General features: G+C 45.7%; 1 long non-coding RNA gene across 1 annotated transcript; it reads right to left on the reverse strand.

Moving 5' to 3' along the window:
- Positions 1-10830: 10830 nt before the first annotated feature.
- Positions 10831-88494, reverse strand: LOC146870643 (uncharacterized). The gene is made up of 3 exons (XR_014959425.1): positions 88106-88494; positions 11357-11604; positions 10831-10968 (listed from the first exon to the last, which is right to left on the reverse strand). It is a non-coding gene; the product is annotated as an uncharacterized LOC146870643 (long non-coding RNA).
- Positions 88495-144179: the final 55685 nt, after the last annotated feature.

The following is a 144179-nucleotide window of genomic DNA, read 5'->3' on the forward strand; positions in this document are numbered from 1 at the left end:
AGTTGCAAGACTGGATGCATACTAACCAGATTTGATTCCCGCAAAGATTAGTACAGTTGACCAGGACCTTCAGTTTGCCCTAATCTACTGTACGTATGTGTCTACTCAGAAGGAAAGCTTATATGTGGCCTTTGTGGACATTAGATCCTCTTCCGCTATGGTCCCACACAATTTCCTACTCCTATGGAAGGTACTAAAGAATTTGCGGGTTCCAGGAAAGTTGGGTAGATTGCATGAACAGACTTATGCTCAGGAATGCTGGGGAGCCAATGGGGAACTGACTGCGGAAATTCCTATGAATATAGGAATAAGACAAAACAATGTATTAGCTCCAACACTGTCCTCTCTGTATATTAATGATGTGATTGCTTTTTGCTCGAGTCTAATAATGATTCACCGACATTATATGATATTAACATCCCAGGCCTCCTATTTGCAGGCAATTCCTGCTTATATCTAAAACCTCCATGGGTCTGCAAAAACTCCCAAACAGATTTTTAGCATTCTGTACCTAAAGAGGTCTTGAGCTTTCAGCACATAGAGACCGCAAAAGTAGACTGACAGTGGATGGTGATTTTATTGAGCGTGTCATCAGTTTCTGGTCATCTGGTTATTAGGATATTAGGATAGTTGATTATTTTTCTTGGTGTCTTCAAGCCAAGAAGAGTAGTTTAGTAATCCAGCGCAGAGCTATGGCAATTCTATGTATGCTGAGAGCTACACGGTCGAGATCAGTAGCACCAGTCTTAGCAGTCAATAGGGTGAAAGCACAAAGTGCAACATTATAGGGGGTTGAGTTATGTGGTTCACATAATACAAACACTCTAGTATTAGCAGAAAACAGATGAATAAGGTCCTTGATAAATGTCCCAGATAGCACCCCATTGTTACTCTTAATTATTATTATTATTTTTTTTTTTTTTTTTTTTTTAGTAGGAACTTATGAAGCGCACGGTCACCAGAGAGGTTTCATGGCGCTGATCATTGATGTGTTGCAGCGGGGAAAGCTAAGCGTAGGTTTGCGTGTACAGCCAGGTCTTGAGAGCCTTTCTAAACCCCATCAAGTTATCCTGCATCCTGATATCCAATGGTAAAGAGTTCCAAAGACTCGGTGCTAGGTAGGAGAACCTGCAACCTCCTTGGTGTTTGAGCTTAAAGACTGGGATAGTTAGAAGTCTGAGATGGGCAGATCGTAGATTACGGCATGGGACATGTTTGACAATCAAGTGGCTGATGAATTTGGGGCTCCTACAATGCAGGGCCTTGAAAATCAGACAGCCGTTCTTGAAAGCTGTGCGTTGGGCGATGGGTAGCCAGTGCAGTTTGGCTAACAGGGGGCTGGCAGGTAGCCATTTAGGTTGTTTGAATATCAGTCTTGCTGCCTGGTTTTGTACTATTTGTAAACGCTTGAGTAGATGCACAGGCAGACCGAGATAGATGGAGTTGGAAAAATCGAGACGCAACAGTACAAGGGAAATCACTGCCTGAATGAGGGCCGAATGAGTCAACAAGTGGGTGATTTTTCTTATTTTCCTCAGTTGGTAGACGCATGAGGAGACTACCGACCCCACCTGTCCCCTAAGAGAGAGGTCGGAGTTTAAGGTGACTCCCAGGCTTTTCACTGAGGAAGATGGAGTGGGAGGTGGTCCGAGATCATTAGGCCAGAAGTGTGGGCCCCACACGATCTCGCTCTTTCCCGGTAATACTAATTCTGTCTTGCCGGGATTGAGTTTAAGATGGTTAAGGGTCATCCATTGCTGGATGTGGAGCATGGTAGCCTGGAATTCTAGAGCAGTGTCCGGGGAGTCCAATGTGAAGACAAGTTGAAGATCGTCGCATAATTGAAGGTGGTTATCTTCCTGCTTTTTAAGGAGTTTATCAAGGGCTTTAGGTAAAGATTAAATAGGTGGGGGGAGAGGGACGAGCCCTGGGGGACACCGCAAGAGGTGGCGGTCATAGGAGCAGTAAAAGGGCCAAGACGGACTGCTTGAGTTCTGTCGTCGAGAAAGGACTTGATCCAGCTGTATGCAGAGCCCTGTATGCCAGCCTGCTCGACACAGGCCAACAAGATGTTATGGTCGACTGTGTCGAACGCGGCCGACAGGCCCAGAAGTACAAGGGCTTGAGGGACTCCATTATCTGCGTTTGCTCTTAGTGTGTCCAGTACTGCGAGGATAACCGACTCAGTAGAATGGGAGGGTCAAAAATCAGCTTGATTAGGTTCAAGGTGTTCCGACTGTTCTGAAAACTTAGAGAAGGACTTAACGACGTGGGCCTCGAGATTCTTGGCTAAATAGGGAAGAAGGGAAATGGGGCGGTAGTTTGAAGGATTCAGTGGGTCAGCCCCTGGTTTTTTTAATAAAGGGACCACTATCGCATTCTTGAAGGCGATGGGGACCTTACCTTGCACAAGCGATGCGTTAAGAAAGGGAAGCACACTGTGAGGAAGGGTGGACAAGGCATCATTAAGAATATGTGGAGGGCAGCAATCATTAGGGGAGCCAGATTTGACCCGAGCCAGCAATTTTGAGAGAGTCTGGGGGCAGATGGTGGGGAAATGGTCCATGGTAATAGGGTTGATTGGCAAGGTGATCAGGTCATCCATACCTGGGGAAGTAGGGATGCTGGCTTTGATTTTATCCAAAAAGTAAGTGTTCAGGGAGTTACACAGATCTTGAGTGGGTGTCTGATTGAGGATGGTTCTTTCGGTATTGCAAAGGTCATTGACTATGGTGAAGATTTCTTTAGATTTGTTCTGGGCGTTTAGTATTCTGGCCGAGAAGTAGGTCGCTTTGGCTTCCCGTATAGCTCTTCTATATTCCTTACGAGCTGAAGAGAACTGTAATTTGTCCTCCGTGGAGTATTTTAGCCTCCATTTCCTTTCTTTCTGACGAAGCTCGAGCTTTTATTTTTTCAGCTTGGTAGAGAACCATTTAAGAGCATCTGTGTGTCGAGTGCGTGTGAATTTAGTGAGTGGGGCATGGGTATTGCAAGCCTTTAATAGCCATTCCGACATGTTATCGTCCATGGTGTTAACGTCTGGGTTAAAGGTGGGTATAGACCTGGCTAAGGTGTCAATGAATCCCAGTTTGTCAATGGACCCCCATTACCTAGTTATGCCTCTGCCAGTTAAAGGGATCTTAGTCTTAGAATTGGTGGTGATTGTAAAGTTGATTAAGTAATGATCAGACCATATGCAAGGTGAGATAGTCGGCGTTGATATTATAAGATTTGAGGACCAAATTTGGTCCAAGGTATGTCCTTTTGTATGGGTGGGGGAAGATATGTGTTGAGCGGGGTTTCGGTTGGAAAGTAGTCCCGATAATTCTGCAGCATGCGGTCCACCCATGGCATAGTTGAACCAGTAGTTCAGGTCACCTATGAGCATGACCCTTGTGTAGTTAGTGACAAGGTTGGCCATTTGTTCGCTTAAAGAAAGCGGGAAGGCGGGCATCGCCGGAGGGGGGCGGTAAATTAGCACGAAGATGACAGAGCCAGTCGTGGCGTCTAACTTGATGACTAAGTTCTCTACCTCAGGGAGGCTAAGAGGAGTAAGGGCGGTAAACTCATAGTCTTTGTGAATAATAGCGGCTACTCTGCCACCGTTTTTTCACGAGGGTCGATTAGCCGCTAGAATGTAATATTCCGCGGGTAGTGCTGCTAGAATGTCAGCGGCGGAGTCTTGAATAAGCCATGTTTCTGTGATCAAAAGGACATCTGGTTTCTCAAAGCTGAGTAACAAGAAGATGTCCAGTTGGTGTTTAACCAAGGAGCGAGTGTTGAGGTAGATGATGCACAGAGTGGTCTGGCTAGGGGTTTTTGCGATAGCGGTAAAAGGGTGATAGGGGTTTGGAGTGAGGGCAGGTACATGGTAGCACTCTTCTGAGTATATGTTGTTTTCCCTAATGCGGTTGTAAGTGATCTGGTTGAGGGAGGAGCGATGGTTGGCTAGTGAACGAAGTGTCTCTGAGGAGTATTTAATAATTTGGCCATGGTTTGTGGCCCCTGGTCCCTTTGGCGCGTCTTCGGTGGATATGGACCTTAAAAGAATGTCTGATCTTGTAACCCTACAGCCATTACTATATTGGCTTACGATACAGTTTTAGTGATCGTATTAACCAACAGAGGTTTCACAACATAAAAAGTGCATCCCTCGCTTTTTAGTTTAAATTGCATTTTACGTTTTAATTTTCTATGTAGTTTCCTGAAGGTGAAAGACCAAAAAATAGTTACAGAATATTTAGTTTTTTAGCCACACCTTTGAATACGCCCCCACGCTCACTGACCCCTCTCCCATTGGACTCAGAATCACAGTTCTCATGCTTTTAAAATGAAGTTTGTCCACTGGTGCAGACACACCATGTGGTCGTGATTTATTATACAATAGGGACATGATTTCGTCGAGGTAAACAACCCATATATATTTTTAGGTCGAGCCTAGCGCAGCGCGCTTGCGCTGCCCTATGGGAGGCTTCATGTAATCATGTTTTCTGTGTGGGTCTAACTCCCCCATGCATTTGGTTGGCTGTTGGCTGTGTCAATTTGAAATGGGAGGCTGCAAATGGGTAAAGGGGGGCCCATGTCCCACCTCTTTTGCAAATGTTCACTCCCACGGCATTTTGCTTGCGGGAGCGAGCATCGGCGCGCAGAGTGGCAGCTGCATTCCTTACATTTCTTGCAGCGCGAGCACCACACACGGGCTTGTTTTGTTTTTATCATGGCGCCCGGCACTTCCTGGAGCTGCCACAGGTATAGCCCACTGAGCCTCCGGGGACCTGCGTTTACAGGGGCTCTTGTGTGAGTTTCACACAGCGTGCGCGCGCACCACTCGCGGGCTTATTTAAGTTATGTAGCACGGCTGATGCACTATCTCTGCCTCTTGATGAGAGTTGACTGGCCCTTCCTCTGTTGTTTGTCAATTTTTTAATTTGGAGTCAGGACGTTCCCGATTGCTGCGAAGTGAAATGATTGTCCCTTCCAACATGGTGACCGATTCAGCCAGCCGTCCCATTGTTGCCAAGCCCCTGCACTGAACAGTATACTCATTCCCAAGTTGCCCTCCAAGCACTCCTCATTTGTGCATGTGGAGGCTGCACAATCTGAGCTCGTTGATTGTTACAATTGGACATTCCGACAAAGGAGTGGGATCAATGCTTGACCCTGGGGAGGCAGCCATATTGTTTTTATAGTCTATTTGTTTTTTTTCTCTTTGTGAGGAGGACAGTGAGAAACTCCGGTTCATCAAATGTACTGATGCGGCTCACCCAGTTCAAACTGGTTTTAGGTATAATGCCCCTCAAGCGTACTTTTTTTAGACAGGGGTTCTGTGGAAATGCAGTGAACTGTAGCTGTGGTACGTAGCAGAAAGGAAGGAGTAAATAAGCCAGCTGTGGCAGAAGGCTCTGAAGATCTTATTCCGCCTCGAATCCCCACCAACCCCACTTACTCTCTTTCCCCTCCCCTTTCCTCCTTGGAAAGCTCCCTCAGGCTTGCACCAGTCAATGCTGCTGTGACAAATGCTACAGACTGCAGTCACCCCATGAAAGGAGCTGTCTAATTTCATCAGACGGGAGAAGCAACCCAGTTAGGTTCCTACTGCTTCTGTGACACTGCCGGAGAAGCATTGGGTGATGTTGGTCATAAAAGAGCTGTGTGTTGTGCATCGGGAGGGCATCAGCTGACAGTGACTCCCCTGCGTGGGACGGAAGGCTCTGCAATCGGTCATGCTTTTAAGAAGCACATGGGATTAACTGCTGCTTTCAAAAATAGCTCCAGATGACTTTTTTCCACAATTTCCCAATTGTGTCTAATCAGTATGGCGTTGAAAGTTGTTGCGCTTGATCAGTCAGCGTCAGAGTGCACAGATACCTGGTAATAGTAATAGACTGGCGAGTGCCTCTGACAGCTCGGCAGGGCAAAAGAAAGGGGCAGGAACATTTTAGTACTGGGAGAGACAAGGGTGACTCATGACGCATGCGCCATGTTTTCAACTCAAACGTAAGTAGCGGTTAGACTCGGTCCGGTGTGCCAGCATGTGACTGTGTGACTGACCAATGGGCATGACAATCTTACTATCCTGCAGGGACAGTAAACTGCCAGCAAAACATAGCAGCAAAATCATCTCACTTCATAAAACTGACCTTCTTCCAGTCCTCTGTGTTCTGCTACCAGCACTAAGCATTCTGGGACTTGTAGTTTCACTTTACTTCTCATAAGTAAGGCTACAGGTGCCAACATGTGAAGTATTGCTGGTTGGAAACAATAACAACTAGCTGCGCGCTCATGTCATCGGGTTAGATGGCAGCTATAACAAAACCCTGATTCCCCCAGTGGCCTGTGAGAGATCACAGGCTCCCAACCCCTAACGGGTGAGAGAATGAGCAGCTTTTATACTGCACTCAGGCAAAGAAAGGCGAGTCCCAGACAATCACAATAGAGGAAAGTAGGAGCAGTTTAAAAGAATAAATTGTTTTGCGTTTTGAAACCGTGTGACAAAAAATAAGAAGTATGGCTCAAAGGCAGATCTGCTAATGTTGTTCACAGAGCTCGTGAGTTGATCTGCCAAAGTCCAGGTCTCAAGATTCCAAGACAGGCAACATTTTTAATTCACTCAGAAGAAACTGTTGACTTAAGTCTAGCAAACTCTGATCATTATGGTAATTTTAATAATTTAACATTGTTTTTATGAAGCTTTTGTTTCCACACACCTCTTGCTTCAAAGTCCTGCAAAGAATAAATGTTACTGTTACCAAATTTAATGGTACCCAGTTTACTTACCTTGGAAGGATGAAAGGCTGAGTTGGCCTTCCCGGAAATCAAATATCACAGCAGACGTTAACAGGATTAATGACTGACTTGGCAATAAAGGCACTTCTTTGCTGTGAACCTATGTAGGTTTTCAGAGGCTCTGTCCAGTTGTTACAGTCCTGCTATACCACGTTTTTACTGGAAATGCTATTTTCTGTTCAGCCTGGGCAGCTGGTGTTTTGAAACATTTTTAGAAGACAATCAACATTGTCCACTTTCGTTGGGTCATGTAGGTTCTATCTTGTATTCAAATAGCAAGCAAGAAGGATTTATATTTATTTTGATTTATGATTTTAATCATGTATGCTTAGATGACTGCAGTTTTCTCGGCACCTCCTGGTACCCGTAGTCACTGGCAAAGCAAAGCGGGAATGAATGGAGACACAATAAGCTCAAAACCACCTTTCTTCGAGCACAGCAGCAGTCCTTCCCTCTTTCCCAATATTCACCAGCGCTCCGTACACTCTCCTGGTCGTGCCAGTTCCTCTCCAGCCACCACTCTCACCAGCCGCGCAACGCCCATTCGGCTCAAAGTGCTTCAGCCCCCCCGTCGTGTGTGGCAGCCGGTCTAAGACAGCTTTCCGGGTACACACACAGCCGCACCCGAGTACTTGTTTGCCATTTTCTTTCCACCAGGGTTTCAAGAAGGGTTTTTTTTTGTTACATCCTAGTTTTGGAAATGTGAGCTGAAAAAATGCACTATTTCACCACATTTCTCCGACTTTTTAAATACTTTGCAACATAACATTTGTATAGCCCTTCAATCCCTAGTGGGTCAGCACCCAGGATAATGTGCTGCATGGCTAACACATAAGGTCTTACAGGCGAATCCTATTGGCTATGCCAATGCTTGTTGGCCTTTGGTTAAGACCGCCAATGTGTGCTTTCTACAAATAACCGCACTTGTAAGAGATGCATGTGCCATTATCCTGATTTGTTTGCAGTATTGGCTGTCGCAACAGTGTAGAAATAATAGAAAACACTTCCACAGCTCTCTGGAAAGTTGGGTCAATAAAAAGGAATAATATACTCAATCAAACAAGTCTTATCCTCATTCTCTCGTTCTCGATACTCATTGCACCAGTGAACTGATTACTCGCAGTGGCATAGCAAGGGGGGTGCGGTGGGAGCGGACCGCCCTGGGTGTCATCATTGAGGGCGGTGACAAAATGGCCAAAATATGTGTTTTAAACACATATTTTTGCCATTTTGTCATGCAGGGGGTGACAAGAAATTTTCTGCACCGGGTACCACCTGACCTTGCTATGCCTCTGATTACTCGCCTCCACTTCAGCCTCTAGCAGGGGCACCTCAGCGCTCACAGAGTGGTAGCCTGTCCCAGAAGTGAGTGAGTTATAAGGTGCATGGATATTGGAATGTGTCATGGCTCTATGATTGCAAACCAGTAGGGAAACAGGAGGCCAGAGAGAAAACACATGAGTCTTGAGGCAGCGTGGTTAGCTGCTTGCTGTAAGGAAAGTTCAGAAGAATCCAAGCAAAGGAGCTAGACTAGAAAAATTCCAACGGCTGGTGTGGGTCTGCAGAACAGAAGGAGCCACCAGAAGGAGGCGCACTTCTGACCACAAGCATCTACCTGGAGTACAGCGAAGAATATTGGCCTCAAGGCACAAGAGTCACTCACCGTAGGAGGCTGGAGGGAAGCCTGTTGAGTTCACTTGCTACCTGAAATAGTCACACACATGCTCACACTTCTGTAGACCTGCCACAAGCCGGACTCCCATGGTTTGCACCCACTGTAGATTCTTTAGCATGCCATCTGCCCATCCCAGACTGCAGGCATTAATTAGCTTTACTGAGTCTGGAGAGAACACAGGTTGGTGCTACTAGAGCCCGAAGAAGCTCGGGCAGAAAGGGCAAGATCCAAAAACAATAGACTGATTTGAGAAAAGCAAGAGGAAACAACCAGGAGACCAAGATTCAGGACTTTTTTGAGCATTTAAAAACACTAATTTGTGGAAAAACCTTCAAGTAGCTGGGTCCTTTCAAAGTCTAAATGAGGCCCCAATGTTCCTAACTTAGTCTAACGTAGATGTTGTAAGAAGCTTGTGGGTAGACAAAAAACTGTGCTTCCACAGCATGACTCTTCCAGAATTTAAGATCTCATTCTTATTGGTAGTGAGTTTTCACTCACTCTTTAGTGGCCGTTCACTTTCTGTGAGTGGTGAATTGGTAATCAGTAACACACAACTAACCATGAGAGCATGTGTGGTATTAGTTCTTCCTCATGGCTCTCTCAGGACCTTTTATAATTTTAGGCTGGCACCAAAATCGCCATCTTAGAATGGTAGCCATTGTTGTGTGGCAAGGTCTGTGCGGTAAGGAACCTCCCGTTTGGGAGTTTGTGCCCAACCCTGCTCTCTGTAACTCAGGATGGAGTTCATAATGGTCTGTTATTGCCCATTTCCCACATATTGCCCTCCAAGAAACTGTAGATTTGGGTCTAGAAAAGTCTCACTGTCTCCTATGCCCCTGTACCTGGTGAAGATAAAATGATCAGCAACACAAATAGCTCAGGGAGTCTACCTTTCAGTGGATCAATTAGGTATAGAGCCTCTCAATGTAGCTTTTGGATCGTGTGTCAGGTTTGGGGCCCTGGACTAACATAATTATCCCCTCTGTCAGCTGAGTTGCAAGGCCAGGGGGATCCTACAACTACCTCTCTGTCTTATTTTGGATCGATGATGCATCAAGCTTTTGAGTTCCAGAGAGGGTTCTGTCCTGTGTGTTATGTCTGGGGCACTGCACTAATATGACTGTCTCTAATAGGACAAGATACCTTGTCGTCTGCGTCCCAGGAATTTAAACACCTGGCTTGCCCTGGTACTCAGCCAACAAGGCACTTTCTGAAGTCTTTAAACACTGACATCGATTGATGGATGTAGCCAGGAGTTGGCACCAGGGGTGGGAGACTAAGGACAGTCCCCCTTCTCACTTAGGTAAACATTGGGATTTCGCTGCATTAATTTGGGAATCCATGCTACTTGCTTGGATATTTGCTTGTGAGGGTGCAGGATCAATGAGTTTGCTCTGAAGATGCCTGTTGTTCACCCCTTCATCCCTGCTTTCCATCCTTTCCCTTCTTACTGAATTGTAGCTAAACTGGAAAATTGTCCTTGGAAATTCTACACACAGCTCCAGTTTGGACCTGTGGCCACCAGCATGTGTACTCGTGTTTGCTCAATGTGTGTTGGTATTTGCCAGTGGTTAACATTGCAAAATACATAAAAATATATAATACCGGCACCTTCAGTCCCTTCTTACAGCTGTGGGAGGCCAGGAATAGTCATTTACAGAAGTGCAATTGTAAGTAGGTAGTATTGGTACTGTCGTTTTGCATCCCTTGCAGAGAGAGTGGGTGGTGAAAGCTGCAGTGGCATCTTTAAGAGAGATATTGGGCTCTGGGACTTATTTTTCCACAAATTAAGCACTAGATAAATACCACTGCCTGGCACTTTCCATGTCCTACACTCGAGAGTCTAATATTTTATCATAATCTGGAGAAAGGTACTCCAAAATCCAATTCTCTTTCCCATTGCAACTTTAAGGAGAAGACAGTCGTAGTTATCCATGCAAAAGAAACTCTTCTTCCAGTCACGACACATTCTGGTATGAGTGGTAAGAACAGAATAGGGCTTGTGTTCTTTATTGTTAATACTTCTTTAGCTTTCTACTCTTGTGTAACTTAAATTTTAAAGCTAGCCGCACTTCCTTCATGGAAGTATCACTGTGCAGTTATAAAAGAGTGTATGGTAGTGGATGAGTTGGGTATATGGGGTATAAGTTTGTGCACAACCAAATGTTATTCTCTGTTGAATCAAGTGACCTGTGACTCCTGGATATCACTCACTGAACTCGAGTGAATTAAACGAAGTGTGGCCGCATCCCCACTGATGTGGGGTATGTCTCCAGGGCACTGGTATTCTGTCCTCTTAATGAGGTTAATTTGTTAGATCCCAAATTATAAATCAAATGCAAATTGTCACTGAAGGTAATTTATTTCCATCCTTAGTCTTGTTGCATCACAAGCATGAATTCATTTAAAATTGGTAGTATGAAAACTACATATCCCAACATGCATTTACAAAACACTTCGCTGGTCCCAATGCATTTCGGCCATCGTGGACTTCATCTGGGGATGATCTAAAAATAATAATAGAACCATCGCTCAATATACTGGGAAGGAAACCACTTCTCAAATTCACATATTACGTAATAAACATATTACGAAAGAAAACATTCTCTTACAAAACAACTGTCAGTGTTAGCTTGTAAGACGTGCGGATATTCAAATATGCCCCACTTATTGAAAACCAACATCGGTACGTGCGTAATCAGAAAGTGTTTGAAGATGTTATGGAAACACATGTTCATTACACTAGGCGCAAAGATTAAAAGAGGGAAACAAAACCGGAAATCTTTTACACTAACTGCAATGACTAAAAAGAAACATTCTTTTGGTGATTTGAGCGTGTTGTTATCCTAGTTGTAATTATTCAAACAGACTGATGGTGCAGTTCGCTACTCTTACCGGTGTGTTCGTGTGGCGGTTTCTCGCAGGTTAAGACGCGTCAAGCGCTCTTCCGGTAGTTAGCTTTTAACTTACGTGTGTATTCACCCAAGCGTTAAGGGTGACTGAAATCAATGAGAGACAAAACTCATACTCCGTCCCATTTACTATTGGTATCAAAAGCGAAGTATGAAACTCTTGCTCCGTCCCATTCACTGTCGATATCGAAAGCGGACTTGTGAATAAATCACAAGTGCTATGAATGGAACCTGTTAAGATAAAATGGGTGTGAGTTAGTAATAAGAAAAGTGTAAATCTATTTAAATAAAATACAGTAAATAGCACAATATACAATGGGCCCTAGGGGCGGACCAAACCATATATTAAGAAAGTGGTATAAGAACCACGACATGTCTAGACACAGTGCCTAGAGCACGTAGAATCGCTGGGACCCCAAGGAACCACCCAAGGTAGTGATACAGGAGACCCACGGGGGACGTGTGCAGTGTGAGAACACAGCCGTGAGCCCCGTACTATTCTATGCGAAAGTCGTGGTTGGAATTTTAGAAGTTAAGGACACTTAGGAGAGGACTTTGAGCAAGCCCCTTTAGAGTTAGGGGGATCTAGGGCCAGCACCCATGGGAGCACCAGAGTACTCGCGTTACCTCACCAAGGTATGCCGGGTGCATAGGTGTCAAATGATGTCGGGAATCGTCGTTGATTTTAATGGCGATGTGCTGCAAAGTGCTGCTGCTGGGAAGGAGAAAAGCCTGGATCGAAGATCAGAAGAACCTGAAAGCAGAGGGGACAGAGTCTGGGTCCCTTGCCAGTGACCAGGGGCACGATAGACGAATGTCCACCGATGTTGGGTGTTTCAGGTGCGAAGTGGTGAAGCTTGACTCTGCAGCCATGAGGACCAGGTGGCATCGATGATGACCAGGAGCTGGATTCTAGCTGCCCCACAAAGGATGTCGAGTGCTGTGGTGTCAGTGCCCAGATTGGACCCAACAAGCCTTGGCAACAGCAACCCACGCAGGGAGAGAAAAGATGCTGCGGTGCGGACCAGCAAGGTCCTGGGGACTCCCTAAGCAATGGAGAGTCAGGGCACATCTGGAGCAACCAGGTAAGCCCAATTACAGTTAAAGCTGCCTTCACAGGGACCCACCAGTCGACGGACCAGGGATCGCGAAGGGACCTCGAGAGAAAATACAAAGGGCCAGCTCACAGAACACTCGGGGAGTGTAGGCAAGCAATCTTTGGTGCAAATGCTGCTCGCGGTCAGGGCTACGATTAACCCAAAGCTCAGCTGCAGGAGTCATTGGAAAGCTGATGCTTCTTCAAAGTGACACAGTGTCCAGGGGTTCAGGTTGCACGGTCGCCACAAGGGATACGGGCCGGAGACTTGCTGTCGGCGCAGATCGACCTCTAAGACCATGGAAACCTACCTCCTGTCTTGCAAAATTCTTCAGAGTCCGGCGGGAGCTTCAGAGATGCAAACCGGTCAGATGCGTCTTTGGTGCCTGCCTTCTAGGGGAGTAACTCCTTTACTCCAACGGAGATTCTTCAGTCATCTAGTTCAATGTAGATCATCAAAGTTCCAGGATTCAGTATCAGAGTTTCATCCAGGTGTAATCTAAAGTCCTGTATCCAGGGGTTCCTTTCTTATACCCAAGGAAGGGGTTGAACAAATTCTAGAGACCCACCTATGGGAGGGTCAGGAAATAGGGGTGGCTACACCCATTTCCTTTTTCTAGTTTCACGCCAGAACAGGGGCTGGTAGCCCCTGCAACCGGTTTGAGCTGGACTATGCACAGGGACACCAAATGTGCCCCAGTGCAGACTTCAAAGCACTCTTGGAGTGCACCCACCCAGCCCCAATACACTAAAGCCTGTCTGGGAGGTGGTGACAACTCCCTGTGACAGGAAACCTATAGTCCAGGCCTCCCCAGCCAGAGTTTTATCCAGCAACAGGAGGGCAGACCCGTGTCTGTGGCTGGCAGCATCCATTTTGTGATGCCAGGGCTCTGTTAGCTGGTACCGGTTATATTGGTGCTATCATGACTCTCCCTCAAGAAGGGTGGGATCATACTCCCACACCAGTTACTGGTGTGGTGGTATGATTCTAAGGTGTGCGACACCAAACACGACATGTTTCCGTGCAGCCATTGCAAAGTTAGCATTTACCGTTTGGTTATAATGCACTTAAGAGTATATGGTTTGGCTGCATCACAAACAACCCCGGAATAAAGGTTCAGAAGGCTGCAGAGGGGCTCTGCTCAGGCATGGGCACCCTCTCACATAAAACCCAGCACCCTGCCTTCAGGATTGATAAGGCCTGCCATGGGGGTGACTGAAAGGTTTATATGTGCAGTGATAGGGAGAGATATAGTGAACCTATATCTCAGTAAGGGGTGCATGCACCCCCTTACACAGGCTGCTGTAGTAGTCCTTTGGTGTCATTATGGATGGCTTCCCAGGGGGGGCATAATACATGCTGCAGCCCCTGGTAGGCCTTTGGGGTACCTATGCCCTGGATACATAGTATACCATATACTAGGGACTTATACGGGTACCCCAGAATCCAATATGGAGTGTACCTAAAGTACTGTAATCAATTTCAGGCAGAAAGGAGATAGTCTGTGATACTGAATAGCAGGATCCCAGCCAAACTAAGTCAAAAACCAGCAAAACACCAGGAAAAAGTGGGGGCAACCATGTAGTCAGATTCCACCTTTCTACACAAGCTGCCTCCTAACAAGACCCCCGTACTTTTCTTTGTCTGTTCCTGTCTCTTTTCACTGATTTCATTGTAATTAATTTTGTGGCATTCTTCTACCTGAGTACCTTCTCTTGTGCCTTCAGTATCTTCTTTCACGAAGAAACCCTTTTATGTTTTCTGCTGATCTCTTTCTCGTAATGTTTCCCTTTTCACTCTAGCAGGCATCTGTTCCTGCTCTTTATTCTAATACTCTTTCATGGTATATGTACTCTAGCTCTCCCTCACCTCACAAGCTGGGAGTACAAGATCCTAGGCAGGTCATGTGGCATCCTTCATCACACCAGGGACTGTCTTTTTACCTGTTCATCCTATTTAGCACTTTACCCTAGGGCATCTAGTTTAGGGTCTAGATAAAGGGCTACAGGATAAGAATGTCTTACAGCTGTGTGCTCTAGAAAGGCCTATTGCCACAAGTGCTACATCTCAAGCCCCACATCAGTTTAAAATGCTTGCATCACTTCCGAGGGGGTACCTCACTGTAGCGTCCTCCCCAGCCTTAGTACCCGCAAAGGAATACACCACACACGAAGCATAGTAATACAGGTCTTTATTCTTCTGTGTGTAATCGCAAACTCAACATTCTAAACCAGCCTTCATTGTATTCTGCTGTAACACATACGTCACAGTTCTACGAAGTCCATCATGAGCCAAAAGGGGTCCATCATTTCTAAATCGCAAGACACTACATCCCCCACCTCTGTTAAATAAGAACTTAAAATGCTTACAAAATATTTACATAGATAGACATTTACATTCAAACCTCTTCAATCAATCTTCTTGGCACCTTAATTGTTCAACCTGATCTCGTTCTGGGAACTGGGAGGTGTCATCACCGATGTCCAGGATCTGCGTCATCGGTATAGAAGCAACAGCAGTTGTTGGTGTTTCAGACCATCTTTCTTTCAACTATTAGATCTGATGAATTATTGGTCAAGTGCCTGAAATGAGAAGAGTCTCGGGTAATAGACTTCCCAGGGCGCTGGGCATTCACTATGTGTCCCTTAGTAGACACGACTTGGAAAGGTTCTGCATCAAAAGGAGTATCAGATTTTCTTATTTGCATTTGTCGTATGAGCACTGGATCTCCTCTCTTAAAGATGATGTTCTTTGCATGTCATCTTTTGCCAGCATACATTTTCCTCTTTTGCTTGTTAACCAAGTCCTTCTCGTGAGCTCTCATCTTATCTTTCTTTCTCTGATTGTTCCATTGAGGTAACTTAGTATTCATTGCTCTCAATACAGTTTTAGACTTGCATTTCTTTAGCGTACTCATAAAACGCTCAACAAGTCCACTGGCTTGTGGTCACAGAAGTGTGCACTTTTGATGCTTTATTCTAAAATGCTTCAAGAAATCTCTGAACTCTCGACTTTTGTAAGGCACGCCATTGTCGGACTTCACTATGGCTGAAACACCCCATATAACAAAGAACCCATCTAGTCTTTCAATGGCTCGTTCTTGAGTTTTAGATGAAAGAACTTTAATTAGTGGAAATCGTGAGTATTCATCCATAATCACCAATAGATGATGACCATTGTCAAGTGGACCCAAAAAAGTCAATGGCTATTCTCTCCCATGCATGCTTCAGGGGTTCTGACATGTTAAAGGTGTGGTGAACAGTTTTTGTACAAAGGCAGCTGCATAAATGACAGGCCTTTAATTCCTTTTCAACCCTGTCATTAAGGTAATGAAACCAAACTCGATCTCATAGAGCTCATTTTGTGGCAACAATTCCACAATGTCCTACATGGGCTATTTCAATTATTTTCTTTCTCAGACTCTACGGAATCAGGATTCTCAATCCTCATAATATAACTCCTTCCTGAGTAATGGACAATTCATCCTTAACATTTTTGCACTTTTGATATTCACAAACACTGGTGAGCAGTTGAGTGTGTTGGTTTCATGACTGATGTGCAATTATATACTTCAGTTTTAACATGTCACTATTGTGGCTCTTGGCAGTAATTATCTGGGCTACTTAAATGGTGGCTGTGTTATTGGATTTTACAATGAAGTTGATATAGGCTTCGGCAGTCTTGGATGGAATACTTTGACCTTGTACAGGCACTCTGGAAAAGTAGTCAGCAGGGTTCTGATCCTTCCCAGGACAATACACAATGGTATAATCATACTCTTGTAACAGTAGTCCCCATCTTTCAATGCCAGGAAGCATTTTAACCTTTGGATCTCCCAACATCGTCAGTAAAGCTTGATGATCAGTGACGATTGTAAAAGGTTTTCCATACAGGAAAACATGGAAATGTTTACAAGCCCATACTACTGCTAAGCTTTCTTTCTCAGGTTGTGATTAAGCACATTCTGTCTGGGACAAACTTCTACTTGCGTATGTCACAATATGTCTTTAAGCATTTGGGGGTCCACTGTGCTGTGCAAGGATAGCGCTTAACCCGACTGGGCTAGCATCAACAACAACCTCTGTATGAAGCTTTGGATTGAAATATGCCATTTCAGTAGTGTTCGCAATGGCTTGCTTAGTTTTCTTTAAACTTTTCTCACATATGTGTGACCAATGACATTAAACATTTTTTAGTCATGTCTCTCAACTGAGCACTTTAGTCTTGTATTTATCTGGAACAGTAACTGGCCGTACCAAGAAATGGACACACCATGAAAGCATCTTGTGTACTAACTTCCCCAACTCAGGTGTAATATTATTGCCAAGATAGGTAGCAGAGTCTGCCACCTGCGGATCATCCAGAGTGGTCCCCCTATTTTTAACTATCTGGGTCTTTGATCTATTTAACGCATAACCAGAAACCAGGCCGAAGGCTTGGGATTCTGCCTCAATAGCAGCTAGGGCTTCTGTAGGATTAGGGGTGACCACTGCAATGTAATCTGCGTAAGCCAGTGTTTTTGTTTCCAGCTCTTGATATCTTATTGGAATAATTCTATTGCTAGCCTCCAGCATCCTGATCAAGGGATCAATGTATATGGCAAAGAGGAGAGGCGAGCACGGGCAGCCCTGCCGTGTGCCTCGCCTAATTGCCAAAGGTGCGGTATACACCCCATTCAATCTCAGCCGGGCCGTAGGAGCCTGATATAGAGACTGAATTGCCCTAACAAAGCCTCCCCCAATGCCAAACCATTTCATAGCCGCCCACAGATAGTCCCAAGAGACCCTATCAAATGCTTTTTCAGCATCCATGAGAACCAAAGCCATAGGGTTCCCTGAGGCTTTAACTACATCAAACAAGGTTATAACCCTGTGGATATGCTCTGTTGTCCCCATCCCGGGAATGAACCTGTGCTGACTGGGGTGGACTAATTTCCCAATTATGTTGTTTAAACGGGTCTCCAGAGCCTTAGAGTAAATTTTTGCATCACTATTCATAAGCGTAATTGGCCTATAAGAGCCAGGTTCTCTAGAGGGCTTGCCCTTTTTCAGAAATATTTTCATATCCGCCCCTGCCCAAGACTCGGGAACCGAACTCCCTTGCTGGGCTTGACAAACTGTATCAGCCAGATCAGGTCCAATTACCTCAAGGAAGGTTTTGTAGAACTCTAGAGGAATCTCATCTGGTCCTGCTGCCTTTCCGGAGGGGAGACTCCCTAGTGTGACATGAATCTCTTCCTGGGTCAGCGAAGTCTCGAGGGCCTCCCTATCTTTAGTATCAACACCCTGCGCTGAACTCTGCTCTCTTCGCTGTTCCTCGCAGTAAAGTTTTTCATAAAAATGGCGAAATACCTCCCGAATCCTTGGTGAGCCCTCAATTAAATTCCCATTAGTGTCCGAAATTTCTCGAATCTCCCCTGCCAGACTCTTTTGTCTCAATCGGATTGCCAGGGAATGCCCGACCCACTCGCTGAACTCATAGCAATGCTCCCTCCTAGCGAGGAATCTTTCTGCTGCCTTAGTAGCTGTTAAATCTCCTAATTCAGCCTTAGCTAAAGCCAGCTTGAGCAGTATGCCATCCAGTGGGTTGCACATTCGAATAGCCACAGCGAGCTCCTCCTCAACCTCCCTAAGTATCCTACAGAGCACTTTCTCTAGCTGAACCTCCTTCTTCTGTCGATACAGGCTATAACTCATAGTCTCCCCCCTGACTCTAGCTTTGAACGTATCCCAGACCACCCCGGGGCTGGCGCTCTTCCTGTTAATCTCCCAAAACCCCTTGATCCATTCATTCATGTGGGAAACATACTCAGGATCCTGTAGCAATCCTCTCTCAAAAGTCTAGAGCCGCTTTTGCTTTGTCCCCACCGCTAGATTGATTGTTAAGACTAAAGGATTATGGTCTGAAATTATCCGAGGATGTTTCTCTATTCTGCACCTCGAAATCAATGAATATGAAACAAAAAAGTAATCAAGTCTAACTACTGATTTATGGGGTGCAGAGAAGAACGTACTACCTGGATCATCATGTTGTAAACGCAGCCATACATCCGTGAGTGCATTATTCTGAAACAGATTGGAGAGTGTCCTAATAACCCTTCTCTTCCCACACCCGTAGCTGCGTCCTGCTTCTCCCCAGAGCCCACCCAAACCATTGATATTATAAGCCCCATACATTATTACTGGGGTAGGCCATGATGCTAGTTCAGCATCCAAAAACTCTAATAATTCAGGATCATCCCCGGTCGAGCCGTAGTCCGAACATAAAGTAAATGTATCCTCGTATATCGTACACTCAACCAGCGCCCAGCGGCCCCATTTATCAGACATTTTCATCTTAAAAATTATATCGCGGTGGCAAGACAAAATAACCACTCTTCTTGTCTTGGTGCCTTGTTTGGTGTTAATGATAAGTTTGAACCCAAGCTGCTCCAAGACACTGCCTCTATTGCCCTCTATTTCGGTTTCCTGAAGACAAAGTATTTCAATACGCAGTGTTTTCAAATTTATTGCAGCTCTATATCTCTTGGCCTGGTCGTTTAACCCACATATATTGATTGAAGCAACTCCAAGACTCATTACCTGATGTTTAGCATTTTCCTGATCTGCATACCATATTTACTAAATCTTTGCCTTCCTGAGACCATTCTTTGACATCTCACATTCCTTCCTTTTCTATTCTTGTTTAACAAATTAGACCTCAAGTACTGTACTGTGCTGTGCCCACTCCCTCCCCTCCTACCCTGGATCCCACCCCCTCCCAGTCAAACCCTCCCCCTCCCCCACTCCCCCAACACCCCTCACAGGCAAATAGGTCAAATATGACCTATGCATGGCAGCCGTAGCTCACATCTCCAGTTACTACAGATCCCCCTGCCCCGATTCCCGGATACACCACTGTGTTCCACTCTTGATTGTAATATATAACATGTATACCAGAGAAAAAATAGAGGAGAAGAAAAATCACAAAAAGATCAAATGAACCTTAAGTACACACAGGGGAGAGTCTTTTGTGCTTACATTACTCCCGAGATTTCCCTAAGCCTTAACCTTTTAAGATAAACACTAATTCTCAGTTTGCACTAGGGCCCCCCTGAGTCAGTCATACCCCTCCGGTTTTCCCCCTTGCTTCCTTCAGCTCAGACATATATTCCTGTGCTTTAATTTCTAAAAAGAACATTTGCACCCTCCCATTTAAAATAACTTTAAGTCGTGCCGGGAACAACAGGTATGCTTCACAGCCAATCCCCCGAAAAGGAGTTATCAGCTGCCGGACCCTCCATCTTCTTTCAACGGTGGCATGACAAAAGTCCGGCCGAGCAAAGAATGTATGGCCCTCGTATGTCCTTTTGGCATCCGGCCTTGCCCTATCCAGAAGGGCCTGCCAGAGAGGAAAGTTGCCAATGTATATTAGGATGGCTCTGGGCCGTTCCCCTTGCCCTGCTACATTACCTCTCTTTTGTGTCAGAGGGAAACAATGCACCCTCTGAACCTCCAAATCCCAGTTCCATTGGGCTAAATCAGGAAATGCTCCCTTTAGAAGGGTCACTACGAAAGACATGATGTTCTCTCCTTCGCTGTTTTCCTCAATGCCCAATAGTCTCACATTGTTTCTTCGCTGACGATTCTCAAAATCTTCGACCTTCCACATCATATCCTCTGATTGCTTCTCGTGCGACTTCTTATAGACCTGTAAATGTCCTACTTCCTCCTCAAGGGTTCCTGTTCTTTCTTCAACGTGAGCTACCCTTTCTGCCATGTCAGTACAAAATTTGTTTATTTTTCGTAAGGACCCCTGCATTTTTTTGCAGCTTGGTGTGCCCGGCGGCTCTCAAGTCTGGTTTCTCCCTGCATTTGCTTCAGGGTGGAGTACACTAAATCTAGCGACAGTGCAACAAAAGAGTCGGCTATACTAGCAGGCCCCCCTGTTCTAATACTGCCTCATCTTCATAAGTCTGAATGGTGGCGGAGTAATCCCACTTAAGCTTACGAGCTGTTGCTGTATCCATCTTAGAGGGGCTAGCTCTAGACTTGGACCTATGTTTCTGAGTGAGGGTCTTGAGGTGTTGCACCTTCTGGGTTATGGAGGAGCCAGAATCGGACCCCTCAGATGCCATCACTTGTGATTGACAAATCTGTGTCATCGTTCAATGAGAAGAACTTGTACCCCTCTGGGGATCCCACTGTTAGTTTAGACCATAATGAGCTTTGATTTGGCCCCACTGTATTTCCCATAGGTGCAGTCACATCTGTTCTAGGGTTACTCATTATAGCAGATGAGAGGCCATTACCTTGTCCAGCAACTTCTTCTGAGTCATCTATACCACCTTGCCAATCAGAGGAGAAACCATCCGGACCTAGAGCGCTTCTCTCACTGCCTTGCACACTGCCGGGGAGCTCCTGCCATTCTTGTGCATCCTGCAATCTAGGCCGGTTGTCAGGCTCAGCAGTTTCCCCCTAAGACTCCAGTCCAGACCTTTGCTGTTCCACTACAATCCCCGCAGGAGGAGCCAGACCTGGCTCAGCTGTTCCGCTTGTGCCGAGCTCAGTTGAGCCGAGAACACTTGCTCCAGCGCTGAATACCGAAATCCCCTTTCTATATCACAGACCACAGATCTTCTTCAACAACCACATTCATTCATTCATTCACTGGTGGGGCCCATAACACCAATCATTCATTCTACTTTTAGATCAATGGTCCTCGAGAGAGGGGAATTCCTTTCTCTATTCCATGCGCTGAAAATGGGAGGAAAATTGCACCAATCACCTGATGAGTAACAACAAATTCACCTATTCATCCCTACCTCACCAGGGTCTCAATACTTTCTAACCTAGCAGTTCCTCCCATACTATGGGCCATGGATCAGCTTAGTTGCTGGGTAGAGCGACACTTAATTCTTCTAAACAATATACATCAAAACACTTCAAATAATAATCCAACACAGTTCTTAAATGAATTGAAATGTTTATCTAATTAAAGCATAAGAAAATCGTAAAGCATTCAATATTTTGATTCGCATATTTACCTAATCTGGCTAAATGGCGTCCTCTATGTCAATTTCAGATCTTACGTCTCTATGCCCATAAATCGATCAATCAGTTCGTAAATTAATTGGGCATCTGATCAGTCAGAGTCTCTGGCAAGCAGCTGTCCAGCAGTGTCACCGTCCTCTCCGTCAGCATAACGTCAGGAAATCTGGTAAAGCACGACAAGAGGAATTCTATCGACCCTCTCTAGTCTATTTCTTTTATAGTAAAATCAACAACAAAATGTTACAATACATGTTTTAGAACAAATCCGATTGGTGAAACCAGGATCATTCTTCCTGATTCTCATGCGTTCAATGTTTCATTAGATGTAGTTCTCAATTTATTAATAAATTGCAACAGTTTCTAGTCCATTCAGGGCATGTTGATTCCCATACGGGTTTGTGTCCATGGTGTCATCAATTATAACAGTTCTTAGTTTAAGGAAGTCCATTGTCTGAGGATTGGCACTCCTCCCGGTGCGACCTTCATGAGGACAGTCTGCCTGGGGTCAGGACGAGGTTATTGTTGCTCATCTTTTAGCGCAGGCGCACTTCACTCAGTGACTTCTGTATCTCGTCTGTCCGTCAAAATAGGGATGGCAGCCATTTTGTGGCCGCTCCAGAAAGGTCAACTTAAGCAAAGAGACACAAAACATAATTAATACATGGAAATGACTATTAAAATGTTATTCCCTTACTAAACCCTTTATGTGTGTGTATTTATCTAGCAAAAGCAACACGCATTGCGGTTTATACTCACAATTTAAAGCCCGATTCACAAATCACATCACAAAAGCAACATATAACATGCAAATTCTAAATATCTGACATTAGTATGCGTACGAAAATTAGTTTACGTATCAATCAGGCCATGCAAATGCGATTCCCACATGTATTTTCTAATTAGTAATGTTGATTATTCAAACACAGCAAACCATTAATACTATTAATATTAATCAGGTATTCGTTTTAATTCAAAATGATAAAATGGAGGAGGTATACGATTCTTAGGGAAACCTCACTCCAGCAATCCCCCCTTTGGTGATTTTATCACCACAAAACACCCAAATTTAGTACCCTTTTATGGAAATTTGAAATGACTTCTTACTCATAGCTCAAAATTCAGTTTCTTCATATTCATCTCTTTTTACTTTCTTATACATACTGTCTTTCCACTCATCTAAGGTTATTCCATCTAAATCCTTTTCTGGATCTTTTCCTTTTCTCTTAAGTTTATCTCTTTTTATTTTATTATTTGTTTTCTTTTTCCTGCAACACATACACCTTAATCTTATCACTAATAATGCAACTATCACGCATGTTAATGGAAACAGAATTTTACCTATAACAGTACTACCAATTTTAGCTAAGAAATCGGTAATAGCAGCTATTTTCTTTCCCATTCTTGTCCATACATCTTCAACCTCCAGTGGTACAAGTTCATCGTGCAATTCAGTAATATTTTTAATGTAAACCTTTAGATCTTTACTTTCGTCTGGAATGTAAGTGCAACAATGTTGAACTTTCAGCATTCCACAGACTCCACCCCCTTTTGCCAATAGAATGTCAAGGGCAAGTCGATTTTGCATTACCATAGCACGCATGGCAACCATTTCAGTATTAACCAATAAGAATCCATGAGCAGTGTTTGTTGACAAGCGATCCACTACTGTAGACAATCTTCTAATTTTATTTGCATTCAGAGTTATTCCCACTGCCGGTATCAATGCACAAAAGATGTCACCCACAATTTCTGCCCAAGATTCTCTCTTTCTACGCACTAAATGACTATTTCAACTATTTACACCCTCTTCTCTGTCCATGTGAAAGATTTTTGGAAATACCAGGCCTACATAACATGTGCCATACCAATGGTCTGGCAAACAATAATATGCCCTGTTCCCACAGATAAAATATATTCCAGGAAATACTGGATCTCTTCCACCTTTGAATCCCCATCCACCTATGATTCGGTATGTATCATAGCACTCACTATTACCTACAAAAAGATTATCATATGCAGTTTGATTCCTTCTTATACAAAATTTTCCTTTCTGAGGCCTATCTAAAGCTATTGTTGGTGTTGACTCTCCTTTTGTCAGATGTTTCTCCATTTCTATGTCCCAAGCCGTTTTCTCAACCTTTCCTTCTGATGCCTTTTTGTGCATCTTATGCCTTCTTTCCTCAACCATATTCAAAATTGTCATATATATTTAAACACAACTTCTAATGTTAGTTCACTAGTCTCTAGGAAAAATTCACCTAAAACTTTAGCAGGTCTCACCTTATTTAGCTGATTATTAGCAGGCACTAATGCAAAAATGTTATCTACATCTGAAAAATAATACTCTAATTTCCCTATCTCATAAAATAAGCTAGCTATTACACTACATGTTATTCCGTAAGTAGCTGGAAGGTGATGATAAGTCCCTCCCTCTGCCACAGAAGCAGGTAACGGCACACAGACGTAGCAGTCCCTTACATCCATAGTCTTTACATATTCATACAATAATTTAGCAAAATACATTATTAGAAAAATCGTTAATAGACCTATCTTTATGCAAATGACTGTTTGTTTCTACAGTCGGTACTACCTTTGAAATTTTACCTATGTTAGTTTTGTTTTGACCATGTCCTTCTATTGTATCTATTGTGACTTTAAATGATATTACAAGAGCTAGGATGCTCCATAAAAGCATTAATAATCCTGTACAACAGCAACATGTTTTACACCATCTTTTCATGAATGTACATCTACTTTTACTACCATCTGTGTTAGCCATTTTTACTAAATAGACCGTGTCTTTTGACTTAGCCCCTTCTACTTTGTGACCAGTTTCCACCCCAAAGCTTCTAAGCTTCTACTTGGTTCCACTAGTTTTCTACTTCTTCTCTTTTATTATCGTTTTCCACATCAACCGCTTCTTTGTTTATTCAGTTTGGCATCTCATCGTCCTTTGCCTCCTTCTCCCAATCAGGATACAGAATTTCCTGAATCTCCGCTTCTTCTTCTCCAATGTCGGACAAGAGAACTCTCAGGATTTCTGATTCTTCTTCTTCTTTAACCAATTTCAGTAAAGCCTCCTCTGGATTTCCTTGACTGTCTGCCTCCTGGGATTCTTCAGGCAGGGCCACATACGTCCATTCCGGCGACTTATACTTCTGGTTAGGTTTTCTTGTTCTTCCGGACCCTTTTGTTACAACTGTTTCTTCCTCCTTTGATTTTTCCTGACTCGTGACTTCATTCACTTGTTCAGCTCTTGGTGATTTCACTCGAGACAATCGATATCTTAGTCTCTTTATTTTGTTCGGCCAAACTTCTGGTTTTACAGTTCTTTTCAATTTACTTTCTTTAACATTCTTTTCATTCTTTTCTTCTCTCCAAGCTCTCTTTCTCAGAACTCGACCTTCAGGTATTTCGTTCTCACTCTCTTCTGATTCTGTCCCAACTTGCTTTTCCTTTTCACCAGTCTCTTTATCCACCACTTGTTCTGGTTTCCCTACTTCTTTCCCTCCTCGGGTCTCCGACACGCAATCTTCCTTCTGACTACTTGTCCCTTCACCTAGCTGGATGTTGCAGTTCCCTACACCTCCTCGGGGGTCTTCCGCAATCTGTCCCTCTCTCTCTGTATCTGTCCCTTCTTCATTCAAATCTATCAATTCAGGTGGAATTTCTCTCAATTTTTCATCTGGGATTTGTTTTCTTTGACTTTCTTTTACTGCTTCTTCTTTGTCTTTTCCTTCCTTCTTTTTAAGTTCTTTTCTAGGACCTTTCTTTCTCTGCTCGTCTTCAGAATCTGAGCTGTCAGAAATCTGCAGTCTTCTTCTCAGAGAAACACTTCTGGGGACTAGAATCTGTTTTGGTTCGTTTTCCCCCCTTTCAGGATTTTCACGTGTTTTTGGTTCTTCGTGGTCTGATTCAGTACTTGACTCTGATTCGTCATAGTACTCTTTCTCCTTGCAATCCACTGGATTTGGTATTCTCAAGGTATGGCTGGCATGGATCCAGTTTTTCAGTCCAGCACACTTCACAGCTGTTGTCGTGGTCAGAATGACTTGTCTTGGTTTTCCCCACCTGGGAACCAAACAGTTTCTTCTTCTGTGGACCTTTATCCTCACCCAATCTCCTGGGCTTAGATCATGGGCTGGCTTCTTTTCAAGGGTGGTGGCATCCGCTCCAACCTGATGAAACACAGAATGAACTGCGTCAGCCAGGCCTTTACAGTACTCCAACACCATGTCATCAGAAATCGTGATCAGTTTGTTGACTGGTATGTAAGCATGCCTCATTGCACGTCCCATGATTATTTCATGAGGACTTAACACTGTAGTTCTATCTGGGGTTGCACGTATGGTCATCAAAACTAGAGGCAAGACATCAGGCCATTTCATTCCTGTGGCTAAACACATTTTCCCAATTCTGTTTTTGATTGTACCATTCATTTGCTCAACCACACTAGAAGCCTCTGGTCGGTAGGCACAGAGCAGTTTCTGTTGTACATTTAATGCTTCACTGACCAATTTTAAAATCTCATTATAGAAATGCCCTCCTCTGTCTAATTCAAGGGTCACTGGGAACCCGAACCTGGGGATGAATTCTCCCAAAAGCAGCTTTGCTACTATCAATCCATCATTTCTCCTTGTTGGGTATGCTTCTACTCACCTGGAGAATAGGCAGACTATGGCCAGAACGTACCTCAATCTGTTAAATTTTGGCATCTCAATGAAATCTATCAGCATTCTGGTAAAAGGCCCTCCTTCTCGGCCTATAGTTCTGAGGCTCACCACTGTCTTTCTTCCAGGATTGTATTGCTGACAAATTAGACATCTCTGACATAGACTCTCTGATATAATTCAGAATTTTGAGTTGTACCAGGTCTGTTTAAACGACCCGATCATAGCATCTCTCCCTATGTGTCCCTGGCCATGATACATCCGTGCCATGGTAGACAACATGCTATCAGGCATGACTGGTCTTCCATCTCGATAGACCCACACATGATCCTTTTCCCTTGGTGCACATCCTGCTTTTACCCACTGCCTCGTTTCCTCATCTCCTGCTTCCTCCTGCAATTGTCTCACTTCTTCCTATGTCCCTACAACGTTAGTAAACATTAAGGAATAGGAAGTCATTTCTTTCTCCTTTGCCCGATTGACTGAATACTGATTTCTGGCACAGTACTGTGCCATGTCATTGGCATATCTGTTGCCGACAGTTACATAATCTTCACCTTGGTTATGGGCAGCACATTTCACCACAGCCAGTTGTTTAGGCAGCTGTATCGCCTCAATCAACTTTCCAACCACTTCAGCATTCTTTATAGGAGTTCCACTTGAGGTTAGGAAACCTCTTTGTAGCCACAACTGGCCAAAATCGTGGACAACTCCGAAGCCATACTGGCTGTCAGTTATCACAGTCACTCTCACACCTTTCCCAATTTTGCATGCTTGAGTCAGAGCCACTAATTCTGCTACTTGAGCAGATCATACTCCCTTTAGATAGGATGCTTCCATCACTGCTGAAACCGTGCACACTGCATATGCTGCACTCAACACCCCTTCTTCTGTTCTCAAACATGACCCATCAACAAACATTACATAATAATTTTCTGCCAAAGGTACATCTTTTATGTCTGGTCGCGGTTTCGTACAATACTCAAGCACATCCAAACAATCATGACCTGCTTCATCTCTCACTTCCACATTCTCACCATCTGGTAACAACGTTGCTGGATTCACATTCACACATCTTGCAAGGCTCACATTCGGTGCACCTAATATGACTTTCTCATACTTAGTCAGCCGACTATGTGTCATATACGGAGTATGACTCCTTGTTAAAAGAATCGCCACATCATGAGGTACAAACACTTTCAATCAATCAATCAATCAAAGCATTTATATAGCGCACTACTCACCCAGAGGGTCTCAAGGCGCTAGGGGAGGGGGGTCCGCTACTGCTCGAACAGCCAGGTCTTGAGTTGCTTCCTGAAGGCAAGGTGGTCCTGGGTCAGGCGGAGGTGGGTCAGGAGGGAGTTCCACGTCCTGGCGGCGAGGAAGGAGAAGGACCGTCCCCCTGTGGTGGCTCTTCGGATGCGGGGGACGGTGGCGAGGGCGTGGCCGGTCGATCGAAGCTGGCGTTTGGGAGCGTAGAAGTTGAGGCGGCTGTTGAGGTATCCTGGGCCTTGGTTGTATAGGGCTTTGTGTGCGTGGGTGAGGAGACGGAAGGTGATTCTCTTGGTGACCGGGAGCCAGTGCAGGTCTCTCAGGTGTCCGGAGATGTGGCTGCGACGGGGGATGTCCAGGATGAGTCGTGCTGAGGCGTTCTGGATCCGCTGAAGTCTTTTCTGGAGTTTGGCGGTGGTTCCGGTGTAGAGGGAGTTGCCGTAGTCCAGACGGCTGGTGACGAGGGCCTGGGTGACCGTCTTCCTGGTCTCGATGGGGATCCACCGGAAGATCTTTCGTAGCATGCGCAGGATGTTGAAGCACGATGAGGAGACTGCGTTGACTTGTCTGGTCATGGAGAGGGTGGAGTCCAGGATGAAGCCCAGGTTGCGTGCGTGGTCTGTTGGTTTGGGTGCGCTGCCTAGGGCGGGGGGCCACCAGGAGTCGTCCCAGGCGGAGGGTGAGGATCCCAGGATGAGGACTTCCATCTTGCCCGAGTTCAGTTTCAGGCGGCTGTTCTTCATCCATTTGGCTACCTCTTTCATCCCTTCGTGGAGGTTGGCTCTGGCGGTGGCGGGGTCGTTGGTGAGGGAGAGAATCAGCTGGGTGTCGTCGGCGTAGGAGATGATGTTGAGGTTGTGCTGGCGTGCGATGTCTGCGAGGGGGCTCATGTACATGTTGAAGAGGGTTGGACTGAGCGAGGAGCCTTGAGGAACGCCGCAGATGACTTCGGTGACTTCCGATCTGAACGGGGGGAGGCGGACTCTCTGTGTCCTTCTGGCGAGGAAGGAGATGATCCACTCCAGTGCCTTCTCCTGGATTCCGATGTTGCTGAGTCGCTGCACTAGTGTACGGTGGCAGACAGTGTCGAAGGCCGCGGAGAGGTCTAGGAGGATGAGGGCCGCTGTTTCTCCGTTGTCAAGCAGAGCTCGGATGTCATCGGTGGCTGCGATCATGGCGGTCTCGGTGCTGTGGTTGGCCGGAAGCCAGACTGCGAGAGGTCGAGGGATCCGTTCGTCTCGAGGAAGGCGGCCAGCTGCTTGTCGACTGTCTTCTCGATGACTTTTGCAGGAAACGGGAGCAGCGAGATGGGGCGGTAGTTCTTGAGGTCGGTGGGGTCGGCTGATGGCTTCTTTAGTAGAGCGCTGAGTTCGGCGTGCTTCCAGCTCTCCGGGAAGGTAGCGGTGTCGAAGGAGGTGTTGATGATGTCCCGCAGGTGGGGTGCGATGACAGCGTCGGCCTTGTTGAAGACGTGGTGAGGGCAGGGGTCGGTAGGAGAGCCGGAGTGGATGGAGTTCATTGTGCGGACGGTGTCTTCGGTGCTGATCGGGGTCCAGGCGCAGAGGGTGGTGGTGGGGGGCGGTGGTTCGGTCGTGGCGTGCGTCGGTTGAGTGCTGAAGCTGTTGTGTATGTCCGCGATCTTGTTGTGGAAGTAGGAGGCGAGGGAGTTGCAGCGGTCTTGTGAAGGGGTGATGTCGTTGTTACCGGCGTTGGGGTTGGAGAGCTCTTTGACGATGTTGAAGAGTTCCTTGCTGTTGTGTGCGTTGTTGTCAAGTCGTTCCTTGAATGCGGTTTTCTTGGTGGCGTGGATGAGTTGGTGGTGTTTTCGGGTGGCAAGCTTGAGGGCAGTCATGTTGTCCGGTGTTGGGTCTCTGCGCCAGGTTCTCTCGAGGGCTCGGCAGTTCTTCTTGGAGCTCTTGAATTCGTCGGTGAACCATGGGGCTTTCTTGCTACCGGGTCTGCTAGTCGGGGTCTTCAGAGGGGCGAGGTCGTCTGCGCAGTCGCTGATCCACTTCGTGAGGTTGGTGGCCGCTTGGCTGGGGTTCGTTGCGCTGGTGGGTGGGTTCTTGCTCAGGGCGGTCGCGAGCTGGACGGCTGTGATCTTGTTCCAGCTTCTGCGTGCAACCTGTTGCTGGTGGTGGTGGATCGTGGTCCTTCTGTAGCTGAAGTGGACGCAGCTGTGGTCCGTCCAGTGGAGTCCGGTGGCGTGGCTGAAGGCGATGTCCTTGCTGGATGAGAAGACGGGGTCGAGTGTGTGTCCGGCGTAGTGGGTGGGGGTGGTGACCAGCTGCTTGAGTCCGAGGTTGGCGAGATTGTCCAGCAGGGTGGTGGTGTTGCGGTCATTGTAGTTCTCCAGGTGGAAGTTGAGGTCCCCGAGGAGGATGTAGTCAGCGGAGGGGAGGGCGTGCGGGCTGATGAAGTCGGCGATGTCTTCGCTGAATTGTGTGCGTGGTCCCGGGGGTCTGTAGATGAGGGTGCCTCTGAGGGTGGTCTTGGGGTTGATGTGGACCTGGAAGTGCAGGTGCTCGGCGGGTGCGAAGGTGTCGTCGGTGTTGGTCGTGATGCGGATGGTGTTCCTGTGGATGATGGCGAGGCCTCCTCCGGTGTGGTTGATGCGGTCCCTTCGGATGATCTTGTAGCCGTCTGGGATGGCGATGGCAATGTCGGGCATTGAGGAGGCATTCATCCAGGTTTCCGTGAGGAAGGCGACGTCTGGGGCTGTGGTGTCGAGCAGGTTCCAGAGCCCGACGGCGTGTCTGTGGACGGAGCGGGTGTTGAGCAGGATGCATTTCAGGTGGCTGCTGCTGTTGCTCGTCTTGGTCTTGGTTGGTGTTGGAGTAGTGCAGGTCCGGATGCAGGTGAACTTGCAGGAGTTGCAGCAGAAGGGTCCGTGGGTGCGTCTCGGGGTGGCTCGGTAGCATCCTGGGCTTCGGCCGGCGTTGAGTGCGTTGAGGGTGGCGGCGTCGTACGTCCGGCGGGTGGGCTGGGGTCTGCGGGGGCCAGGGGTCCTGGCGCTGGGCGCGGGCCAGGCACGGACGGGCGCAGACGGGCTTACCTTTGGCGCACCTTCAGCGCTCAGTCGGTGCTCCCGCTGCGCGCGTCCGCTGCGCGGTTGCTCTGGGGACGTCATAAGAAGGGAGCCGGTCGGGAGGGTCTGCGGGGAGGCGGGAGCGCGAGCCAAACGGCTGGCGGGGGGGCGGGGCCACGGGCTGGGGCGGCGGGAAAGCTGGAGCGGGCTTGGCGGCCCTCGGGTGGCTGGGGCTGCGGGAGGCTGGTGTGGGCTCGGCGGCCCTCGGGAGGCTGGGGCTGCGGGAGCAGGCACAGGCACAGGAGCGTGGGGGTGACCAGGCCAGAAGGCGCAGTGGTCATCCTTTCAAAGGATAGACCATCACGATTCCTTCACTCTGCTCCAAACTTCGACATGTTGCAGCTACTGCTTTCAGACAACCAGGTAAGCCTACGGCTACTGGATCAAGCATCGATGAATAATATGCAATCGGTCTCCTCAATCTTCCATGCTTCTGGATTAACACAGAAAGTGCACATCCATTTTTTCACTGCAATATAACTCAAATTCTTTTTCATAATCAGGCATACCTAATGCTGGGGCTTCACACAATCCATCTTTGAATCGTTTGAATGCTGCTAATTCTTCCTTATTCAATTCAAGGGGATCTTTTACATCACTCCTTGTTAGCCACACCAGAGGTTTTGCAATCAGCGAAAAGTTGCTGATCCACTGGCGGCAGTACCCTCCCATTCCCAGAAACATTCTCACTTCTCTTTGAGTCATGGGGGCTCTGATTCCTTTTATGATTCTGATTCTGTCTATTGTTATTTTCCTCAATCCTTTTTCAATGTTATGTCCCAAATACTGTACTTCCTTCTTACAATACTGCAGTTTGGCTGGGGACACTTTTAATCCTCCATCTGCCAGGTGATTTAGTAAGGCTATAGTGTCTACTTCACAAGCTTCACGAGTTTTAGACGCCACAAGGAGGTCGTCGATATACTGTACTAATACTGAACTCTCGGGCATTTGCAGACTTTCCAATGACTTTTTCAACAATTGATTAAATATTGAGGGGTTTTCGGTATACCCCTGTGGGATTCGGCACCATGCCAAAATACGGTCTCCGAACCGAAATGCAAAAATTTGCTGACTGTCGTGATGCAATGGAATGGAAAAGAACGCATGGCACAAATCAATTACTGTATTCCATTCTGCATCATGGGGAATCGGATACAAAATCACTGATGGATTTGGTACAATGGGACAACATGGTACAACGATTTTGTTTACCTTTCTCAGGTCTTGAACTATTCTGAATTTCCCATTTGGCTTTTTCAGGCCCATTATCGGTGAGTTACATGGACTGCTCATTATCTCTCTCAGAATTCCTTGCTTGATCATTTTCTCAATTATTGGAGTTACTCCTTCAATTATTTCAGGTGTCAATCTATACTGAGGAATGTTCGGATAACTTACTCCATCTTTCACAGTAATTTTTACTGGGTCTACGTTTCTCATTAGCCCTACATCTTCTCCGGTGAAATCCCAAACCTCTGCTTTTACAGACAGTTTCAATTCTTTAGGCAGTTCATCTGGATTAAATACTGCATATGTTCCAATATTCTCACATTCTCTGTTAGCTATGGTCATTTTATACAATACATCCTCATCTGGTGTTTCAAAAGCTATTCCATCTGGAGTACAAAATATAGTGCAATTCATCTTGCACAACAGGTCCCTACCTAGCAAGTTCACAGGACTGGTGTCACACACCACAAGTCGGTGCATTTCAGAAAATTTCCCTATACTAACCTTTACGGGTTCTGTAAGGTATGTTTTTAACTGTTGCTTAGATACAACAAATCCTTGGATTGTTTCATCCGAAAGAGGAAGATTCTTAACATCAGCTGATCTAACAGTAGATCGAGTAGCGCTAGTGTCCACTAGGAAAATAATGTTATCATCATTAATCTTCCCATCTCCAAATGGTCCTGTCTGGTCTACTTCTAGAGTTGCGCCAAGTATGCACTCTTCTTCTCCCTTCGGCACCGTCAATAATCCATTTCTGAATCACTCTCATCATGTTGCAGCCAATACTGCGAAACAGTGCGAGCGCATGATGGTTTATTTACCTGTTCTTCATTGTAGAATCCCGATTCCTTACTATACTTCTGTGAGTTTCTGTTCTGTGGAAAAGGTGGTTTTGGCACCAGATTCTGGGAAGTAACCACCTGCTGCTGTTGCTGCAGTTGACCACCCACCTCTTTCTGCACCTGTGGATTCAACGATCGATTTTCATTATTAGTATTTGGAAGGTTCTTACACTCGGATTTCCAATGCCCTAACTCACCGCAATTGTGACATGGGAATTTCTTTTTGGCTTCTTCTATATTACCTTTCCCTTTCCCTGTACCAAATCTTGGTCTTACTCCTGGATTGTTCGCTTGTTCTACCAACTGAGCTTCCTGTCGTTCGGCTACCTTTACCTGTGCCCACATTGCCTTTTCTTTCAGTTTTCGCTGTTTTGCCTCAATCTCATCGCTGAAATATTTTGCATGTCTCAAAACTTCATCTATTTTCTTATTTTGCCAATCAACTGTATGCTGCTTTATCATATTCACCAATTTCTGGGCGTAAACCATATACAAACCTGTATACGAAATGACTCAAATCTTTATCACTCAGGTTCTCATCTCCACTGAACTGTTTAAAAGCCTGAATTAGACTCTCATAATATGCATGTACTGACTCCTTGCTTTCCTGTTGGGTTCTGTCAATTTTTACCCAATCAGTCTCTTTAGGGAATACCTTATTTTTCAGAAATGCCATAACCTGCTCATATTTCTTCATTACTTCTGGGTCGGGAGCTCCCGTCTTAGGGTCCCTAGGATACTCCTGAGTGGGCCAATTTATCATCAGCTTGCACTCTGTCCACAAATCTGCTGGTACTATTATATCGAATAGACTATTCAAATCTATCAATAATACCTTTGCCAATTTTACAAATCTGTCTACCTGCCGGTACCACTCGACGGGCTTTTCGCGTAGTCGAGGGAAATCATTTGTGAAAGACAAAATGTCCTGTCTTGTCCATGGAACATGTACATACCCTCCTCCTGGAATCTCTCTCATGGGGTATTCTGTTGTTACCTTTACTTTCTCTCTAACGGGAAATGCTGAAACTGTCTTTTCTGTAATATTATTGCGTCTTCTACACCACTTACTTCTCCATCTGTCCACATCTCCCCATTTTCTCAACAAACCGATTATGTCCTTAATTTGACCTATCCTTCCTGTAGTATTCATGTTCTCTATATCCTTCTCAGTGAAATCAACTCGATAAGATTTTTGCAGTGCTTTTACTTTGTCAAAATCTATTCCCATTTCGTTTGCAATTTCCTCTAATCTTTCATGCAAGTTTTTCGCTCTCCAGGTTGCACTTTTGCAAGGAAACAACAATTCCTCATCCTGATAGTTTTTCAATTTTTCAGTAGGGATAGTTCCTACTATTAATTCTTCTAATACTATTCGTAATTTGGCTACCTCTATTGACTGGGATTCTTGATCCTTTTTCTGTAACTCTCTGAGCCATTCGCTTAATTCTTCTACAGAAAGGCCCTACTGGGTTGTCTACATTATTTTGTTCTGGGGCCTTTTGTGGTTCTAATAATGTTTCCATTGTCATTCTGCTCTTTTCAGCATAAATTTGATTTACAAATGGATTACTTGAAATGCTCGGTTCAAACATATTTATTGTCGGTCTGCACGGATTGTCAATTTGACTCCGTTCAGCATTTTTTATTATATTTTGGCTTCTGTACGGCACTGTCAAACAATGTTCAGTATCTTTTTGTTTCTCAAATATTGGCATTACTGGACCTATCGTTACTGGAACTGTTACAGCTTCTACATTTTTGGTCAATTCTCTTATTTTCTCGGTTAATTCTAGGGTAGTTTTGGCCAGTTCTACTGAATTCTTATCATTTACCCTACTTTCTGTCTGTTTTTCTATCTCTCTTGCGGAGTTACTTTTCCCTAATTCCGGTGACATAGTCTCTGTTTTAATTATTCGTAATGTTTGTCTCATTGGGGCACTTGATGACAATGCCTCTGGTTCTGGTCGATAAGGTGGTGGGTTTTTGTAAAACACCTCATCAAGAACATCATCTTCGGATTCATTTACTTCATACCCACTCAAATCCACATTACGCCTTTTTTCTGTGCATTTTCTCCCTTCATTCTCTCCTACCATTCTCACAGGATACATACCCTCAGTCATACTTGCATTCCGCCACCTTTTCATCCGGTCATCATGTGTCTCATGTCCATATGATCTGCCGAACATGTATCGGTAACCCCTACCACTTCTCTGCTTTTCTCGTTCATGCATTTCGTCTTCCCATTCCGTCAATGCCTCAAACTGCGTCGGTCTAGGTCTTGGTTCTAAGTCCCTCATTTTGTCTTGGAGATTTCTCAAAACAGCCAGATTAAAGGAACCATGTTCTGGAAACGCCAGGTCTCCATCGTCCTTGGTGTATTTTACCCAATTATCTAACCAAATACAAGTATGATACCCATATTTCGCAATCATTGTAGATGCGGGTGTTTTCGGTGGAGGAAGTAACTGTCCTTCCCTAGTCTCAACTACTTTATCTTTCTTGAACCATCTTTTAATTTTCCCAAACCACGATTTCTTCTTTTCTGGTGGTTGGTAATACATTCTCTCGATTTCCGTGTACCGTTTAGTCTTCTTACAATGGTACCGCTATTCTGTCCACTCACAGCGCGACTCTTACTAATGCACCAATCAGGAGCGTCTACGTCACTAACACAATCCTCCAATCTCAGCGCGACTCACACTAACACTCCAATCAGGGAGCGTTTACGTCACTCTGTATTCCTCCACTGTTAGCGCGGCTTTACACTAACGCACCAATCCGGAGCGTTTTACGCCTCCATTCTACTGTCCAATCCCAGCGCGGTTGTTCTGACGTCAGCAGCCGCTGCGGCAGCTCTGCTCTGCTCTCGCCCACCCCTCCTTTACAAGACCGCTCCGTGAACTCTTACTGTAACTTTTACAATTCTGTTAGTAACAACACTAAAACATCTCCATTGTCTGATTCGCTAACCAAAGAACAGCAAAAGACCTTTCTCACGAGAATTCCGTCTTTCTCGAGAACAGCGCTTACCTCTGTCCTACTACGGAATTAGTACTTTCGTTGATAAAGTAGCACGTCCCTCTACTTCACCCTTCTAGCAAGCATTAGCTAATTGTTTCTCTGGTATTTTAGAAATAAACCTAGAGTTTCGCAATCAACCCGAATGCCTTTACATTCACACTCGTTCATACAAGAAAATGCAGTACATACACACAGAATCCTGTCTTTCCCGAGAACAGCGAACAGTCCGTCCTACTACAGAATTATGACACTCGTTAACAAAGCAGCGCTTCCCTCTACTTTGTCCTTCTAACAAGCTCAGAGAACACCTGCTACCTTTTCATTGATAAGCGTTATCGGCATGCCAATTGGTTTCCTGGTGCTTAACCCCTTCCCCGCTCATGACGGAACCACTCCGTCATGAGCCACGGTTGCGCTGTGCTCATGACGGAGTGGTTCCGTCATGCTGTGGCCGTTGGCGGCCGCTCCTCCCACGCGGCGCTAATTCCCCGCCTGTGCGGGCGATTAGCGCAGTGGGCGGAGACGTGACGGAACCACTCAGTCATGAGCACAGCTAAACCGTGGCTCGTGACGGAGTGGTTCCGTCACGAGCACAGTGCCACCGCGCCACCGCGCTGCCCCCAAACCCCCCCCAGCGCCGTGGCGGAATTCCTGCCGCGGCGAAGGGGTTAAAGACCAAAATTTCACAGGTAACCTTCGCTATCATACATACTTCTCTCACACCGAGAATATTTTTAATGGCAACACACGACGATGCTGCCGAATTGAACCCAGACAATGCGCCGTGCAACTTCACTTGTCACACGTTTCCCCTGTGTACCTACAGGGCTACAACAATTCCGTCTTTCTCAAGAGCAGCGCTTACCTCTGCTCTACTACGGAACCGTTACAAACTTCCGACTTTCTACATCCCAGAAGCCGTGCAAACAACATATAACTCGACGCGACTCAACAGAGTGTTAGCACATAAATCAATACCAATCAATAATCAATAAGCTATTTACAAGCAATCGTCACTAAACCCAAAACAATAGCTAACCATCATTCTGCTACCAGAAAAACTGCTCCAGCGCTGAATACCAAAATCCCCTTTCTATATCACAGACCACAGATCTTCTTCAACAACCACATTCATTCATTCATTCACTGGTGGGGCCCATAATACCAATCATTCATTCTACTTTTAGATCAATGGTCCTCGAGAGAGGGGAATTCCTTTCTCTATTCCATGCGCTGAAAATGGGAGGAAAATTGCACCAATCACCTGATGAGTAACAACAAATTCACCTATTCATCCCTACCTCACCAGGGTCTCAATACTTTCTAACCTAGCAGTTCCTCCCATACTATGGGCCATGGATCAGCTTAGTTGCTGGGTAGAGCGACACTTAATTCTTCTAAACAATATACATCAAAACACTTCAAATAATAACCCGACAGTTCTTAAATGAATTGAAATGTTTATCTAATTAAAGCATAAGAAAATCATAAAGCATTCAATATTTTGATTCGCATATTTACCTAATCTGGCTAAATGGCGTCCTCTATGTCAATTTCAGATCTTACGTCTCTATGCCCATAAATCGATCAATCAGTTCGTAAATTAATTGGGCATCTGATCAGTCCGTCAGAGTCTCTGACAAGCAGCTGTCCAGCAGTGTCACCGTCCTCTCCGTCAGCATAACGTCAGGAAATCTGGTAAAGCACGACAAGAGGAATTCTATCGACCCTCTCTAGTCTACTTCTTTTATAGTAAAATCAACAACAAAATGTTACAATACATGTTTTAGAACAAATCCGATTGGTGGAACCAGGATCATTCTTCCTGATTCTCATGCGTTCAATGTTTCATTAGATGTAGTTCTCAATTTATTAATAAATTGCAACAGTTTCTAGTCCATTCAGGGCATGTTCATTCCCATACGGGTTAGTGTCCATGGTGTCATCAATTATAACAGTTCTTAGTTTAAGGAAGTCCATTGTCTGAGGATTGGCACTCCTCCCTGTGCGACCTTCACGAGTACAGTCTGCCTGGGGTCAGGATGAGGTTATTGTTGCTCATCGTTTAGCGCAGGCGCACTTCACTCAGTGACTTCTGTATCTCGTCTGTCCGTCAAAATAGGGATGGCAGCCATTTTGTGGCCACTCCAGAAAGGTCAACTTAAGCAAAGAGACACAAACGTAATTAATACATGGAAATGACTATTAAAATGTTATTCCCTTACTAAACCCTTTATGTGTGTGTATTTATCTAGCAAAAGCAACACGCATTGCGGTTTATACTCACAATTTAAAGCACTATTCACAAATCACATCACAAAAGCAACATATAACTTGCAAATTCTAAATATCTGACATTAGTATGCGTACGAAAATTAGTTTACGTATCAATCAGGCCATGCAAATGTGATTCCCACGTGTATTTTCTAATTAGTAATGTTGATTATTCAAACACAGCAAACCATTAATACTAATCAGTTATTCGTTTTAATTCAAAATGATAAAATGGAGGAGGTATACGATTCTTTGGGAAAACCTCACTCCAGCACACTCACCTCGCAGCTCATTGCCACTGCGGCCGCGGTGAAAGTCTCCGTCAGCGTTGCCTGCCACATGGAGCTCTCTGCTCCAGTCACCCTCAGCTTGCTACATCCCTCCATGGCACCGTCCCGCAGCTTGCCACCAGTCTCCTCATTCTTTTTTGGAATCGCCCCACGCCGCGGTTGGCCCGAGCCACGCACAGGCGTGGGAGGAACAACTGCCCCCTTCTGGGGGTCTTTCAGTGCGCTCTCCTTCATGGGCTTGTTTGTTTTCAACTCCATCTTTTCACCACGAAGTGAGCACCCTTGCAGCGCCTTGACACCGATCTCCTGCAGCAGCACTTTGGCGACCACCACTACAACTGCAACCAGACCCCTGGATCTATTTCAGGAATCTTGACTCAGCATCCACTGCCTCAGCCAATGAATCAGGTAAGAGTGAAGTGGCATATCAGCACTTTATATCCATTTCACATTATCACTCGGGGAGAGAGACTCTGTAGCAACTCTCACAGAGGTCAGTCGGCGGACATGGAGCCAGTCATTCGGAAGGCCAAAAAAGATTTTGATAGATTACATCATCTTCATATGTCATTGGTGGGACGCTGCAAAGTGGTTAAGATGGTTTTTCTGCCTAAAATACTGTATCTCTTTAGGGCTATACCGTTAGAATTTGAGAAACAATGGTTTACGGTGCTTGAACATACTATGAATGGGTTTATATGGGCACATGGGAAAAGAAGGAGGGCCTTGAGATTTATGTCATTACCAAGAGCTAGAGGAGGTTGGGCAGTGCCAGATTTTCGAATGTATTATTGGGCTGCAGCCTTTCAATATATGAGTGGCTTAATCTGTGGGAGGGTTGTAGATCTTTGGACTAAAACAGGGTCTCAGATTTATAAAAACTTTTGTTAGGTGATGATGCTGTGAATTGCTTCATGAAATTCAATGAGCCCAGCTACTTTAAAAAACAAAGTTTAAAACGCTGATGGCTGCATTTAAGATCTGGGCGGCTTTAAAAAAAAAATCTGGCCTAGAGAGAATTAATTTTTATACACAGTAATATAGAAATCCCACACTACCGGGAGTTTTCTTGGATGCAATAATGCGGGAGTGGGAGAGGTGTGGGCTTCGGAAAATAGGGGATCTTATGGGGTCGGAGGGAATTCGCCCATTCAGTGAAATCCAACATGATTATGGTATTAATAAGTAAAGTTTTTTTTTAAATTTGCAGATATGTAGTTTTCTAAGAGGGAAAAAGGGTGGGCCGCATTGTTTTTAGAAAACTGTGATTATTGATGTTATTAGAGCAGGGGAGAAGTGTACTATTAAGTGGATTTATGCAGAACTTTCACTGCTTAAGCAGGATGATCTGGGCAACCATGGGAAGGAATGGGCTGATAAGCTTGGTATAGACCAGGATGATGTTTTAGATTCTCTGGAGCTGGACCAGTATCTTGTGCTCAGCGGGGCTCCAAGCTCAGCATTTAAAAAAACTGCTTTTTCATTGTATTATACGCCAGCAAGGATTACACAAAGGGGGGGGACAGGAAGGAATTAGATGCCCCCGCTGCGATAGTTTGGATGTTGATCCAATTCATATTTTTCGACTTGCCCACGGCTGCAAATTTTGTCGAGAGAAATTGAAAATTTTACGATCCAAATATTGAAGCTAAAAGTTTCTCTTTCCCCAGCATTAGTGCTTCTTGGGATTAATAATAAGGGACTGCAAGATCCACCATATCACTTTCTGTTTCTTGCTATGGCTGTTTTACCTATGTGTATCGCTTCTGCTTGGCTGGATCAAGCAGCCCCTACATTTTAGCAATGGCTTGTGAAATTGCTTGCTACATATAATCTTGACAAAGGGATTTATGAGAGGAAGGGCAAGAGGGGAGAAAGCTTGGTAGGTGTATCTGGGCTTCTATTTATAGGTGGAAAGAAGATAACATGGATAGCAGATCCTGATTATGCTTAAACTGACTGATTTTGAATATCCATGTCTTAGAAGGGGGGGTTTGCGACATGATTAGTGATTGTATGTCAAAAATGATGATGAATTTGCTTTTCGTTTTTAAGGATATACAGGCACATGCATCAAGCCAAAATGTGCTCGCAAAATTAGCGAGCGCATTTTACCGTATCCCAATGCATCAAACAAATAACCAAAAATCGCAATAATACCGACTCGCTAATACCGGGAAACAACAAATAGCGAATCCTTATCAGCGACAATTTGAAAAGCGTGAGCAAATAACGAATCGCAAAAATTAATCGCTATTCGATGCATCAAAACTCGCAAATAGCGATTTCTCTGAAAATCGCATTCTTAGCAAGTGCAGATTAAGGGGAATCAGAAGCAGGTGGTAAAATTTTTTTATTTTTTTTATATCATTTTATATCACTACAGCTGATAAGCTGGTGATGGGTATTGAAACTGACCAATGAGTCCTTAGAGGACGCACACAATGGCGGCACTCTACGTGTTTGCGAGGATGAGGATCCATGCAGCAGGCCAGGGCAGAAAGAGAATCCAGGAAAGGTTATTCCGCCTGCACATCACTCTGTTGTGGCACACTGATGAGGACATATATGATTAGTACAGGACTAACGCTGCCATGATACTTTAGCTCATAGCTGCATTCGAAACACTAATGCAGCGCCAGACACGTAGGACCCATGCCATCCCTACCCATGTCCAGGTGTTATGTTGCCTGCACCTACTTGCATCAGGAGGTTTCCAGGGGGTAGTGGCAGTAGCGGGAGGGGTATCACAAGGCTCCCTCTCACATGTCTTTTGATCCTTCCTGGCTGCCATGATGACTCTGATCCACAACCACATCACCTTCCCCACAACCCAAAGTGAATTGAACCCACCAAAACTCCATACATATCGATTAGGCACAGTTCCCTAATGTGATATGATGCATAGATTGCACCCACGTAGCCATATGTCCACCAGCAGTCAATGAGTAGATCCTCCGTAACCGGAAATCGTATCACTCCATCAATGTCCAAGCAGTGTGCAATGTGAAAAACATCATAACCGACATTGTTGCGCAATATCCTGGGAGCACCCATGAATCATACATCTTCTGATACATTGGCATACACACACGCCTGCTCAGGGGGGAATATGGCGAAGGACACCTGCTAGGTAAGACAATATACTTATGCACACAAAATCATTCTGAAATGGCAATACATACCCGACCCGAACACATTGCACACCACCCTGTAGATGACAGTGCATACGCCGTGAGGAACTATATCATGACTCCATAGTTGAACCCAGGCTCCCAACAAGAGCAGCGGTACAACGCAGCACACACCAGGACAGGTAATGTGATTGAACGGAAATTTGGATAGCTCATGAGTCGCTTCCACATCCTGCACAAAACTGGTGGTGCGATGCTGTAGCAGCCGGTAACCTGCTGTAGGATACTGGCAGCATGTGAAATGTTGCTCAACAAAGCTACCAGGAGACACATACCCATAGATGCGTACGGCACTGCGAACAACCAGCCCCCTGTACACCCACGACACCCGCATCCTGCAAGCTCAGCGGAGGAGCAGAGGAAACCTGTAGAATTCACCCAACATTACTTCAGAGGTACGTAATCATGAGACAGAAAGAAACTATCATTCTTTACCTGACCAGTGTTTATTTGCATGTGAACATGGACTGTTGTGTGGCTAAACATAGACGTAGCGTAAGGGTACATTCACAGCATGTACCAAGGCACAAATCAAATAAGGATTCGGACTTCATTCCCAGTCCCTCTGTATGTCCTGACCATGGTTACGCCACCATGGCTAATTGTCCGGAGGTATGTGTGTGCTCAGCGCTTCCTCCCACGCACACCGAGTCGTCTTTCGCCTGCATCGGCATCCCCGCCCATGGGTGCAAGTGTAGGTGTCGAGCGACGTGTACTACACCTCCTGCCAGTGCTGACTGGTGCTGACATGCTGCTCAGGCTGGATGCCCCCTCACTCCCCTCATCTCCAGTGACATTGCTGAGGCCACCAGCATCAGCCTGGAGCTGTTCAACGGCAGTGGTAACTTGGCCAAGGGCCCTGGCCACATCCCCACAACAATGCCCCATGTCAATCTGCATTGCCAACCGACCTCCGTGACAGCAGTGCAGTAGCGTTGCACAACTTATTGTTGGATCTGGTATAGCCAGCCAAGCGTGCCATGAATTGCCGATGTCTCCTCCTCTCGGTGTTGTGTCCCTCCTGCATCACACGCACGAGCTCCTGCAATGTGGCGTTGGTGTGCCTGTTGCCTTCCACAACTGCTTGAGTCAGTTCACTCATGCGACCTGCCATGGTTGAAATGTTATTGTTCAATTTCGACATTTGCAGGTTGATGGCTCCCATGTGTCATGCTTGCTGGCGCTACACCCTCAGCATCTGCGACTCCACACCTCCCCAGACATTTGGAGTCGATGCCTCCTGTGCTGCTATGTGGCCCCTTGACCTGCGTCTTCGCGTCATCTGGACCTGTGTCTGAGGTGTGGTGGTGGTGGTGGTCCTGACACTAGGCAGGCTTTGTGCAGGTGCCCTTTCAGGTCCCGGAATGGCTGAAGAGGAGGGACTGTAGCCCTGCGTCTTGGGGGTGCCTGGGATGTGCTGGGAGGTGTGACTGGTATGGCAACGGCAGTCTCTGCAGTGGTCTGTGTGCTCTCCCTGCATTCACTCTCATCAGTGTCTACTTCCTCTGCACCTGTGGTGTGAAACAGTGCAAGATTAAATTTTGTTTGTGCTAATGTTTAGCAACATGATGATTTTGTTAGCTCTTAAGTTCTCACTGTCTGTAATCACTGTCTGTAAAACATTTTTGGCACAATGGGCACACAGTGTGGTATTTGATTCACTATTTGGTTCAGGGGACTACAAATCCCATGATGCATTAGTATCTGTATGTGAACTGTGGCCTGGGGTTGATTACAGCTGCTTGCCTTATTATTACTGTATGGGCGCAATTAGTATTTACATAGATGGGTATATCATAGTGCCTCTTACCTTGTGTACTGCAGGCCGCGCCGGATGTATCCATCTGCGTCACTCCCACTGCATCTTCTGGCAGGATTGTGCCCTCCACAAGGTCCTCCAGGGCTGTGTTGTCCGGTACTGTTGAGGGTCCTCCTCCAGTGCTCTTCGCCTCCTTCAGCCTCTGTGCAATTCTCTCCTTGGCACGGCTCCGCAGGTCATACCACCTCTTTTTCAACTCTTCTATGCTGCGGTGTGTGACACCCACAGCATTGACTTTGGTTTTGATCCGGTTCCAGATCCTTCTTTTTTCAGCCTCTGGGACTTTAAGTGAGAGCTTCCCAAAGAGCTTGTCATGGCTCTTTACAACCTCTTCAATGAGGTACTCGAGTTCCCTCTCACTAAATGTTATCTTTCTTTTACTGGCCCCTGCCCCTCTTCTGCTGATGTGTGGGCCATTTCTGGTGTTAGCAGTTGTCTGGATACAATGTATTCCTTTGCACAGCTCTCCACAGGCACTCAGCTTCCTGCTCTGGCTTCCTCTGGCACAGACTGCTACATGGGAAGAGTTACTTCCTGGTTGTGAGGTCATCAGGCTGCTCCCAATGCAACTCGGTAAAATTGCGATCTCGCAAATAGCGATCTCGCTATTAGCGAGATCGCAATTTGTATGTTTCCTGGGATTAGCGATTGTTTATGGTATAATCGCTATTGTGTTTAGCAATTATTTGCGATTCGGTAATTTGTTGCTATCTGCGTCATGCATTGGAGATACCGAATCCTTATTTGCGATTCCTTATAAATCGCAAATAAGGACTCGCTATTTCTGAGCTTCATGCATGTGCCTGGTAATGCCTTTCTTTTTTGGTTAAAATATTTAGTTAATTTTCGTGAATACTTTATAAATTAAGTCTGATGGATTAACCTTCAAGTAGAAATCTTATGTTTGATAATGATGCGGTTCAAAATAAAATAAAAATATATTAAAAAAAACAAAATGAAAGCATCTTGTGGGGGACCAGCATTAGACAGCCTTGTACTTTAGCAGGATCTGGTGTCATACTTCCATCAGAAAAGATATGGCCACAATGTTTTAGCTTTGTCTTATGGATCTCAAAGTTGCTTGCATTAATAGACAAACCTGCTTCAGTAAGTAAACTATATACTTATGCAAAAGCTTTATAGTGTTCTTTTTGTGTAGCTCTGAAAACCAATATGTCATCACTGTAAATGAACGCATTCATGATAGGCTGTATGATACGTCGAATGACGTTTTGAAACAGTTCTGCAGCAGATGACACACCAAAACCTAGTCTTTTGTATCGAAACAAACCAACATGTGTAGAAAAGGTTGTAATATACCTATAAACGTCTTCAAGTTCTATGATGATAACCTTAATTTACATCAAGACCAGAGAAGACCTTTGCATCATTTAATTGCGTTATCATGACAGCAATGTGGCGACCTGAATGTCATTTTTCATTTATTTGCCTTGTTAGCTTGGCGCATGCCAATGCATATGTGAACAGCTCCTTCACTGTCCTATTTGGGCACTACTACTATGTGAGAAACTCATTGTGTTGGACCAGTGGAACATTCAATAATATCATGCTTAAGCTCATTAATATGCAACTTCACTTTCATAGTCTTAAGTTTTCCCAAATCAAGAAATAAAGAAGGTAACTGACTTACTATGTCGTGGTGAGCATTCATGTTGTAATTCACAGAAATCAGTCCCATATCAGCAGCTGTGTTGAAACTGTGTAGACAGGAACTGGACACTGTGCCTTGAAGCACGTGGATGGGTGCTTGTACCTTCTTTTTCTTGTGTTTCATTGTTGCTACAAATGAACCTTGACTTTTTTAGAGGGTAGATGCAGCCCATGTATACACTTTGGTTTTAGATGGCGTAAGTTGCGCTAATGGAGATCAATCAATGTATTTCTCCTCAGGCACAATGTTCATCAATGCACTACCATCAATAATGAAAGGTATCGAACAACAATTTATTTTCAATGTAATCTTCGGAAAGTGTTTGAATGACTTTGGTGCTTGGCATGTTGATCTTTTTTTGACTGACATTTTTGCACACAAGAGGCCAAACCAACATACACATGCTTTTCTAAGGTAAACATCAACATGACACAATCATTTTCTTCACTTTAAATTGAGACTGATATAGAAGAACTGTTTGACGATGATTTAGATGGTGATTGGTTTCGTTCAGTGTCAATTTGTCTTAACTGATGTCACTGCTTGGCCTTGTGCGTGTGCGTCAAACATTGCTTCTGAAACTTTGTGGTAGCAATTTTGTCTTTGCGCCGTGATGCACTTACTTTGTCCTTTGCTTTGTAAACTGCCACCAAATGGTTCTCCTTCCCACAGCCTTTTTCATATGTGTCCAAGAGGAGGACATTCACCTTGGTGTGAAGACGAAAATCCACATCTGAAAACACAACTTCTTTTTATACGTAGACATCACTTTGTGTCCAGTGTTTTATTTTAGCTTACTTTTTTACACTCATGACTGATTCATTCTGGGCATCACTGGCCTTCATGTCGGCAGCTTGTCTATCGGTATGCTCTTCAGCTCTGACAGCCATTAGTACTCGCTCGAGACTAAGTTTCTCTCTGCATTCGTCACTTGAATGAATCTGACAAACATCCATCAATAACTCTCAGACGCATAGCTTCTTCATCATAAAATTAATTAAACTTACAATGTTTGATGAGTGTGCCGAGTCTCTCCACAAATTCATCCAATTCATCCACTCCCACCACCTCAGACGATGACCCCACACCACCGTACACACCCTACACAAATGGATCACCCACTGCGCCAACACCGTCACCCCCCCTCAAGCAATCCTCCAACCCTCACGCCAAGAAGGCCAGCTGGTTCTCCACCGAACTCCGGGTAGCCAGGCGAACCTGCAGACGCCTCAAAAAACTATGGAGGATCTCCAAAACCCCAGCGGACCTCAACAATTACAAAATAGCCACCACTGCCCACCACAAACTCATCAAACATTCAAGGGAGAAAGCTCTCCACAACAGAATCTCCACCCACGCACACAATGGCAAAGAACTCTTCGGCATCATCAGAGAGTTTTCCCAACCCAACAGTGAGTCCACCGACATCCCACCCTCCCAGGACCTCTGCGACAAACTCAGCGCCTTCTTCCAACCCAAAATCAAGACCATCTACGACAACTTCGACTGCAACAACCTCCATGGGGAACCCACACCCACCTCTTCCAACAACACACAGCTGACACTGGACAGCTGGACCACCCTCAGCATCAAATATACCCTAAAGACTATGAAGAACACCCACTCCTGGGCCCCCAGGTACCCCTGCCCCCACCACATCTACCACAGAGCCGCAGACATAATTGCCCCTGAGCTACAAAGAATCATCAACCGCTCCTTCGAGACTGCCTCCTTCCCCGATGACTGGAAACACGCCGAGATCAACCCTCTCCTGCAAAAACCCTTGACGGACCTATCGATCTCAAGAACTTCAGACCGATCTCCTTACTTCCGTACCCGGTGAAAATCATTGGAAAAGCTGTCAACAGCCAACTCGCCTCCTTCATCGAAGAGCACAACATCCTCGACTTCGCCCAATCAGGCTTCAGAAAAAACTACAGCACCGAAACTGCCCTCATCGCCGCGACAGACGGCATCCGCTCCCTCCTCGACAAAGGAGACTGCGGCCCTCATCCTCCTGGACCTCTCCGTGGCCTTCGACACATTCTCATACAGCACCCTAGCCCACAGACTCCATGATGCAGGAATTCAGGACAAAGCCCTCGACTGGATCCACTCATTCCTCTCCAGCAGAACGCAGCGGGTCATGCTCCTTCCTTTACTCCCGGAACCCACAACAACCACCTGAGGAGTCCCCCAAGGATCCTCCATCAGCCCCACTCTGTTCAACGTCTACATGGCCCCACTCGCAACCATCGTCAGATCACACAGACTCAACATTATATCGTACGCAGACTACACTCAACTAATCCTCTCCCTGACCAACAAACCGAACACCCCGAAACACAACTTTCAAGAAGGAATGGAAGCTGTCTCCGGGTAGATGAAGAACAGCTGCCTACAACTGAACAAAGACAAAACCGAAGAACTCATCATAGGTCCACATCCCGAAGCCTAGAATGACACCTGGTGGCCCCCTCACTTGGCAACCCACCACCCACCCATGGACCGCGCACGCAACCTCGGAATCATCCTGGACTCCAAACTCAAAATGGATTGCCAGAATAACGCTGTCAGCTCTTCCTGTTTCCACACCCTTCGTCTCCTATGGAAAACTTTCAACAGGATTCCCCTCGAACATAGGAAAACCGTCACCCACCCCCTAATCAGCAGCAGACTGGACTATGGCAACGCACTCTACGCCGGGATCAACAAAAACCTCATCCGCAAACTCCAGAACATCCAGAATGCTGGTGCCAGACTAGTCCTTAACCTTCCGGGCCACTGCAACATCACCCAACACCTGCGAGCACTTCATTGGCTCCCCGTCGAGAAGAGAAACACTTTCAAGCTTCTCGCCCACGCCCACAAAGCCCTCCACAAGACCGGCCCCACCTACATGAACCACCGTCTCTCGTTCCACGCACCCCAAAGACCCTTCCGCTCAGCCCAGTGTGGAAATATGGATTTTTCTGATCAGTTATGTCCCCTATCTTGGACCCCAACGGTTCCATGTATAAATCACAAGTACATGTATGTTCCCTCCAGTTCCAGTTATGAAGACGCAAATACATGTGCGTCCACCGTTAACATGTCCTCTTTCAGATCCGCCATGAATGGGCCGGATATTCCATTCCTAAGTACGAAAGGCCACCGGCTTTATATGGTTCACTTATGCCATTTTACAGTTCAGGCGAGTAGGCCCTGATTCTGCCATCAAGCTTTCCCTGCCTTCTGCCTCTGAGAGCTCCAGTCTGAGCCTGCATCTGTATCCATGAACTTTGTCCTCATTCTCTGCGCGGCTCACGGTGCCTGACATCAGCTCGCTGCCTGCCAAAAACTGTATTTCACCTTCGAAATTATCTGCTCCGCTCCCTGCCCAATGCATTCCTGTCTAGTAGTTTAAGTAAACATTCTTCCAGCTACCGAGCAAAGGCCCGGCTTCTCTGTCTTTATGCAAGTAATTCATAGCCTTATTATTATGGAAGACTTCTGCCCTCGCATCTAGTGTAGACACTTAGACGCTTGTACACGCACTAACAGTCAGTATAGTCAGTATAGAATAAGATTCTACTCTAAGAGACCTCTCTTTTGGATAACATAGTTCTTTAAACAAAGGATGTTAGATATGATTTGGGATAAGGTTGACTTGACCCACCAGACATCTGTCGCCACATGTAGAGTTAAATGTCAAATCCCCTTCACCCCCTAGCCGCACGTCAATCATACGTCATGCTGCTGCGCGCGCATTTCTGCCAAGTATTTCTGCTGACATTGCGAAATTCCTTCATGGAACCACCCTATTATGACATCACACCTGATGACGTTCTTTAGTCACACCCAGTTACGCCCACTTTTGCTACGCATGTATGTTTTATCTACACTATCAATTGTTACGCCTCTTGCATTTGCTTCAATGTAATGCCTATTGTATAAAAGTGATTACTTATCAATAAAGTATGTACTTCACTTCCTGAACCTCCGTGGTGATGGAACCTGGAGTCAACGATTCGAATCGTCCATTGGAATAAAGCCCATTCCGAACCTCTAATACCACGGATTCTGCCTCTTATTTACTGAGCTATTTCTATTATGTTTCTGTATCAAATTAAGTCCCGGTAATTAAATTATTTACCACATGAATGGCGCCCGAATAGGGACACTTTCTCATCTCACGCGCCGGCGGTGCGTTGCAGGCCCGGTCTCCTGCCACAGCTGGACGGACAAAAACGCGTACCAGCAGGATTTCCTGTATCTCCCTCCGGTCAAACGGGGGCGACTGAGGCTGCGATCAACACCCAGACGAGGCGGTGAGAAGTGCGAAGTATCCCGACCAGAGCCTAGCTGAGAGAGCAAGATCCGAGGTATACAGAGGCCCACCAAGTTCCGAGGTTTCCGATGTTCCGAAGTTTCCGAAGTTTTCGAGTCGAGTCCAGTTCAGTTCAGTTCCGTTCCGTTCCCTTCCGTTCCGAGCTACCCGGTGAGTACCATTACTGGGGAGGCGTTCTGGCGTGCACATAAGTTGTGCCGGTCAAGACGGGTTTGGGTACACAAATCCGGTCTGCACTGTTTTAGCAGTGTATCTGTACTGTTTAGCAGTATATCTAGTATTAAGTATATAAATTCAGAATAATTCAGTTAATGCCGAGTATTATGTTCAGTGATTAAGTTTCCTTAGAATCGTCATCATCATTGTTGCTCATTTAAATGTTAAATGTTAAAAGTGTTAATACGTCCTGCATATTGTGGTGTGAATGACTGTTCATCATTGTGTTTATTGTATTAAGTTTGTTCAAGATCAAGTATCAGACCAGTTCTCAAATATGCCGCTCTTTTCGAAATTGAGGCAGATCACAACTAGAAAAGGGGTACTCGAAGAAGCTGTTCCTATTCCTCCTAGGGACACGCCAGGGTATTTCATGTACCATAAGCACGGCTTAGATGCTATATTATTTCTTGATTTGTGGGTAGACTACACCAAGGAATTACCAGAAAGTCAGAGGTGGCCCGCAGCTGGGACCTGGGATGCAGATTGCATCGTGAAAGTAGAGGAAGAATTATGGAAAAGGAAAGCTAGACAATCACAGAAAGACGCCATTAAATTATGGCGTAAAGAATCGTATAGACGTACAGAAAAAGCACGTAGACAGGAAGAGAAGAGTAAGGAAAATTCAAATAAAGTCCGAGAAAATCTATTAATTGAAGAAGGTACACGAGTGAAATCAGAACAAGTAGACAGACAAAGAAATGCCCTTATGAATGGTATGTATCCCCTTCTGGCCGAGGGATTACCTAAGGCTACTCCGGAGATACCAAAAGACTTGCCACCCCCATTGTTCCCAATAAAAATGCATCCTAAGGGGCATCCTAAAACAGCAGAAGATGTTTTTCTTTCCTCATATTTAGATGAAGCAGCTCCCGAGTATGCTAACCCCGCCCCACATAGATCGTCTGCCGGGGAGGTTCAACGCCAAGACCCTGTATCTGTATCCCTACAGCATCAAACCCTGACACCAGTTCCGGCAAGCACATCTGTTTCCACGTCTGTTCCTACAGCTACTTCTATAGCTGTGTCCACACCTATAGTTGCTGTATCGCGTTCTACGAATCCTTTCACGCCCGATACCCCAGATGGGGCTACCGGAGGTGCTACCAACATTTTTTCTACGCCACCCAGAATAAATAAACTTACTTTTCAAGAAACAGCACATCCACGTACCCCCAAACTCATAAATGCCCGCACGCTTAAGGAACTTCTTGTAGATTGTAGATATGACCCTGTGCCCGGCAAAGAGGACGAAATGATCATGGCATCATTACGTATCAGACGAGCCGCGGTGTATTTGGGGAAGTTACCAGGAATGACTGTGCATCTAGATAATATATATCATTTTGTCCAAACAGGGCGAGATTCTGAAAGTATTAACAGAGCTATGGAATACCAGAAAGTGGAGATACAGGGGGAACTGTTACGTTTCCTCATAAATTGTGTGATCAGAAATCAAGACCGACCGGGGGTAGACCCGGAAGCAATGCAAATTCTTACCAGATGGAGCCAGAATATATCAGAGGGGAGACATGATAGGCAAAAATGTATAATAGCCATGTGCCGAAAGATCCGTAAAGAAATAGAACGCCTACACGAAGAGAGATTAGCGGTAGACCAGTTTGAACAAGATGAGGAGGAGGAAGGATCAGGACTGCCCACAGGACAGTCAGAAACCATAGCCTATGTAGGTAGAGGAAGATCTTGTAATAGTACTAGATGTTTCACTGACCCGATACGTCCGATATGTCCAGATAATAACAGGAATTTCCAAACACCTATAATAAATCTAAGGTCCCCCGAGCATTCGTTCCAAGCCGCTGACAAATTACTCCGAGAACGAAGGGGTTATCATTTACTCGATTCTATGGATGAACAAGAATTAGCCAGGTCAGCCGTTCATTGGGCTGACAGTCCCGGAAAATATGGTGATGATACAGTAGCACACACATTTTTGAACCTCACCCCAGATGAACAGCGTTTAGCTGGGATTTATATGATTCAACAACTTCTTATACTTTATCAAAGTCAACATTCCGATCCTGGTCCGTTACCTGATATATTGACTGAATTACTCACGAATAGATGGAGAGGTTCAGGTACTAAGTTAATTAGAGAAATACTAGAATCAAGAAAGCAGTACATTCTTTTTGTATGCCCAGAACGTGTCTCTCTGCCCATCAAGGAAAGAACGACGTATTACATGGACAGACAGAATCCCTTACGAGAAGTACACCCAATAAAGGGCGAGGACAATCAGTTTAAACGTGTATATGTATATACGCCCATATCGAAAATAGAATTGTTAGAAATGAAGAAAGTGGTACCCAGTCATGACAAAGACCCAGCGGGTTTTCACCGAGAAATTAAAGACATGTTACTCATGGGAGAGTATACCTATCCCGACATTATGACAATATTAAAGGTATTAATGCCTGCTGGCATTTATGAGAAACTCAAGGAAAAAGAGTGGGAGGTAGGAGACCAAAAGATAGACTGGACAGCATTAGAAAATGAAGAAAGGGCCCGAGGTCCAGGTTCGGGGCTTGGGGATAAAACTAAAGCACTACCAGGTTTACTAGTACAGGTACTGCCACGTTTATTAACCACGAAAAAGGAAGACTGGGGTGCAATCTCAGCCTGTAAACAAAAGCAAGATGAAGACACTAGTGATTTCTATGCCCGATTCGAAAAATGTTTTGGTATAAATAGTGGTATAAAAGCAAGTAGCGAGTCATACCCACATCTGTTTGTGACAAAATTAGTTGAAAATTCCTTGCCCCAGGTGAAGAATCGAGTATTAAAATTCGAGAGTACCTGGCAAGGTAATACCCCATCACAAATGTTACAGTACCATTACAATAGAATTAGAGAGGAACAAGAACATGAACAGAAATGCATGAAAGACACAAAAATGAAAATGCTAGTCTCCCAGACAGTTCCAGCTGAAGGTCATAAAAAGGGTACGACACAGTCCGGTGATTCAGCAGGACCTGTAAAAGGGACATGCAACTATTGTAAACAACCAGGTCATTACATACACGATTGCCCAGTCCTGAAGCGTAATATTGCCACAGGTAAAACACAGGAAAGACCACGGCCACCTAGACAGGATCAGAATGAACAAGGAGCCCCGCAGCATGCCCAGTCCATGCCAGCTCCACAACAGTCTATACAGTTTGTGCCAGCTGCACCAGCGCTGCCTGTTGCTGCCACACAAACCACGACACGACAGCTGTACCAGACCGCACAGTATGATTATCCTGATTATCAACGATACGCATGAACCAGCCTGGAGAGGGAAGTTGACTTACCCCTTATCGAGGTCCCTGTAGACCAAGAAGGACCTTATGTACATAGTGAATTATTAGGCCAAGATAGAAAATTTTTACTTGATACAGGGGCAAGTCGAACAACTATAAAACGTAGTGAAGTTCCAGGGGCACCCCTCTCAGGCTCACAGAATATTTCCCTTGGTTTTTCAGGAAAACCTATTGTTAATGAAGTATCACAGCCTCTTCCACTTACGATAGGACCCTTAACCCGAACTACAGATTTATTGCTTACTAAATCATGTCCAGAAAACCTGTTAGGTATAAAAACACTGAAAGCTCTAGGAGCTATAATATGTTGTTCTCCGGAAGGAGTAAGATTGTTTTTACGTGATTTCAAAGGTCACTATGTGTCTCGAGACATGGATCCCCGACTACAGACTTTACCTACACATTTATGGGCACAAGGCCCTACTGATGTGGGTTGCATGAATATTACACCATATCGGGTTACATTAAAGGCAGGAGTGGTACTACCACGAATGCGACAATACAAGTTACCACCAGATGCTGTAGTGGCTTTACTGCAAATTATTGACGAGCTCATTGTCCAAGGAGTAGTTGTGGAAACAGACTCCAATGTATGTAATTCCCCGATAATTCCGATTCTTAAACGAACAGATCCAAAGGCCCCGCCAGTATATCGATTGGTTATTGATCTGCGCGAATTGAACAAGTGCATTGTGCCACAATTCCCTGTGGTCCCAGATATCTCGTCATTACTGACAGCTATTGATTCCGAAGCAACATTCTTTACTGTAATTGATCTCAAGAATGCCTTTTTCAGCGTCCCAATAGATCCGGAAAGCCAATACTTGTTCGGATTTAGTTTAAATGGACGTAGCTTTAAATTCACACGCGCACCTCAAGGATTTACAGAAAGCCCCAGCATCTATAGCCAAGCACTGAAACGAGAACTTGACAGTATTCACATGCCAGTCAACACTGCCCTGCTTCAATATGTCGATGATCTGCTGATCACCGCTAGAAACGAACCTGAATGTGAGAAAGCATCACTGACGGTATTACAATTTTTGGCCGAAAAGGGGCACAAGGTGTCCCCTTCTAAGCTGCAATTCTGTGTCCAGCGAGTTGTTTACCTTGGTCACTCGCTGTCCAAGGAGGGAAGGCAGCTTACACCAGATCGCATCCAGCTAATTGCAAATATGCCAATACCCACGACACAAAAGGAGGTGCGGGCTTTCATAGGCCTCACTTCATATTGTAGGCAGTGGATCCCTCAGTATGCATTTCTAGCAAAACCACTCATTCAATTGTCAACACAGGAGGCAGCCACATCGACTGTCCTCCCTTGGACTCAGGAACATACACACGTTTTTGAAAGTTTAAAGAAAGCTTTATGTCAAGCACCTGTCCTAGCAACACCATGTTACAATAAACAGTTTACACTCTTTGTTACAGAACGCGAAGGTACTACCTTGTCAGTACTCACACAGGAACAAGCAGGATCACACAAACCATGTGCCTATTTTTCTAGTACATTAGATCCCGTAGCTCAGGCTTTGCCTGCATGCCTAAAATCAGTGGCAGCAACAGCCTTAGCAATCAGACAAAGCGATGCCATAGTATTAGGACATCCATTGACAGTACAAGTACCACATGCAGTAGAGGTTCTTTTGAACCGCACACAAACACAACACTTGACTATAGCACGACTCACCGGTTACGAATTAACATTGTTTCAGCCACATATAGAAATCAGACGTTGTAGTACATTGAATCCTGCCACACTGTTACCTGTAAATGGAACAGATCCACTTGCACATGATTGTATTGAAGTTATCACTATCACGACGAAACCCAGACAAGATTTAACAGACGTTCCATTATCAGATCCAGACCTGACGTTGTATGTAGATGGTTCATGTATGAGAACAGGTACAGGAGAGTTAGTGGCCGCTTATGCAGTCACAACAGACGCTGAAATCATTGAAACAAATTGTATAAATACCTTGTCCGCTCAAGCAGCAGAGCTCATCGCTCTGACACAAGCCTGTATTCAAGCCACAAATAAAAAAGTCAACATATACACTGATTCACGTTATGCATTCGGAGTTGTACATGACTTCGGCGTGCTGTGGCGAGAGAGAGGTTATTTAACTTCTCACGGTGCCCACATTCAGCACGGACCCCTCATTCATGCCTTATTAGATGCAATACATCTACCCACTGCAATATCAATTATGAAATGTAAAGCTCATACGAAAGTTACTGATATCATTTCTCAAGGCAATGATCTAGCTGACAGAACAGCTAAACAGACTGCTCAAACTCAAACATCCGACATGACAAAGACAATAGTCCCGACGCCAACACATTGCATGATGGTTAAGGATCCCACTCTTGACGTAATTGACATACAGACACATGCTACACCAGACGAAATAAAGAGATGGACTGAATTAGGAGGGATCCAAACGGATCAAGGATGGATGACGAAGGAAAAATCTGTGTGGTTCCTTCCTGATTCAATGGTCCAAGTCGTTATTAACACTGTACATAGTCCAGCGCATCTAGGGGAAAAAGCTATGCTAGACAGCATTCAACACATTTGGTTCAACAAGCATTTACGAGCAGCAGCTAAACAAAAAGTTCGTACCTGTATGATCTGTTGCCAGTTTAACCCAGGAAAAAGCATTCCCGTAGAACAGGGTGGATTTCAGCCTCCTGATCACCCTTTTGAAATCCTCCAGATGGATTATATCCAGATGGAACGATGTCGAGGATTCAAATATGTTCTCGTAGTTGTCTGTGCTCTTTCCCGTTGGACAGAGGCATACCCGGTTTCAGATTACACTGCCCCGACTACTGCCAAACAGTTAGTTCGAGAATTCTTCCCACGGTACGGTTTACCACGTGTTGTCTACTCAGATAACGGCCAGCCGTTCTCATCCGAACTAATGAAACACGTTTCACTTTTGTTAGGCTATCAGTGGAAATTCCACTGTGTCCGACACCCCGAGGCAGCAGGTCTCGTGGAAAGACATAATCAAACTCTGAAAATTAGATTGTCCAAAATATGCAGGGAGAAAGGTGTCGACTGGGTAGTAGCGTTACCAGTTGCACTCTTTTACATGAGAATGGTAGCACACTCTCGAACAGGGCTATCCCCTTATGAAGTGATCTTCGGTAGACCACCAAATATGTGGGGGACGCCTATACCACGCAAAATAACTGATATTGACTGTAATATGCTGACAGATTACTTGGCTTCCTTGATGTCTGCACTACAATCTTGTCGTTCACAGGTAGCTGCAGCTTTTCCCGACAACACTGAGGTGAAACCCCATGACGTAATTCCAGGAGACCTGGTCTTAGTGAGGAACTTTGATCGGAAGTCTCAGCTGGACCCTAGGTGGAGGTCGCCTCAGCTCGTGTTATTAACGACGAGGACAGCCGTGAAGATCGAGGGTCGAAAAGGCTGGATACATTCAAGTCATATCAAGAAATTTCATGGACTATCATCAGATGTAAACGACACACCTTGTGTGTCTTCACCCATTGACTCAAAACTTCCTTTGGTTGAATCAAGTAATCACAAACAATATAAACTGAAACTCAGGTCTAACCAGTCAGGCAATTTGATTGTTTAAGTCCTCTCCAAGGTGAAGCGGTTGAATTTGTCTCTGACATGTATCCCTTAGACCTGAATAGAGAAAAAACCCGAAAAATGTTGAAACGACATGCATACTGTAAATCACTGCGTAGTCATTGCACAGTGACGTTATTAATTTTGTTTTTCTTAAGTCTTTTAATAATTACTGCAAGTATATTGTTGCACATATGTTATCCTATTTCTAGACATGTTTATAATGTTACTGCTGAACATTCTTTTAGTGAATTACCTCCGCACGAGTTGTCTTATAGATTTGAGCTGCGCAATAACACGTTTATTAGTATGTTACATCATTCCCATCAGGTTAGCAATGCTACAAATTGTTGGATATGTGGCCGACTCCCTCCCTATCAGAATTATAAAGGAATTCTACCTCTCTTTCCATACCCATTCACACACAACGGCTCCTGTGGAGCATGGTTTAGTTTAATTAATTCCCTAGATTCAAATTGTGCAGTTTATCAAGACAACTGGGTATGGGGAAATTTGAACTTAGTTTTACTTAAAGTCTGCTACCCTAACAAGGAGGGACTTCCCAAAAGAACAGGAACTGATCTAGAAAATGAAGTGTATGGATTAGGTAATTTTACACTCAATCTTATGATCCTAAATGTCGAATCCGAAGCTACTCCAATTTTGCCCGCTATGTCAATATTCCCAGTAAAAGGTGAATTATGTGTAAGAAAGAATGGTTCCATACATATGGGCCATAGTAGATGCACCACTGTAATAGAATTTAGTGATCAAGGCAAGTCGACATTTAGAGCTTACCGCCATTCCTATTTTATATGTGGTCAGACCGCATATATTCGCCTACCTCTAGATTGGGATGGTACCTGTTATATAGCATTCCTTTTGCCACCTGTTTTCCTAGCTCCTCCTGATTATCACAGAAATACTCAGTTAGTACACAATAGAGAAAGGAGAGATCTCCCAATAGTCGATTACACTGAAACAGCATGGGAAAAATACACAGATTTCAATAAAGGTCTCTTTCCCTATATAGGTACCGTTACTAATAGTAAGCTGATACGTAGATTAACTAGAACCCTTGAAGCAGTAGTGAATGAAACTATTTCCGCCTTAGGCAATTTAACAGAAGAGCAGTCTGCTATGCGGATTGTTGTGCTTCAAAATCGTCTTGTCCTTGACGTCATCCTGGCCGATAGGGGCGGAGCTTGTAGGGTCATCGGATCAAGTTGTTGCATTTTCATACCAGAAAATTCGCCATCTGTATATAAAGCCATAACTCGCCTTCATAAGATTGTAAGCCAGATACACCAGAATCCAGGCACCTGGACTTGGTCCGGTTGGTTTCGGAGTGTATTATCTACCTTTGGATGGAAGGTCCTATCCTTCCTAGGTATTGGCCTTCTCATACTATTCAGTTGCTGTCTATGTCTACAATGTGGACCAGCGATCTGTGGTCTGTGTGCCACATCGTGTATTCCACCACCAAGATTTCATTCATCCCGGAAGAAGAAGAAAGAAGAACAAATGATGCTATATGAACAGATCAATGGATTGATGAAGATTGATATCTCTTGACGGGCAAGTAGGGGACAAGGAGGGAATGTGGAAATATGGATTTTTCTGATCAGTTATGTCCCCTATCTTGGACCCCAACGGTTCCATGTATAAATCACAAGTACATGTATGTTCCCTCCAGTTCCAGTTATGAAGACGCAAATACATGTGCGTCCACCGTTAACATGTCCTCTTTCAGATCCGCCATGAATGGGCCGGATATTCCATTCCTAAGTACGAAAGGCCACCGGCTTTATATGGTTCACTTATGCCATTTTACAGTTCAGGCGAGTAGGCCCTGATTCTGCCATCAAGCTTTCCCTGCCTTCTGCCTCTGAGAGCTCCAGTCTGAGCCTGCATCTGTATCCATGAACTTTGTCCTCATTCTCTGCGCGGCTCACGGTGCCTGACATCAGCTCGCTGCCTGCCAAAAACTGTATTTCACCTTCGAAATTATCTGCTCCGCTCCCTGCCCAATGCATTCCTGTCTAGTAGTTTAAGTAAACATTCTTCCAGCTACCGAGCAAAGGCCCGGCTTCTCTGTCTTTATGCAAGTAATTCATAGCCTTATTATTATGGAAGACTTCTGCCCTCGCATCTAGTGTAGACACTTAGACGCTTGTACACGCACTAACAGTCAGTATAGTCAGTATAGAATAAGATTCTACTCTAAGAGACCTCTCTTTTGGATAACATAGTTCTTTAAACAAAGGATGTTAGATATGATTTGGGATAAGGTTGACTTGACCCACCAGACATCTGTCGCCACATGTAGAGTTAAATGTCAAATCCCCTTCACCCCCTAGCCGCACGTCAATCATACGTCATGCTGCTGCGCGCGCATTTCTGCCAAGTATTTCTGCTGACATTGCGAAATTCCTTCATGGAACCACCCTATTATGACATCACACCTGATGACGTTCTTTAATCACACCCAGTTACGCCCACTTTTGCTACGCATGTATGTTTTATCTACACTATCAATTGTTACGCCTCTTGCATTTGCTTCAATGTAATGCCTATTGTATAAAAGTGATTACTTATCAATAAAGTATGTACTTCACTTCCTGAACCTCCGTGGTGATGGAACCTGGAGTCAACGATTCGAATCGTCCATTGGAATAAAGCCCATTCCGAACCTCTAATACCACGGATTCTGCCTCTTATTTACTGAGCTATTTCTATTATGTTTCTGTATCAAATTAAGTCCCGGTAATTAAATTATTTACCACACCAGCTTTCCCTCGCGACGGTGCCGCGCATCAAGAAAGCCAGAGCGAAAGGCCGCTCCTTCTCCCTCCTCGCGGCCAAGGCATGGAACACCCTCCCTCTCCACCTCTGCAAGATACCAACTCTCTCCAAGTTCCCGAAGGAGCTCAAGACCTGGCTCTTCACCGAATCACCATGAGCGTCTGGCAACTTCACAAACCCTGGTGGGCCCTGGAAGACCTAGTGGGCCCTGGAAGACCTCAGGACCTATTTGGCCTGTAAACGGTACTCCATAAGCGCCAAGGAGCTGCGTGCACTCCCCTCCCCCAGCACCTTGAGACCCTCCCGGGTGAGTAGTTGCACTTAACAAACCTTTGATTTATTGACTGCTTGATTGATCAATGGTTTCATCAGCTTTCCATGTACCTGACTGAAGATAAATCTTTGGCAAGATCTTGGCAGTGGATTAAACATGAGATTCAACACTGATGATATGTGACTTCTTCATCGGTTCACAGCATTCTTTTTATGACTTCTTTTACACCAGCACCATCAAGATTTTTGAGATACTTGAGAATCTTTTTGGTATCATTCTCTTCAAGTGCATCAATGAAACCATCAAATGTCTCTGCCCAAGCAGTCCATCTATCGCCAATATTTTGCTTTTTGGTGGTATATAAAAGTGGTTTTCAGAAAGTGGTAGCAATGTAGCCAGTACTTAATTTGTAAAAAATATAAGTGCCGGGGCTCAAAGTTTTATCTCAGAACCTCGTTACCAGTGCTGTTGAATGCAGGTTTACATTTGTTTCATTCTCTCCCCTTTATTTCAGTTTTGAAGGTACTCTTCACTCCTACTTTTTCCCTTTGTCTGTATTTTCCAGTTGTTCCCTTCTTGCATCGTTACCCATTTTTACCTTTCTCTCTCGTTCTGTCCCAGTCCCTAAAAGAAAATTGTGCTGCTGGCCACCACCTGCAAGCACGAGCTTTAATTAAGCACTGGAAATAGGTTTCGTGATGGTTGTTATGGGCCTAGACTTTGGCTCTCCGAGCCTTACTTGGTTTTTTAAATTAAGCAGTCCCCGATTATGAAATAAAAACACGCAACTATTTTTTACCGAAGCTAAGTTGACATTATTTAGTTATTGAAAGGCTTCTCTTTTTCTGTGTAGCCGAGCATGTTCAACAAGGCCCGGTACAGGAGGAGGCAGAAAGAGGCATTCACTGGCAGATTCGCAGTGAAGTCCATCCCAGCGATCCCATTCAGCTCAGCTTCGGCTAAAAAGTGCCCAAGAGGCTGTCCGAAGATGCGAGACACATGCAGTGGCAGGTCACCACTGCACACCGACGGGTGAGGGAAACAAGAGGTCCAAGGTTGACGCATTATAGTTTAATTTAAAAAAAGAGGGCACAGTGACATTTATTCACCCCACCTACCCTCACCCACTACTTACATTTCTGTAGCACTCATGACACAGGCAGTTTCTAAGGGGTGAGAAGGACTGTGGGCCCCGCCCCAGCCCTACTGCTGGCTTAGCTGGGGAGACCCAGTCGTCGGCCTCTGTGCAATATTTTATTACTAGGCACTAAGCACACAGGCTAACATAATACAAGCATATCCGTTTGCTTGTCCCGTTCTTTCACTGTTCCTCCATCATCCTGGGCCTGCTGTTTCCAAGCTTCTCTTGCCCCAGCTGATTCATGAGCCAGCCCCTGGCAATAATTATCCACTTAGAGTCTCAGGCAGGGTGCAGGTGTTTTGAGGAAATGGGTAAAAGTGAAAGCAGGTCGAAAATTTTGCTGAGTACATTCCTCTTTGAAAAATTATCTGCACCACTGCTGCCCGTATAAAAGATAGCTATAGTGTCGGCTCTGTAAAATAAGTGCCGGTACTGAGCACCGAAAACCACCGGCACAAATTAAGCACTGAATGTAGCCATTTCTGTTAGTGGTTGACATTAAGGGTGGAGCTCTCTCTGGCTTCCTCGTCTGTTAATCTTGAACCTGCTAGTGTCAGCCATCTATAAGACTTTGAGATGTGCTGGCAGCTGGATAATCCTTGATGACTTTTGAAACAGCAGCCTCAGTCTTTGCCTCCATCAGAAATCAACGTTTCACTTTTCAAAGATATTGGCGACCAGTCTGATTGTCACCCACTGCTATGTTCCTTTTCCTTTTACCTTCACGGCCCTTCAGTTGACTGGGCAAGACCCACCAGCGTTGTAAGCACAACCTCTGTACTTGGCCTGCGTTGCGGCACCTGACGCTGCAGTCATATCGGCCCACTTTACTCAGGTTTTGGTGAGTCAGGAGGGGATACATGCTTTGAAATAACCTATTGTGACTCTCAGCTGAGAGGAGATAGTCCCACGCCGGTTCAGGCCACAAGGAAATTCTGTTGGTTGGATTCACTCTTATATCATACAGTTCATCAAACAGTAAAAATATCTATCCTGGTGAATCAAACTGGCAGCAAGAAGAAATACTCACTTATGATCTGGGATATGTGCTGTTACCACACCATGCAAGGACACCTAAAATCCAGCCGGCAAAACAAATACATCACCTCAGTAGAACTCCTCATATGTAGAACAAACACATCCCAGCAAGTATCATCCCAAAAATGTCTCAAGCCAGAAACAAATTAAAGATAATTCCACAATGTACATGAGGTGTATCTTGATTTCCAGGCTGAACTATCCCCTGGCCCTTCTCCTTTTCACTTAAACACATGTGGGCCTCCCAGGTCCTACTCTTCCCATCCTGAACCCCCATAGCAGTTCCCATAACCCACTAACGTTCGACTCCCTTATCTAAGTTTAACTAAACATGTATGTCCCTCTCACTGCAAGCACTCACTCTGCCAGCCTCAGTTCCCCCCTTGCATCTATACCTCTCCCACCAAACTCTGTAAAGAAGTGTTTCATGTCGATGGAGGATGACATTTTCTGGAGTGCTGGACTGGCATGGTTCTTTCCAGAATGGAAACTGGATTAACAGCACACTAAAGAAAACCTTAGTTCCTCTGAAGGTAAAAATTGAGGAACAGAAAAACTTTCTGTGAATTCACGTAGACAAAACAGAACTGGACTGGAAAGTATGTAGCAGCAGAAAACGGGAGAAATTATAATCCTCTGGAGAAAGCAACAAGCATGATCGCGTGCTGTTGCAACGTACCACTGTGACCAAACAATATCCTTATATATGTGAGCCTGGAAGTAAACACACAAATAAATATCTTCTATAATGGATTGGTGAAAATCTAAGGTGACTTACAACATAAAGTTCTCTTTCCCAAAGATGTGAAAGTATGAGGAATTGGAGCCTCAAAACGTATAACAAGATGGCCGCCTGAAGGAATCAACAAGAATATTTACTGGGCGGCCTTGTCTTATAGAGCCTGCCAACAGAGATTTGCTGAGAATGGCAACATACTGAGGAGAGTCAATGGGTCTGAAAAAAGGAATAGCTGGAGTAGGTAAGGTTTCTGGCTGAAGCATGTGTACTGGGTTCGCAAGCCAGCTGGTAGTGACAGGGTAATTACTCAAGCCACAATGTGGACAACTGAACTGCAAGCAGGACTCGGAGTAGGTTTATCGATGTCATCCTACCCCCACATCAATACATAGTATTGTCTGCCACAGCTTTTGCAGCAAAATAGGAGGTGGTCACAGTCATTTTAAAAAGCCATTAAGACACTTGGGGGCACATGCATTAAGCTTTTTACTGGTCACAAACGGGCCAATTCGCAGAATCGGCCAGTTTGCGACCGGTAAAAAGCCATTTCAGATGCATTAACCCAAAATGCATTCGCAAAATAGGTAATCGCAATTTTTGCAATTATGTATTTTGCAAATGCATTTAGGAAATCACAACTTGCGATTCCCTAAATACAATGCAAGAATTATTTTCAAAATGGGACTTTGCATTAAGCAATCGCAAATTAACATCAACTTCAAGTTGATGTTAATTTGCAAATTCTTAGAAAAATGCACAAAATTGCATTTTTTTAAGTGCCAGGTGGCGCATACACGGGCATGTGTGTGCGCCACATCTGCACACTTACCTTTTTTGGGGGTGCATCAGGGGGGCCTTAGGCCCCCTGACACCCTTGCAGTAGCATTCGCAATTTGTGATTACCTATTTGGTAATCGCAATTTGCGAATGCTTTCCTATTCATTCCTATGGGCCTTTAGGGCTTTAGGAAAGCATTCCATAATAGCGAATAGCAATTTGCGATTCGCTATTAGGGAATGTGTAGGAAAGGCTATTTTTTTGTGAAACCTATATGCATATGGAATTGTAACTCCTAAATAGTGATTCCTTAAAAATGGTTAACAGAGAGGGAGACAAAAGGGGTAGCTACAGTCAGTGAAAGGAATTAAACTTCCAAAGACTAGATTACTCAGCTAAACAAGACCTCACCCAACGAACAAGTAATAAAAGTGGCTGAATTCTGCAGCTGAATTACTGGTGGTCTGGACTGGCAGATATGAAATAGCACATCCACAGACAGTCCATAAAAGCAAAGTACTCCATTGATTAGTTAAAAAAACTGAAGCTTAAACTTGGCATATTACAGTGCAAATGGAAAAAGTCTAACACCAAGAACAAAAATATCCACTCGTGCCAAAGCAGAGCATAACAATTGGCAATCAAAACAGCAAAGGCACTACATTATTCTACATTAACAACAAAGTAAAAAAGTCCCTCAAAAAATTAAAAAGGCTATCTTACTACTCCTTAACCTACCCATATTTTTTGACACTGTACATCCGTAGACACTGCTATGAAGATTTGAGTATATTGGTTTACGGTGAAATGCACTGTAAAGTATCTCCTCTTATCTCCGATAGACAAAGCTTAGTAAGAATCCCACCCTTCACCTCTGTTCTTCATACCCCATGTTGTGTTGTCTCACAAGGCTCCACTTTTGTTCATTCTCTATCACAACCCCTTACAGGACCTGATCAATCTCATATTATACAACTACATGAACAACATGCATATCATCCTGCAGAGAACTGCCGACGCTGGAGTTAACACACTTAAAGTATCTATATCTACTCTCTGGGCTTCAGTAAAATCTGCACTTCTCAGAGAACAAACATCAGCTAAGACCCATGCCCGAAGACGAGAGGAGAACCAGTCTGATCACTCATTCATGACACCAAAAACTTCCACATAAGCTCGCAGCGAGTACAGCACTCTACCAACTAGGAACTCTCCCACAGACGAACATGCCACACAATACGGTAAGGCACTTTGGTGCCTCACAAGGGAGTAGGAATGCCACATAAATGCTAGCAGTACTACTAGCAAGTTGGTCCGTCATCAATCTTTTTTCCTATTTTTCTGCCATTGCTTGCTCATTCACATCTTCCCTTTTCTAACTCACTCTTGCTCTGCCGCCTTTTCCCATCCTCTTGTCTCTCGCTCTCTACTTCTCTATCTACCACCTCAAATGCAAGGGTACTGATGAAGTGATGAGTGCAGCAGAGTGATCCCCAGGAGTTACTGATTTTGAGCCTGTAATGAAGTGTACTGTTCACAAGCCCAGGATAGAACCTGAGTGATCCATGCACACAGAAACTTGGGGGCAAGGTATAGATGTCTGACCTGGGCAGTCTTTGAGGACCTTGTCCAATGGTAAACTCACTTATGCTTACTACAGGAGTTCCATAGTGTCCCTTTTATAGGTTGGGATTGATTGAGGCTCCAGACCAGTCACTTTATGGCCTCTTTAATTATTGCTCTTCAAAGGCTAACATGGGTCAGTCAGTAAACTCTCACTTCTTACATAAGCAGTGATCTTAAGCCCACAAACTCTAAATACGACAGTACCAACTCAGTCATCCCATTCTTCCGAGGTTGTTAAACCCCCTAAAAATGTATTCTGTTGTAAATAGTTGGCTACAAGTGCTTTCCATTGGTTATTGTGAGGCACATTTGGATTTCACCTGGGATTTTTACATACAGATAGATGAAAACACATCCACATACTCCCTCTCGCATCTGTTTTGAATGTCTTAAAAAACATTGGTTAGTTTGAAAAATATTCTACCCAACAATACTCACTGCCCCTTAAGTGACCAAGCTACACCCCTGGAAACAAGGCGACATCTGTTATTGGACAGTAGTTTGACACAACAGAACTGTGAAATGAAACACTGTAAATTTGTTTATTCAAACAAATTATTGTAGTTTGCAACGAGGTACCTTTGGTGTTTGTTGTTGGTGTTGACACTAGGGTGACCAATCGTCCGTAAATTTCACTGACAGCTGTTATTTGGATCTCACGTCTGTTGTCCATGATGATCTCTTTATGGATGCCTTTTGTCCGTAATGTTGAGAGTTGCAGCGAGCTGCACTGTTCATCTGTAAGAAGCCTCACTGTTTTGCAGAATGACCTAATGGGGTCGCCTCGTACTCCTCTGTGCTCAAGACCTACCCCGGCCTAGCACAGACTGTTATGGACCCATTGTCATTCTTTATGCTGGCCGATTGTCATATACAAAATGACAATGGGCCAGTCTGGGCAGTAGCAGCATGTGGTGGGCCACCTCGGTCTAGGGCAGGGCATTCTGTTTTTGTCCAGGGGATTGTTCTGTCACACCAGGGGACAAGATGGGTGGGAGGGGGGCATTTTGAAATAGCTTGCATAGACAGGAGAGTTCTTTGTGCACGAGAATGTTTTTTAGGCGCTAATAAAAATGTAGGCTTAACTGTGGAGCTTAAGGTATCTGTTAGAGAGATCTGAACTTTGCCTAGTCTCAGTTTGACTCAAAGTAGTGCAGAGGGATAACGTGCATCTTGTATAGCCCAGGAGTAACATGCAAATCAACTAATTATTTTCATGTGAATAGCTCAGCAGGTAACACCTGCTGTCACATAATTCCTTTTGGTACCTGCCTTTGTTTTTCTACAATCTTTCATTATTCCAAGGTTGCTAAAATGTGTTCTTATGGATAATAATAATAAATACTTATTAGTAAAAGCAACCCCCACCAACATGTTATGTTTTCAATTCTGAGTTTCTATATTTCTCCTGGCCACGCACTCTTAAGATATAATACCTTTCATTATGGATGACATCTGAATCTTACACCTTGTAGCCCTCATTGTCTTAAGAAACATATACTATACATTGACTTACACACTTATAATAGTCATTGTCTCTGTATAATATGTGTGTGATGTAACGCACTCTGACACCCGGCCCTCCATACTTGGGATGAGTAGCACTATAAAAGAAATTGAACACCCATGAGAGACGGTCTATGTGAACTTGGCGGCAGCATTGGAGGGTGGCAGCAAGGCTGGACTGGCCATGCCAGGCATCGAGCATTTCCCCAGGAGGTTTCAAAGGGTGGGGTACCAGTTTTGTCAGTGGTGGACGGTTTTGTAGCAGTGCAGCAGTTTTAAAATCACTGCAAAGTTCCTTGTATATCCATCAGTTTTCAGGAAACAATAAAAGCGTCATGATAACTATGGTGATTAATATACCTGCTGAAGAGAGATGGAAGTTTTGTCTAGCGGCACTTTTGATTTATCTAAGGTGGTGCAGAGGGTTAATATGCTTGCTTCAAAGAATGTGGACCATGCATATCAAATAACTATTTTAGGTGAGGATCAATGGGTTACTGCTTTTGTCACAGAGATTCTTTTGTTACTGTGCAGTTCATTTGTTACATTCATAATGTAGCACAGTGAGCTGTGAACTGGCATCAAAGAGCTGCATGCAAACTGCATGGTACAAGTTGAAAAGTTATGTTTTCTTTCCAGTCTTTCATTATCCTGATGTTGCTAAAAACGGTTTGTGTGGGTAGAAATACATTCTTATGATTAAAGTCAACCCTAACCACAGTTTTATGTTCTGAATCCTGTGTTCGTGTTTTTTTAGACCAAGCACTCTTAAAAAGTGACTACCAGTATGGATTTCATGTAAATCCTACATATTTTAGTCTTCTTTGCCTTTTGTAACATTTTCTATGCACTGACTTACATATGTATGATTCGTTGTCTCTGTATCTGTGTGTGATGTAAAGTACACCAACACCATATACCGGTATGAGAAGAGCTATAAAACAAATGAAATACATGTGAGAGAGGGGCTAGCTGTGATTCCCTCCCCCTTCCCTACTTAATGGCGGCCGCTGCGAGGGAGCACGAGCAAGACCTCTGACCTCTTGGTCAGGGACCTGCTCTATCCCCCTGCAGCTCCGCTGGTAAGTGCCGCTGCCCGCTCTGTGCTGGGCTCTGTACTGTCAGGTGCTCGAGGCCCTGTATTGTTCCCGTTTTCTGCTTGGTTTTTGTCTTTAATCTTCTGCATTACACTGTAACAGTATTGTATTGGACTGTTCCCGTTTTTCCGTTTGCCCCCATATTTTTGTCTTGTTTTCCGGTTCCCTGCCCGTTCCACTTCCCGCCCATTTTCCTTCCCGCCGCTGCTGCCCCTGCGGCCCCTCCCCCTGCTGATTCCCCGCTCTCGCCTCCCAGCTGCGATTCCCTCTCCCCTTCCCTACTTAATGGCGGCCACTGCTTGGCCGCGCCACTGGCACCCCAAAGGCGCACCAGAGGCAAGCCCGTCTGCGCCTGTCTGCGACCAGCGCCAGGAACCCTGGATCTCTGACCCTCCTCCGCTACAACCCAGCTGCCCTCCTCGCACTCAACCCCCGGAGAAACACCGAACACCACCCATGGCCAATTCTCCTGCTGACACTGCCGACATTCCTTCACCATCCACAGCACTCCTTCCACCATCCGCACCCATGCCGGACGCCCGCACCAATGAAGCCCTAAAATACATCCTCCTCATCATGCACTCCCTGCACAGACACGCTGTAGAGATCTGGGACCTCCTCGACACCCTCTCACCAGATGTTACCTTCTTCACGGAAACCTGGACAAACGTCGCCTCTGCCCCCAATATAGCCATCGCCATCCCTGATAGCTAAAAGATCCAGAGGAAATACCGCCCCCACCGCCCAGGAGGAGGACTCGCCATCGCACACAAGAGCTCCCTCCGACTCTCCACCTCCAGGATGATGGACCCCCTCTCCAACACCGAACACCTCCACTTCAAGATCCAAACCAGCCCCAGAACCATGCTCTGCGGAACCCTCGCCTACAGACCAGCCGGGCCCCGTGCTCCTTTCACCACCGCCTTCGCTGACCTCATCATACCCCACGCCATTGCCTCCACGGACTGCATACTAATCAGAGACCTGAACTTCCACATTGATAACCGAAGCAACCCGGACTCCACCGCCCTCCTGGACAACCTCGACAACCTCAGACTGAAGTAGCTCATCACCACCGCGACCCACAGGGCCAGACACATCCTCGACCCCATATTCGCAGGAAAGACTAACATCCACTTTAGCCACACATCACAGCCCCTCTGGACAGACTACCACTTCATAGACTTCTCCTTCAGCACCACCACCGCACACAAGCCCGCCTGTGCCAAAGGAACTGGAGCAAGGTCACAGAAGAGGACCTCAACTCTACCCTCGCCCACGACCCCCCTCTGCCATGAATGACCCCAACTCTGCAGCCACGGAACTACACTGCTGGTTCTCCAGCTGCGCTGACAAGTTCGCTCCTTTCCGCTGCCCCGACAGACAACGTCCTCTGAAAGCTGCTTGGTTTACCACCGACATCCAAGAAGCCAGACGCTCCTGCAGACAGCTCGCGAAACCGTGGAGAAACAGCAAAACTACCGAAGACCAGTCCATCTACAAGCACGCCATGACAGAATACCACCAGCTCATAAGAACCACCAAGAGGACCTTCATAAGGAACAGAATCCGCACCAACGCCAGCAACTCAAAGGAACTCTTCAACATCATCCAGCAGTTCACCAAACCCCCCTGAGAAGCCACGGACATCACTCTGTCCCAGGAACTCTGCAACAAACTCGGCTCCTACTTCCACCTAAAGATCAAGGCACTCTACGACAACTTCAGCAAATAGACTCCAGAACCCCCCCCCCACCCCCCAGCAATGATAGCCAACCCACCATCACCACCTGGACACCGGTCACCACTGAAGAAACCAGCACGACCATGAACAGCACCCGCTCCGGAGCCCCCACAGACCCCTGCCCGCCTCAAATCTTCCACAGAGCCGCCATCGTGCCCGACCTACGCCACACCATCAACGCCACCTTCGAATCCGCCATCTTCCCTGATGACTGGAAGCGGGCTGAGATCAAGCCCCTCCTCTAGAAACCCTCGACTGACCCGACAGACCTGAAAAAATACCAGCCCATCTCTCTCCTTCCCTTCACAGCCAAAGTCACTGAGAAATTCAACACACAACTGACCAACTTCATTGAGGAGAACACCATACTCGAATCCTCCCAGTCCAGATTCCACAGCAACCACAGCACGAGACCGCCCTCCTTGCCGTCACCGATGACATCTGCATGCTGCTCGACCAGGGACACACCGCAGCCCTCATCCTGCTAGACCTCTCTGATGCCTTCAACACTGTCTCTCACCGCTCTCTTGGAACCAGACTCCACGACATTGGATCCACTCATTTCTCACCGGCAGAACCCAACGGATCAGACTCCCCCCCTTTCTCTCCGAACACACAGAGATCAACTGCAGAGTACCCCAAGGAGCATCGCCCAGCCCCACGCTCTTCAACATCTACATGGCCTGTAGTGTAGTTCCTATATCCCTGATAGGCCCCGCGCATTGGAATAACATACACTATAGATTTGACATAGGACTAAGGTCAGTATGTCTCTATCGAGTATATTAAACATAATTACTTGTGTGTGCCAGCTAACCCAAAGGTCACTAGAAACTTCTCGAATATATAAGAAGGGATTAGTCTCTGACAACCGCATAAACATGACAACTTTGTTTCCTTTTAGAATCGGAACAGTCTCAGAATCGTGGAAACAATAGATGACAGTTTCACTCAGTCAATCGTGCATGCTTCGTTTCTACGGAGTTGCACAGAAATAGAGAGACTGGCGTTTCAATAAAAGCGTTTATTGAACAGTCTTATTTCTCATGCAAGAGATATGAATTGCTACAATCGTAAGACAGACTGCAAAGTAGAATATGTACGAGGTTAGCAGTAAGATAAAATAATACTGCAATAACATGGTTTGTAGCTATGACATATATTAATCAAAATAGATACATAAATAACATAAGCTAAAATGTGATACTCATCTGATGCTTCTAAATTGTTCTACCCCAGTGTACCTAACCTAAGTGCAGTACGAGGTTTGAAGTAGGTGCCATTTCTAAAGTATAGGTAGCTATATTTTAGTTTAGCCAAGAGTTGCCAAATGTTTCTCTAAGTTCTAGTCAGCTCCATACCGTAGAATGAGAGAGGTTGGAATCTCTTTTCTGGACTCGATAGTCTAACCCCCCGCAAGGGAAGTCAGAGAGCACTGGAGCTGGATTCTCTGCAAGGAGGATGGCAGCGTCAGGTCAGTGCATCAGGCTGGACCTCGATCTCCCTCTGGAACTTGCTGTGGCGAACCGCGTAGTCTGGGTTGGATCGAATCCTCCGGGAACCGCAATTTGCCAAGGCAAGTGCTGGTATATTTATACCTTGAAGGTGTCTAGGAATGCCAGTATTGACGTAAAAGTCGGGCAGAGGAACGTCATGAATGAACCCCTAAGGAATAGATGTTCATGCATACTTAATGAGTTTTTGGAGAAATCAATATTCAAGCTGAGGGAAATTAATGAAGGCTTAAGGGTCTGGTTTTCCAAGAATTCGTTGTGATGTGGATGGGCGGATGTAGGTGGCCATGCCTGTATTTGGTTTGTACGGACAATGTCTAAATAAGGGCCGGATTTCTGTGTCCAAATAAGGGCAATGTGAATTGTATGGCATAAATCGGGAAACCTATATACGGAATCTAAGTCTGCACACAACACCCACTCCAGTTTCGTATGAACGACGTTACTAAATCCTAAACGTTCTAAACATAATCTTAAAACAGAGTATCGCATGGGTTTGCTAAAATAAGCTAAGAACATATCTAAAACATATGTCCTAAAAATACATTACAAAACCATTGCTATGCATAAAGTGTTGTACATATTAAAGGCAATGTTCCATTCTAAGCATAGGATCACATTGGAATACTAAATGAATGAACCAAAATATATACATGTGATAAAATGGCTCGTAAATACAGAAGAAAAAAGGGGCAGAAACCATTTCATATCAGGTTACACAAGTCAATTTGTTATTCATGACAAGGTTGCATACTGTCCCTGGAAGTGTTATCAAAGAATTATGTTCTCTATGAATAGTTCTACTATAAGCAGATTACTGTGCCAAAAAATGAAAAATAAAATTTTTAGGACGGGAAGAAAAAAAAAATAATATAATCAAAGAATAAGTTCCAAAGTCAGTATTACGTTTGAAAAAAAATGAAGGCCAAATTCAGAGTCTCTCCGGAACACTGTGTGCTTGAATCAAAAGTCAGTGTGTGGGGATGGAGAAAACATAAAATGTTCTAATCCTGTAGACAACAAGTCGTCTACCGTTATGGGTGGGAGTTGGAATACCTCGTGTGGAAAATCAACAGCACATAGATGCGAACTATCGCCTTCAGCATGGGAAGCATCAGCAATTTCCGGATTGGATGTTACCTGCGTGCCTGTTGTTTCCTCTCGTACCTCAGCAGTAGCATGTTGCGTCTGTGAGATCTCAATGAATGCCGCCATCAGTATTGGTAGCCGCTGGGGACAACACATAGCATGGGCCGTTATCAGGTCCAGCAGAGTATCAATATCCATAGGCATGACTGATGGGAGTGTCAGACAAATGTCCAGCACGCATTCTTCACCGCATAGTAGGCAGCGTAGAACAGGTAAGATGCAATCTTGCCAAATTGGTCTGAATGACAGAAACCAAGTGGTGTTTAATTCTCATAGACGAGGTAAACCCAGAATTTGGACGATGCGCTCACGACACTTCATCTCCAATAGAGTTCTTTCCATGGTGAACTGGGTGTCGCTGGTGATTTGGCTTGCCATATCGTAGCAATAGGAGCAAAAATAGTATCTCTGCAACCAGTGCTAAAAGGAGTGGCAGTCCGCCAAACAGAGAGTGCACGAAGTTTTGAAAAATTCCAAGGACTGCTTGAAAAGGTGCTAACAGTCCTGCACACACGTTCTTAAATACATGTACAATACCGCTATCAGACATGTTTAAGATACGACCTAACATTTCTGAGAAATGCACAGGGCAGTTTGTATACAAAAGGGTATGTATCTCCGCAGAAGTCCTTGCGACTTGGAGATCATAGGTTTCTTTGGCAGAGGTCAAAGGCACAGTTTTTTGTAAAAGAATGGCTTTCATTCTGCTTAGAGTATCAACTCGTATAGAAGAGATATGCAGTGAAGGCCATAAAGGCGACTCCCTGACTATGTCTATTTGGGGAAACAAGACTTGCATACAGCAAGTGACCCTGGATGTAACCGTTACTAAATATGGGATACCTGGCAGCATGCCACAGCAGCTGTGATCATTCAACATAATGTAACTCCCATTTGAAAGTTGACCAAACATTGGAGTAATCACTGCTGCTGGTGAACCGGGCAAGTGGCAGGATAAGTTTGTAGTGAAACCGTCACAGGCCCCATGTAATTTAATACCCTGACAAAGGAGAGAACCGCTTAGTGCGTGTTCACAGTTTTCACTACTAAGAAACACTTTACGTCCCCCACTCCAACATCTGTGTGTGTAAGGTAAATCCCAGGATGTCTTGATGTATTCTTTACCCAACCTTTCATATTTGCCTGCTGGTATATTATAACAGGCAGAGTAATCTTACCATGTATGATCCACTCAGTGGCTAGTTTTTCTGCCACTGTCAATGGTAATTTCTCCAGTTTTTCAATGCTCAGCACCGTATAGTCTGCTCCCCTTTGTGCCAATTTGATCTGTCTATCAGAGTGATTGAATTCTGCAAACAGTGACGTAGTATTGATTAAACGCCAAGGCACATAGCCAGAACGCAGGTTTTGAAGCGTCCAGCCTAATAGCATGATAGAACGCAGCTGTGACTGACCATGTTGCAACATGACCAAGTCTTGTTCCATGATGTCTATGACAGAGGATACAATGCTATCCAAAGAATATATGCTGGACGACAGAGTCGTTAACCCATTGTCTACTACTGAGAGAGATTTCTCTAAATTAATACAATCAATTTCTCGTATTTGTTCTGCAGTCTCTGCTTGGGTGACTGTGGTATTCCACATGAGGTGTTGCCAAGTAACATGCATCATGTATATGTCATATTGGAATCCCGGAGGTCATAGATTGTTGTGTGTAGGAATGTCTTGTGAATAATACCTCTAGCATTTAAGAATTGTTCCATTTCCTTTGACACCAGTTGAACACCATTGTCCGACAATATAGATTTCGGGAATCCTTCTCTAGCAAATAAGAGTTAAGCATTCAATCACCTTGGAAGTATTAATCATTGATAGAAAGAAAATCTCAGGCCACCTCGAGAACATATCAATAACAACCAAAATGTAAATTTGCGATCCTTTCTCATGTATAGGACCAACAATATCCAAAGCAATATCCTGCCATGGACCATTAGGACGTTTCCTCAAGACCATAGGTTGCACGTGAACACATTTATTTTTGTCACTCACTGCACAAGCAACACAGTCCCTAATGACCCGCTCTATCATATTGTCCATTCCAGGCCACCAATATGACATGCGAAGTCTCTCTTTACTTTTTGACAAACCTGAATGTGCCACATGCACCAGATCAATTAATTCCTTTCTAAGAATAGTAGGAGGAACCAATCTTGTTCCCCTAAACAGCAAATTATTGTCTACAGATAATTCATTACGTATTTTCCAAAAAGATCTTGTGCCTTCAGACCCCTCTCTACTAGACATCCATCCTTTCTTCAACAAAGATGTCACTTCACTCAATGTCACATCATCTTTCAATTCCTTCAACCACCTTTCTTCTGAAATAATATCATGATCTACTACACACACTATTTCATCTTCCTCACCGTCATCAGAACAGTCTACACGCTCACTAGTATTTGGAACCAAGCGTGAAAGGACATCCGCAATTCCATTATCAATACCAGGAATATATTTTATACCAAAATTGTATTCCTGTAATCCAATAATCCATCTAGTAATCCTTCCAGAAATAAGGTCTAACCCCTTTTTACTGAATATTTCAATCAAGGGTTTATGATCTGTATGAACTTCAAACTCAACACCCCACAAAAATTTCTTCAATTTCTTGACAGCCCAAGATACCGCTAGAGCTTCCCTTTCTACCACTGAATATCGTGTCTCAGGATCTCTGAGACCCCTTGACAAAAACAAAATTGTGCGCATGCCATCGGTCCCATGTTGCTTCAGAACTGCCCCAAGACCTTTTTCACTCGCATCAGTCACCAAAATGGATTTGCTTGCAGGGTTAAAACTTTTTAAAGAAGGAGCTTGACTAAGCTTCTTTTTAATGTCCATAAATTCATTCTCACATAAATCAGACCATACAAAATCTTCCCCTTTCCTCAATAATCGCCTCATATTTACAGTTGCCACAGCAAAGTCCATAACAAATTTTGCATAATATTCTATCATGCCTAGAAATTTCATCAATTCAGTTTTGTCAGAGGGAGAACACATCCTCTTAATAGTGTCAATCAAATCAGATTTGGGTTTCACTCCCTCCCCAGAAATATTATGTCCCAGATAATTGATGTTATTCGATCTAAACTCACACTTTTCCACCTTAACTGTAAGGTTATAGTTGCACAAATTCCTCAAAACGGATTTCAACCTAACATCATGTTCCATTTCATCTTTTGCAAACACCAATATATCGTCCTGGTAAACACATACCCCTGGTAAGCCTTTTAATACCCTTTCCATCACCCTTTGAAATACTGAAGAGGCAGACACCAATCCAAAAGGCATTCTTCTAAACCTATACGTCCCAAAGGGCGTGACAAAAGATGTGTAGTCCCGTGACGATTCGTCTAGCTCTATTTGGTGATATGCCGAAGTGAGATCTATGGTGCTAAAGACTTTAGCACCATCAAGTAAGGTCAACAATTCAGTTATGTTAGGCAATGGATACCTATCCACTACTACAGCTTTGTTAAGTTGTCTTAAATCAATGCATAAACGTAAATTACCATTGGGTTTGCGTGCTGCTACAACCGGAGCCAACCATTCCGATCCCTCTACTTCTTCGATTATTCCACCACTACTTAACTTTTGTATTTCCTTCTTCATGTCATCCTTAACAGATAATGGCACACTTCTCACTTTGCAACACACGGGAATTGCATCCCCTTTTAACTGAATTTTATGTTGATACCCCTTTAAACAGCCTAAAGTCTCCTTAAACACATTAGGAAACTCCATCTTTAATTTCTGAACATACTCCTCATTGGCATACTTATCCACTGATAGAATCCTATCCTTTAACTGTATGCATGGAATAGCGTTGGGGTCTAAATACACTCCTAAATCACCCTGGTGAATCCAGCTAATAATGCTATCTCCTCGCTTTGACACATAAACTTTTCCCGATACCATCCTGTCTTTATACTCAATCAATCCCACAAAATATCCATGAAGTTTTATCGGCTCTCCTCCATATGCCAAAGGAATGATATCTGGTTTCATTAATTTTATCTTTCCTTTGAGATTTGAGTTGTAAAATTCATTAGAGACAATGGTAATCTTTGCTCCAGAATCAAATAATACTCTTGTTTTTTCTCCCTCTACTACAATTTCATCATAGGGACAAGATTTAGTACCACCTTTATTGTCCACCTGTATCACTATCTGCCCACAAACATGACCCTCCGACTGTTCTAACTCCCTTTGGTATATCTCAACTTCTTTTACCTTAGGTTTATATTTTGTTTTGCATAACGCCGTGAAATGCCCCTTTAATTTACATTTGGAACAGGTTTGATTGAGCGCAGGACATTTCTTATCATTGGCTAAATGTCCCACTTTACCACATCTGTAACATTTTCTTTCAGACCACACTTTCTCAGGATTACTTTTTACATCACTATTAAAATTTTTCTGCTCTACTTTAACTGATTCCACTTTAGACCCTTTTTCAGAGTCCTTCTTAATAACAGCAACACACTTTAACGAATGTTCAATTCGCTTTGCAATCGTTAACACCTCATCCAATGTTGGATCATCTTTTAACCACAATTCCTCCCTAATCTTCTCAATAGCGCACCCAAACATAAACTGATCCCTTATACGTTCATCAGCTAAGTTGTCAAATTTGCATGATGACGCTAGTTTTCTTAGTTGAGTTATGTAATCCTCAATAGTTTCCTCAGCTGATTGCATCCTTTTTGCAAAATGGTATCTTTCTAAAATTGTGCTGACTTTAGGGAGATAATGTTTATCAAGTTTCTTAATGCATACTTCATAATCATTCAATCTCCCCGCTTCTGAATCTGAAAGTTCTGGTAAATGGTCAAATACATCCTGACCCTCAGAACCTAAGCAATGCAGAAGGAGAGAAGACTTTCTTTCTGCGCTCAACGATGGTCCACACACTCTGGCATACCTTTCAAAAACCACTTTCCATTTTTTCCACTTAATGGGAGGTGACCCAGGAGACGACAAAAAGAAAGGAGCGGCAGTAACATTCTGCATGCTTGCGTATTATAACTCTACTTAGTATGATAGATAATTCACAGTTGCAAGCAATTAACCATATTACTCTAAAGTCACACTTTCTAGAAACTCTTATATTATCAAGTATGTGATACGGTACAGTAATGTATATTAATCTCTCCAATTATTATTATGTTAAATTCACAATCCTACCAAAGAAAAACTGTTGGATTTATATGTACTGTAAGATTCCAAAGTCCCTTAGAATTTCATCACGAGCAAAATTAAATAAAAAAAAAGGAAAATGAACGATTTACTAATCACTTCCGTGTTGAAAGATCAATGTTCTTTCGCTTGCTTCAAACGAAAATAACACTCCATGAACCGTCCGTAGCTCGACGATGCACTCTGTGTCGTTGCTAGGATACAGTAACACAGTAACCAAGATGGCTACCACGCTCAACAGCGTGACGCGTGACGCGTGATGACACACACCAGAGCATTGAAAGAGCGGACGCTGAGAAAGTTCGACTCGTAGCAGAAGACTCGCGACGCTGAAATGTTGATTCTACTTCTCGACCACTACGAAGGAGTAGAACATGGAACAGGAAGACGATCCAAATTCGAGGTAGGCGGGTGCCACTACACCTTGGATACGAATGTTTATTTTTAAATATTTTCAAATGTCCTCACTAGCCGGGAACGATCAAAACGAGGAATTACACGGAATTTCCTTCACCACAATTTTCACAGTAGAAGGAGTTCAAGCCTGCATGGCATATTCAGGACACAGTCATTGGCAAAATACACGAGCAGAACAAATACGTTACGCACCACATGAATATCGATGTTCATGTACATCCACGATGTAAATACATGCCAAACAGCTTCCGTATAAAGTATGTAGATATTCCCTCGTTACTCGTCGTGATTTCCGATGTAGTGATAAGACAGAGATCACTTGAGAATCTCTTAGAGTTCCTTCGCGCTCACCGTTGCGAAGAATGACACACCGTTGCTATCAATGAAGAATCCGTTCGATCCCTTAGCAATCTCCGTTGTGAAGAATAAGACTGCACCTTTCTTTAATTGCAGGAACAATTTTAAATTGTCTTTAGCAGGAGTTCAAGAATTAAGTTCACCCTTATAAGTGATAAGTCCAGCAAAATTGTTGTTGAGATCTTCTCTCTACTTCTTCCCTTTCCTGTGGCGACTACGCCAGTGAAGTAATCTCCAAATCAGAAGAAACAGGTACTCAAATGGAAGTTGAAGTGAGTTTATTTCATGAAAGAAGATCCCATCCATCAGCCAGCATATCTTGTAACAACTGACTTCACAGAACATTCCTACACACAACAATCTATGACCTCAGGGATTCCAATATGACATATACATGATGCATGTTACTTGGCAACACCTCATGTGGAATACCACAGTGACCTTCGATGCTTCATTATAAGCAGCGTAGATACTAGCATATATGAAACATTTTTGTCGCGGTTTTCTTGGTCCTAGCAAGAATTCCCTAAGGTCTGCGCCTTCTTGAAGTAAAGTTAAGTGCTGTTTTATATCCTCTAGTGTAGCTTTCTGTAGCCAATCAAGGCAAAGTTTCCCTACACTGTAAGTTGTTACTACCCCCGGATGCTGTCTTTGGACATAACATGGGTCTGGCCTATGAAAGGTAAAACCTTGTGTTTTGTTCAGGAATCTATCTTGACAGTTGTATGTGTCTAAGGGCCAAAGCAACCATTTTTCCCATTCAGGATCTGATCTGTTATTATTCAAAACAGTATGTACGTCAACCTCCCCCTGTGTAGTGCTTTCACTTGTAGGTGCAGGTATAGACGGAGTGTTCATGTCTTTTATCTTGGCTATTCCAAGGCATGATGTTTGTTGGACAGTGTCGTTCAAAAACATAATTTGCTCAGGGATAATACAGCCTCTAAACAAAGCTTCTGTTCCCTGTACTTGCCAATCTTTAGTACCCCAGACAGTTTTTGTCTCAGTGCTTTCTTTCCAAAAGTCGTAACCCTGTCTAGACAGTTGGGCAATAAAGGCTGTAGAATAAATCTGTTTGGTATTCATTAACATATTTTTAATTCCTGTCTTGTTGACATTCTTAAAGTAAAATGTCTCTGCATTCGAGATATTAAACCCTGAAAAATATGGAAATTTCATTGCAAATGTTTTCGAGCTACCCTTTGGTGGCGTAGGACAATGTTCCCATTAGTTATACATAAATACATCTCTAGGTGTTGTAGATTTATGCAAGAAATGATGACCATAGTGGTTATAACAATACAGTTGTTCATAGTCCGATGAACCTTGTAAATATTCATTATTAATAAATGCAGTTGACATCTCTAGATCAGACATCATATTGTTAACAGTCTCGAAGTCCCAATCAACAGAAAAGGTACTGGAGGTAATAAAGTCACTTAATTAAATTTTAAATAAATGTGGAATCTTCAAAAGCTCCGATGGGTTAAAAATGTCATATTCGGTTTTGTCCCAAACTATACCATCAGGTATAGGAATCGCTGTGATGTTCACTGCTGACAAGTCTCTTGCTTCACGATGGGATGATTTGTGTGGCTGGAGAAGTAAGTTCACTCTTTTACTTGCTGTGTCCATTTGAATATATCTTTCATTAGTCAGCATACCCAGAGTTATTAACAGAGCTAACCAAAGTAGAAAGAATAATATTCCCAAAACAATCCATACTTCAATCCATGGCGAAACCAGATAAGTTTTTTCCAGTAGATGAAAAAAGTCTGTTGCTTGTTCTTTGAAAGTGCTTTGTACTGGCGTCGTTTCAGGCTCACTGGGATCCTCAGAAAACATATCAAAGTTCATGAAGTAGCCAGAAGCAGTTCTGTCAATGGTTGGAATTGCATCCGTATTTGATGAAATTGCTGGAACCAGTTGATCACTTGTTACTTCGTTGTAAACAGGTGTATCTGGACGAACTGTTATTTGGGTCTCAAGAGGTACAAGGTCCATAGCATTGTTGCTTAGTCCTCTATTTCTTACTGTCGAATCTTCGAAGGTGATGAGTCTCTCAGTTTGAACCTCTTGGATTGTAGCTAGAGGAGTGCGTCTGCTACATTGGTGGAGTCCTCTTGGCCTACTGTTCAGTATCGGCCACATAGTGTGGTTTGATCAGGTCGATGGACACAAATCTTTTCTCCTTTTTACCAGCAAGGGGCAGCAAAAGTACTGTTCTTGATCCGTGGATTGCTAGGACAGGTACTGGTTGTCTGTTGAAGGCCCAAATTCCTTCTTATCCGCAATCTTTTCTCTGACTAGATCCCCAAGCTTTGGGATCCAGACAGGCCTTGCTGGGATGGCTGGATTTTTCTCAGTGGTGGTTGGCTTTGGGACCACATTGCTTTGTTGCTTTCTTAGTTAATTTACGTCCTGTAAAACAGCCAAACAATCTTTGATATCAAATTGTTTGTTTTCCACCACTGTGCCTTTCCTATCTAAGTCCGGACCCAACCTTCTAGTCCCAAACAGGACCTCATATGGAGTGACACCCCCTAGAGAACTTCTTGGCAAGTTGTTTATTGCGCGCTGGACCCCATATAAATGTTTGACCCACCCATCACCCGAACCTAATACCCCAGCTGTTATAGACTGCTTTATGTCCCGGTTTTTTCTTTCCACAACAGAATTTCCCTCAGGATGGAATGGAGAAGAATACCGCAATGCTACGCCCAGACTGGCCATGGCTTCTTTGTAAGCCCTAGAGCTAAATGCAGGATCCTAGTCAGAATGTAGTGTGCCTATTGCGTATGTGCCGATAAAGACTCGCAAATCTTTTATAACAGTTTGAGCGTCAGCCGAGCGCTGAGGCCACATCCATAGGAACCTAGATTTAGTGTTTGTGGGACTGCATTTTACCAAGAGGACGCCTGCATGTAGATAGTCTTTATGCTGTCTAATAATGGTGTCTGCACTGGGCTGGCTATGTTGTAGTCAGGTATCTGGTGGCGTTCTATACTGCGATCTCTATTGCAGTCTATGCAGTTATTGATGAAGATATGAACCAGTGTATTCATTCCTGGCCACCAGTACATCTCTTTTAGTTCTAAAATTGTTTTAGCGATCCCCTGATGTGTCATACACTCTCCCAGATGTGCTTTGTAAATCAAAGCTGCTCTTCGTTCCATGTTTGGTATTACCCTAACCCCCACTCCAGGGATTCGAGCAAACGGAATGCCATTTGCATCAATTATATATGAGTATTTGAGTGAAAACTTTTTAGGTAACGCTGCACCGCTGCCTTTGCTTGAAGCATTGACAGCCAGCATTATTTCGCTGTCTATTTTCAGTTTTGAACGAGTGATTGCAGCTACGGAAGCCGTTTGCACAACCCCTTTCGCGGCTTCATCAGCCAATGAATTCTCTTCAACGTGAACGCCATCACGTTGGTGACTCAGCGTGTGTATCACGTGGGTATTCTGTAGTCCGTTTCGCAACTGAACTACTTGTTCCCAAAGCAATTTGTGCTTGATTGTGCCACCTTTTGCATCTATGAAACCATTTTGAATCCAATTCTGTAAATATTCATTGTAAGATTGAACACAGTAAAAAGAATCGCACACTATCAGTGTGGGGAATTCGCAATCTTTATTTTCAAGGGCCATCTTAAATGCTTGTAGTTCAGCTCGCTGAGCTGTACAATCTCCTAGAGATTGGGTTTTTGTGACCATTGGTCTGAATTTGCCATCTCGCATGCGACCTTTAACGATAGCACACGCTGCACTGGAAGCTTGTTTACTCCCCGTTGCAGGCTGTGCAGATCCGTCAGTATAAATTATAAATTCCTACTGGTCATGAGGGAGAATTTCAGTAGGCAGAGGACATTCGTGTTCATATTGCAGGAATGCTTGTGTTTTTAAATATGGATCAAAAACGTATTCAACATCAGCTGCAGCAAGAGAATTAACCCATTGTATCCATCTCGGATGTAAAGCTTTTGCATTTGGAATGCTAGCCTTTGTAACGGCCTCTAGAGTAGGGGTGGGCGGAATTTGTGAAATCCACTTTCGCAAAGTATCGCGAAAATGTTAAAAATTATCGCAAACACGCGGAAATATCGCGAAGATGCGGAAGTTTTTTTCCCGCATGTTCGCAAGATTTTCTGCATGGTTGCGGCTCGCCAACTTACCCATGTGGTTGCTCGCGGGCGCGGCCATCTTGTTTTCAGTTGTCTCGCGGTGCATGATCGCGAGAAGAAAGACGTGATCGCGCGACGCATGACGTCACTGCGGGCGCGAACTGTCGCGAGACAGCGCAAATGGCTAAAAACAATACAACATCTCAGGGAGAACGCGACCGGATCAAGAAAACTTGTCGGCGAACGCAGGGATTCAGGTAAGGCGATCGCGCGCACGCGAGAATGTATTATTTTACAGCACGAGCAAGAAACAAATTATCGCCAAGCTGTGGAATGCGGAAATTTTGACATTTTCGCGCTTTCTGCGGAACGCGAAAATGTCAAATTATCGCAATTTCTGCGAACGGAACGAAATTTTCGCCCAGGCCTACTCTAGAGCTGGTACAGGAGTCACAACTTTAAAGCGTTTCCCCTGTGCTAGGGCTCTTTCTTTTGCTACAGCGGTTTGAACTGCTGTCAGAATTTATGTAGAAGTGAATTTCATTTCTGCTTGTGTATACAAGTGGGACTTGTATGCAATTGGTACTTTTTCACCTTTGTTAAAAGATAAGTAGGTGAATCCCCATTGACTCGGAATTATTCGGTTCACTAAGTTGCGTATGTTTACGCTTGTTTGCAAGTATTTCGTTGCTAACATTTCTGTTTGGAGTGAACGCAAAATTTCTGTGTGTTTTTGTGTCCAATGTGTGATTTTAAAATCAGGTTTGATTAATTCATAGAGAGGTTTAACCCTTTCTGCGTAATTTAAAATGTAAGTTCTTCCAAAATTCAGGAAACCTAGAATCAACTGTAAATTTTTCAGCGTTTTGGGCAGTTGGAGCAGCGCACACTTTTCTAAAAAGTTGGCTGCCAGGCTTTTGTCTTCACTTGATAGTTCATATCCTAGGAAAAGGACGTTGAGGTGTGCAATTCTTGATTTTTTAAAGTTGAATTTGTAACCCTCTCAGGCGAAGCTCAATATTATGGTGCTCACCCTGTTCAAGTGCCTATCCAGATCATCGTCTGTCAGATATACATCATCGACATATGACAATGCCTCGTCATCATAAGTTTGTAGTAACTCTGTTACCCTTGCTGAGAATAACCCCGGGCTGTTTTTGAATCCCTGGGGCAGTCGACAAACTTGACGCTGTGTCCCCATTATTGAGAAAGCGGTCAAATATCTGCTTTCTGGTGCAATATTTTGACAAAAGAAACCATTTGAAATATCTAATGTGGTTTTATATTTTTTACGCACAATGTTATTCATTAATGCTGTACTGTGTGCATTTTGCACTGCAAATGTTTTGCAACAAGAATTTAAGTGTCTGTAATCCAAAACTAGACGATATGTACTGTCTGGTTTGGAGACAGGAAACAAAGGATTGTTCATTGATGAGGTGCATGTTTCAATCACCCCCTGATATTCAAGTTGATCTAAAATCTCCCTGACCTGTTTTTTAGTTTCTTGCTTAACTGGGTACTGCCTTTGTGCAGTCAGTTGATTTTTTTACTGGATTTTATGGTGAGATGAGTCCTCATCCCATCCTACATGATTTATATACAGTGCTGGGGCTTGGGCTACTGCCCATTTCCTGGCTAATGTATATTTTAAATGAACTGGAACATGGTTGGAGAAGGCAGGCATAATGATGGCCTCGCCATGTGGACACTCCCTGACAAATTCTGGTGGCCAGTCCTGTTCTGCTAGAAGTATATCATAACCCCTTCAAAGATGCTCCCAAAAGCGTGCTTTCAATTATCTTGGTATGTCTCCCTCCATCCGGAGTGTTATTTCATATAAACTATGTGGAGAACTAACCCTGGTGTCTACAGTCTCAACTTGTATGTCTTCATTCAAGTCCACTGTCTCCAGAAGTCCCTTCAGGTTCTGGCGAGCTATAGTAACTTCTGCTGCACTGTCCAGCATGGTCTGGTCCCATTCTCCGTTCCTGAGTTGGGTTCTCAGTATTCTCGGCATGTCTGATCTTCAGACCTGCTACCTTTTTCTTGGAGAATTGAGGTTTTACTTTATTTTTCTGAACGTGTTGATCGTCTTTGGACTTCATGCGTGCTTCCTTGTTTTCTGACCGTCCTCTTCTTTCGGATGTCTGTGACGATATCTGAAAGGTACGAGAGGAACGTGTATCATTATCTTGATATCTGTCAGGTTTTCTCAAATTATCCCTATTCCTGAGGTTGTACCTCCTTTCAGAGGGCTCCTTCTGTGGAGGAGACATGCCTCGGGAATGAGAATGCTTCTCTTTGGAATTCTGTTTACTATTTTCCCACTTCTTTTTAGAAGAGGCAGGAGTGTTTTTAGGAAAGACCTTTTCAGGACTTTCAGACAGTTGTGGTTTAACTGTATATTTCCATTAGCTTTTGTATGTTATTAAGTAATTCCTCGTCCGACATTGATTCAATGTCAGGGTCAGGTGTGTAGCCGGCTAAAATCGGCCATGTTGCTCCTGGTCTACCTAGCGGACTGAGCCTGGTAATGTGATTGTAATGTTTTAGGGCGCCTTTAAACCAGAGCTCATGCTCCTGGTAAGTGAGTGGAATTTCAATATCCTCGAAAGGAACATATTCCTCAGTTGGTTCATCTTCTTTGTAGAAGTGAAACATATGTGTTACTGGATTTGATTCTGGGAATACTATCCATGAATAGAATACCTCTGTCTGGTGAGATTCATGCGCCTCTATCCCGAAAACTGCTGTATCACCTCTTGGTGTCAGACCATGTTTTATACGTTTTAGAATGATGGCTCTCCTTAAATTTGGTGGGGTGTGTATAACACCCATCTCGTCTTCATTAAGACCTGTAAGGTCAGCCGCAGCTGTACCGTTGTCGACGACAACATCTCCGGTGTCGGACCTTGTTTAATGAAAAATTGCAGAGCAAGTTTCAAGGAAACAAAGATAAGGTGCACAATATTTCGGAACACTGTATCCTTCAACATTGAACAAAACCAAACAGCTAATAAATAGGACTTTCGTCCTACTCAGCTATGGCGGATATTATCCCTACCCACTCCAGACGTCTTATGGAGTATTATGAGTAGGGGTCTCTGAGAAAAGCACGACTGAGTTACTTCAGTACCTAGCGTTAAATTAGTGCCTTACCAAACCGTTGGGTGCCATGTAGTATAGTTCCTATATCCCTGATAGGAGCTGCGCATTGGAATAACATTCACTATAGATTTGACATAGGACTAAGGTCAGTATGTCTCTATCGAGTATATTAAACATAATTACTTGTGTGTGCCAGCTAACTCAGAGGTCACTAGAAACTTCTCGAATATACAAGAAGGGATTAGTCTCTGAAAATCGCATACACATGGCAACTTTGTTTCCTTTTAGAATCAGAACAGTCTGAGAATCGTGGAAACAATAGATAACAGTTTCACTTGTGCATGCTTCGTTTCTACAGAGTTGCACAGAAATAGAGAGACGGGCGTTTCAACAAAAGGGTTTATTGAACAGTCTTATTTCTCATGCAAGAGATATGAATTGCTACAATCGTAAGACAGACTGCAAAGTACAATATGTACGAGGTTAGCAGTAAGATAAAATAATACTGCAATAGCATGGTTTGTAGCTATGACATATATTAATCAAAATACATACATAAATAACATAAGCTAAAATGTGATACTCATCTGATGCTTCTAAATTGTTCTACCCCAGTGTACCTAACCTAAGTGCAGTACGTGGTTTGAAGTAGGTACCATTTCTAAAGTATAGGTAGTATATTTAGTTTAGCCAAGAGTTGCCAAAAGTTTCTCTAAGTTCTAGTCAGCTCCATACCTTAGAATGAGAGAGGTTGGAATCTCTTTTCTGGACTCAATAGTCTAACCCCCGCAAGGGAAGTCAGAGAGCACAGGAGCTGGATTCTCTGTGAGGAGGATGACAGCGTCAGGTAAGTTCATCAGGCTGGAACTCGATCTCCTTCCGAACTTGCTGTGGCGAACCGCATAGTCTGGGTTGGATAGAATCCTCCGGGAACTGCAATTTGCCAGGGCAAGTGCTGGTATATTTATACCTTGAAGGTGTCTAGGAATGCCAGTATTGACGTAAAAGTCGGGCAGGGGAACGTCATGAATGAACCCCTAAGGAATAGATGTTCATGCATACTTAATGAGTTCTTGGAGAAATCAATATTCAAGCTGAGGGAATATCCTAAAGGCTTAAGGGTCTGGTTTTCCAAGAATTCGTTGGGACGTGGATGGATGGATGTAGGTGACCATGCCTGTATTTGGTTTGTACGGACAATGTCTAAATAAGGGCCGGATATCTATTTCCAAATAAGGGCAATGTGAATTGTACCTATATAAGGGCATAAATCGGGAAACCTATATACGGAATCTAAATCTGCACACAACAGGCCCCCCTCCCCACCATCGTCAGAAGGCATGGGTTCAGCATAGTATCCTACGCCGATGACACCCAGCTCATCCTCTCCCTCACGAAGAACCTCAAAGACACCAGATGCAGCTTCCAAGAAGGAATGAAAGACGTTGCAGACTGGATGAGAAACAGCTGCCTAAAACTGAACGCAGAGAAGACAGAGGTCCTCGTCCTTGGTCCCTCCTCCACCACCTGGGACAGCTCCTGGTGGCCCTCGGAAACCCACCCACTCCGAAAGTCCACACCCTGAACCTCGTTATCATGCTCGACTCCTCTCTCACCATGACCCGCCAGATCAACACCGTTACGTCCACTTGTTTCAAGTCCCTCTGATTGATTGATTGATTGACTATGGAGAGATGAGAGAACCTGTTTGTGATAGTGAGGGAATCATTGAAGAACAAATATTGTCATATCCTGGCGCACAGGTAATCATTTACTATGCTTTATAAGCTAATACAGTTGAATATATAATGATAAATTTGTTGTAGAAAGCACCATGTTTTCCCACATTTTCTTGGGGGTTGGGAAAGTAAGGCTGTAAACTGTCACTTTTTTGTAACACACAATTTTTAAATGCCTGTAAATGAACAGTGAAAATGTTTCAAAACATGTCAGCAGTTAGAAAACCACAAATGGACCACTTGTTTGTAATTCAGAAGTGTGCTGGAAACAGAGTTTTAATAGGATCAAAATAATCAAGACACTTTACTTGGTGATGTTCAAATGATACATATTTGCTGAAACCACATTTCCACACATTATTTTTTGTGTGTGTATATTTTTATCAGTAAAACTGCATATTGTCATTTTGCTTCCATTTCAATAGAAAATGTTCTGTATGTAAAAGCCCTACAATAATTTCCTCAACAGCCTATACAGTTTCTAGTCTGTAGCACACTTATGTGCATCAATGAGAGTCTGCAGTTTACAGCTCATGGAAATGAAACAGCCCAATCAGTATGCTATTTCCCATATACCGGTAAAATAAGAAAGGCAGATAATAAGCTAGCCAGGGCATTATTAAGTAATGTCAACACCTATCAAACTATCTGGCCAATAATAATACCCTAACATTAAGCAGTCTGCAGCCAATTATAGCTCATGCAGGCGGGTTAATAACTTCCTTTTCCTTCTAAATGCTCTTACTCTCACACAAGACGTGTCCACTATGGGTCTTATCCATCACTCAGTACTTTACCAGCCCCTAAACCATCACCAGTTGAACAGACATGGGATACCTGAAGTGATCTAACACGTGAAGCTGGGTACACGGAGGACTGCACTCTAGTACAGCACTACAGGTGCCAAATAGCTACATTCTATTGGTGTGGCTTCACATCTCACAAAGGCATTCAGATATGAGATGCTAGTAACAAAACCCATCCAAACAGATCTTCCCGACCACTTCTATCACCAAACATGCATGCTCAGGACCATGAACTGTAAACAAAATATCAGAATGGACAACTTAGAGCAGTAACTATATAAATAGATAATGATCACATGAAATACCGAAAAAAGACCTGCACAGTTGTTCAAAGTTGCACAATTGTTTCAACCTACTATAAACTTCTTTTGACTTGCACTTATGTTGGTTGTCTATTTATATACTCATATACTATTGCACAACCTCCTCTGATGTGTCTGTAAAACTTGACTTTAGCCCTGAAGTTTTGTCCTGAATTTTGACTTTCTGTCCTGAATTCTTATCCTGAATATTGACCGTTCGTCCTGAATTTTGACACTCACCATCTTGAGTTTGCACCCATGCCAGTTGGTCACCCTAGCTGGTACCGGACATAGGAAAGCAACGCACCGATTGATTTGCAGGGTCATGCAGTCACTCATACTCTGGTCTGCTGTGGCAAGCAGGGTTCCCGCGTGCGCACCGGCCGCCAACCGTTCTTCACAGGCTGGTGGTTTTAGGTATGCGCGAGCCGGAAATACATTGCTCAACTGAAAACAAAAGCTATATTTCCCCACTCGGAGCCGGGCCTCGCCTCGCCCTTTTCCATCCAGACAATGATTCGAGTGAATAAAATACCGGGCCAGTTCTCATGGCGTTAAACTCTTGTCGGCGCGCAGACTATCGCTTCGGTTATATTTAGAGCTGCATGGAAGGGGGGACCCAGGGGCTGCGTGGCGTGAGCCAGTCGCCCCCTGGATTGTTTGCACAGTGGTAGCGGCCACACAGGTGGGGCGGAAGAGGGATCAGGGAGGCGGGAGGCGCGCGAGGGGAGGTTTCTTATAGGGGTAGGCGGGGCGGGAAAAATCACTGTGCCCTAGGGAGCGGGGAGGAGGGGTTTTGGTCCTGACTATTTTGTCGCTCCGTAGCGGTGGTGATGACGTCGCAGGCAGAGGTGCGCGAGGCCGTCCGCGTCCTTTGCGCGGCTGGTAGAAGCAATTGCTTCAACTGGGTGTTCTTGGGCAGGCGTGGGTTGGACTGGCCCGAGCGCCGCGGAAGGCCGCGAGAGGTGTGCAGCGAGCGGTGGATGCGTGCCTGTCACTGGAGCAGATCGTTAGCGTGGAGGACACAGACGAGGTGTCGGTGGGGTCGCAGCAGGTTGGGAGTGCTGGCGCTGTGGAGCAGTCGGGCTCTAATGCAGCGGCCCCTGGAGGGGAACAGGTACGTGCGCCCACCCGTTTTGCAGTGGGTGGGCGGCGCGCTAAGGTGGGTGGAAGGAGGGGGCGTTCCCTGGTTTCTGCTGGGCTGCGGGGGGGCATTTCAGGCAGCCACCCGGTTTTGTCGAAGACAGGTTGCAGGGGAGGGAGGAGGGCAAGGAGTGTGGGGGCCTAGGCTGCTTCTACCATAGAGGATGTGTGTGAGCTGTCACCAGCAAGTGCCCCAGCTGGTTTTGTGTTCCAAGAATGTGGGCAATTGGTGCAGGTATATGGGCAGAATTATGTCTTGAGCCCAGCACCGCCTTTACCTGGAGTTGTCTCACATGCTTTTCCTGGGGAGTCACAGTTGGGGGGGGCAGGCAGAGCGGATGCCACATGATAGAGGCAGTTTTGGCCACGGTGCTGTTCTGCAAGGCACAGCCCCCTTAGCGCACGATGTGTTGGCTCCTGGTGAGGCGCAGGTTGGGGTGGGGGTAGTGCGGCGGGCTCCAAGGCCTAAGCAAGGATGCGCTGCGGGCCCCTTTGTAGCACACGACTTGGTTAAGGGTTCAGCAGTTAAGCAGTGCGCCGGCCCCTCGGGAGGGCTGGGGTCCCAGGGACAGAGCACGAGTGGGTTTTCATCGGAGTTGGTGCAGGAGCCCCGGGCGGGTCATTGGTTATGGGTGGGTGCCGATGGTGCAGCTTTCAGGGCACAAGGTGGCAGCTTCGGGGGCTTTGGAGGCAGGTCGGGCGAACAGGAACAGGGCGGTTTGAGCGACTTGCGGGACACCCCTCCGGTTTTCTCCACACGGAGTGCGGCCGGAAAGAGCAAACTGCGGATGGAGCTCTCTGCGGCTCCGTCTGGGGGGCCCATTGAGGGAGGGAGATCTGGAGCGGATTTCCTTTCACATACGGGCCACCCTTCAATTATGACACGGGTTAAGGGGTCATTGATTTCTGGGGGACAGGGTGCTTTGGCAATGTCTGGGGGCAGTGGGGCACCTTCGGGTGATGATTTGTTTTTGGACCTTGAAAGTGAAGATTTGGAGGAAGGGGAATTGAGGGATGGGGAAGGTGTTGGTGGGGAGCATTTCATGCAATCTGTGAAGGGTATGAGGGGTTTGTCGGGGCAACACAGTGTGCTTAGTTTTTTGCAGACGTCCAGTGCGGACCGTGCAAAGGTGCGGGATCCTGCAGCTGTCATTCGCCCTCAGGAGGTCGGTCAAGTCGCCACTTCAAGTGCAGCTCCGTTGCCTACAGGTACGGCGGGTTGGTGGTCAGTTTGGCAACAAGGGGGTCACCCTCAGAAGTTGACCAGGTCCATTGGTGTTGGGGGGAGACCTTGGGGGATAAGGTGCCTGTTGGGGCGGTACAAAAGGGTTCTTTGCTGGGGGTGGTCCGGGGGGGGGGGGGGTTGACGCAGTTCTGGATGTTCCCACAACAGCTGTCAGGGGGCAGGAGGTCTCGGTGGCAATGGAGGAGGATAAGAATATTCACAAAAAATTGCCGTATATGGGGATTGCTATGCCATTGGGCTCCCATTTATCAGATAGGACTAAAAGCATAATCTGGCGGGATGAGTTTGTTGACGTTTTTAAATTATTACACCGTGACATCCAGGCCAAAGAAGGGTCTAAGGAGGAGGAGTGGGAGTTGGCCAGATGTCCTAGGGTCCCCAAAAGTATTGAGAATTGGACTTCTGCCTTTCTTATTTACGCCTCCATCTACTGTGAGAAATATCCAGATAGGGCGGTTGCCTTGTTTAAGTATATGGACATTATAAGGAAGGCTCAGAGTTACTTTGGGGGTTATGCCTGGTTGTCCTATGATGAGGAATTCAGAGCTAGGTTGAGTGTGGCCCCTGGCAGGCCTTGGGGTGATGTGGATTCCGAGCTGTGGTTGCAATGGACGGCGTCTTCGCAGCCCCCTGCTACTACTCATACTGCTTGTGGGTTACCGGTTGCTTATCGCCCCTTTCAATCTCATCCCGCCCAGTTTGGGGCGGGGTTTGGAGGCAGGGGTCAGTCGACCAATATAGGGGCTTGTTGGAATTTCAACAGGGGCTTCTGCAGTAGGCAGTTTTGCCAGTACAAGCATGAGTGCTCTCAATGTGGAGGCAAACATCCCCTCACACAATGGTTTGCGGGTCAGAGGTTCGGTGAGCAGGGCAGAGGGCAGCGGGGAAGAGGGCAGGTCTTGCAATTTGCAGCAAAGGGCTCCTACCCCAATTAGGCTAGAGGTTTTGGGGCGCTGGCTGGAGGCCTATCCGGATGTGGAGGCTGCCAACAGGCTTTTTGGGGGTTTCAAGGATGGTTTCAAGATTGGCTACCAGGGTCCACGGCAAGGTAGATGGGCTGATAACTTGAAGTCGGCGAAGGAGTTCCCTCAGGTGGTTCAGCGGAAGTTACAGGCTGAAGAGGGGGCGGTTAGAGTTGCTAGTCCCTTTGTGCAATGTCCACTGTCCAATTTGATTGTCTCCCCTCTGGGGGTTGTTCCAAAAAAGAAAGAGGGGGAGTTCCGTTTGATACACCATTTGTCATGGCCTGAGGGTTCCTCCATTAATTATTTTATATCGCCGGTTGACTCTTGCGTTTCATACGCTTCCGTGGATGATGCTCTGCGTTTGGTTAGATCGGCAGGGCACGCTGCGCAATTGGCTAAGAGCGATATCCAATCGGCATTTCGTTTGCTCACCATTCATCCGTCTGATTTTGAGCTTTTGGGTATGCAGGTGCAAGGGGCTTTCTATGTGGATAAAGTGCTGCCCATGGGGTCTGCTATATCGTGTGCCCTTTTTGAAACTTTCAGCACGTTTTTGCAGTGGTGCTTTACTTATGTTACGGGTCATGCCCTCATTTATCACTATTTAGATGATTTTTTCTTTATTGGTGAGCAGAACACAGGTCAGTGTCATTGGACTTTGCATTCTCTCCAGCTAATGGCTCAGGAATTAGGGGTGCCATTGGCGTTGGATAAAACAGAGGGGCCTAGCACGACGTTAGTGTTTCTGGGCATTGAGATTGACACGGTGGCAATGGTAGCTAGGTTGCCGTCCGAGAAAGTGCAGGAGATTTCGGCATTCTTGTCCTCTGTGATGGGGGAGCGCAAATTGGAGCTCCGGTAGGTGCAAAAACTGCTAGAACTTTCTGTAGGAGGCTTGGGTTGGCTATGTCTGGGGCAATTCTCCCTCATCATAGAGTGCGCATTTATGCGGCGATTAGGGCGGATTTGTCCTTCTGGTTGACTTTTCTAGCAGACTTCAATGGAGTGTCTTTGTTTTTTGCGGACGAAGACATGATTTGGGACGTTCAGATTTACTCGGATGCGTCTGGAGAAAAAGGCTTTGGCATATTCTGGGAAGGGCGTTGGTGCGCTGAGAGTTGGCCAAGTCATTGGCTGTTGCAGGGTTGCAGTATCGCCTTTTTTGAGTTCTTCCCTCTTTTGGTTGCTTTGTATGTTTGGGGTGCGGAGTTTCAAAATCGCTCAGTGCTGTTTAATGTTGACAATCTAGCTGTAGTCGACTTGATCAATAAACAGAAGGCTAGAGATTTGAGAGTTTTACATTTATTGCGTGCCTTTATGCTCAAATGTTTACAGTTTAAGATTGTTTTTAAGGCAAGGCACATTCCAGGAGTGCATAACGGTATAGCAGACTCTCTGTCTCGTTTGCAGTGGGACAAATTTCGCAGGATGGCACCTGGGGCAGCACCCAACAAGACCCACATCCCGCAGTGTGTTTGGGAGTGGGGGGGACTGAGAATTGTTGCCTTGGTAGAAAACTCTGTAGCGGCATCTACGAGACGGAGCTATCAGCAAGCCTGGAGCGAGTTCTTATGCTATGGTAAACTGTGTGCTGAGCATAGGAGGAGGATGAATGATGAACAACTGTTACTGGGTTTTGTTTTGCACCTGATAGACAAAGGTCTTTCCCACACTACCATTTCTGGTAAATTGGCAGGAATTTCTTTTTACGGGCAGTTGAGGTGGGGGAGGGATCCGGTGACGGGGGTACTGGTAAGGAGGGTCCTTAAAGGTTTAAGTAGGGTGCAGGCGGGGGCTAAGCCGTTGAGGCGGGCGGTGACATTTGAGTTGTTGCAAAAAATGCTTTTAGAGCTCCCCATTTGCTGTTACAATGAGTCTGAATGCGGACTATTTAGGTTATGTTTTCTTTGGTTGTTCTTTGGGGCTTTCAGAGCATCTGAGCTCTTTGGTTCAGTTCATAGGGCACGTATTCAGAGTGCGGAGGTTTTTTAGGAAGATCACCGGTTACGCATTTGGTTGCGGGTTTCAAAAACAGATCAGTTAGGCAGGGGAAAATGGATTTTCTTAAACAGGAGTGGGGTGGGCCAATGCTGCCCTGTCAAAGAATGGGAGATGTTCGAAGCTTCTAGTTTCTTTTCTCCAGGAACAATTTTTTGCCATGCCCAGGGGCATCCGGTCTCAGTTGCGCAGTTGTTGGCGGTAATGAGACGAGTGCTTTTTCGTTTGGGTGAGAATCCTTTTTGTTTTGGCACGCACTCTTTCCGCATTGGGGCTACCACAGAGGCGGCTCGCTTGGGGGGGTCCTGGGCAGACATCCGGCGTATTGGGAGATGGAAGTCCAAATGTTGCGAAAAATATGTTCGGAAATAATTTGCAAGTTTTTTCCTCTGTTTCCTGGTTAATTTTTGTTTTTCTACCTAGGTAAGCTTCCGGGGCGTGTAAATTGGAAAAAAACAACATGGATAATAGGACATTCCTTCGTAAAATGGGCCGCGGTGTATGCCGAGCAACAGATTTGTGGGAGATCGATTGGACTTCACAGTGCTAGCCATGAGGTGGTATGGCAGGGAAAAGGGGGTATGCGCTGGGGGGGTTTGTTCCCACTTTTGGCCAGGATGTGTTCATGGGGGGGTCCACCGAATCTGCTTATTATCCATTTGGGGGAAAACGATCTAGTCAGCTTATCTGGGTTGACTCTAATAAAGTTGATGCAACATGATCTGGAGGTCCTCACGGCTTCTTGGGAGGGCACCCAGGTAGTATGGACGGAATTCATCACAAGGCTGCATTGGAGAGGAGCACGTAACCATGCGGCGATGGAGAAAGCGCGACGGAAGGTTAATCGAGCAATGAGACTGTACTGTGAGGTCAATGGGGTGAAGGTTCTGGCTCATTCTAACATACGGAGCTCGGAAGGCTATCTTTTCAGGGACGATGGGGTTCATTTGTCCAAAATGGGGCAAGCTTATTATTTGCTGGAATTAAGGGACTTGATTGCGCAATTTAGGAAAGAAAGTATTTGGTGTGCCTGAGAAGGTTTTGTGGCACACATTGTTCATTGGTGGGGCAGGAAAACTCTTTTGGTTTTCCTGGTTGGCGGATTTTTTGCTGGGGGGGGGGCAGCCTTGAGTGGGATTGCCCATCCTCCAACGGGGGAGGTGGGGGGTCAAGTGGACAGGAAATGAGAATGAGGGGATGCTATCTACAGGGGTCACTCATTCGGGCTCTGATTGGGCTTTACATTGGGGGTTTCTGTTTTTGTACATAGGTTGAAATAAAAGTGAGGAATTTACTAAATGATATATTGAAAAATGTTGAAAAGAAATCGATTGGCACCTGTCTTAATAAAGTGGCCTTTTTTGCTATGTAAAGAGTTTGTGGGCGTGAGTTATTGTGCGAGGGGGGACCCAGAGGGTGCGTGGCATGAGCCAGTCGCCCCCTGGGTTATTCGCACAGTGGTAGCGGCCACACAGGTGGGGTGGAAGAGGGATCAGGGAGGCGGGAGGCGCGCGAGGGGAGGTTTCTTATAGGGGTAGGCGGGGCAGGAAAAATCACTGTGCCCTAGGGAGCGGGGAGGAGGGGTTTTGGTCCTGACTATTTTGTCCCACCCACCCTTCCCTCTCTGTTTCCGTTTGGAGTTTCACATCTACTGGGAGTTTATTTTTAATTTTGCTAGCGTTAGAGCACTTTTTTCTTTTCTTGCCACGCTAAGACAGGTTGTCGTGTAGATGAATAGTTTGTTTTGGTAGGCGGATTTTTTGCTGGGGGGGCAGCCTTGAGCGGGATTGCCCATCCTCCAACGGGGGAGGTGGGGGGGGGACTAAGTCAAGTGGACAGGAAATGAGAATGAGGGGATGCTATCTACAGGGGTCACTCATTCGGGCTCTGATTGGGCTTTACATTGGGGGTTTCTGTTTTTGTACATAGGTTGAAATAAAAGTGAGGAATTTACTAAATGATATATTGACAAATGTTGAAAAGAAATCGATTGGCACCTGTCTTAATAAAGTGGCCTTTTTTGCTATGCAAAGAGTTTGTGGGCGTGAGTTATTGTGCGATGCGACTCCAGTGATTCAAAAAATCAGTATTGTTGAAGGCGTGCACTAGTTTCGCCATTTCGGATGAACCCTGAAGCTTGTTTTATCCCATCCAGGAGCAGGTACTGAAGTAGCTCACATGGAATAAGGATTGTGGGGAGGCGGATTGAAATCTGCCAGGTAATTTACTATAAATGAAGAGGAAAGTAGTGTGTGCTGTATCGGTGCACTAGTTTATGCTTCAATAATATACCGGTTGGTGTCACCATTTGAGGATTGATGTCACATTCTACCGTTGTTCATGGCTAATTCGCAGGGGGTCGTTGAAATTTCAAATTCGACTTCAACGTTTTGCGAAGATATCAAACGTGGCCCTCTACAAGGGTTGCAGCATTTTGTAAACTTTGCAAAATTGGCTTTTAGTTGCCCCTTCTTAACAAATTATTTTGTGCAACAGCATACCCCTATTAAAAGCGAACGTTTACTGAGTTTTTCCCCTGAAAAATTTAGTGTTGCTGATTAAATTATCAAATTTAATCTTCAGACCCGTCCTAAAGGTTGAACAGCTTACAAGGCATTGAAGAACATTTCTTGAAGCTTGCAGAGGATGGTTTTTGCAGCCCCTCACACCCCTTGTTGTAATTGAACTTCTGCACTACATCATAGCTTTACAAGTGTAATTTAGGGGCTGGAGACTCCATCTAACACAATATACTGCAGCAAGCAACATTTTAGAATATTTTAAAAAGTGGGTAAAACTGACGTAAAAAGTTACACATGCAAGTTCTCTAATAGGGAAAACATAATTTACCTTGAGATGCAAAACGTAATCTGGTTGTCGAAACTTCGTGTTAATTTCACAGCTTGGTATGGAACGTTGATATAAATTTGAAATGTTTTAGAAAAGCAAGCTATAGCAGTCCCATCCAGGCATTTATAAGTAAGGCACCCAACTTTGATCTTAATGCTCCAGGCAATTTAGAAGCTCTGGCTAGATATTCTTTCTAGAGTGACATGATCTCCTATTCTAAATCTAAATACAATCGGTCTTCAGCATTCTGGACCACTTGGCACCATTTTAAGAGTTTGGTACATATCACGGAGGAGATCCCAGTTCAATAATAAATTACCTAGTCTACAGAAGAGGTGATGCACGCTTATCAACAACATGCAGTAGACGATGTACGTGCTACCAATCCTTATCCAATTTGAGGCTCCATATCCAGGAAGCAGCCTTTACAATGCAACCGTTACAACGCATGCAGTTACATCGCATGCCGTTGCAACGAAAAAGGTGTGCAACAGTGGGTAGAAGGTGTTGGATTTAACTCCAACACCTTCCCTACTGTTGCACACACTGGAGTTGGAATAGAAAATTAATCTATTCCAACTTCCAGCTGTCACCCGACAGAAAGTCGGGGTAGAGTTTGGCGTTGCAACGGCATGCGATGTAATGGCATGTGTTGTAACGTCACATATCCCCATATCCAACTTGCTTACCTGGTCATAGTCTGAAATGAAAGGTCACCATTCAAAGCCATTTCAGCTCTCAGGGGTACAGTGCATTGGTTGAGCAGCCAAGGCGTAGCTGATTGAGAGGTCTTGTGAAAGTTGAAACACCAGACAATGTAACATATTTAATTACTACACATGCTCAAAAGAGATTAGTGACCAGTAGGTGATGATACATTAACATGAGCAACTTAAACAATGTAGAATAATTTAGAGTCAAAGATTAGGAACAAGAAAGGAATATTTTAAATCTCGCAACAGACCTCTTACTACAAGCCTCCTTTGCATTTTCAAGAATTCCTTGAGCTTGGGCAAGAGTCTCCAACGAGTAGCTCGGGAGCTACTGGTAGCTCGCCAGTACCCTCAAAGTAGCTCTCAGAGGTGATGTCAATCCCAGTATCTCATTCAGAGAGTCTATGCAGAGACTCTAAGCATATTAAAAAAGGCAGCACTTCTCATCTGAAGATCTTTAGCAAACCAGCCTACGGCAGGGACTCATATTAACAATTAAACACGCACTGTGTCGGCCTATTGAGTCTGCCACATGGTCACCTTTATCCAGTCTCGGACTAAGTCACAAGGTCATTAGCCATGTGGTAGTCCCCTGCTTTATCAATTTCACCATGTGTGTGAACAGTGGGCCATAAATGAAGAGTGGCAGTGGTAGCCTGAGCAATTTATCAGTGCTGACCCACTAAAGTGTGGGACAGCAGGAGTCAGTGAAAATGTTTTAGTTGGGTGCATGAGCAGCCAAGGGCTGAGGAAAGTTATGCTTCTGAGCAGAGAAAATGAAGAGCCTCATCTGCATTCATCTATGTGTTCGTCCATTATAAACACTGTTGCTTCCTGTTCTCTACACCTGGTGTCAAGGACTACCAAACGGGTATGCTAGCCCACATCATATGGGTTTTGTCTGTGGCACAATTGTGTCAGTTCAAGGCATAATAGTGCCAATGACATAATTATGGCCATCCTTCACTATTATGGGTATTTGTGGTCTAGTTATGGTATGCTGGCAGCCATCAGTGACATATTAAGAGCATGACTGCACTATATTTAGTTGTCCCTGATATCATTGGGGCTGCCCCTTGCATAATAATGACCATGACTAATAATATGGTGGCCATCCTGGTCCTTTTGGTGTCCAGACTTGGCACAATTTATACTGGTGGGCATTATTGGCATTATACAGTCGCCCTCTGTGCTACGGTGCCATGGATTATGACTGTAATACCTGAGCATTTAAAGCAGTCTGTCCATGTGAGGCATTTGTACAGGTGAGTGCCCAATTAAAATGACTAGCTGTTGTTTGGGGACTACGTATTTCCTAAAAATGAAAACGTGTATTTTAAAGGCATTTTATTCAAACAAGGGTTTTCTTCAGGAAAATGTTGTTTGTTTTCCCAAAATGGAAAGTGGTGATAGAACAATCTGTGTCTTTTCAGAAATTGATATGCTGATGAAGACAAAAGGTTGCAATTCCAAAACACATTTAAAGTTGATACTTGAAAGATAAGTCAAGCTGAATTGAGGAGACTTATTGCTGTGGTTATGTCCTTTGTGCCACAAGGCATGTGAAGATTTGAATGTTACTTTATCAGTCAGGTGGGGGCATTTAGCATTTAATATTGATAAATGTTTCCCCAGCATTTCTTCTGGTACTATCACCTGGAATACTTGGGTGCCACTATGATAATCCTGCTTACGGTGGTCATAGTGTAATATTTACATGTGCTGTCAATATTTTACAGTGATAAAATTTGCTAGTAGCTCAACAGGACTTTCCTTGAGCTGAAGTAGCTCTCAATACAGAAAAGGTTGGAGACCGCTGCTCTACTCTCTTCTAGATATTTTAAGTCAGGGCCACTGTACATGGAGTGGGATCAAAAAATCTGATGAGCATAGTCTTAGTCTTGGGGTTACTAATGGCAGCCTTCCACCGCCAGGGATCCTTGGCCTTGGGAGTTCTTCCTGACTAATCTGTGCTTCTGCTGTGGTTTGGAGCTTGTAGGATGTACTGGACAAAGGCTAATTGCACAGGTGAGTTTAAAGGTCAGTATACAGTGTGAACCAATGGTCAGGTGTCCTTCTTGTCATTTTGTCAATCCCTTTTCCATTGCCACACACACATTTCACTCAAGCATTCTGAGACTTCTGGTGCCCCTTCAAGAGGTTAGTAGATATCCCAGAGCAGAGTATACTACAATAATAAATCTTTGCATTTCCCACCGTGTCCCAAGCCCCCATTTGTTTTGTCTTGGAGAGGTGACATACCTTACACAGATTTAGAAATGCAAAATGCACTGCAGTGTGTACCGAGAAGCCTCCGTATCCGGCTTAATCCCAGGTGCAAGAGAGTGAAAGCAGCGGTTAGAGCTATGAGCTGCAAGACTACATGACCATGCTGCTATGGATACTGAATATATAGTCTTAGACTAATGTTGGTCTTCCAGGGCTTCTGACATTTTCAGATAGCTTGATGAAACTGACCTGGCTCCAGGAGGTCAAGCAGTGTGGGAAGGTTAGGACAGATACAATAGTTTCACAAGATCAGATATAGTATACCACAATGTCTGATCATACATGCAAAACAAATTAACGCCCAATAGATGTTACTTGAAGATTACATCTTTTGTTAGAACACCTTTCAATAATACAGCATCAAAGGTTAGTGAGAACAGGGAAAAGTTTAAATCTCACGTCAGATCAGCCACCTTCACGATTTAATTGGTTCTTAGGAATAACTGGGAATTGATCCCCACAAGTTCTTGATAGAACCACAGGTTTATGATAGAAACATAATTATGTGCACGAATACTCAAAGAGCTCTCTACTTGCCTTACGTTAGGTGTTCAAATATTGTTAAATTGTTGTTGCATATTATGAGTCCTTGATATTTGATGGAACACAGCATTGTAAATACCATAAAATTGCGCGGAAACGCCATGGGAGTGTGAACACTACCATCCACAACCTATAAAAACAAGCATTTGCAATGCAATAGGTCTCGCATTTATACGAGTTTGAGCTATTGGCATTGTAAATGACAATACCTTTTATTTATGTTTAAAAAAACCAAACTTAAATAAAAAGCATTGTCATTTACAATGCCAATAGCTCAAACTCGTATAAATGCGAGACCTATTGAATTGCATTCTGAACGGGTTTGTTGTTGCCAAAGATTCACAGGAAACACCGTGGAACATCGCAAAGAATGATTAATTTCTTTGTGTTGAATCAGATATTTTCAAATCCTTAGCTGTGAAAAACACTGTTGGAGACTGGAAGTAAAGCAGTATATTAAGAGGTCAAATGTTTTAAATATGTTGATGGAAATACAGACGGAACTGCTCGTTCCAGATGTCGACTTTGGTTATTTGGTTAAGGCATGTGTAAGCCACTCACTACGAAAGAGCTGCATACAGGCACTTTTAATATTTTGTGAGGAGGTAAGTAGACCCCAGCATCGGCCACGAGTGCTGGCGGTGGTTCCCTTTCAGCTTTTTTTTTTTTTTTAGCTCTGCTGCAGTATACTCAAAATATGGAGGGAGGGCAGAGGGGAGATAAGAACCACAACCCAGCTTTTGGCAGTGGAACGCAAAATTGTGGTTATATTTCTGTGAGTAAAGTACTTGCAACTTTAGAAACAGAGGAAGGCTGCAGAGCCCCCCTAGCAGGACGACCATTCCCGGTCCACCGCCATGGTTTTAGTTTGAGACTGCCCTGTGTTAGGATGCTGGGACCGCAGCAAGGCTCCCCCGGGGGTGGCGGTGGCAGCAGCCCAGTTGGCGTAGAGGAAGATCGCACCATACTTGCTTCGTACGTGAATACCTGGACTGCGTTGAGTCGCTGCCTCTTGAGATTCAGCGCAGCGTCTCTCTGTTGCGGGAGATAGACACCGTTACCGAGAAGTTTTAAATGAAATTGACGAGGTCTATGAACAAACAGCATGTGAATAAAAGCAACCCTACTTGCTACAGCTCTGATCTGTTCTGTATGAGGTGCTTAAGCATTTCCGTTTTCCTCAGTGAGAAAAATGTGTATACTTAAAAAACACGCACGGCATGGTAAACGAGACTTGACAATGATGTAAAATGGGGAGGGGGCAGTAAAAATAGCTGCACAATTTGAAAACATATTACCAGTGAATAAAAAGTCTGAAAGTGGAAAATGTGCTACGGTGCAGAAGTGCAGACAATTCTACACCCAATCACACTATAACTCTGCTGAAACTAATGAAACACCAAAGATGCGACAACCGCAAACCCTCACAACATGTAATGGATGCTTCATTTTGAAAGAGTTGATAAATCATCACAAACTCTAACAATATGGTGAGAAGGACATGGCGAGTGTTTGTTTTTAAGTCGGAAAGCAATCTGGGTTACATTAGAACAGGCGGCCGTGCGGCCGCGAAAGTGAAAGTGATCGCGATCAAACATCAAAGCGGCCGTGCGGCCACGAAAGTGAAAGCAAATGGTGTGCAGGCTGCCAAATGGTGCGCGCGCCCGGCGCACATGCACTGTATTTGGAGGCCTGAAAGCACTCGTTTGCACTTCCAGATCCCCCATTTACAAAAGCTCTCGCGAGAGCAGCGCTAAAGCGCTGGCTCAGGCGAGACCTAAAAAACTAAAATCTCGAAAGTGAAAGTGATCGTGGGCGCTTTATGAGCATGCCAGCCTCTGCTCCTAAGCGCGCGCCCGAGCACATGCACTGTAGCTCTAGGCTGGCCATTGAAGCATTTTTTGGGCCCTCATAAAAAGGCTCACCAGACCAGCGCATGCGATGGGTCAGGTGAGACCTAAAAACCTCTATAAGAAGGCGGCCGACTTAACCGCCCACTGGAGTCCCTCTTCCCTTTTCCTGATACTCACGTAAACGCGTTTCCTCCACCTACTTATAGTGGAATGGCATGAGGCTTTGCTTTGCTGTGTGCCGGTTTCTCTGTAACGGGAGTACTCTCCGCGTTTCTGGTAAGCTTCCTTATGTGGTATGCTTCTTACTTGATTTTCTGTTTCTGTTCAAGGTCTAGCAACGATCTGACATGATTTTAAGCTGCTGCTCGGTACTCTGGGCTTTTGGACATATACGTTTCACTTTTGAGTTAGGCATCGTTTGTAACTATTTCTTCACGATGCCTTGAGAGTCCTTGCATTGTAACTTTACATACTACGAATTCAACTTGTACCCGTAACTCCTATGTGCCGGATGTTTTTTTCGTGAGAGGACACATGCGGTTTGGATACCGGGAGGCGTACTTCACCTTACTTTATTATCTTTTCAGAGAACTTGTAACTGTCAAATTTCTGAATATACTAAGGTTGGCATTGGTTTATACCACCTTGGCCTGAGATGACTATACAATATTTTCTCCTTTTTGGGAGTTGTATATATTTTTATCTGATTTACGATTCTTACAGTTTAAGATTGTCGTAAACTACTTTAGACTGTGGTTAGGACTAATGTATGCCTCTTTGTTTTTAGATATACGTACATATATTTTACTGTACCGCCTGGATACAAGTAACACTAAGGTAATATCCTGATTGTTTCTAACACAGTGTGGAGATATGATAGCCTACCACTAAGGAATATGGATTTTCCTTTTGTTACTATCAATTTTAAGAGACAATACGTGAGTTTCTTAGATATATGACCACTCAGCAATCTATTGAACCTATGTCTTACATGTATTCATCCCTAAGATATATATTCTGATTCTTACACTTAGGCTTGACTGGCAAATAGTATTGTTTGAGAACGTACCCTTCAAATATATCATAATGAGGTACTCTGGGCTATTCTTTTCAGAACGTTTTTTCCAATGTAAGCCTGCTTCCGAATAGGTGGCTTGGCGCAGAAACAATCAGTTTCAGCAATGATGGGATTCCCTAATATTACTTTCTTCTTTTTCTTCAGGCCCATGTTGAAAGGGATTGTTTACAGGCTTGTCTGGATTTTGGCGGACCTGTCCTCAAACTTATGAATGGTGAGTGATATGCTTGTGTTTTGGCACAACCATACTCACTATGCTTCCTGTTTGGTATTACGACATAGGTCATGTCCACCTACTGTACCGCTCACTTTGGGTGTCCGCCTTTCTCCAATATTCACCTCTGTGCCCCTGGAATATGTGCACAACCCCTTAGCTATTCTGTTATCTTATCCCCTCTTTTTACATGCCTTATCTCATTACTGTGGGTTTCCTTTACCCCCACTTTTCCTTCCCTCGCGTTCACCTCTTTAGCACTCCGTTAGATTTTGCTTCACATGGTGGATCTTTTTAGAGGTCTTCTCCTTTGTCCCTAAAACGCTTTGTTCCCTCTTTTTCTTTATAAATCTTGCTGTTCTTAAGGTCACTAGTCAAAGCCACAACAACTTTAGGACAAATATTACTGAATTCTTTCTGAGTGTATGTTTCTCTATTATTGTCATTGTAGCCCTGAGGAAGTCAATGGGCGATATACCCAAGACGAAACACTTGTTGGCTACATCGGTAACGCCTATATGCTGATAAAACATGTATGGCTTCTGAACATGATGACAATCAGAAAATAATGAAGAAAATTGAAGCACAGACTCTGGATTGATACTCTTTGGACTGACTCTTTGATTAGATCATTTTGCCTGTTGCTCGGGAACTTGATTTAGTTTTGCAGCTTCCCTTAGAGCATTGTGGTTGAATACCATAAAAGTATATTGATCCTGATTACAATGTAGGAGTGGTTAGATATTGTGAGAAGGTGGCCTGATATATGCTGTCCACTAGTTCTAGTGGGCACCTTGTATCAGTCCAAACAACCCCTTATGGTGAATTGGTTAAAGACCACGTTTATTGAAAGCTATCCTACTGGTAGCTATGGAGAGCAGCCTTCAGGCTAAGTCTTGAAGGAATATAAAGCAGCTTGTTTTACCAGTCTATAATCTCTTGAATGATCAAACGAAAGGACAACCACACCAGGTATATATTTAAAATATATGTATTTAGGATAAAACACATACCTCTAGTCTCTTTATGAGACTGGAGTTCGAAGTACTTAAGTTACAAGTTAGCAATCAACAGTAATAGCACAAATACACATTTGGGCCCTAGGGGCGTACCAAACCATATACCAAAAAAGTGGTATAAGAACCACGACTGAACTAGACACAAGGCCTAGAGCCTGTAGAATCGCTGGGACCCCAAGGAACCACCCAAGGTAGTGACACAGGGGACCCACGGGGACTGTATGCAGTGTGTGAACACAACCGTGGGTTCCCATTAGCTTTTGTGGGCAATGTCGCGGTTGGAAATGTAAAGATTAGGGACACTTAGAATTGAGTCAGGACCAAACCCTTTCGGACTTAAGAAGTTCTAGGGCCAGCACCCACGGGAGCACCGGAGTACTCGAGTTACCTCACTCAGGGAAGCTGGGTGCATAGGTGTCTTTTGGTGTCGAGTCATGTCGTCGATTGCAATGGAAGCCTGCAAAGAACTGCTGCTGCCGTGAAGAGGAGAAGTGTCCGAAGAGATCCAAGGTAGTATCTAGGATGGAAGGAACCTGAAAGCAGAGGGGACAGAGTCTGGGTCACTAGCCAGTGACCGAGGGCAGGATGGACCAATGCCCACAGATGTCGGGTGCTTCAGGTGAGTTGATGGGTGTCTTGACTCTTCAGCCACGAGGTCCAGGAGGTGTCGCCGAAGTCCACGAGCCGGATTCGAGCTGTCTCACAAAGTCTGTTGAGTGCTGCAGTGTTGGCGATCAGATTGGACCCAACAAGCCTTGGCAACGGCAAGTCACAGGAATTCAGAGAAAGGACTGCGGTGCAGACCAGCAAGGTCTGAGGGACTCACCCAGTGAGGGTAAGTCAGGGCACATCTGGAACAACCAGGAAAGCCCAAGTAGAAGAGGAGTTGCCTTTGTGGGGACCTACTAGCCAACATGCTAGCAAACGCGAAGGAGCCTTGAGCGGTCGCACTTGAAACTGGCCCACGGGTCACTCGTGGAGTGGAGGCCAGCAATCTTTGGTGCCGGAGGTGCGCAAGGCTGGGGCAACTTGGAGCCCAAAGCACAACTTTGAGGAAGTCCCAGAAGATAGTGTTGCTGCAAAAGTTCACGGTGTCCAGGGATCACAGTTCCACGTCACCCACGATAACCACGGGCCTCAACTTTGCTGTGGACTCAGGGTAGCCTCTGGGAAGTCTGGAATTTCACCTCAGGGGATGCAGAGACTTCGGCGTCCGGCGGGAGCTTCAGAATTGCAGACCGGTCAGTTGCTTCTTTGGTGCCTGCCAAGCAGGGGAGTCACTCCTTGACCCCAAGGGAGATTTCTTCCATCTTCTAGTCGAGATAGAAAATCAAAGGTCCAGGATATATGTTGGAGAGTTTCGTCCAGGGTAATATAAAGTCTCAAGGACTGGGTTCCCATACTTATACTAAGTTTGGGGGTTGGACATACTCTAGGGACCCACCTACGGGAGGGTTTGGAAAGAGGGGTGGTTACACCCATTTCCTTTGGTCCAATATCGCGCCAGAGCAGGGGCAGGTAGCCCCTGCAACCGGTTTGAACTGGACTATGCACAGGGACACCAAATGTGCCCCCAGTGCAGGACTTCAAAGCACCAGAGAGTGATCCCGCCCAGCCCCAATACACATCTGTCAGTCTGGGGAGGTGGTTACACCTCCCTTCAAAAGGAAACCTATTGTCCAGGCCTCTCCTGCCTGATTTTCGGTCAGCAGCAGGAGGCCAGACCCGTGTCTGTGGCAGAGGCATACATTTTGTGATGCCAGGGCTCAGGAAAGTCCTACCGGGTTAGACCAGTGTGAACATGTCTCTCCCTCTAGAAGGGTGGAATGCTACCCCCGCCGCCGGAACTGGCGGGGGGTAGTATTCCAAAGCGTTTGACACCAAACACGACATGTTTTGATGCAGCCATTCCAAAGTTAGCATTTACCGCAAGGTTATAATGCACTTAAGAGTATTTGGTATGGCTGTATCACAGAACAGCCATAAGGAAGTATTTCCGAAAGCTACAGAGGGGCTCAGCTCATGCTTGGGCACCCTCTCACACAAAACCAAGCACTCTGCTTTCAGGATTGTCAAGGCTTGCCATAGGAGTGACTTATAGGTTTATATGTGTCTGTATATATAGGTGGATATAGGTAGCCTATACCACTGTAAGGGGTGCAAGCACCACCTTACCCAGTCTGCAGTAGCAGACCTGTGGTGTCATTTTGGAGTGCTTCCCAGGTGTGGCATAATACATGCTTCAACCCCTGGTAGGCCTCTGAGGTACCTATGCCCTAGGTACATAGTATACCATATACTAGGGGCTTATAAGGCACTCCAGCATCCAATTAGATATGTACCTAATGTACATGAAAACCATTTTAGAGAGGAAGCAGCTAGACTGAGGTCCTGATTAGCAGGGCCACAGCCAGACTAAGGTCGAAAAGCAGTGAAACACCAGCAAAAAGTGGGGGTACCCATGTGAAGCAGATCCTACTCTCCTACACAACCCCCCCCCCCCCAAACGCAGGAACATTAAACTAACGTTGACCAGTTGAGTCTTCATGTTCTAAGTGAAAATACCTAGAGAGTCCATCTGCATTGGCATGGTTACTCCCAGGTCTATGTTCCACAGTAAAGTCCATCCCCTGTAGGGAAATGGACCACCTAAGCAGTTTGGGGTTTTCACCCTTCATTTGTTTTAGCCATAAGAGGGGCTTATGGTCTGTCTGAACAAGGAAGTGAGTACCAAACAAGTATGGCCTCAACTTGTGGAGAAGTGTGGCTCACTGGTTAGAGTAGGCAGACCTGGAAGCAGAGGTCAGCCCAGGACCAGGGTTCAATTCCCGGCTCGGCTGGGTCTTGAGTCCATAAATTGTCCATGGACTCGATAATTCTCGCTCCAGTGCATACTCGATTCATGGGTTCACACTCTGCGACTCTGGGCAATAGCTTGCTTAATCTCCACAATGGCCCCTCGCGGCGGGATGCCTGGCTTTCACCTTGTGGATGCCCTGCTGGGTTATCTCACAGGGGAATACCAGGACGGGTTCCCTAAGCAAGCGCTTAGAGACCGGTTGGTGATTTGCGCTATATAAATATCTGTACATTTACATTTTACATTTAACTTATTCAGAGCCCAAACCACAGCAAAGGCCTCCCTCTCTATGGCTGACCATCGTTTCTCTCTAGGGGTCAGCCTTCTGCTTATGAAAGCTACTGGCTGATCCTGACCTTCATCATTCAATTGTGACAGTACAGCCCCTACCCCCAATTCAGATGCATCTGCTTGGAGAAGTCAGGACTCTGCAGAATGGGAGCAGTGCACATGGCCTGCTTCAGGTCATCAAATGCCTTTTGACAGCTAGCTGTCCACTGAACCTTTTTGGGCATCTTTTTAGAAGTTAAGTCATTCAGGGGTGCCACTATTGATCCATACCCCTTGACAAATCTCCTATAGTACCCATTCGGGCCTTAGAAGGCTCTCACCAGAGTCTGGGTAGTTGGAGCAACCCAGTCCATTATAGTCTGGATTTTGCTCTGTAATGGTTGAACCTGGCCTCCGCCTACAAGGTGGCCCAGGTACACAAACTGACTCTGCCCTATCTGGCACTTAGTAGCCTTGATAGTTAGGCCTGCTTTTTGCAGGGCCTCCAAAACATTCCTCAGGTGGACCAGGTAATCTAGATGCAGTGGACTGACCATTATTATGCACAGGGCATGTCCTGGAGGGCGCCGATCATATTATCTCCAACTCGCCTCAATCCCCGGATAGTTCTTTGCCTAAAATTGGTATTGTCGTTAACCCTATTCCTCTCACCCAGAAGTCAGCTGCTTATGGAGTCCCGCAGGCCTCAACTCCATGCCTATGTCTTATTTCTACATCAGTTGTATCCACACCTCTTATCGAATGCACCAGTTCCCCTAAAATTGATGGCCATATTTCTTTGGACACTGTAAAGATCTTAAGCTGGAATTTAGCAGGCATTCAAAGGAAACTGTGCTCACCCGAGTGGAATGCTCTAGTGGAGGCTCATATGATCTGCCTATTCCAGGAGACTTGGTCTTTAGAACCGCTCCATCGGGTTGGATGTATTACGTATTTTGTCCCAGCAGGACTTCCCAGAAATGGCAAGGGTCGGCCCTTGGGAGGCTTGCTTATTTGGGTAAATATTGCTCTGAATTGCCGAATAGATTAAAAAAAAATTAATTCCCCCGACATCTTAGGAATTTCTTTAAGAGGTCCCCATACGGGCCCTACCCTCGATTTGTACAATGTTTATGCTAGAGGCACTAAACATCGCTCAATGTCCCCGATAGTTACTACCCTTGAATTAGAACTTAGGAATAATTCAGCTGTAGCCCAAGTCTTGGTTGCGGGAGACTTTAATTGCACTTATGAGCCTCTCACAACAGATGATACTCTTGACCCGGGTGAGGAGGATGCTAGATGGGGTATCCCAATTCTAACCATCCCCCCGATTAAAAAATGGTCGCGTACAGCGATTCAGCTGAATGCTCTAACATTAGAGTTTGGCTTAAGAGCTGCCAACGGCCGCACAAGTTCAGACCCTATGGGTGCGGCTACATTTAATAGAGATAACCATACCTCAAGGATCGATTATATTATACTTGACTTCTTCCTTTGGGGTTTGGTTCAGGATATGATAGTCTTACCCACTATGGAAAGCGATCATAACTCGCTTTCCTTGTCCCTCAAGAATCCTTGGCCGAGTGAAATAATTAGACCATCTTCTAGGTCAACCGATGCTATCTCTGTCTCCTCTTGTGGGAGACGGTTGAAGTGGAAATTGGTTGCGGGGGACGAAACCAAGCTCAACACCATCAATACAATCCTTATTGCTTCCCAAATAGAGCTGGACAGTACTGATTTAGCCCTTCCTCTTATAGGAAGGATCACACCCATCTTTGAGGGAACCCTTGAGACCATTGGGAATGTTTTCTTGAAAAAGAAGCGTGTGGGTAAAAATATGGTAGCTCGGAACCTTAGGGGCAAGCAGGAGTGGTTCACATCTGCTTGCAGATATGCTAAAACTATTCTGATTAGGGCCATTAAAAGTAAAATCCAAGTAAAGATTCAGGGAGCTAGGAAAAATTACAAGGAAACCCTGGCAAATGCTAGAAAGGAGTGGGACTTAGAGTATTGGTGTACCTTAAAAGAGGCAAGCTCTGGGAAGGATCCTAGGCGCTTCTGGGATACAATCAGAACCAGAAGTAGACCGGATAGTGATATCATAACATGCAATATCACTAGTCAGGCGTGGGTTACTCACTTTTCCAAATTATATTCTAACCAAGTTAGTGATATTGCCATAGCTCCCTTTAACAAAGAACACGCGGTGGTGTTGGATTGTATTAATCTTGTTATCCCACCCACGAGACCCGTTAATGCCGCCGGCATCTCACGTCTTACCACGCCTCCTATTGTTTGGGAGCTAGAGTTGGCAGATCCCGCCTTTTCTATCAAAGAAGTTGAATATGCAATTAGCACCGGCATTCCCGGGGATTTGTTGCGCTCAGATATCTCGAAATGGGGTAAACTAATCCATGCCTTGCTTAACGCTATTAGTAGGGGTGCACCTATTCCCGCATCTTGGAAAGGGGCGGAGGTTGTGCCTGTTTATAAGAAGGGGGCTAGGGACGACCCATCCAATTATAGACCCATAAGCCTGCTTGACATATCCCAAAAGGTGGTTGGCAAGGTGTTGCTGGTTAGACTGCTCCAATGGATCGGCGAAAACAGCATCCTTTCCGACCACCAGGCAGGCTTTAGAGTAGGTACTGGCACAATTGAACAAGCCTTTAGGTTGTTGCTAGTTTACTGGAAGGTGGTGGTCCTGGCCAAGGGCAGTCTTTATCTCGCATTTATCGACCTAAAGACTGCCTTTGACCTAGTACCCAGAGCGACCCTTTGGAGAGTTCTCACTGATATGGGGGTACCCCATTATATACTATCGCTAATCATAAGGATGCATGAAAATACCTTTGCTCAGATTAGATGGGGCAGGGAGGGAGAAAAAACTGGTAGAATTCCGGTAGAGAGAGGGGTCCGCCAGGGCTGTGTGTTGGCTCCCACTCTCTTTTCTCTCTACGTTAACGGTGTGGTGGAGCATCTATTGAAAGATCCCTCAGACGAACCATCCCTGGCGGGGGAACGTATCCCCACCCTCCTCTTCGCGGATGATACACTTTTACTCTCCAAATCCCCAATGGGCCTCCAAAAATTGTTAAACAACTTCCAGTCTTTCTGCGTAGAACGGGGCTTAGTAATTAATGCTGATAAAACGAAATACCTTGTGATGAACCCACCTAAGAAACCTGTGCGTCCCCCGAGGTTGAATGCCGTACCCTTGGAGAGGGTGGATGTGTTTGATTATCTTGGGATTCGTTTATCACATAATATGCTTTGGGCCCCACATCTATGCAAAATGCTGTTAGCCCATAAAAGGGTTACAGGGGCTCTCCTGAGGGAGCAGCGCTCTTGCGCATTTAGACCTATAGCCCCTGTTATGGAAATTTATACAGCAAGGGGAGTCAGCTACGCTCTTTATGGGGCCGAGCTGTGGGGCTCATGCAACTCTAGTGAGTTGTCAAGATCAGAGAGAAAGTTCTGCAGGGCTATCATGTCACTCCCTCAAGGTACCCCCACGACCCCATTGATGGTCGATCTAGGTTGCCGGCCTATTGATGAGTTGGCGAAATTTCGCCCCTTACTGCTATGGGCTCGGTTGTGGCGAGTCCCGGAATTAGCTAAATATGCTAAAGGCCTCTCTGAAGTAATGTCACTACCCGGGTGGTATAAGATCAAATGGTTGAGAGATATGAAAACCCTCCTTTGCAATCTGGGACTAAGTTCAGCATGGGAAAGCAGGTCCTCCCCACCAAAAGCTACACTTAAAACCTTATACTGGAACTAGATTGCATCCCAACAGAACTCTAACTGCACATTGGGCAGACTTACGGAGGACTTTCTGAGTTTCAAGGACCTGCCCTTCCGGGAACTATATCTGGATATCATAGAGAGACCATTTGATAGGACCCATTACTTCAAATTCAGGACCGGGACTCTTCCACTCCATGTTTTCACATCTGGGTGGAAACCCCCTGCACAGACGACATAATTTTGCCCTTTTTGTACATCTAGGCGCGAGACTGTGGCACACTTTCTATTTGAATGCCAAGTGTATGTACCCCCAAGAAGAAGATGGCTCAAACATCTGTGCCGTTCATTAGGCACCAGACAGCACGTTGAGGCGTTACGCATCTTAAGGTCTGACTCCCGCCCATTGTATGCTTGTGCCCTCTCTAAATTTTTATCTTGGGTATGGCGCATCAGAATTAATAGGCTTAAAATAATTGTTTAATCTGTTTTTAAATTCCATTTATGGCATTTTTCTCTTTTTAGTGTAACAAATGGTTTTTATGTTAAAATGAACTGACATTTTTTATTGGGATGCTTTTATGATAATTTTTTATCGAAATAAAGCCTTTGATTGATTGATTGACCAGGTAATCCTCCCAGGTGGAGCTAAAGACAGCAATATCATCTAGATATGCTGCACTAAAGTCTTCCAGGTCTGTAAGGACTTGATTCACCAACCTTTGGAAAGTGGCAGGTGCATTCTTCAAACCAAAGGGCATTACCACAAATTGATAGTGCCCACTAGGGGTAGAAAATGCTGTATTTGGCTTTGCATCATCAGCTAGTCTGATCTGCCAGTAGCCAGCTGTAAGGTCAAATGTGCTTAGAAACTTGGCTGAGGCCAAAGTATCTATAAGCTCACCTGCCCTGGGGATGGGATGGGCATCCGTCCTAGTGACTGCATTGAGACCCCTGTAGTCTACACAAAACTTCATCTTTCTTTTCCCACCACTGGTGTGAGGTTTAGGCACCAAGACTACGGAGCTAGCTCAAGGGTTAACTGAGGGTTCAATCACACCCAGATCCAACATCTTTTGGACTCCTGTCCTTATACAGTCCCTGACATGGTCAGGTTGCCTGTAGATTTTATTCTTCACAGGTAGACTGTCCCCAGTGTCCACTTCATGAGTGCACCAGGTGGTCTGACTTGGAGTCAGAGAAAACATATGTCTAAACTGGCTGAGAAGGTTTCTGCAGTCAGTTTGCTGCTGGGCAGTGAGGCTACCTGCCAAGGCTACACCATCCACTGACCCATCATCAGGGTTCTGAGAAAGCAGGTCAGGGAGTGGGTCACTCTCTTCCTCCTGTCCTTCATCAGTAGCCATGAGCAAGCCCATGTCTGCCCTGTCAACATATGGTTTTAGTCTGTTGACATGAAGTACCCTATGGGGACAACTAGGGGTTCCAAGGTCTACGAAGTAGGTAACCTCCCTTTTCTGTTCAACAATTGTATGGGGGCCACTACATTTGTCCTGGAGGGCTGCTGGGGCCACAGGCTCCAACACCCACACTTTCTGTCCTGGCTGGTAAAGTCAGTACAGCCTTTTGGCCATGCCAGGCTTTTTGAAGTTCCTGGCTAGCCTCAAGGTTTTTGTTTGCCTTTTTCATGTACTCAGCCATCCTGGAGCGGAGACCAAGTACATAGTCCACTATGTCTTGCTTTGAGGGCTTGAGAGGTAACTCCCATCCTTCCTTCACCAAACACAATGGACCCCTGACAGGGTGTCCAAACAAAAGTTCAAATGGGCTGTAGCCAACCCCCTTTTGAGGCACCTCCCTGTATGCAAATAAAATGCAGGGCAAGAGTAGGGCCCATTTTCGCCTAAGCTTCTCTGGGAGTCCTTTGATCATGCCCTTTAAGGTTTTGTTGAATCTCTCAACTAAACCATTGCATTGTGGGTGATAGGGTGTGGTGAACTTGTAGTTCACTCCACACTCCTTCCACATAGCAGTCAAGTACCTAGACCTGAAGTTTGCATCCCTGTCAGATACTACCTCCTTAGGAAAGCCTACTCTTGAGAACACACTCAAGAGAGCTCTTACCACCACAGGTGCTGTAGTGGTCCTTAGGGGAATTGCCTCTGGGTACCTGGTGGCATGATCCACTACCACCAGTATAAATCTGTGCCCAGATGCTGTTTGGGGATCCATGGGACCAACAATGTCAATCCCTACCCTTTCAAAGGGCACCCTCACCACAGGTAGTGGTATCAGGGGGGCCTTTGTAGTGTCACCTGCTTTGCCACTGGCTTGACAGGTTACACAGGAGCGACAAAACTCCTTTGTGTCTTCAGACATGTGGGGCCAGTGAAAGTGAGGAACAATTCTGTCCCAAGTCTTGTTCTGGCCCAGGTGCCCTGCTAGGGGAATATCATGGGCTAGTGTCAGTAGGAAACCCCTAAACTTCAGAGGTATAACCAACGTCCTGGATGCTCCAGGCTTGGGGCCTCTACTCTCTGAGTAAAGGAGTCCATCATCTCAATAAACTTTATGGGTGCCACTAGCATTCCCAGCAGCCTCATCAGCAGCTTGCTGTCTGAGGGGTTCAAGAGAGGGGCAGGTTTTCTGCTCCTGGCTCAGATCAGACCTGGAAGGGCCCCCTGTCCCCAAGAACTCAACCTGGTCAGGTTCAAGCTCCTCTGGGACAGTTCCTTCTTCAGGCTGAAGATCATCTCCCTGAGGAGACTGATCAGCATTCTGAGTCAGGTGGGAAGGCTCTGCCTTAACACTACTGCTCCTCCTCTTGTGAGGCACCTGGTCCATTATCCCAGAATCCAGGGCCTGTCCGGTTTTAGACATTTTAGCCTGTGACCTGGTCACAGCAAAGACATGTGCAGGGATCCCTAACATTTCTGCATGTGTCCTGAGCTCCACTTCAGCCCAAGCTGAAGTCTCTAGATCACTGCCAAGCAAGCACTGTACTAGTAGGTCTGCACTTACCACAACCTTCTTAAGTTCAGTTACCCCTCCCCAGGAGAAGTTAACAACTGCCAGAGAATGGTCTGTTCTGACATTGCTAGCATTGGTCACTTGGTACATTTCACCAAGTATAATCTGCCCAGGATCCACAAGATCTTTTGTTACCATTGTGACACTTGCTCCTGTGTCCCTGAATGCCCAAGTTTCTACTCCATTTATTAAAGGCTGCTGTCTGTATTTGCCCAGGTTACTGGGACTCACACAGGGGGACATATCCATGCCCCCATCACAGACAAGCACAGCCTGAGTTGGAACTCTGACTAGGCCAGAGTCCATCTCAGAACCCAGGGTCAACCCTACTACACCCTTATTCTGTGTATTTCCACCACCAATTGTAACTGCACTAGTGGGAGCAGGTGCCTTAGGGGCATTGGTGGTGGCTGGAGTATTTTCTTTGGCCTTGGTGCAGTCACTGGCCCAGTGTGTTTTCTGCTTACAGATTTTGCACCAATGGTTCTTGTGGCCTTTACCCTTGCTTTACTCTGACTCCCCATTAGAAGAAGATTTTTGGGGCCCTTGAGAAGACTTCTGGTCTTTGCCCTTGTCCCCACCCTTGTCAGAGTTCTTGGAATCTTGCGTCTTTGGGTCACCACCTTGGTTCTGTACCTTCTGCCTCACCCTGGTTCTGACCCATTTGTCTGCCTTCTTTCCCAATTCTTGGGGAGAGGTCAGATCAGAGTCTACCAGGTACTGGTGCAACAGCTGATTTTGACAGTTATTAAGAATCTGCTCCCTCATTATCAGATTGTACAATCCTATGAAGTCACACACTTTACTGCCCAATAACCAACCTTCCAGAGCCTTAGCAGCACAGTCAACAAAGTCAACCCAGTCTTGATTTTGTGCTTTTTGGGTGTCTCTGAACTTTAACCTGTATTGTTCAGTGGTTAGGCCAAACCCATCTATGAGTGCACTTTTCAAGACCTGGTAATCATCAGCATCCTCTTCTCTTACAGTGAGGAGCTTAGCTCTACCTTTGTCTGCAAAGGAGAGCCATAAGATTGCTGCCCACTGACCTTGAGGGACCGTCTGTACTTTACAGGCCCTCTCCAAGGCAGTTATCCATTTGTGGATGTCATCCCCACTCTGGTAGGGAGGGACAATCTTACTTAGGTTTCTGTGGTCATAAGACCTCTCCCTATCTCTAGGGAAATTGCTGCCACCAAGGGACTCTAGTCCCTCTTTTTTACTAGCTCTGTAGAGCTCTAGGGCTTCCCTATCTAAGGCCATCTGCTGCTTTCTGAGGTTGAACTTGTCTTGCTCATACTTCAGCAGTCTCTCTCTCCTCTCCTGGGAGGTTTCCCTCCCTCTGTGAGAAGAGACAGAGGTTCCAATAGAGGAGTTACACTGGACAGATTCCCTTGACAGAGATCTATCCCTTCTAGCCCTATGTTCAACTCTACCTGGAGGAATAAAGGCAGGAGCATTGTTGTCATCCTCCTCATCCTCATTCAGGAGAGCTGGGTTCACCAGATCCTGATCATTGTCATCAGTCTGGTCAGCATTAGAGGTAGGGTCAGGGGAAATGCTACCCCTAGGCTCACCCTCACCTGCTGCCCCACCCACACTGTCTACCCCATCAGGCCCACTAGACCCTGTTATATCATCCAGCTTAAGTATCTTTATGAGATGCTGGGTGGATGGGGAACAGCCATTACTACGCGTTTTTTACCACGCGCAGCTTTTACATCGCATGCGTTACAACGCATGCGATGTTACAACGCAATGCCATTACAACGCAAGTCTTTACATCAACTTGCGCTAGATGGCGTGCTAACATTACAAATAGTATAGTTTACTATCCCAACACCTTCCCTACTGTTACGTGGACTGGAGTTGGAATAGTAAATTACACTTTTCTAATGTTAGCACGCCATCTAGTGCAAGTCGATGTAAAGACTTGCGTTGTAATGGCATAGCGTTGTAACATCACATGCGTTGTAACGCATGCGATGTAACTGCACGCGTTGTAATGACACGCGTTGTAATGTCATACATCCGGGTGGATGGGCTTTTGCCTATCTTCAGCTTCCTAATGGAACATAAGGCTCTAAGCTGAGCAAAGGAGAAATCCTCATATTTATAGGGAAGAAGCCCACTGGCTTCTGGCAGGGACCCACTGGCTCCTGGCTGATTAGACATTACTAATGTGGTGTGGTGTATTGCACTACCTACACTAGTGTGGCCTACTAAACTCTTTTGAGCTGTAGAAAGGGTGTGCTATGCCTTAACACACAACTCTAAGTTCAGTAGAACTTACTGTAGCTAAACTTGATATTATATATACCTTAGGTACCTTTAGTGGTTTTCAGTTAATCAATTCAATTGAGATTATCTGGTAAAACAATAGCAAGCTGGAATCCCACACGCTGCACACCAATGTAAGAAGGTGGCCTGATATATGCTGTCCACTAGTTCTAGTGGGCACCTTGTATCAGTCCAAACAACCCATTATGGTGAATTGGTTAAATGCAACCTTTATTGAAAGCTATCCTTTTGGTAGCTATGGAGAGCAGCCTTCAGGCTAAGTCTTGAACGAATGTAAAGCAGCTTTTTTTACCAGTGTATAATCTCTTGAATGATCAAATGAAAGGACAACCACACCAGGTTTATATTTAAAATATATGTATTTAGGATAAAACACACCCCTCTAGTCTCTTTATGAGACTGGAGTTTGAAGTACTTAAGTTAGCAATCAACAGTAATAGCACAAATACACGTTTGGGCCCTAGGGGCGTACCAAACCATATACAAAAAAAGTGGTATAAGAACCACGACGGAACTAGACACAAGGCCTAGAGCCTGTAGAATCGCTGGGACCCCAAGGAACCACCCAAGGTAGTGACTCAGGGGACCCACGGGGACTGTATGCAGTGTGTGAACACAACTGCGGGTTCCCGTTAGCTTCTATGGGCAATGTTGCGGTTGGAAATTTAAAGATTAGGGACACTTAGAATCGAGTCAGGACCAAACCCATTTGGACTTAAGAAGTTCTAGGGCCAGCACCCATGGGAGCACCGGAGTACTCGAGTTACCTCACTCAGGGAAGCCAGGTGCATAGGTGTCTTTGGGTGTCAGGTCGCGTCATCGATTGCAATGGAAGCCTGCAAAGCACTGGCGCTGCCGTGAAGAGGAAAAGTGTCAGAAGAGATCCAAGCCTGGATCTAGGATGGAAGGAACTTGAAAGCAGAGGGGACAGAGTCTGGGTCACTAGCCAGTGCCCGAGGGCAGGATGGACCAATGCCCACAGATGTCGGGTGCTTCAGGTGAGCTGATGGGTGTCTTGACTCTTCAGTCACGAGGTCCAGGAGGTGTCGACGAAGTCCACGAGCCGGATTCGAGCTGTTCCATGAAGTCTGTCGAGTGCTGCGGTGTTGGTGACCAGATTGGACCCAACAAGCCTTGGCGACGGCAAGTCACAGGAATTCAGAGAAAGGACTGCGGTGCAGACCAGCAAGGTCTGAGGGACTCACCCAGCAAGGATAAGTCAGGGCACGTCTGCAACCAGGATAGCCTAAGTAGAAGAGGAGTTGCCTTCGTGGGGACCTACTAGCCAACAGGCTAGCGATCGCGAAGGAGCCTCAAGCGGTCGCACTTGAAACTGGCCCAAGGGTCACTCATGGAGTGGAGGCCAGCAATCTTCAGTGCAGGAGGTGCTCAAAGCTGGGGCTACTCGGAGCCCAAAGCACAACTTCAAGGAAGTCCCAGAAGATAGTGTTGCTGCAAAAGTTCATGGTGTCCAGGGGTGTTCCATGTCACCCACGATAACCACGGGCCTCAGCTTTGCTGTGGACTCAGGGTAGCCTCGGGGAAGTCTGGAAATCTACCTCTGGGGATACAGAGACTTTGGCATCCCGCGGGAGCTTCAGAATTGCAGACCGGTCAGTTGCTTCTTTGGTGCCTGCCAAGCAGGGGAGTCCCTCCTTGACCCCAAGGGTCTTCCATCATCCAGTCAGATAGAAAGTCGAAGGTCCAGGATATATGTTGCAGAGTTTCGTCCAGGGTAATCTAAAGTTTCAAGGACTGGGTTTCCATACTTATACTAAGTTTGGGGGTTGGACATACTCTAGGGACCCACCTATGGGAGGGTTTGGAAAGAGGGGTGGTTACACCCATTTCCTTTGTCCAGTTTCGTGCCAGAGCAGGGGCAGGTAGCCCCTGCAACCGGTTTGAACTGGACTATGCACAGGGACACCAAATGTGCCCCCAGTGCATGACTTCAAAGCACCAGAGAGTGCTTCCGCCCAGCCCCAATACACATCTGCCTGTCTGGGGAGGTGGTTACACCTCCCTTCGACAGGAAACCTATTGTCCAGGCCTCCCCTGCCGGAGTTTCGGTCAGCAGCAGGAGGCCAGACCCGTGTCTGTGGCAGAGGCATCCATTTTGTGATGCCAGGGCTCAGGAAAGTCCTACCGGGTTAGACCAGTGTGAACATGTCTCTCCCTCTAGAAGGGTGGAATGCTACCCCCGCCGCCAGAACTGGCAGGGGGGGGTAGTATTCAAAAGCGTTTGACACCAAACTCGACATGTTTTGATGCAGCCATTCCAAAGTTAGCATTTACCGAGAGGTTATAATGCACTTAAGAGTATATAGTATGGCTGTATCACAGAACAGCCATAAGGAAGCATTTCTGAAAGCTGCAGAGGGGCTCAGCTCATGCTTGGGCACCCTTTAACACAAAACCAAGCACTCTGCCTTCAGGATTGTCAAGACCTGCCATAGGAGTGACTTATAGGTTTAAATGTGTCTGTATATATAGGTGGATATAGGTAGCCTATACCACTGTAAGGGGTGCAAGCACCACCTTACCCAGGCTGCAGTAGCAGACCTGTGGTGTCATTTTGGAGTGCTTCCCAGGTGTGGCATAATACATGCTTCAGCCCCTGGTGGGCCTCTGAGGTACCTATGCCCTAGGTACATAGTATACCATATACTAGGGGCTTATAAGGCACTCCAGAATCCAATTAGATATGTACCTAATGTACATGCAAACGATTTTAGAGAGGAAGCAGCTAGGCTGGGGTCCTGATTAGCAGGGCCACAGCCAGACTAAGGTCAAAAAACAGTGAAACACCAGCAAAAAGTGGGGGTACCAATGTGAAGCAGATCCTACTCTCCTACAGATATGTGGCTAATAACAGACTATTCTAACACTATTTTTGTGGCTTTTGACCTAAAAGTTAAATACATATAAATTATAAGGGCATACCAAACTAATAAATAATACTACTATAATTAACTTTTTCAAAGTGGTAATTGTATATAATCTCATCTGTTAATTAGTAATTGCTATCAGTCACTTTAGGAGTAAGGTCAAAATGTTGCATTTGGTGTACAATTTATGGTTTGTGTGGATGTTATGTGAGTTATAGAATGCAGTAATAGCCATAACTTGCAGTTTTCAATGGTTTTCTGTTTTAATTTAGAACTACAACAAAACTTTAACTGTGTTTCTTAAAGAATATATATATATATATATATATATATATATATATATTACCTACTGGCGGTCGCCAGTAGGTAGTTATAGTTAGGACCACGTTTCCATAGGAAATCCGCAACATTCTATTTTGAATAACTTTGGCGCCGGTCGACGAATCCTCGCGAATTTTTCAAAATAGGTGGGGCGCTACGCTCCGCTCCTACCCTGAAAGTCTCGGGGGGATTCGTCAAGCGGGGGCTGAGATAAAAGGGGGGTCCCAAAACGCGTTTTTCCCATGCATTTTTCCATAGGACCTTTAGACAGGGCTACAGCCCGAACGGCTGAACAGAATTTAATGAAATTTGGCAGAGAGGTAGTCCCCAGGTCAAGGAAGTGCCTTTTGTAGGTTTGGTGTAAATCTGTTCAGTAGATTCTGAGAAAATAGCCTTTAAATCAATATATATATCTGTGGCAGCTTACGGTGCGCTTACGGTGCGCTTACCGTACGCGTACGGTGGCGTGCGCGAGCGCGATTCTGATTGGCTCTTAGATCTTAGTAAACATTCGAATCGGTCGAAACCAGGAAGCGGCGGCCGCCATTTTCTCTCTCGCTTCCTGAGTTGGGCAGCAAAAACGAACCCCAAAAATGTGTAAAGAGGCAGTTTCATGAGATCCTAACCACCCAGCATTGATACAGGGGTCCCCAAACCACCCCCAAGCCCAAAAAAAAATAAAAAAATTTTTTCGGAAAATCGCCGATTACGCTTACCGTACGGTAAAAAATAGTAAAAAAAAAAAAATTATCCACATTCTCCCCACCCCGTGTGCAAATGGTGCCCGAAGGGCCCCATTTGTGCATGGCATAAAACATCTAAGAAGTTAACAAAGAATACATTTCACAAAGATGCGCAAAATATGTCCCCCATGTGCGCACGGTGCGCGAAGCGCATCGTGCGTACATGGCCCATCCCGCTTAACGTGGGCACACGGTGCGCGCAGCGCACCGCGTGACCACTGTGCGTGCACGGTACTAACTGTGTAAAGTGGGCGCGCGGTGCGCGAAGCGCACCGTGCGCGCACGGAACGAACTGCGTTAACTGGGCGCGCACGCCACGAATGGCGTAAAGTAACTTAGCATTTAAAAAACCTTGCAAATTCACTGAAAAAACCATAGGTTTCACACATGTTATAGTTAGCTGGACATTTTACTGATAAAAAACCAATGAAATTCCCCCGTTATAGTTACTGCAGGCAACTATAACTCACGCGACCGCAATCTTCTGCTGATGACATATGTGTCTTTATGAAAAAAAAATATTTGTAATATATGTAAAGCTAAAATTTAATGGAAGAAGACATGGGCAAATAAGTGTCTAAATACAGTATTAGCATCAGCAGAGGATTGCGGTCGCGTGAGTTATAGTTGCCTGCAGTAACTATAACGGGGGAATTTCATTGGTTTTTTATCAGTAAAATGTCCAGCTAACTATAACATGTGTGAAACCTATGGTTTTTTCAGTGAATATATATATATATATATATATATATTATATTGTATATTTATATGTAGTGTATTGCGGGGGCATAAGTTATAGTTAGCTCAGGTAATAATAACTGCTGATTTTCTATGAGTGAAATCTGAGCCTAACTATAACGCCTCTGTAACCTTTGGCTTTTTCAGTGAAATTCTATGTTTAAAAATAAATCTTTTTCCTAACTATAATGTTCCTGTAACCTTTGACTTTTTAAGTGAATTTCTAGCTCTGTGGGACTTACTGAAGGTAACAGGAGCGGTTATTGGCCCCCAAGAACCCTAAGCAGCCAAGGGGATGTCATCCCCCAACCAGCTGTGTGCCAGGAGGTGTGTTATCCCCCAACCAGTTGTGTGCCAGAAGGCTTGTTTGCAGAGGGTTGAAGAAAGGAGGCATGGCCTCTGAAGACCTCTCAGCAATCCCACTGTGAGGAACTGACGGGAGGTAACAGGAGGAGTAATTGGCCCCCAAGGACCATCATCATCCAAGGGGACTTCATCCCCCAACCATTTGTCGCCAGGAGATGCGTTTGCAGAGAGATGGAGAAAGGGGGTGTGGCCTTCGACAAACTCTCTCTGATTGGTAGCCATTTGAATATGTTCCTCAGCATCTTAAGGGTGTGGAAGCATGAGAGGCTAACAGCATTGATTTAGGCAGTCATGTTGAGTTTGCTGTTGATGTTGATCCTGAGGTTCTTGGCATGGGTAGTTGGGGTGGGGGTAAGTCTCCAGTCTTTTTGCGACCTGGTGGAGTCCCGGGATGATGTGTTCTACTGGACGATTACAATTTTGGTCTTATCGGTGTTCAGCTTTAGACAGTTGACCTTCATCCAGTTGGTGATTTCAGTCATGCATTGAACTTGGTCTGAGTACTTGGTGTCTTGTCCATGAGGCAGAGAATGAATTGGTGTGTCATTGGCATAGGAGAGAATATTGACATTGTGAGAGCAGATAGAGATGGCTAAAAGGATCATGTATATATAGAATAAGGTCAGGCTCAAGAAAGATCCTTGTAGAACTCCACAGATGATGTTACCGGCATCCGAGGTGTGTGATACCAGCTGACTGATGGGAAAAAGCAGCAAGGAGGAGATTCATTGGAGTGCATGTCCATGGACTCCAATGCTGTGTGGCCATTGGATGAGGATGGAGTGTGTCAAATGCTGCAGAGAGGTCCAGGAGGATGAGGGCCACCATGTCTCCTCCGTCTAGAACCAGAACCATCCCTAGTGGTGATGAGGGCAGTTTCTGTGCTGTTTATAGGTCTGAAACCAGACTGAGTTGTGTCAAGGAGTTGGTGATCATTAAGGTATTCGTTGAGGTGTCTGTTTATAATTTTCTCTAAGACCTTGGCCGGTAATGGTAGCAGGGAGATTGGTATGTAGTTGGTAATCATGGAAATGTCCACAGAGGGCTTTTTCACAGTGGGAGGACAGTTGATTATTTCTAAGCATCTGGGAAGGTCACAGAAAAGATTCAGAATGGGTGTGAGCCTGGTGCTGATCGGTTGCAGTTCTCTGGGGTAGGCTGGGTGGGACCAGGGTATTATTGGGCCCCTGAATGGATGGATGTTTTGGTCACAGCAGTTTCTTCTATGGTGATGATGGGGGGATGATGCTTAGCATTGGTTCTCTGGATAAGATCAGGAGGCATTTGGCGAGACCTGTCAAGTCTTGTTGACTGTTGAAGTTGCTATAAATGGCTGTGATTTTGTTGCTGAAAAATTGAGAGAGATTGTTGTAGAGGTTCTGCAAATGAGTGATCGATTTGGAGGCAGTCATGATGAGGTGAAATCTTTCTGATGGTGCTGGCATCAATGTGGTGCACCAGAGCAGTGTATTTGGTGGTCCAGATCATTTGATCTTAGGGTCTTAGAACGGATTCAAAAATGCTTCTGTCTGCATTGTCCTGGCTAAGTCTCCATTTGTGCTTCAGTTGTTTGCAGTGGTGTTTCATCAGTCTGAGTTTCTCTGTGTACAAACTGGCCTGAAATCTGGTTCCTGTTGCAATGCTGTGTTTGAGGGGCCAAGGAATCAGAGCAGGAGTTGATCAAATCATTGAAATTCTTGATGGCTTTGGGGAGGCTGTTGCTTTATTCAGGTCAGTGGGTGTCAAGAGTGGTGTTCCACTCCTGATCAGTACTGCTGTTCCAGTTTGTATGGGCTGGTCTGGTGGTAGTGCATTGAACCGAGACAGGGATGCTGAATTTGATGAGGGTGTGGTCTTTCCAGGTAATTGATGTGGGCTTGTTGACTCAGATATTGTCAAAGGTGGTGAAAATAGGGTCCAGGAATTATCCATTGATAGGGGTACACCCCTTTACCCGTTGGATGAGACCCAAGCTTCCAAGGACTTCAATTAGTGCTTTTGAGTAGTGGTCAGTGTGGTCTTCCAGGTGGACATTCAGGTCTCTGAGTAGGATGTAGTTGCTAGCATAGAGGGCATGTGGTGCGGCAAAGTCTGTGATAGTGTCAGTGAAGTTGGTGTGCAGTCCCGGTGGTCTCTAGATGAGAGTTCTGCTTAAGGTGAAGTTGACGGACACGGAGCTCGAACTACAGGTGTTCCATGTTAGCAAATGACGTGTTTGTGGCTGTGGGGCAGATGATGGTGTTCTTGTGGGTGACGGCGATTCCACCTCGGGCTTGTGAAGTCTGTCGTGCCTGGCAATTTTGTAGCCAGAGGGGTGGCTGTGACAATATCCAATGCCGGGTCCCGGCAGGTTTCCATGAGGAAAACTAGGTCCAGCAATGATGAAATCTATATTATACAGACAAACACGCACTAACAAGAACTACTCAGACGCAGTATGCAAAGAATGTTGACCACAGTACTAGGATGTGATCCTGGTCTCACAATCTTGCTTGGTCTTTTTCCACTTCAAAACTAAACAAGGGCCAGACTTGATGCAGTGATAAACTAGTAGTTACTTGACTTTTACTATACATGTGGCTTCTTTGATAGTTGATTAGTGCATTTAACTTATCATATTGTTTTTTTCCATATGTAGGAGTAAAAAATTGCTCTGCCATCTCTGTTTTCGGAGGGAAGGAAAATTGAATAGACAGATCTTGTGGGGAAAAAAATTGCAATACTGTCACCGTTCTGCATTGCTTCATACGTGCGTGTGCTGTTCGCCTTGTGTTTAAAAGAAACTTAAATTTTTGCTACCTGTGGTGTTGCTGTGAGGTGTGTGATGAAGACAACTTGCAATGATGCTATTGTTCTGTATGTGTGTAGGCGCCTGCTGTTACCACACTTACTGTGCCTGCACATAAATATCTAACTCTCTTTCATCACAGTCAGTGCTCCAAGAGAGAGCTTCAGAGGGGCAGACCCCCGGCAAAGCAAAATAACTGACATTGAACCAGGGCACTATATGTCCTTTATTTCTGTATTTGGTCGGTTGAATTTTTTGTTATAAAAAAAACCTTCTTGCCTTTCACATGCCAAGCTGTAATGCAGTCTCACCATTAGTCCCGTTTGTGACACGTGGGCCGATGCGACACGATGTAGTTTACCATGCATGTCCCAAGACCTATGATTATATTGGATTCTAATTCAATAATGCAGTTATCGCCTCATTTAAATCAAACTTGTCAGGTCGTTTATTGCTTCTATGGCGAATTATGCTGTTTAAAATGTTGGTGATTCTGTGTCCAGTTTCTATGAATTTATTAAGCAGGAGATTCTATTTCACGTGTGTTATTAGAATGTGCCCTCCGTTACATAGGCCACGCCTTTAGGGGTGGTTTTGGGGGATCGTGCCTTCGGCTGCACCCTTTTCAGAGCCATTCTCATCTTTTTCATCCCACTTAAACCACTTCATTCACAAAATAGATGCATATTTGGGAGAATTAATGCAGTAAGATACTTTCATCTTTGGCTAGCGCCACTAGGGAAATAACGGCTGATCTCCCGATATTTGGAGCACAAGTAACTGAAAGGAAGGCAGGAGCTTACACTGTTGTACACTACACCCCCCACCCTCTGCAGAGGTGCAGTCACAAGGTCCCCGAAGGTTGCCATGTGACCACTTTGCAGTAAGTGGCATCGCCCCTTGTGAACCATGACAAAAGCAGACCTCTGTGCAGCCTGAAACTAAAGTGCAGCTGTAAACCTTGTGGTATATGTACTCTGTTCAGATCGGAACGCCCTGCCTCACGTGCTGGCAAATACTTTTATTTTATTGTTGCATATTTATATAGCGCGAACTCGACCCGAACCGAAGGTATTGGAGAGCTTTACATAGCACCGTATTTAAATTACACATTCAGGCACAGGGAGATCAAGTGATTTTCCCAGAATCACAGGATGTGGACGCGACCCCGAGGCTCGAACCCTGGTTTCCTGCATGAGAGGCGGCAGCGCAGCCGACGGACCACATCCTCTCCCCTAAGCATCCTGGGCATCAGGCCTCTAGTTTAGGAGCCTTCGGAAGCCGAATGTAAAATGTTCTACCAAATGCTTACGTTGGGAGATTAAGGGGGGAGAGGGGGGCAAGCCGACACCAGACACTTTATTGTGTGTGAAAAAGGCCGCTTTATTGAAACAGGTGCATATCACAATTTAACTCCTTGGCCACTGCCTTACAAAACTAACGCCTCGCTATACAATAACCTCCTGACCCCTTGTGTTTTCCCCCCACCCCTACGATCCCCACATCATTTCCCCCATCCCCCCAAAATACAACATAACCTTCCATAACCAACATATAACCCAATCCTACACCATGTAACCTTTCCCAACTCCCAAACTCCCCTGACCGTAACCCCTACCTGCCTTTAGTGCAACTGTAACTAACCAACCTCTAATCTAAACTTATCCAACCTGTCTACCCTTTACCTGTCCCTGGACCCACATTACCAAAACTCTAACAACAAACTCTAGCCAATCCCGGCCAACTGTCAACCACCCCGCCACCCAGGAAAAGGGGGGAAGTGTCGGCGACTGCGCCTCTTCCTCCCCTTTTTCTGCCCCCCCAACGCGCCGCGACCCCGCATGACCTAACGCCTATACACTCCCAACAGACGCGCCAGCACTTCTCTCAACTCCAAAAGATACAGATCCATTCCCATCCTGGACAAGTGCACCCCATCATCCCTGAACATCTCCCTCGCATCGTATCGAATGTCCCCGTGTGCCACGCGGTCAATCCCCAAATGCCGACAAAACCTCACCATCTCCGTATTAAGTTTTCGCCGCGCCTTATCTACCGCACCTGGGTTCACTGCCCCCCTCCAACTCCTCCGGGGGACAAACTCTGTCCACACGATTGAACAACCCGCCCATCTCTCTTTGATCAAAGCCAGGTCCTTCTTCATCGCCCGCATTAGTGCCAACCCTGTCTCCCTTACCATATCGTTTTCCCCCAAATGAAGAACCAACACGTCTGGGCACCGACCTGCCCTTAAGATCCCGTTCAACACCGGCACCAGTTCCTTCCAACGCATCCCCCCCCTACCCCTCCACCCCACAGAGAACACATCTTTGTTGAAACCCAACCGTTCCCCAAAATAGCTCTCCTGTGCCTGCAATTGTGCCCTCCTCACGAACGAGTGCCCCACAATCCAGATAGACATTTCTCGGGCCAGGGGTCCCATAACCGATCCTGAAAAGAAAAACAAGAATGAAAACCTGACCACAACCTCTGAAAAGCTCCGCTGTACTGTGTAACGTCCCCTTTTTCCCCATTTTTTTTTTTTTTTTTTTTTTTATTGTGTCGCCCCCCCCCCCCCCCGTCTCGCTGCGCACGTAACGCTGGTAGCAATTCGAAGACCACCTTCCCAACTTCATGATTTCTTCCCTGCCCCAACCCCTCGCATGCGCCTCCGACGCTGCCCCAATGCGAAACGAGTGCGTGCCAAAACCCTTTTCTTCGACCCCCAGAGTCCTAAGCGCTTTCCTCAGTATTGCCAGTAATTGCGAAGCTTTAACGCCTCGCCCCTGCTGATGGGAGAAGACCAGTCCCCCCAGACCCCCCGCGCACGCTCTCCATCGCATACCCCAGCGGAACGGACACACCCTCGGGGATCGCCCTTTCCTCAACGTAACCCACTTCCCCCGACTCTTCTGGTCTGTCTTTGCCTTTCGCAGCCAAATGCTCACTACCCGTTCCCCAAATGATACCTCCTCCCAAGTCAAACCCTGTTCCCCTTTCGCCCCCAGAAGCTCTGACACCCGAAACGCCCCAAAAAACATCCAAGACATGAGCGTGGCGAACAGCAAGGCCTCCCCACTGTCCCAGCACACCGCTGGCAGAACCCCCATCACCCTACCTAAGAGCTCCCATGACAGAGGCCTCCGCACCTTGGCCACTCTCCCACATTCCCGCGCCCAGCCTTCCAAAATCCGCGCCCCCAGCTCCCCCGCGGATGGCGCATAACCCCACAACAGTTTGCCGATGAACGCAACCCCCGCCAACTTGCCCACTATCGTCACCCTTGTCAAACCCCTCTCCACCAAATCCAAAATAAATTGCACCACGTCTTCCCGTCTCTCCGCCTCGGAGGCCCGCCATCTCGCCCCCGCGCGAACAAACTCCTCCCATGCCGCCCTGTATGCTAGTTTCGTTGACCGCGCCAATGAACCTAGAACCAATTGTAGCATCCGGTATTGCCTACTTCCCAGAGTTGGTTCGGCATCCTGGTCGGGTTCACGTCCGCGTCCTTGGCGAGCCCACGGAATCTCCCCCACTGTGAACGAGACAAAGCATCCGCAATGTCATTGTCCACTCCTGGCACATGCACCGCGCGAAACGCAATATCATGCCTCAAACACCCCAGCACAAAAACCCGCAACAGCTTAAGCACCTGCGCATCCCTTGCCGACTGCCTGTTCACCACCTGGACCACTGCCATGTTATCGACCCTGAACGTGACTTTTTTTGTGGGCCAGCAAACCCCCCCACAGTGTGACTGCCACCACTAAGGGAAAGAATTCCAAAAACGCGATGCTCCTGCCTCCCTCTAACCAGTCCTCGGGCCAGGGCTCCGCACACCAGCTCCCCTGCCAATACAGACCAAATCTCTTGCTCCCCGCTGCATCCGAGAAAATCTGTACGTCCCATACCATGTCCACCTCCCTCATCAAAGGCACCCCATTGAACTGGTGCAGGAAAAACTGCCACATGCGCAAGTCCTCTCTCACCCCTGCTGACAACCTCACGTGATGGTGCGGAGGCCTCTGCCCCTCCAGTGCGCGCCCCAGTCGCCTACAGAACGTCCGCCCTACTCTGACCACCCTACACGCAAAATTGAGATGTCCCAGCAACACCTGTATGTCCCTGACCGTCACCTTCTGTCGTGCCAACACCCCGGTCAGCAAACTCAACATGTTTTGTTTCTTTTCCTCCGGGAGGCGTGCCTCCATGCGGACCGAATCCAATTCAATACCAAGGAAGGCCAGTGCCGTACTGGGGCCCTGCGTTTTTTCCGGGGCCAGCGGCACGCCCATGTCCCCCATGATCTCATGGAAGCTGTCCAGACCCTGCTGGCAGTCCGCGGAGTCTGAGGTGCCGACAAAGAAGAAGTCATCCAAGTAATGTGTCACCCCTTGGTGACCCGTTCGTTCCGTAAACAACCATTGTAGGAACGTGCTGAAACATTCGAAAAGTGCGCAGGACATGGAGCAGCCCATCGGCAATGCCTTGTCCACATACCAGTGACCGCCGAATTGTATGCCTAACAGATCCCAGTCATCTGGATGCACTGGCAGCAACCGGAAAGCTGACTTGATGTCGCACTTTGCCATCTGAGCCTTTGCGCCCGCGGACACCACCAGTGCCATGGCCACGTCAACCGATGAATAGGACACAGTGGCCGCGTCTTCCGCAATAAAATCGTTGACCGACCCACCTTCTGGCCATGACAAATGCTGAATGAGGCGAAACTGGCCTATCTCCTTTTTAGGTACCACCCCAATGGGTGACACAATCAGATTGGGCAAGGGCCACTCGCAAAATGGTCCTGCCATGCGGCCCTCTTGCACCTCCTTGTCTAGTTTTGCCTGTACCACTTGTGGATGCTCCCTCGCTGATCGCAAATTATCTGCCCATCTCCGGACCCTCGGCCCCTCGTACCCCAATCTGAACCCCTCTTTAAACCCCAATCTCAGTGTTTCCGCCGCCGCCCTGTCCGGATAGGCCCCCAACGCCCCCACCAACTGCTCTACCCTAACCGGAGTATGAGCCCTTTGCCCCAGCCCCTCTCGCCCCCCTCCCTCCCCCTCCCTGCTGTGACTGCTGCTGGGCTCCAGCCTTAGGGGCTCCCGACTGCCAATGCTGCCCGCTCTGGCCCGGACCTTGTGTCCCCCAACACTTGACCAGCGGGTGTCGCTTGCCGCAGCCCGAGCATTCGTGCCGAAACTTACAATATTCTCTCGTGCATAGGCCTTTGTTAAAGTCCCAGCAAGCCCCTTTGTCTCCTGTCGTCCCTCTGCCGGCTCCCCCACCCCCCCGCGGGTGGGACCCCCTCGAAAGGGCTGGTACACAAGCGGCAGCCCACTGGCAGTAAAGATAGTCTTCCCCGACCCCGCCAGGCCCATGGTATGCTGCCATAAATCCGTATCCAGCTCTCCCCATTTTGCCTCCGCATCCCATGCCATGCGCGCCCGGAATTCCTCATCATACTGAGCCCAGGCATATCCACCCCCCGTAATCTGTGCCTTCCTAATGACGTCCATGTATTTGAACATGGCCACTGACCTCTCCGGAAACTTCTCGCAATACACGCTGGCATATATCAGAAAAGCCGCTGTCCAGTTTTCTATTGTCAGCGGCACCTTAGGCCTCTTTGCGAGCTCAAATTCCTCTTCCTTCGAACCCTCTTTCGCCCTGACCTCCCTGTGCAGGAGTTTGAGTATCTCCACATACTCCCCTTTCCAGATCCGTTCCTTTGTAGCCAACATCAAGTGCGCCCCCAAGGGCTTGGTCACTCCCATATATGGTAACCGCTTTACCTTCAATTCCTTACTCTCCAGTTTTGTCTCCTCTGCCTTTGCGTCCCCTGTTCCCTTCTCACTTGTCCCCTCCTTCTTGGTCTGCCCGCTGTCGCCCTGCCCTACGCCGTCCGTGCCCACAGCCACATCCACCACATACGTACCTTTGCGCAATCTTTCCCCTACGTCCCCCTCCGCCCCCGCCCCCCCCACCCCTCTCGACACCATCCTTGGCCGCCCGAGCAAATGTGCATTACCTGGCGCCAATGTCTCCGTCCGTCGCTCCTCCCGGCGTCCAGGCCTGGGGGCCGAGCTGCTTTCCCACCTGGATGTCCGACCCGTGGGCTGCGCCTGGCGTCGTGACACCTGTAAGAAACTATCCACAACATTACTCGGCCCCCCGTCCCTACCGTCTCCCACCTCACGCAACTCTCCTTCCTCCATACTCTCCTCCTCATAGTCCAAAGTCTCCTGCCCCGCACCCTCAGCGCTGCCCGCTGGTAGTGCCACCTGTCTCCGTGATACAAAGTTTCCTCTCCGGCGTTCCTCCGGCGCTGTCCCCCGGGGCGCTGTGACCCCGTGGGTGTTGGGGCTGGCGAGCCCGTCACGGGCCTACTTGTGCCAGCCGCGGCGGGATCCCTCGCCGGTACTGGGCACGCCGCCCGAGGCTCCACCCTCCCTTCTCCTTGGCGTCGCCAGGCCGCTCCCAGCCCTGCCAAGTCCGGTACCCCGCGATGCTCCTGCTGTCGCTCCGCTACCTGCAAAGAAAATGAATGGTCTGGTGTGCTGGGCCTACCTATCTTCCTTCTCCCATCCCATCCCCGCTTGCCAGCCCCCGACGACTCCGCGACCCACGCCTTGCCCACCGCGCTCAAATCCCCCACTTCGACGTCCTCCCCAGCTCCGTCGTCCCCGTCACTCCACTCCCCCTGCCCACTCCACCCCAACCCCTGCCCGCTCGGCCCCCCCCCCAACCGCGCCACCCCCTACGCCTCCCCCCCCCCTCCCCCCCATCTTCCCCGTACCTGCGCCCTTGGCCCCCACCCCCGAGGCCCCCCCCAAACCCTCCGCCCACGACTCAAAAATATCCAAGCCGTCCCAGTCCCTCTCGCTGCCCTCTGACTCAAATAACACGGGGGATTCCCCACCTGTCGCATCCCCCCCAGGACCCCCCCTTCCGGGCCCCACCCTCCGTCGTCGCACTCCGCCAAGCCCCTGACCCCTACGCTCCCCCCCCACTGAGCTCCCTTCTCGCCCCCCCCCCCGCCCCTCCCCGGTTCCCCCCCTGTCGCCTCCTGTCCCGACGCGATCGCCCCCCCACTTAAGGCCGCGCCCCCCCCCCTCCCCTGCCCCGCCGCCTGCCGCCTATCCTGCCAATCTACTCTATTCCCAGCCAGGCCCGAGCCGCCCACCCCCCCCCCCCGCCCCCCCACCACCCTCCCCCATTCCGCTACTTCCCAACTCGGGGCCTCGTGTCTCCACGCTGTGCCTGCCCCATAAACCCCTTCCTGTGCTGCCGTCTCGCCAGGGCCTTCCCCACACCTTCCATCTCCCTCCTCCTGCTCCGCCCGCCCCCGCGCGCTCCGCGATCCTGTCATCGGGCCTGCCCGGCCCTCGCTCGAGCGTCTCTTCGCCCCAGCCGTAACCATGGCAACGGCCGCTCCCCGGCTCGAGGAGCGGCCCGCGTAGGACCTGGGCCTCTCACGTGAGGCGTCCTGGGCCTTCCCCCGTCGCGCCGCTCGTCCCCGCCCCCTCCCCGCCTCCAGGCCCCTAGCACTCCCATCCACACCCGACGCAGACCCGGAGGCGGCGCTCCTGGCATATGCGCCGCCTCGAACACTCACCGCTACACGCGACGGACTCCCGGGTGGCGAACAAGCCGCGACGGCGGCCGCCACCCCCGCGGACGCGCGCCTCGCCGGGCGCTTCGTCCAATTGGCCTCCTGGACCAGCAAGTCCATCCTCCCTGCCTCGCTCAACAACCGGATAGCCTCCAGGACACGGTAGTCGCCGCAAGACATGTCTCCAGGTACGTCTAATACTCCTACTCTCGCCTACTACTACCCAACAAACTTCAAAAAAAACTTTAAGCTAGCGCACCCAGCCACCAGGTCACCAAACCTAAAATGGTGGCTGGGAAAGCGCGCGTTTCCCTTATAAAACCCTTGGGCTACTACCCCTGGATTTGGGCTACATTTGGGCTATCCCTCAAATGTAGCCCAATTACTTACAAAATGGCCGTTCGGCCACGCCCCCCTCTCCCCCCTCCCAACCTGCCCGGGCGGCAGACCTCGCGGTGCTCGGCTGCCCCCCAGGCTCCCACTGGCGCGATCACCGAGCATTATCAAAGATGAGGCTTCATGTGTTCCCCGCTTGCCAGTGCTCTTAGACATGTGTTCCCTGCAGACTAAGCATGCATTCTCTGCTGAAAAGGCTACTGGGCCTGAGAAAGAAAATCTGGCTTCCAAAGCCTCCTTGACGCTCTTGCATCGTTTGTTCGAGACGTCAGGACGTAGCTCATGGGCAGTGGGCACTCAGATCAAGTTTGCTTCATTTGAGAATCACAATGAATACCAATGTCCAGTCAAGGTTATTCTTTTAAAAATGATTAGCTCTTCAATACACACCTCACAATGGTAGCACAGGGAAAATGAAAAAGATGAAACATGAAAAGTCTCATGTCTCTTGCCCTAACCATTTCAAAGATATTTAAAAATGTGGTTTTATTGAAACCATGTTCCGTGACCCACAGACTGGCGTTGGTTTGTTCCACATTCCTGTTTGTTGCATACATTTCTCACAGTCATTACGGGCTAATGTGATCGAACGAATGAATGTTCAGTACCATGGATAAGGTCACGTATACCCGAAGGAGCTGTTAGTGATGCTCAGAGTTTTGAAAATGAACATTCACCAATCCAAATGTACTTAGCAGCAGAATTTGATCGTGGTGTTGAGTTTTTTTGGGCACACATTGGATGTCACGATTTTGTTTTATATTTTTCTCTTACTAGACCACAATAAAATAATTTGATCATAGAATGATTGAAAGTTTCTTTATTACGGTTCTTCTTAGTTGTAGTAAAAAATATATACTCGTAGAATACTATGTTCTACTGCGTTAATGGGTTTGGGAAACTGATTGCATTATGCTTAAAGCATGTTGAAATTCCTATGGTCAAAGCTGTAAATCTTCATGTATCCTTGAAACGAGTTGTCCTTCTCGTGGTCGAGTAATACTGAATGATTGGTATATGCTGTATGCTCTTTCTTATTGAAAATGCAATGCAATTTGTGTTAAAAAAAAAAAAAAAAAAAGGTTCTACTGCGTTTGGGGTGAGGGTTGCCTGCAATTTACCAGTACTGATATCCTACGATCTACCGGTCATAGTAAACAATGTAACGTATCCACAATTTGTTCTGAGCATTTTTGTTTTATTTTTGTGATAAGTGAAAGCGTGTCTTGGTGCAAATTTTTAAATTCAACTGGTAGACTCAGGAATTATATATTTTTTTAAAAACGTAGTCAGTATCTAACATATCATGGGCCGCTGCAAGAATTCATGCCTGCCGATTCCATTAATTATGATGGGGTGAGTCAGTGAGCATGGATAAATCAATTCTTGGATGGACTACATCAGCCAATCACATTGGTCAAACCAAAGTGACATGTTCTAATTAGGTGAAGGCAGCCAACAAGAATTAATAAAAACAGCCGGATGCTTCCTGTCTGGACAGGTGATTCCAAAGACGAACCTTGCAATTTTTACCCAGCTGGTTAAATGTCAGACAATATCTCCTGTGCCATGTTTTTCAGCATAGGATGCAGGAGCACGAGGGTCACCCAATTGCTGGAGAGTGCACTAACTAGTAGAGTCGGGGGTCCCAAATTAAGGTTTGAGAACACTCCTCCAAGGTCTGTGCTTTCTGCCACAAACTGTGAATGCTTGGTGGACATACTCCAATTATGAAAGGTCTGCATTTGTGAAGTGATGCATGTTTGACAAGCAGAGTCATAAACAACTGGTCGCTGTTGGTGACGCACTTTAATCTCTGGATGGGTGGCTTCTACAGGACCTCAAGAGGCTAGTGAGGTCTCCTCGTGGTCTCCTTTCATTGGATGAGGGTTTTTCGGAAAGTCCTGTGGGCAAGAAGAAAAGTGGTGCCACTGGTCAACCATTACACAGTTGTTCAGTATGCATTGGGGATACAAGATTACAGGTTCATGATGCCCTGGATATACACCTTGATGATAAAGGCAGGGTGGGGAGTCGTCCAATCACTGGCTCAAAGGGGGCATCGTGAATTTCACTTTTCATGTGAGGTGGGATTTTTGGTGAGGTCCCCTCACCTGTCCTCCATTTGTGTGCTTTCATTCTTGGCTAATCACAGGGAACTCATGTGGACTAGAGCAGGGTCAGTAGTCTAGCTTTGGAACCATAGGAGAAAGCAAATCCTTCTTTGGATTTCCTTGCTTTCAGGAGGACTTTTGGAAGGGCCATCCAAGAAGGAATTTATGTGAATTCGCCCTTCACAAAAGGAGTTGGAAGGCAAGAGATGCACAAAAGTAAGGCTGCCATGAACACTGTATATAGTCAAAAGACAGAAGTAGCAGCAGTCGGTAGCTTGGAAAGTGTCAGAGAATGTGCAACAGTGGCCAGAACTGGAGTTCATGTAGGCCTATTTGTAAACAAAATTAAATGCTGTATTCCACTGCCATTTTCTACTGTGCCCAGAGGGCTATTCAAAAAGAGGAACATCACCCAAGAGTAGTCTACACACCAGAGTGGCACTTCGAAAAAAAGAACTGTACACTATTTTGAGGGTCCGTCTTACAGATATGGTTTGACGTAGAATACATTAGATTGGGCAGCTGAGATCTCCTACGACAAGGGGATTTATACGGTATTCAGTGAAGGTTGTTTATACCATCTTCCTAATGATTAAGAAGTCCTTTTCAATGATGTCCTGCGTTAGCCAATTAAACTAATTTCTGACATACAAAAATATCATCTCTTCAACCCGGAGAGCCCCTTCTTAGTCTGGCTTCTGACCAGAGAAAAAGTCGGATTGAAAGTGGCGTCCGAATGCTAATAGGCAGTCCAACACAAGCCCTTCAGCATCTCTCCCAAGGTCAGAGCGTTAAAAGAGCACGTCATTCTCCCGCTGGAAATCCAGCGCAGACTTCCTCTTGGGAACCACTGTCCATGTGGAACTCGCTACTGTAGGCCACAGACTCCTCCTGACACTAATTAAATTGCGAACCTTAAAGTGTATTTTTTACTAAGTACCTATGGCTGTTGCCAAAACTCTTTACACTCCGTTATCAATCAATTTGTCTTTACTGAACTGGTGGATGAACACTCTTCCCAGTCCAGCTTTCTTTCTCCTACTTCCTTTTCATCTCTTGCCCTTCCCTCGGCCCGCATTTTACCCATCGACTCCCCTGAGTTTCTCGATAAATTTGGTATTTTATGTAGCTTTTATAGTTCTGGGGTATAGTATACCGGCACTAATCGTTTCCTAGAGTGGGCTACAGACAACTAACCATTACATTAGTATTAAATGTGTTTTTCTTAGTTAATACACCAGCGAGTTTCTTTCATCTAAAGAACCGTGTACCCCAAGAATTTCTGACAAATCAATGCTGGCTAGTCCAGTTGCATAGCAAGGGAATAGTGCCAACTACCTTTAGATTGATAGTAAGTGTGAAAAACTGAATGGATTTAAAATTTTGTTCATCATAAAAATCTGTAGTATGCAATTACATATACAAGTCCACATGTACAGACGGATTTAATGTAATTTCATTTGAAACAATTTTATATGATGTATAGAAGTGAGTTTTTCTAATGCATGCTGGTTGAGCCACATTTCTGTTTAAAACCCAATTTTAGCCAAGATGGAAGTCTTCTCTGGCATTTATTCTGTGCATTCCCCACCTTGAAGCCATCCTCTCCCCACAAGCTCCGCAGCACACATTCAAGATGAAATATATTAGGATATTTCTATTATTATTGTTGTTTTGCTCATGGCGAACTGTCTCTAGCTCAGATGTAACTGATAACATGTTGCCATATCTGTCATATCTTCTGTTTCTTCACTAAGACCTATTCTTTCAAACATCTCTGGATGACATTAGCATGGAGGGAGCTGAAAAATTATTCATATAGTGGGATAGTGCTTAGGTGTTAAGGTAAATAAAATGACAATCATTTTATTGTGCTCTGATGTGCCGAATAAATGATACATTCACTCACACAATGATGAAACTGCAAAAGTTCTCATTTTCAATACATAAATTGTGTATAAGAACCCTCAATTTTGAGGGTGAGCCAGAAAACTTTTCTATTCTACTAGGGATGTTGTCTGATTCTTTTCTCATTTCACTGCCCATTGAGGTTTGGAATATTTTTCAGATTTTTGCATTCTCTGTATAACTTTGCATTTGAGAGCCTTCAGGACATTGACTCTGTGTTGCTTCTTTTTGAATTCTGTAATAAAACCCTTTAACTTTCATTGATTCGGAGCTCTTCTAATTGCAATGTACTATTCTTATTTGCAATTATAATTTTGAAAAGGCTTTGCTTTATTATCTGTTGGGTTAGGTGTTGGATTCTTCAAAATCCAAGATCACGAGACATTGTTGTTTACTTGTCTCCATAAGATAGTGTGTTTTGTGATGTGCTGCAAGCACACAGAGAGGGTTTTCTGAATTAATGAGCTTTCTGTTTCAGGAGATTGTGTGTTAAATTTGGGTTGATTCTTTGTTTCCCAGTGCATGGGAGTAGGTACATTAGCTAGAGTAGATTCCCCATGAAAAGGCTCTGCTTGGTGTGGATTGGGTTGAATTGGTGATGAAAAGGTGCTGTTCTTGTTTTCTATTGTTAGTGAGGCGTGCCTTATTCTAACCTGCTGATTTTCTGCCTATTTTGATTGAACAGAAAAGGTTTATTTTGTTTATTTTGTGTAGGTTGATTGAGAGAGGTTTTGCAATTGTTTTCCTCATTCACAGGGAAGCCGCGCTATAGTTGGTTAGTCAACCAGGGAGCCCAACTGGCATTGGTGAAAAGTCACTACAAAAGTCATGCTGTCATTCGTTGGTTTCTGACAGAGCTTAGCTGTGATAGGCTGACCCTTGAAAGAACCAGGAGCCTTTCCTTGGACGGTCGGCGGAACGGAGCCCACTTACCTGGGCTGCTGAGCTGGGGTGTCCGACGGGTGTTGATAGGCTCGCTGGTGTTGGCGTTTCCCCTGGCCTTGCCGCTGCTGTGGCTGTTGCTGGTGGCTGCGGCGTGCATCGAGGGAGAGAAGGACTACGCTTCCCAGAAGCCCCGCCACTGTCACCGTCCCCACACAGTGCCGCTTCCGCGCCTGGAGGCGCTAAATTCAAACAGCTTCCTTAGTGGAGCGGGAGCCTTTCCTTGGACGGTCGGCGGAACGGAGCCCACTTACCTGGACGGCTGAGCTGGGGTGTCCGACGGGTGTTGATAGGCTCGCTGGTGTTGGCGTTTCCCCTGGCCTTACCGCTGCTGTTGCTGTTGCTGGTGGCTGCGGCATGCATCGAGGGAGAGCAGGACTACGCTTCCCAGAAGCCCCGCCACTGTCACCGCCCCCACACAGTGCCGCTTCCGCGCCTGGAGACGCTAAATTCAAACAACTTCCTCCGCGTCACGGGACGCGCGCGGGCGGCGCCGGGCTAAGCCCATACTGTTGCAGCATATTGCTGTGTAACTGTTTTATTTATTGTGACTATTGTTTGTTCTTCATTTTACGTGTTATAAGGCAGGCATAGTGTATGTAATATTTTGTACTGTTTCATGAGTTCTTGTTAGTTTTTACTGTTAGCTATCCCCATAGGTGCTTTTGTTCGCATTTAGAGGGTTATTTTATACCATATTTCCCTTGCCCATTATGGCTAAAAGTAAATCGACAATGGATAACTATCTGGTTAAGATGGTAAGCAAGATCAATAATGATAGAAGGAAATCGTTGGGTAGAGAAACTCCCCCTGAAACTATACTCCCCCATTTAGCAGTGCACGAAGCAAGATGGCGGCCCCTTAATGGTGGCCGATGCAGCAGGGCAGTGAGGGCAATGTTCTAGCCCCAAGGAGATCTATCCTGTAGCGCAGCGGCGGCCCCCCCCCCCCGGTCCCACCTGTGTAACGCCTGCTGAATCCTGTAATGCCAACGGCACTCACCGGGTGTCGCCTCTCTGGGCGAGTTCTTCGTTTTGCCCTGGCCGCGTTTGCTGCTGTCTCATCCACTTTCGGAACCCGCGAGTTTCGCGGAGTTGAGAAGGGGCGGAGTCGGCTGACGAGGCTGCCGAGGCTTCGGGGAGAGACGGCACACACCCGGCGGCTTGAGAGATCTGGCGGCGGCTGGCTGGGGAGGCAGTTGCGGGTCTCGAGGACTTCGAAAGCACAGAGCAGGATCATGCCCCCTAAAGCGGCGGCCGGCGTGAAATCGGCGCCTCTAAGAAAGAAATCACAAAGAGAGGACCTGGAGCCAGAGGTGGCTGATGATTTACAAGGGCCCCAAGTATCTGCCGGTCATACAAAAAAAAAGCAACAAGTGGCAGGTAGGACCCGGCATGCGGCAGCATCGATTGCAGATATTTTCCCTAAGGTGGGGAAGGAAAAGGAGAGGGGCTCTAAGGCAGCGGGGGCAGGTGTAAGCCCACTGGCTGATACACTTTTGTGCCCTATCTCAGAGGAGCATTCTATCCCTACCATCTCTATTGATTTACCTGCAGCAAACATTTTAAGCAGACCACCCCTCGATATTGAAGTTACTCCTGAGGTATCAGTGTCTCTGGAGGTCATCTCAGCTTCCTCAGAGTCGGGGAAAGAATGTACCGGCTTTATGCAAAGTCAGCCAGGTTCAGGAATAACTGAGAACACTGAGCCGCCGCCACTCGGCTCTTCTACCGATAGGGAAAAAGTGCCAAGCGAATATTATTTCTCTGTCTCGGATGGGGCCGAATGGTCCGAAGAAGAAGAACGCAGCTCTTATTCAGGCTCAGAATCTGAACTTGAGGAATGCATCCCGTCAACCAGTCTCCGGCCGCCCATGGCTAAGGGTCAGCCCTTGAAAACAGGACACTCTTCTAGAGAACTGACTTGGGATCATACGCCGGACTTAGCCTTACAGGGTGGACCAGCGGGGGATAGCTCTCAGCGCTCCCTCTTGGAAACTATCCACCAGGAGATTCTTGCCCACAGAGAGGAAACGCGCCAGGACAATCGTAAGGCACAGGCCGCCATGAGGAAGATCCAGGGTGTAGTAAGGAAATTATCAAAGACATGCACTAATACGGCAGATAGAGTCTCGAACCTGGAGGAGAGGGTGATATCTACGGAGGCCGAGGTAGCCGAGGCAACTAGTAAAGTCAATGCCCAATGTTCTCAGGTGACGGATCTCCAGTGGAAAGTCGAGGAGATGGAGAACAGGCTCCGTAGGAATAACCTGAGGGTCTAGGGGATCCCAGAGGGTCTGGAAGGGTCGGATATAAAGGCATATATTATTATGCTCTTCGAACAAGCATTCCCAGAACTGTCAAGCTGGAACTGGGCTAATGAGATACAACGAGTCCATCGTACCCCTTTCAAGCCTCGGACCAAAGCTAAAGAAGGCGACAAACCCAGGGCAGTATTAATATTTTTTGGTAATTTCATACTGAGGCAATCTATCGCAGAAAAGGCGAGACGGATGCTAGACGGAGAGGCAACGGGTTTTCCTTTTTTTGTTCGCCTGGATTATTGTCACTCGACTGTGGAAAGAAGATGGCGTTTGAGGGAAATGATTAAACCATTTCAGGAGAAGAAGATCCAAGCCTATCTCATTAATCCGGCTCAGTTAAAGGTGACAAATGATGGGAGAACCTTTTTCTTTTCATCAGAAATTAAAGCGAAGGAGTTTTTGCTCTCTTTGGACAAAAAAGGTGGATTAGGCGCTGGACTGTGTTCAGGTGATAAATACTCAGGGGGAGGTCTGAGTCGTAGTCTGTTTTGATTTAACAAAATAGGAAGCTACAATCAAAGAAAGGACATATAAGGGGGTTAGTGTTTTTGTTTCTTTCTTCAGTGAATGTCCTCACATACCCATACTGCAGCACCATCACATGCTCAGACTAACTCTGAGCGCTTCACTTAGGAGGGTTCGGGTGAGGGTTAGGAGAAGGGGTGGGATCCACAGTGGAAGGGAGGGAGATCAGGGAGGGATGAAGGATGTTGGGGGTTCGGTGGTTAATGAGGGGAAAAATAAGGGTTTAAATTGCGGTTTGTTTCATCTTTTTTATCTTTGTGGTCAGATTTTGGTATCAACGATACAGAAGCAGAAGCAGTCCGAAAGGCAGGACCATTGTGTTCTAATATCGGGTCAAGATGGTTTGCGTTAGAGTTTGCTCTCTAAATATAGGTGGGCTGAATGACTGGAGGAAGCGTATAAGGCTGGCTCATTTTATAAAGAACAATAGAATTGATATCCTCTGTCTTCAGGAGACCCACCTTCCATGGTCAAAGAGGAATTTGCTGTCTCTCAGTGGGTTTGAGTTAGCAGCCTGCTCTACTCAAACTTCAACAAATAGAGGGGTCGCGATCTTAACGAAAAGACATCTGGGAGGGGCTAGAAGGACCAAGCCGGATGGTTGTGATAGATGGGTTTTGGTCGAATTAGTAAGTGGTCCAACTCTTTGCGTAGTGTATGGGTCAAATGAAGATGATCCGGCGCTCTTCGACTTATTAGAACTACAATTAGCTTCCTGGCCTACCCCCATAATCATGTGTGGCGATTTTAATATTTCAGCTGACTGGAGTGATTCAGGGATGTATCAGGGTCGAAAACCAAAAGTTTTTAGGGCAATAAAAGCCCTTATCAATTCTCATGGCTTGATGGATGTGTGGGGTGCAAAGGAACCTGTAAAACCGGGCTATACCTATTTTTCAAACCCGTATCAGTAGTTCACTAAGTTGAACTATTTTTTTATTACATCTAGTGAAATTAGCAGGGTTGGAATAACAAAATTACCGAAATTATTGTCAGACCATAATCCGCTGATACTATCATATGAAATGTCCGGTTCTGAACGGGTTAAGACCAGATGGACCTTTGAGAGACAATTATTGGGAGATTCGAGATATACAGGGCATATTTTGAATTGGGCTGACGGGTTTTTTGCTGCCAATAGATTTAGTGCATCTAGGATTATTGTCCGGGAGTCATTTAAAGCGGCCTTAAGGGGGGAAACTATACGTTTTGGGGCTAGGATATGGAAGGAGGATAAGAGGGAAGAAGAAAGATTAGTGGGTACTCTGTCTGACATAGAAGAACAGCATATGAGAGAGATAGTTATGGGAGGGGACAGTAGGAAGAGCCAGTGTGAACTGTTAAAAATTAGAGCAGAATTACAGAAGTTGATGTCCCAGAAAGCCTCAGGAGAGTACCTGACTACTAAGGCCAAGCGCTATGAAACGGGTGAGCTGGCTGGCAGAGTTTTAGCCTTACAAATAAGGCAGGGGAGGGCTAGGAATATTATCTCTCGGATCGAAGAAAATGGTCAGGAGTTCACGCAGACGGATGAGATTTTACAGGCTTTTAAAAACTTCTACCAACACCTGTATGACGAGGAAACAGGGGATGGTAATCAGGGGGGTGAGGTTGTGGATATTGGCCCCTGTCTTAATACCCTGGAAAAGGAGGAACTGGACAGAGATATTAGTGGGGGAGAGATTATAGAGGCTTTGCATGAACTAGCCTCTGGTAAAGCTGCTGGCCCCGATGGGATCCCCCTTGAGGTTTATAAATGTCTGGAACCAGTGGTTACACCATTATTAGTCGATTTATTCAATGGAATAATGTCTACAGGAGTGGTTCCAGCCTCTTGGCGGGAAACCAACATTGTGGTTTTTCATAAGAAGGGGAAACCCTTGGGGAAACTCGGCTCCTATCGCCCAATTTCGCTTATTAACGCGGATGCCAAGCTATATTCAAAGGTTTGGGCTAAGAGGCTTGGCAGGATCATTGGTGGTCTCGTCTCCCCCTGGCAACATGGATTTATTCCGGGCCGTAGTACTACGGATCATATTAGAAGAGCTATAGCGCTATTTGACGCTCAGGTTTCAGGGGGAGGGGAGATGGCCATGATCCTGCTAGACGCGGAAAAAGCCTTTGATAGGGTCGTATGGAACTTCCTCTGGGGTCTATTGGAAGGCAGGGGATTTGGGGAGATAGTTATTAGAGCTCTCAAAGCAATGTATGTTGATCCGGTTGCAAGGGTGGTAGTTATGGGTGAGAGTTCGGAGAAGATAGATATCAGGAGAGGCACCCGGCAAGGTTGCCCCTGCTCCCCGATTCTCTTTGCCCTTTACATTGACCCCCTTATTCAGAAAATGTTGGGGTCTTCCAGGATCAGTCCGGTGGTTTGTAATGGCCATACTAGTAAAATCTTGGCCTACGCCGATGATTTGGCAATTACCACAGTCAACCCCCAGCAGGCGCTTATGGTCCGGGTCGAAATAGCAGAAGAGTTTGGTAAGCGGTCGGGCTAGCTTCTAAATGAGTCCAAAACTCAAATAATTTGTACTAGGAATGTAGCTAAAAGCGATCCGAGATATGTGGACTCAGCAATCTATCTGGGGATCAAGATTAATGCATCAGTCAAGGAGATAATAGCCGAAAATTACCCTCCACTTATGAAATCTATTGTGAAAGAGTTAAAAAGGATAGACGTTCTACATCTCTCCTTGATTGGGAGGGTAAATGTTTTGAAAATTTCTTTTTTTCTTCGAGTCCTCTATTTGTTTAGAGCTATACCACTATTTTTGGATGAACTTACAATCAAAGGATTGGAATCTATCTTCATTAAATTCATTTGGCAATATGGTAGGATTAGACGATCTACGAATTTTATGTCACTTCCTAGGGAAAGGGGAGGCTTGGCCCTCCCAAATTTGAGATTATATCATTGGTCATGTCTCTTGACACAAATGTCTATCTTGTTTCAACAGGAGAGTGATTCTGGTTTTATTACTTCATCAGCCCAGGATTTACCGTCCATTTTTCAGTTGTTAATTGGGGAAAAGGCCAAGGGGCTATTGTGGCGGGAAGTAGACCGTAGGTATTATAAGAGGCCCCGCTTGAAGATTTTGGATGGGGTCTGGGAGGTTTGGAAGGCTACCTCCAAGCTTTGCAAAATCCCGAAAGTCAACTGCTATCTTCACCTGTGTAACTCAAGTTTACTCCCGGATGTTGGGGCTGACAGGAATTTACAGATCTGGAAGAACTATGGCATCAGGACTTTTGGGGATATATGGGATGTCCATGAACCACTGGGTTTTGAAGCCATTCGACAAAGGTTTGGTATCCCGGCCACTCATTGGTTTATGTATGGCCAAGTTGCTCGGTGCTTAAAGGCATTGAGACCGAAACCTTTGTTATTGGAGGAGGCTCCAATATTAGAATTGTTAATGGCCGGGTGCAAAAAAAATAAAGGGGTTTATAAGCAGTTGGTATTGGAACTACAAGATGATCTGGAAAAAATGGAGGTAGCTCTAGCTCGGAAACTGGAAGATCCGGATGTAGATCTAGACCTAGCCATATCCTTGAATAAAGAAGTTTTTAGATCTACCAATTTGAGGGCCCAACATTATAAAACGGTATTTAATCTTTATCACACCCCTGCGAAACTTTTTGCTTGGGGGGTCAGTGTGGATGATAGATGCCCTAGATGCAATGCTGGTCAAGCTGACCTTTTGCATATGTTTTACTATTGCAGTTCACTGTCTTTAATACAGAGAGAAATTTGTAAGTTTTGGGAGGGGCTGCTAGGTCATAAGATCGATCTATCTCCTACCCTGATGTTATTGGGCTGTGATCACAAGCAGAAACTGGTTCAAAGTGAGGAAGCGTTAGTTTTTATATCTGTGGCGGTTTTACGGATTTTAATCTCGTCAGGCTGGAAAGACACTCTGGCCCCGTCTTTCCAATTGTGGCTCGCAAGACTGCTGAGTATCCATAATATAGAGAGCTGGTTATATGAGCAGAAAGGAAAGAAAAAGAGGGATCTCGGTAGGAAATTGTTGGCCCCGATTACAATATGGAGGGAGTTGACTGGTAGCCTCCCGAATTAGACTCATAAATCTTAAAAAACTGCTTTTATAAGTCTTATCTGTTGGTATCTTATTCTCTGTATTCTGTGCTGATTTGTCATGTTTATGTGCTGATGCCTTTTCTATTGATGTATTCAAACTGCAAACAATAAAAAAAAAAATAAAAAAAAGAAACTATACTCCCACTTCCAGATGATAGTAGTAGCCCTCCTATGGTCGAATTATTAAGTACTGAACCCTCAATGGAGGAGAGTTCAGCAACTTTAGCCGTGGCACAAAATATTTTAGGCCAGGATCCACTAACTGTCCCTGGAGAGATAGTAATACTACACTCTCCTGTTAAGAGAGCAGTAAGGAAATGTAGGAAAACCCAGAACAAGGATAGGAATGTACATCCTAAGCCAACGCTGGAAGCAGGACAGAAAAGAACCAAGACTACTAGGGAGACCCAGTCGAATAGCGATGATACGAACTTCGTTTCTCTGGGTCACATAGCTAAG

Source organism: Triturus cristatus, chromosome 1_1, assembly GCF_964204655.1.
Source record: "Triturus cristatus chromosome 1_1, aTriCri1.1, whole genome shotgun sequence".
Lineage (NCBI taxonomy): Eukaryota > Metazoa > Chordata > Amphibia > Caudata > Salamandridae > Triturus > Triturus cristatus.